Here is a 144,179-nt window from a genome sequence, read left to right on the forward strand (position 1 = left end):
ATACACTACACTATAATTGTTAATGTAGTAGTGGGTTTACTCTCCATCACACAACCGGTTAGTGCTGTACTAGTATACACTACACTATAATTGTTAATGCAGTAGTGGGTTTACTCTCCATCACACAACCGGTTAGTGCTGTACTAGTATACACAATACACTACACTATAATTGTTAATGTAGTAGTGGGTTTACTCTCCAACACACAAGCAGTTAGTGCTGTACTAGTATACACTACACTATAATTGTTACTGTAGTAGTGGGTTTACTCTCCAATACACTACCAGTTAGTGCTGTACTAGTATACACTATACACTACACTATAATTGTTAATATAGTAGTGGGTTTACTCTACAACACACAAGCAGTTAGTGCTGTACTAGTATACACTATACACTACACTATAATTGTTCATGTAGTAGTGCGTTTACTCTCCAACACACTACTGGTTAGTGCTGTACTAGTAACCAATTGGCACATTTTTTTACGTCACCAACTTTACTAATTGTCTGTGTCGGGTGTTGGTAGGTTTAACGACGCATTTATATGTAAGCGATCTATTTAAAAAAACCTTTATAATGGATTATATTGGTCGCTAAAGTCTACTACGCAAATTGGATATAACGCGATTAAAATTTAGTTCAGGAACGCATTTTTTATAACGCGAATGCGAATTGGAAAAAAACGCGATTGAGTGAGCGGAACTACGTCAAGCGCAAGTATGAATAAAGTGGCTAGTGGTTGTACGGAGGCATTGGGATGCTGCTGGATGCTTCTAGACGCTACTACCCACCCTCAGTCTTTGCTCGGCCCTGTGTTACGCATCTGACGGTGTTATTACGGACTGTGCTTTACCCCCCCTATATTATATAGTATTTATTATAACGCGATTTTTGCATAATGCGGTGTTCTTCAGGAACGCAACAACGACCACCGGCCGCTTGATAGGAGAACGGACTGTTTTATACTGGTAGGAAGGAAGATTGTAAACTGAGTGTACCAGCCTGCAATAGATTAATGTGTCCGTCCGTCCGTCCGTCAGTCACCTTTCAATACTTTACCGAAGTGAAATCTCGTGCTGTTTGGTGTATAAAATCAGCAATAGACAGCGCAGAGACTCGTCCTAACAGCCCACCCTGCAGGGACCTGTTTATTACTAATGCTGTAGTGACTGGGAATGTCACTGTGTGGATCGAGAAGGGGGGCGTAGCGTGGGGTGGAGCCGGCCACCCCGCAGCGGCTATAAGCGGGGCGCGAACAGAGAGCGGGGCTTGCTCAACCCCAGGGATGAAGACGCCATCAGCAGTCTTGGGAGTCTCTGACCTTCGTCTGTGACCAGGCAGCCCAAGTCACCTGCCCGGGTCTCACGCCGTGCGGTATTCCCCGAGTGTTAGCGAGATGAGCAACGGCGGTCGCCACCCTGTGCATAGTGTTCACGTGGGTTGTTATGCGTTAATAAATGGTGTTATAGTGTTGCCTCCAAGTTGAGTTTGCGCCTCAATGGAACCCGCTGGACTAGTGGCGAATTGGCCACGTTCGGTTAACGTGACAACACTCCCTAGTTGGCTGTGTCAGGTGCGGACGGGTTTAAGCCAAGATTTTTAAAAAAAACCCTCTCTATTATGGAGTTTAGTGTTAGCCCGTACAAACTCCACGCAGAAAGGCGTTTTCGCGACACAATATCATCCATAAGAGTCTTTTTTTTGGGATGTTAGGTCGCGTAAATCCGTGGCACAAGTGTCGCCAACCCCACCGCCGCCCACACGCCCTGGTTTTTATTGTTCACCCCTCTTCCTTACCCGTCGAGAGCCCAAAACACCATCAGCATCATCAGCATCATCATCGTGGCCGGGGGCGGGCGGGGCGGGGAGGGGCTCGCGAGATCCATTAGCGACGACGACAGAAAGTGGAATTGAGCTGTCCCCAGCCCCCTACCACCCCCGTTAATTAGCGAACGCCACGCATCGACAAAGGAGTCATTTGCTTAACGACAAGAAAACAAGAGAGCGGGCCGCGAGGGGCGACAGACGGCACGCAGGTGGCCCCCCATTCATTGCGATTCTTTAATTGTATTTAGGATTTAGTTTTGTTGCCTGATTGAGAGGGGAGTATTCCCTTTTGAGATGACCTCCCATCACCACCACCAAAGACAAAGGTCCCCCGTGTAGCCTTCACAGACTTTAAATCTAGAATCTTCACAGACTTGTTGGCGCGAGGGCTGTTGGCGGGGGAGCAGCACGGCGGGGTGGGCTGGCCGGCGACCACGCCCGGCCGCCTTTGTCTCCCCAGCGGCGATGTTTGTTACACACCGCACCAGGTACTCGGGCTGAGTCGACCTAGGGGGAGGCCCACGACCCGGTTCAGATAATCGCCACTGGAGTTGGCCGTGAGCGGAAATCGAACTCGGGTCGCTGGTTTTGTAGCGCAGTGCGCTAACCACTGCACCACCGCTCCCACCCCCACCACCAGCACCACCGCTCCCCGCTAGCTATGATCACAAGGGTGGTGCGCCTTGTAACGCTACGGGTCGGAGCAGCTGCTGTGAGCGGCTCTCACTGCGCTTAGCGTCTGCGTGCGTGCGCGTGTTGAATATGTGTGCGTAGTGTATAGTGTAGTACGTGTGTACATGTATGTTGAACTTCTTTCGCGCCGTACCTGGCCAACCAAGGACAACAAACTAAACACGAGAGGCAGTTCTAAAATATTCGTTTGTCAATCTCGATGATGATTTAAACGTGAATCAGAGCTCCCAGTGTAATATCGCAAGGGAAGAGCGTTCCAGACGGCCGCAGAAGCGCATCTGAAAGCGCCATGCGATGCGGCTGTGACGATAACTTGGCATAAACATTTACACACCACACACAAAAACACACACACACACTACATACACACTACATACACGACATACACACGACACACACCACACACAATACACATACCACACGCACAACACACACACACTACATACACCACACTACACACACTACATACACACTACATACACCAAACACACACTACACACACTACATACACCACACTACACACACCACACCACACACACACACCATACACACGACACACACACCACACGACACACACCACACACACACACTACACACATACACCACACTACACACAAACACCACACACACTACACACACACCACACTACACACACACCACACACACCACACACACTACACACCACACACACTACATACACCACACACACACTACACACAACACCACACACACACTACATACAAACTACACACACACCACACACAACACCATACACGCACTACATACACACTACACACACACACCACACACACTACACACTACAGTGACTATACACACACTACACACACAACACACACACTACACACACCATACTCCACACACCACACACACTACACACACCATACTCCACACACCACACTACACACACCACACTACACACACACCACACTACACACACCATACTCCACACACACACTACACACACACTACACACACCACACTACACACACTACACACACCACACTCCACACACCACACTACACACACCACACTACACACACACTACACACACCACACTACACACACACTACACACACCACACTACACACACCACACTACACACACACTACACACTCCACACACCACACTACACTACACACACCACACTACACACACCACACTACACACACCACAGAGTCATCTCTAGTCTGTGCTGAACAGACTTGAAACTGTGACATCAAATATTGACATTGGGAGGCGGAGTGGAAGTGACGATAAGGGGACGTGGTCAGGTCGAGAGCATTCACAGTACGCACACAAGAGACAAAGATACCCCGTATAGCCTGGAAAAGGCTGTTGGGGCAAGTGCTGTTAAGGGGCCGTCCATAAATGACGTCACACGAATTTGGACGATGTTTGACCCCCCTACCCCTAGTCACACGGCGTCGCAAAAAGTGAGACCCCCCCCCCTCAAATATGACGTCACAAAGCTCTGCCGCCCCCCCCCCAAAAAAAATATAAAACATGCTTCAAATCGCTTTAAACTATTGTTGTCATTGTAGTGCGTGTTTAATGTGGCGCTGCACTCTGATGTTGTAGGAGACAACATTTATTAAAACGTCTATTTACACACACTACACCAAATCACACACCACAACACATCACGCTACACTACACTACATCACACTACACCACATCACACACACTCCACCACACTACCCCACATCACACACACCACACTACACCACATCACACACTACACACACTACACCACATCACACTACCACACTACACTACATCACACTACAGCACACTACACCACATTACACACCCACACCACACTACACACACCACACTACACATCACACACACCACACACACCACACACACTACACTACACACACTACACCACATCACACACACTCCACCACACTACACCACATCACACACACCACACTACACACACACACCACACTACACACACTACACCACATCACATTACCACACTACACTACATCACACTACAGCACACTACACCACATTACACACCCACACCACACTACACACACCACACTACACCACATCACACACACCACACACACTACACTACACACACACTACACACACTACACCACATCACACACTACACTACACACTACACTACATCACACTACACATACACTACACATACACTACACTACATCACACTACACCACATTACACACCCACACCACACTACACCACATCACACACCCACACACACTACACACACTACATCACACCACACTACACCACATCACACTACGCCACACTACACTACACCACACTACACTACACCACACTACACTACACCACACTATACACCACACTACACTACACCACACCACATCACACCACACTACACCAAATCACACACCCACACACACTACACCAAATCACACCACACACACTACACCACACACACCACATCACACTACACCACACACACTACACCACATCACACACACCACACACACTACACACACCACACCACATCACACACCCACACTACACCACACACACTACACCACATCACACTACACCACATCACACTACACCACATCACACTACATCACACACACTACACTACACCACATCACACTACACTACACACACTACACCACATCACACTACATCACACACACTACACACACTACACCACACCACGCAAGACATCTTCCTGCATCGCTTCTGTAAAGACCGAATTGCAACTTCCATTGCTGGACGAGGTGAACACGTGCAGATGACGTCACTTTCATTGCTGGACGAGGTGAACATGTGCAGATGACGTCACTTCCATTGCTGGACGAGGTGAACACGTGCAGAGGACGTCACTTCCATTGCTGGACGAGGTGAACACGTGCAGATGACGTCACTTCCATTGCTGGACGAGGTGAACACGTGCAGATGACGTCACTTCCATTGCTGGACGAGGTGAACACGTGTAGATGACGTCACTTGCATTGCTGGACGAGGTGGACACGTGCAGATGACGTCACTTCCATTGCTGGACGAGGTGAACACGTGCAGATGACGTCACTTCCATTGCTGGACGAGGTGAACACGTGCAGATGACGTCACTTCCATTGCTGGACGAGGTGAACACGTGCAGAGGACGTCACTTCCATTGCTGGACGAGGTGAACACGTGCAGATGACGTCACTTCCATTGCTGGACGAGGTGAACACGTGCAGATGACGTCAATTCCATTGCTGGACGAGGTGGACACGTGCAGATGACGTCACTTCCATTGCTGGACGAGGTGAACACGTGCAGATGACGTCACTTGCATTGCTGGACGAGGTGAACACGTGCAGATGACGTCACTTCCATTGCTGAACGAGGTGAACACGTGCAGATGACGTCACTTCCATTGCTGAACGAGGTGAACACGTGCAGATGACGTCACTTCCATTGCTGGACGAGGTGAACACGTGCAGATGACGTCACTTGCATTGCTGGACGAGGTGAACACGTGCAGATGACGTCACTTCCATTGCTGAACGAGGTGAACACGTGCAGATGACGTCACTTCCATTGCTGAACGAGGTGAACACGTGCAGATGACGTCACTTCCATTGCTGGACGAGGTGAACACGTGCAGATGACGTCAAAGTGCCGTGGGGGGTTATTTGGGTAGCGAGAGAGACGGTCACGCGATCGTTTTGCTGACGAATTGAGCCTCGCCCAGGGAGTTCATTCACGGTTTTTGTTTATGCATAATGTACACAAATATTTTACTACAGTATTTATTTCTAGCAGGTAAGTCGGGGATGTTAACTACCTCGCTTGGTCTAGAGGAGGTCGTGGGTTCGAACCCGACCCTAACACCTGCTGCTCTATATTTGGAGTTCGCGTCTCCCTCTCTCCCCGTGGTCGCGTTGATTTTTCTCCGGTTTAAAATCAACGTCGCGCGTTTAGACTCTTTGACTGCTGCTATAAATGTCCGAGTGATGATGATGATCACGAGCCAACTTCGTCGAACCTTCATTCGTGAAAAAAATAACTCCACAGCCACTCAGTTAGTGGGGCCCTTCGTGGTTAATTTTTTTTTTTTTAAAAACGTTGTTTAGTTTGTTATTATTTTAGTTTTTACAAGGGTAGTTCAGGGGCCGAGTTCTGCTGTGGCAACACACGTGTTGCTGATTTAATATCGGACGAAGCCGGCGGCCAGTAACCTGCCTTGCCTAAGCCAACTCAACAGAACGCCAGCGGTGAAGGCAGATCGGCAGGGATTTGAGCCTGGGCAGTGCCAGGATGGGTGCACAAAGTTCTATTGCATGAAAAAAAAACAACAACAACCTTTCTGGCAATGAAACAGCGGTGGCGTTACGATGTTCCACTTTTTCAAGGAGTCAAGTTCCGCATGAAGCGCACGTGGTGCTCGTGGTGAACATTCAAAGCAACGTCGCCTCGTCATCATGATCCGTGTTCTACGGCGTTGTCATTGAAACGGGGTGTGTGTAGTGTGTCAGAGCAGAGCAGAGAACGCCAAAACGTGAACGGCACAGCAGGACAATGAATGCCACGATCCAGAGCATTTATAGCTCGGGTCGAGCAGCTGTTTTACGGGACCCCTTTGTCCAGTTTCACAGGATGAATAATGAGAAGAGGTTGTTTTTAACCTTTCTATCAATACACCCAGAGACCGCAGACTTCTGTATAGCCTTGTGCCACCACCAGTGTGGGAACAGGGAACGTCAAAACGTGGACGGCACAATGGCAATGCAAGCATCCAGGGGCGGAGCCGCAGGGGGGGTGGGGGGCTGGGGGAGGCTCAGCCCCCCCCCCCCCCCTGAAATTTTGGGAAAGTCGGTAATCGGGATAACCGGATATCCGGCTGCTGCAAAATGCTGCAGGCTGCCACCTTGTGCTGATGCCCTGCAGGCTGTCACCTCGTGCTGCTGCCCTGCAGGCTGTCACCTCGTGCTGCTGCCCTGCAGGCTGTCACCTCGTGCTGCTGCCCTGCAGGCTACCACCTTGTGCTGCCCTGCAGGCTGCCACCTTGTGTGCTGCCCTGCAGGCTGCTTGAACGGCAGCCTTTCGAACTTATCAGCCACATCAACGGCTCCGACCTTTTAATAAACTCCGCGTTCAAATCCAATGCAAATTTGTTTTATACATTGGAAAACATAAACACACTGTGGATATCTCAGAATATTGAAGTCAGCCCCCTCCCAAAGTCAAAATCCTGGCTCCGCCCGTGCAAGCATCGGAACACTTATAGCTCGGGTCGAGCAGTTACATCACGGGATACCCTTTTTGCCGGCATCAAAATGATGGGGAAAATTAAAATAAGAATCGGTTTTTAACCTTTCTAGCAACGAAACAGGAGTTGTGTTAAGCTGTTCAAACACCAAATAACGTTAGCAAGGAATCAAGTATCGCATTAACCACGCGCGGTGCTTGTGGTGAACATGCAAACAGACATTGCTCTGATGATAATGTTACACGCATTGTCTTTGAAACTGATTGTCCTACACCGGAGAGAGTAGCCTTCTTTATAGCCTCGTCTCGCCACCATCTGTGTGAGACCAGGGGACGCCAAAAGGCGAATAGCACAGAGACGCACTCTGGCACTTTCGGTAGAGTCACATAGTTAGAAAATAAACAAATCACGACGTCATCTGGTCGAGCACCAATTGGGTCGAGGCTCAAAAGAAAGCCGTCCCTTGGTGTGGACCAATCAGCTTCAAGGACAATGCCAGGTATATTATCATAGTGTGTGCTTTTTGTTTGCATTTTTGACTGAAGGTATTGTGGTTAATGCCGTAAACATGAATCCTTGTAAGAAGGTTTCAGTTTTGTTGCCAGAAAAAAAGGGGGAAAACCCCTATTATTACAAGATGTTTATTTTGATTTAAAGCTTTCGTGACTGCAGTAATTCATATTCTTAGTTTTTTTCGGTAAAGTCACGTTGAAGGGAAACAACAAAATAATAAAATATATATAAAACAATAAAATTTCTCACGACGTTTCGACCATAACACAAACGGTCGTCTTCAGGTGACGACCGTTTGAGTTATGGTCGAAACGTCGTGAGAAATTTTATTGTTTTATATATATTTTATTATTTTGTTGTTTCCCTTCAACGTGACTTTACCGAAAGAGCTAAGAATAAGATGTTTTTTGTTTTTGTTTGTTGCGGTTGCACCCGATTCAAGAGCCGAATGGCTCACAGGGCTATACCAAATAAATTAAACTGAAACCTAAACTGTGTTGGCTGATTCCCCGATCCGACTCGAGGGAGAGAGACCGGAGCTAGCCGAGCTAAGAACAGACAGAGAGACGGTTCGTGTGAGGGACCTAGTGAAGGACTCCCACCCCTGGGGGAAGTTGTCCAAACCCTTAATTAAAAAAAAACTGTCGCAAGCCCTTACATGAACATCTGAGTCATCACTTACACCTCAACACATGTGGCGGTGACACTCGGGTACCGCTTGGCGTGGCCAAGCCAGGAGGGCTTCTGCCTGGCCACGACGACTTGGGGATTCAGCCATCACGAGGCGTCTTCATCCCGGGCACGAACAGCCCCGCTCCCTCAGCGGGGCCCGCTTATGAGCTTCCCCGGCGTGGCCTGGCCACGCCCCCCTTCTCGAACCCTCGAGAAGGCTCCGGAACCCCAGCCACGTGACCCCAAGGTCCCCCCTGGGCCCCACCTTGATCCGGCAGTGACGTCATCCGACCCGACATGGTAGTGACGTCATGTGTGTGCAGACCCGACATGGTAGTGACGTCATATGTCACTACACTTTGATGCTGGCAAAAAAAATTAAGTCTCAGTGTTCTGTAGCTCAGTCGTGGGCCGTACCCGGTTGGTAAAATGACAGTAAAAGGCAATCCAATCGTTCGTTTCGTTTAAAGTTTCTTCTCGGCCAGAACCCAACCCGAACACCGCACCCACTCGAACCAGCTCCTGTCTACACAAGTGGCGTGTCCCCTCTGAAGAGGTCAAACATACCCCCACCACCCATCACCACCACCACCACCACCCTCACCACCACCACCACTATCACCACCACCCATTACCACCACCACCACCCATTACCACCACCACCACCCATTACCACCACCACCCTCACCACCACCACCCCCACCACCACCACTCATTACCACCACCACCACCCATTACCACCACCACCCATTACCACCACCACCACCCCCACCCATTACCACCACCACCACCACCCATTACCACCACTACCACCACCACCACCCCCACCCATTACCACCACCACCACCCCCCACCACCACCACCCACCACTCCCACCCCCGGCCGACCCCCCCCAGGGGGGTTGGGCCAGGCAGGCGAGGAGGCGGCGGATTGGCCGCCCCGTGAGTCGTCACTGGCGGCCCCGTGGCCTATAAAGAGACAGCGGGGGGGGGGGGCGAGCTCGCTTCTGACAGCCGTGGAACACTCGGGGTGTGACAGCCGTGCAGGGTGCACGCTCCCTCCCTGTCTCTCTCTCTCCCTGTGTCTCTCTGCCTCTATCCCTGTCTCTCTCTCCCTGTCTCTCTCCCTGTCTCTCTCTCCCTGTGTCTCTCTCTCTCTCCCTGTCTCTCTCGTGCCCGACAGGGCTCCGTTGGCATCCCTCTGCCTCGCCCGCCCCCCCCCCAGCAAGGTGAACAAATTCACGACTCGTGCCATCACCGGTAAGAGCCACCGCGTTCGCGAATAGCGCGACTCTGTCTGTGTGTGTGTCTGTCTGTGTGTGTGTGTCTGTGTGTGTGTCTGTCTGTCTGTGTGTGTCTGTGTGTCTGTCTGTGTGTATGTCTGTGTGTGTGTCTGTGTGTGTGTGTGTCTGTGTGTGTGTCTGTGTGTGTGTGTGTCTGTGTGTGTGTCTGTGTGTGTGTGTGTCTGTGTGTGTGTGTGTGTGTCTGTCTGTGTGTGTGTCTGTCTGTGTGTGTGTGTGTGTGTCTGTGTGTGTGTGTGTGTCTGTGTGTGTGTCTGTCTGTGTGTGTGTGTCTGTGTGTGTGTCTGTGTGTGTGTCTGTGTGTGTGTCTGTCTGTGTGTGTGTCTGTGTGTGTGTCTGTGTGTGTGTGTGTCTGTGTGTGTGTGTGTCTGTGTGTGTGTGTGTGTCTGTGTGTGTGTCTGTGTGTGTGTGTCTGTGTGTGTGTCTGTGTGTGTGTCTGTGTGTGTGTGTCTGTGTGTGTGTGTCTGTGTGTGTGTGTGTCTGTGTGTGTGTCTGTGTGTGTCTGTGTGTGTGTGTGTGTCTGTGTGTGTGTGTCTGTGTGTGTGTGTCTGTGTGTGTGTGTCTGTGTGTGTGTGTGTCTGTGTGTGTGTGTGTCTGTGTGTGTGTGTGTGTGTCTGTGTGTGTGTGTCTGTGTGTGTGTGTCTGTGTGTGTGTGTCTGTGTGTGTGTGTCTGTCTGTGTGTGTGTGTCTGTGTGTGTGTGTCTGTGTGTGTGTCTGTGTGTGTGTCTGTGTGTCTGTCTGTGTGTCTGTCTGTGTGTCTGTCTGTGTGTGTGGGGGGAGTTTTGTTGGATGATCGGGGTTAGATCGTGTATGTACATATATAATGTGCGTGTGTGTCTGTCTGTGTGTGTCTGTGTGTCTGTGGCGCTGTGTGTCTGTGTGTCTGTCTGTGTGTGTGTCTGTGTGTGTCTGTCTGTGTGTGTCGTTAAACTCCCCCACCCCACACGCAAACTCTAAATAAACAGCTGCAAGCGTTGTCAGGGTCGGGACCGATCTCAGGACCTCCTGTATACCAGGCGAGGTAGTTAACATCTCCTAGCCACCGTGATGATGATGAGAGAGAGACACAGACCTCCTGTATACCAGGCGAGGTAGTTAACATCTCCTAGCCACCGTGATGATGATGAGAGAGAGACACGGACCTCCTGTAGACCAGACGAGGTAGTTAACATCTCATAGCCACTGTGATGATGATGATGAGAGAGACACAGACCTCCTGTAGACCAGGCGAGGTAGTTAACATCTCCTAGCCACTGTGATGATGATGAGAGAGAGACACAGACCTCCTGTAGACCAGACGAGGTAGTTAACATCTCATAGCCACCGTGATGATGATGAGAGAGAGAGACACAGACCTCCTGTATACCAGGCGAGGTAGTTAACATCTAATATCCACCGTGATGATGATGAGAGAGAGACACAGACCTCCTGTATACCAGGCGAGGTAGTTAACATCTCATAGCCACCGTGATGATGATGAGAGAGACACAGACCTCCTGTATACCGGGCGAGGTAGTTAACATCTCATAGCCACCGTGGTGATGATGATGATGAGAGACACAGACCTCCTGTAGACCAGACGAGGTAGTCAACATCTCATAGCCACCGTGATGATGATGAGAGAGAGACACAGACCTCCTGTATACCAGGCGAGGTAGTTAACATCTCATAGCCACTGTGAAGATGATGAGAGACACAGACCTCCTGTATACCAGGCGAGGTAGTCAACATCTCATAGCCACTGTGAAGATGATGAGAGACACAGACCTCCTGTAGACCAGGCGAGGTAGTTAACATCTCATAGCCACTGTGATGATGATGATGAGAGAGAGACACAGACCTCCTGTATACCAGGCGAGGTAGTTAACATCTCCTAGCCACCGTGGTGATGATGGAGAGAGAGACACAGACCTCCTGTACACCATGCGAGGTAGTCAACATCTCATAGCCACTGTGATGATGATGATGAGAGAGAGACACAGACCTCCTGTATACCAGGCGAGGTAGTTAAGATCTCATAGCCACTGTGAAGATGATGAGAGACACAGACCTCCTGTAGACCAGGCCAGGTAGTTAACATCTCATAGCCACCGTGATGATGATGAAAGAGAGACACAGACCTCCTGTATACCAGGCGAGGTAGTTAACATCTCCTAGCCACCGTGATGATGATGAGAGAGAGACACAGACCTCCTGTAGACCAGGCGAGGTAGTCAACATCTCATAGCCACCGTGGTGATCCTTATACTCGCCACCACCACCCGACACAACCCATTAGTAAGGGGTTTGTGTCACGCAAACACAAACGTGGCCAATTCCTTACTTAGTTCATCACTAACCGGTTGTGTGTTCGACAGTAAACCCACTACAACATTTACAATTTACCACAACAACAATCACCACAACAGCAACAACAACCACAACAGCAACAACAATAACCAGCAGCACCATCTGGCGATAGCCACACAGTTAAAGTGCTCCTTCTGCTTCGGGTCTTTTACGCGATCTAACCCAAACAAACCGACTGTCGGGGATAATATTTGGCTCGAAAGCTTCCTACTACGACCACTCCGTGTTAAATTCTTAGCTCTTTCGGCAAAGTCACGTCGTTAATTATTACACCATGCTCACCACAAAGTACTGTGTGTGGTCAACGCAGACTTTGATGTCCTTGCAATAGGCCTGTAATCTAGTTGGTGTTTGAACATCTTAACACAACTCCACTTGTTATTTCAAGAAAGGATGTATAACCTATTCTTATTTTTTTCCCCATCATTTTCATGCTCAAAGCCCCGAGCTATAAGTGTTCTGATGCTTGCATTGCCCTTGTACTGTTCGCGTTTTAGCGTTTCCTGGTCTCACACTGGTGGTGGGACAAGGCTATAAAGAACTCTGCTGTCCCTGGTGTAGGCCATTCAGTTTCAATGACAATGCATGTAACGTCATCATCATTATTATTGTCACCAGAGCCATGTTTGTTTGCATGTTCACCACAAGGAACGTGGGTTGGTTCATGCAGAACTGACGTCTTGCAATAGGTGTGTGACTATTTCGTGCTTGAACATCATCACGGTGGCTATGAGATGTTAACTACCTCGCCTGGTATACAGGAGGTCTGTGTCTCTCTCTCATCATCGCGGTGGCTATGAGATGTTAACTACCTCGCCTGGTATACAGGAGGTCTGTGTCTCTCTCATCATCATCATCATCACAGTGGCTATGAGATGTTAACTACCTCGCCTGGTCTACAGGAGGTCTGTGTCTCTCATCATCATCACGGTGGCTATGAGATGTTAACTACCTCGCCTGGTATACAGGAGGTCTGTGTCTCTCTCTCATCATCATCACGGTGGCTAGGAGATGTTAACTACCTCGCCTGGTCTACAGGAGGTCGTGGGTTCGATCCCCACCCTGACGATGCATGCTGCTCTATATTTGGAGTCTGCGTGTCTCTCTCCACGTGGTAGTCGCGTGGAGTTGTCTCCGGGTCCTCCGGTTTTCCCGTCCATTTAGAATCAACGCCACGCGTCTCCGAGTATTTTGTCTGCTGCTATACATATCGACGTGATGATGATGATGGTTATAAGCCTACTTCGGTGAGCTATCACTCGTGATAGCCAGGTCGCTTCTGAAATAGAGCGACACAGCAGCTTAGTGGGGGCCTTAACTGGTAACAAAAAAAGAATTCGTATTTGGTTCTGTACGAGATCATTTGGATTGGGATAATTTAGATTATCTCTGTGTGTCTCTGGTTCTGTATGTGTCTGTGTGTCTCTATGGGTCTCTATGGGTCTCTATGTGTTTAGGGTATTTGGCTCCTGCTATAATTGTCCACGTGATGGTGATGACGATGATGATGATGATAAGCCACTACGTTGAGCTGCTGTCATTTGTGATGGTCAGGTCAGGGCTTCTGAAAAACAGCGACACAAACGCTCAGTGGGGCCCTTACCTGGTAACGATGAAAATAACCTTTTAGTTTAACACCTGTTTTATTGCCAGAAAATATGAAGGCTATTCTTGTTTTTTTCATCACACTGTATTTATGCTGAACACGCACACACGTACACAGATATACCGGCTCAGCCGCTTTGGCCGCATCTATTTAGCAAGCTACCGCCCAACACTGGACGACTCTACAAAGACAAAGATCCCCCGTATAGCCTGTAACAGACTGTTGGAGCAAGTGCTGCTAGCGAGTAGCACCTACGAATGCCGGCACGGGACACGAAGGGGTGCGTGGCCAGCCCCATGCCCGGCCGCCTTTGTCTCCCTGTTGGCGATGCTTACACATCGCACCAGGTACTCATTTTAGGCTAAGTCGACCGAGGGGACGCCCAGGACCGGTTAAGATAATCACTGGTTGTGACCGCTGTGCCCACCGCACAACTCTGAGCGGTGATTTGACTCTCATCTAAGTGGGAGTAATGAAACATGATTATTATTATTAGTACAGGGACTCCTCAACTCAGGAACGAGTTAGGTTCCAGAGGTCTGTGTTCGTAAGTCGATTTGTTCGTAAGTCCAATGTTACTCCTGTCCATTCCAAACGTGTTGTACGGTGTGTACACTAAACACGGGGAATGGCTTTAAAAGTTGTATAATCTCCTGTAGATGTAGATCCCACTGGTTCTTCGTGTTCTGCAGATGTAGATGTCACTGGTTGTTCACGTTGTGCAGATGTAGATGCCACTGGTTCTTCACGTTCTGCAGATGTAGATGCCACTGGTTCTTCACGTTCTGTAAATGTAGATGCCACTGGTTACTCACGTTCTGCAGATGTAGATGCCACTGGTTCTTCACGTTCTGTAAATGTAGATGCCACTGGTTCTTCATGTTCTGCAGATGTAGATGCCACTGGTTCTTCACGTTCTGCAGATGTAGATGCCACTGGTTCTTCATGTTCTGCAGATGTAGATGCCACTGGTTCTTCACGTTCTGCAGATGTAGATGCCACTGGTTCTTCACGTTCTGTCGATGTAGATGCCACTGGTTCTTCACGTTCTGCAGATGTAGATGCCACTGGTTCTTCACGTTCTGCAGATGTAGATGCCACTGGTTCTTCATGTTCTGCAGATGTAGATGCCACTGGTTACTCACGTTCTGTCGATGTAGATGCCACTGGTTCTTCACGTTCTGCTGATGTAGATGTCACTGGTTCTTCACGTTCTGTAGATGCCACTGGTTCTTTACGTTCTGCAGATGTAGATGCCACTGGTTCTTCACGTTCTGCAGATGTAGATGCCACTGGTTCTTCACGTTCTGCAGATGTAGATGCCACTGGTTCTTCATGTTCTGCAGATGTAGATGCCACTGGTTCTTTGTGTTCTGCAGATGTAGATGCCACTGGTTCTTCACGTTCTGCAGATGTAGATGCCACTGGTTCTTCATGTTCTGCAGATGTAGATGCCACTGGTTCTTCACGTTCTGCAGATGTAGATGCCACTGGTTCTTCACGTTCTGTCGATGTAGATGCCACTGGTTCTTCACGTTCTGCAGATGTAGATGCCACTGGTTCTTCACGTTCTGCAGATGTAGATGCCACTGGTTCTTCATGTTCTGCAGATGTAGATGCCACTGGTTACTCACGTTCTGTCGATGTAGATGCCACTGGTTCTTCACGTTCTGCTGATGTAGATGTCACTGGTTCTTCACGTTCTGTAGATGCCACTGGTTCTTTACGTTCTGCAGATGTAGATGCCACTGGTTCTTCACGTTCTGCAGATGTAGATGCCACTGGTTCTTCACGTTCTGCAGATGTAGATGCCACTGGTTCTTCATGTTCTGCAGATGTAGATGCCACTGGTTCTTTGTGTTCTGCTGATGTAGATGTCACTGGTTCTTCACGTTCTGTAGATGCCACTGGTTCTTTACGTTCTGCAGATGTAGATGCCACTGGTTCTTCACGTTCTGCAGATGTAGATGCCACTGGTTCTTCACGTTCTGCAGATGTAGATGCCACTGGTTCTTCATGTTCTGCAGATGTAGATGCCACTGGTTCTTTGTGTTCTGCAGATGTAGATGCCACTGGTTCTTCACCTTCTGCAGATGTAGATGCCATTGGTTCTTCGTATTCTGCAGATGCCACTGGTTCTTTACATTCTGCAGATGAAGATGCCACTGGTTCCTCGTGTTCTGCAGATGTAGATGCCACTGGTTCTTCACGTTCTGCAGACGTAGATGCCACTGGTTCTTCACGTTCTGCAGATGTAGATGCCACTGGTTCTTCACGTTCTGCAGATGTAGATGCCACTGGTTCTTCACGTTCTGCAGATGTAGATGCCACTGGTTCTTCGTATTCTGCAGATGTAGATGCCACTCGTTCTTCGCGTTATGTAGATGTAGATACCACTGGTTCTTCGTGTTCTACAGATGTAGATGCCACTGGTTCTTCGTAGGCTACAGATGTAGATGCCACTACCGCCATCTATTGTTCGGCAGTTGAACTTACGACTCTCGGTCTGAACAGGCAACCGGATATACGGACCAAGTTTGTTCGTATCTCTGAAAGTTCGTAAGTCGAATGTTCACAAGTTGAGGAGTCCCCTGTATATTTGATTATTGTATATCGTGGCCTCCTATCGGCTCTAATCCACATCACGTCCTTACCCTCTCACGGTTTCACACTCTCAGTCTTCGATAAAACATTTGCAGCCGCTACAGCTCCGTAGTAACACTCCCGATTTACAATGTCATTGACGCATTATCCCGTGAAATAAAAACAAGGGGTTCTCCACGTCCCCCACCTTCTTTCACCCAAGCTGCTACTCGTCATTCGTAGCGAATTAACGTTTCGCTGCATTACATTTCTTCGTCACATCACTACGTTACATCACTACGTTACATTACTACATTACATTACTGCGTTTCTTCACCGTGTTACATCACTACATTACGTTACTACGTTACATCACTACGTTACATCACTGCGTTACATCAGGGCGTTACATCACTACTACGTTACGAAATATTGAGGGGTTTTTTTTGTTTACCGAATTCGAAACTAAAAATGTCTCTTCTTCTTCCCGTTGTTCTGACAGCGCCGCCAGTAGGGCCCGGCAAACGGCACTTCTCTCGATCTTGGCGAAGGAACGCCCTTCGTGCCACGACGTCAGAGGCGCGAGAGCCATGAGGAAGCTGCTGTTTTTGAGGAGGCGTGGGGCTGTCGCCTCCGGCGACAACAACGGCAACCACCACCACCACCAGCAGCAGCACACGGACGCGGCGCTGTCCACCGCCAAGCCTCCGCGGTGAGTCCAGTGAAGCCTCCCGAGGAGCCGCCACCGCCAACCGGCCACCGTGCACGCCACGGCATCGGCCGATTAAAGAGAGTTCAGTGGGCCGACCGCCTCGTTAAGGACGCGGCCGTCAGTCCGGGGAGTTTTTGAGGGCTTGTCCGAAGAGCCACCGTTGAGTTTCACTCGCGTCTCCCTCCCCCATCTTCGTTAGTGGGTCAGGGGTAGGGGTTGTTCTCCGCCCGTCTTAGTTTTAACGCTAAGGGTTGTTGCTGTTGTTTTACTTGAACTGGGATTGTGTTGTCAAGCGCTAGCCAGGCCCCCCGTCGTGTGAATGGCACCGCAGTCGGACTCTCGATCGCCCGCGCTAACGACGGGGAGGACGGCCGCGGGTCATTCGAAATCGCCGATAATCCAAAAACGTTACCATTTACCACGGATCTCTATGCCAAAAACCACTCATATAGGCATACATTCTGAACAAATACCAATGATCGACCGATCAATTATGTGCGTGCTCAGTGATAATAACACTTTCCTGCTACCGCCCAGCAGAAGAGTCCGCCCGCTAAGCGGATGACAGCAAAGCCACAGGCAATCAACACCAATCAAACTCCGCCCCACTGTTGTAAAGATATTGCAACTACTGTACTGTAGAGGCGATTGCGTGGATTTCGGATTAACTCGGAGCAGCATATTTGTTCGGTTTAAGCACCACGTGGCTTGTAGTAAATATTTACAAGAAAGACAATGTACAACAGTTTGTAGATGATTAATTTAGGCTACAGGGGAAAATCCACAAATTATGAATTCACGCCTAAATGTCAGGTGCACGGTTAACCCGCAAATCGGACAAACCACGCACGGATAACTGAGAGTCTTACTTAGCAGGAGAACGAGGGAGGGGAAGGGAGACCGTGGCAGCTGCCACTTGGGAGCTTGGCGTCCGCATGGCGATTTGGCGTTGGCCACAGGATACGCAAGAGTGCAGTGGCCCTCCCCAACAGCCCAGGGGGTTACTACGCTGACGATCGCGCTCATCACACGCACAAAGCGCTTGCCACGAGTGAACCACGATACCACGCCGATCTCATCAGGGAGCAATAAACCATCACCACGCCAACCCCGGTCGTCAGCCTCATAGCGGCTGTTGGCAGACCATCAAACGAAGACGGCGGTCGCCGCATCATCGTCGCACGGCGCTTTCAGATGCGCTGCTTCTGCTTCTGCAGCCGTCTGGAACGCTCTTCCCTTCCGATATTAGGAAGCCACTGGGAGCTACAGTATGATGCACTTTTAAATCTAAAACTAAATTCTTCAGAAATTGCTTTTTCCGTTTAGTTTGTCGTCCTTCGCCGGCACCTCGGATTAGCACGGTTGGCTACGTACGGTGCGAAAGAAGTTCACCGTGCATACACATGCACAGCACGGTTAGCTACGTGCGGTGAGAAATAAGTCGGTGGTGGCGGTGGTGGCAGCGTTGGTGGCGGCGTTAGTGATTGTGGTGGTGGTGTTGTTGTCGTAGAGGTGGGAGATATTTTAGTCGTGGGAAACGCGATGTTAGGAAAGAGTGATTCCCCCACCCCCCCCCCCCCCCCCGAGTTGAGAGTAAATGGCTGCTCTAAAATTCCACATGATAAGGCAACTTCGTCGAGTTATAATTTGTGACAGCCAGAATCGCTTCTGAAAAAAGGGCTATACAGGAGCTCATTCGTGGGGCCCTTTTTGGTCAAATAAAAAAAACGTTTATTATTTTAGTTTTACAAGGGTAGTTAAGGGGCCGAGTTCTGCTGTGGCAACGCACGTGTTGCTGATTTAATATCGGATGAAGCCGGCGGCCAGTAACCTGCCTTGCCTAAGCCAACTACCAGAACGCCAGCAGTGAAGCCAAAACAGCAAGGAATTGAGCCTGGGCAGTGCCAGGATGGGTGACAGCCAAACGTAAATGTTCGTGTTGCAGGCCGTCGTAAATTGGACTGAGACTGCGTCTTCTTTAAAGTTGAAGGAGATGACGCGAGTGAACGCCGGTGATGATGCTTCGTCGTGCCCTGTTCCGTTGTTAAAGGCCAAAATTGTCTTTCCTCTCTGCCTGCCTCTCTCTCTGCCTCTCTCTCTCTCTGGACAGGGTGTCCGTCAAGGAAGCCAGAGCGTGGAGCGAGTCCCTGGACCGACTGCTCAGCCATAAATGTGAGTCGAGATGAGAGGCTCTGGAATCGGCTGGGATGCGTGGCGAGGTTGCGGGACCACTCGCGCTCGCTTGTGCGTGTATGGGGGGGGGGTGGTACTGTAGTGTAGCGGTTAGCGCTACGCTGCGCTACCCTGCGCTACCAACTCCTGCGACCCGAGTTCGGTTCCCACTCGCGGCCCCCGAGACCCGATGACGATTATCTGAACCGGTCCTGGGCCTCCCCTTAGGTCGACTCCGCCGCAAATGAGGACCTGGTGCGGTGTGGAGTAAACATTACCACTTGGGAGACGAAGGTGTCCGGGCGTGGTGCTGGCCACCGACTCCCTCGTGTGCCGCGCCGACCTTTATAGCTGCTGCTACTCGCTAACAGCACTTGCCCCAACAGTCTGTTAAGGCTACAGGGGCGGTCTTTGTCTTGGTTGAACTTTTTTGACACCGATGAGAACGGTTGGCTACGTACGGTGCTCAAAGAAGTTAAAACACGCGCACACACGCGCAGCTCAGCTCATCGCAGGCGCCTCAACCTGCCGTATCAATGTGTTGACAGGAGATCAAAGCCCGATTTGATTATCTTGGCCTCTTTAGCATTTCTCACACACACACACATCACATCGCACTTCTCATCCGCAGACATCTTTATTTTGTCAATACACTGCTGGATGACGGCGAGCTATAGAGGCTATGTCGATAGCGCTTCAATGACCACCCTGGTCAGCGTGACTTGGTGGCAGTGTGAGGCATAGATGAGTGGAGCACAGAAGTACAGTACAATATACATTTTCCTGCGCTGCCGTTTCCTGCCTACAATGTAGCCCAAAACTACAAACTATTTTTATTTTACCAGGTAAGGGCATGAATTTTGATTTGAAGCTTTCGTGACTGCAGGGATTCATATTCTTGGTTCTTTCAAAAGAACCAAGAATAGGTAAGGGCATGTGCATTTTAGAGTAAATTGCTGCTATAAATGTTCACTTGATGGTAAGGTCACTTTCTTTGGGCTGCCATTTGTAATAGCCGGGTCAGGGCTTCTGAAAAAGAGAAACGCAGCCGAGTGGGCCCTTACCTGGTCAAATAAAAAAATAGTTTAAGTTTAGTAGAGGTCTTTTTCAGAAGCGATCTGGCCACGAATGATAGCTCAACGAAGTGGCTTATCACGTGGAAATCTATAGCAGCCAAATAGCTTGTTACGCACGTTGATTCCAACTGTGGAGGGAAAATCCGGAGGACCCGGAGAAGAATCCACGTGACCACGGGGAGAGAGCGACACTCAAACTCCAAAAATGCAGCAGGCGTTCGTTCGTGTTGGTATCAAACCCACGACATCCTGTATACCACCGTTAAGATGTTCAAACACGGAATAGATACGCATATTGCAAGGCATCAAGTCTGCGTTGCCCACACACATTACTTGCGGCAAAAACATGCACACAACCATGCTCTGATAAAAAAAAAAAAAATCATGTCCGCATTGTCTTTGAAACTTGATTGGCCAACACCATTGACTGCCTTCTTCATGGCGTTGTCTCTGCACCACCAGTGTCGGGCCAGAGAACGCCAAAAGGCGAACAGTAACAAAGACGAAGCAAGTATCAGAGCATTCATAGCTCAGGTTGGGTGGTTGTACGGTGTTTGAACATCTGAACACAACTGCTGTTTCATTCCCAGAAAAGGGTAAAACCCCTACCCTTGTGTTGTTTTTTTCCCATCCAGCAATGATCCAGCCTCAACCCCGCTTGGCTTCCGAGATTCTGACGCGTTCCCGCGGGAGGACTTTAGGTCGACGGGCGATTATCGCGCGCGTTCGGAATGTCTCAGCTTGGCGGCGAGCGAAACGATTTAAAGAGCTGTCGTCTTTTTTTTTCGTCTTCTCTCTCATCTTCCGGGGGCCGCGGTTTAATTTTTTTCCTTCCACAGATGGGCGGGTGGCATTCCTCGCTTTCCTGCGTACGGAGTTCAGCGAGGAGAACCTGGAGTTCTGGCTGGCGTGCGAGGAGTTCAAGCGCATGAAGGCCGAGTCCAAGCGCCTGGCGCAGGCACGCAAGATCTACTCGCAGTTCATTGCCAACCACGCTCCCAAGGAGGTGAGCCAAATAAGAGTCAGGACTCTGCGTGCGTGCGTGTGTGTGCGTGTGTGTACGTGCGTGTGCGTACGTGCGTGTGCGTACGTGTGTGTGCGTGTGTGTACGTGTGTGCGTGTGTGTACGTGTGTGTGTGTGCGTGTGTGTGCGGAGTGGTGGTGCAGCAGTTAGCGCTACGCTGCGCTACGAACCCCCGGCCACCGGAGTTCTATTCCCGCTCACGATCGAAACCAGCGACGATTATCTGAACCGGTCCTGGGCCTCGCCTAGGTCGACTCAGGCTCAAATGAGTACCTGGTGCGGTGTGTAAAAACATTGCCACTGGGGGAGACAAAGGCGGTCGGGCGTGGTGCTGGCCACCCACCCCCTCGTGTGCCATGCCAGCCTTCATTAGGTGCTCGCGAACAGCACTTGCCCCAACAGTCTGTTAAGGCTACACGGGGGATGTTTGCCTTTTGGTGTGTGCCTGGCCACGTTTTACATTTATGGAATGCATTCCCGGGTCCAACCTTCTTATGTAACAAACACAACGCGTTCATCAATGACACCTCCTTAAGAAGAAAAAAAAGTGTATATATAAATATTGTATCATAGGCAACATTCCAAACAGTGTCCCTTATTCAAAGATGACTACTTATGTACGTCAGAACGCGATGGCTTAAAATCTCACTGTCCACTGCTGTGTGTTTTGATGTGGGGAGCGGTGGTGTCGTGGCTAGCGCTACACTGCGCTACGAAGCCCCGTGACCCAAGTTCGATTCCCGCTCACGGCCAAAACCAGTGACGATTTTCTGAACCGATTCACGGCCTCCCCTAGGTCGACTCGGCCTCAAATGAGTAGCCGGTACGATGTGAAAAACATTGCCACTGGGAAGACAAAAACGGCCGGGCGTGGTGCTGGCCACCCACCCCCTCGTGTGCCATGCCAGCCTTCATAGGTGCTCGCGAACAGCACTTGCCCCAACAGTCTGTTTGTCTTTTCTTGTGGGGAGTGGTGGTGTAAGCGGTTAGCGCTGTTCTGCACTACCATCCCTGTCTTTGTTTTGTTATGGAGATTTGAAATGTTTTCACTCGTTTAAACTACTTTTAAACTTCGATTTAAATTTCGATTTAAACTATTTGTATTTTATCAGGAAAGGCCTACTGAGCTATGTAGACCTGACCACAAATGATCGCTCAACAAAGTGGCTCATCACGTGGAAATGTATATATTTATAACTCTAAATGCATGTTTGTAAATGTGGAGAGAAAAACATGGAGAAAAAATCTATTCGGCCATGGGGAGAGAGAGAGACACACGCAAACTTCAAATATACAGCAAACGTCAGGGTCTGGATCAAACCCACGACCTCCTGTATACCAGGCGAGGTAGTTAACATCTCCTAGGCACCGGAATGACGATGATGATAGAGAGAAAAGCAAACTCCAAATATACAGCAGCAGGCATCGTCAGGGTCGGGATCGAACACATCCAATAGCCATCGTGGCGCCTTTAACTCTCAATTGGATGTATACACAGTAAAACCTTGGATTGCGAGCATGATTCTTTCCGGAAACGTGTTTTGTAACCCAAAGCACTCGTGTATCAGTTGTGATCACGTGACGCTCGGCAGTACAAAGCGTAGACACGTGCTACTACTCGTATTGCAAGACCCTCGCTCGTTTATCAAATTAATATTCATTTTAAATGTTTGCTCGTCTTGCAAAACGCTCGCAGGCCAAGTTACTCGCAATCCAAGGTTTCACTGTACATTCAACTTCTTTTGCACCACCGTACGTAGCCAAGGACAACCAAACAGGCGAGCGGAACACAAAGGGCGAGGATTGTCTCTGCAACATTTCAATGTCACCGTTGATCCCACGCTCCCACAGGTCAACCTCGACTGCCTGACGAGGGACGCCACGGAAGCCGGGCTCCCGGGGGCGGCTCCGGGGGCGTTCGAGCCGGCGCAGAAGCGGATCTACGGCCTCATGGAGCGCGACTCGTACCCCCGCTTCCTGCTCTCGCCGCTCTACGCCCGGCTGTCGGGCCGGGCCGGCCGCCGCGACGACGACGATGCCGCCTGAGCGTGGGCGTTGCAGGACCTGGGGAGCATCGTCATTGTTTCGAACTGTCGTTCTGGGCGGGAACGGCACCCAGCCGCGATGCATCACGGCTGGGGCCGTCGCGTTCAAGCCGAGGGAGGGAGCCGCGATTGAACTTTTCAGAGGTTTATTTTTTTACACGACTCTTTTTCGTTTTTCCCCGCTCCTCGGTCTTGGGCGAGCGAACTCGCCTCCCGGAACGTGCTCGCGGCACGGTGGTGACGCTGACGAAACGCCACAACGTCAAAGATCCCCCGTGTAGCCTGCAACAGACTGTCGGCGCAAGTAGTGAGCAGCAGCAGCAGCGCCTGTGATGGCCAGAATGGCGCAGGAGGGGGTGGGTTGGCCAACGCCACGCCCGGTCGCCTTTGTCTCCCTCAGTGGCGATGTTTACTGCACACCGCACCAGGTACTCGCTTGAGGCTGAGTCGACCTCGGGGAGGCCCAGAACCGGTTCAGATAATGGTCACACGGTGTTGGCCGTGCGCGGGAATCGAACTCGGGTCGCCGGGGTTTCTTTGCACAACGCGCTCACCGCTGCAACCGCTCCCCACCCCACTGATGCAACACGAACAACACCAACAAACAGCCACCATTCGCCACCAAGTGTCGCGGTGACGCTCACCACAGTGCCTGCGCCAGGCCAAGTGCACTTGTGAGGTCCCCCAAGCGTCCTGAAGCTGAGAGCCTCGGGCCCATGCACTATCCATTGGGTAGTCCCGAGCCTGGTGGTGGAAAAAAGTCCATCGCATTCCTGCGGTGCGTGGGGAAACACCACGCCTCTTCTTCTCGAATGACAACCGGATTCGTGGCTTCAATCGAGGTTCATCATCATTGGTGGATTCTGGGGGGGGGGGGGGGGGGGCGAGGATCTGAACGCATGTACAACATTCCCCCCCGTTTGCGAAGAAACGCCCCGGCTCTGCCTCGCCACTGTGGCTCAGACAATTTCTGCGGAGGTGGCGGTGGGGCGTGGAAAAATGTTTGGTTTGGCTTTGGCCTCACAAGAGATGAACAACAAACAGAGGTCGACCGTCGCCGTTATCGTCGTCACGGGAGGAACGGGAACCTCCGTAGCTCTCGGCCGCTTTAGGAACACGCACGTGTATGTGTGTGCGTGTGGGTAGCGGTAGTGTAGGCGGTTGGCGCTCTGCCGCACTACCAGCCCGGGGACCCGACGTTGGATTCCCGCTAACGGCCACCGACACCGGTGACGATTAATCTGAACCGGTTCTCGGCTTTCCCCTAGGTCGACTCAGCCTCAAATGAGTACCTGGTGCGGTGTGTAAACATCACCACTGGGGAGACAAAGGCGGCCGGGCGTGGCACTGGTCACCCACGTCCTCGTGTGCTGTGCCAGCCTTCATCGGTGCTACTCGCTGACAGCACTTGCCCAAACAGTCTGTTAAGGCTACATGGGGGATCTTTGTCTTTGTGCAAGTCAGGACACCGCGGGCGGTGATCCAAATGTCGCTTGTGTTGACACTCGCTCACACACGCACACACACACGCTCACACACGCACACACGCACGCTCACACACGCTCGCACACACACACACGCACACACAAACAGCAGCCCGACGAAAGTCGGCGAGACAACGGTGAAAGCGGGGGATGTGGCAATGCCACAAAAAAACGAGTTGTCATTGGGAGATTGTCGATAACCAACCAATGATTAAATGAACCCGATCATTGTCGAGGCAAAGAACCACCCCGTTAAGCCTGACAAATACTTTGTTTGGGCATTACTGAGTCACAGGCAGCTTTGCACAGCAGTACAACTTGTAATGTATGTACGGGATCTTTCGTTTCCTCCCAGTATCAAAAAGATGATGATAAAAATAAGAACCGGCGTCATATGCCCTTTCTGGCAGTAAAACAGGAAATTTATAGCAGCCAAATTTACTCTAAATGCGTGTTGTTTATAAATGTGGAAGGACAAAATCGGAGGACCTGGAGAAAAATCCACGCGTCTGCAGGGAGAGAGACGCAAACTCCAAATATACAGCAGCAGGGGTCAGGGTCGGGGTCGAACCCACGACCTCCTGTATAGCAGGCGAGGTAGTTAACATCTCATAGCCACCGTGGTGATGATGATGAGAGAGACGCAAACTCCAAATATACTGCAGGTGTCAGGGTCGGGATCGAACCCATGACCTCCTGTAGGCCAGGCGAGGTAGTTAACATCTCACAGCCACCGTTAAGATGTTCAAACACTAAATAGACACACACCTATTGCAAGGCATCATCAAGTTTGCATTAAGTAAACACAGTACTTGTGATGAACATGCGAACATACATGGTTCTAATAATTATAATGTATTGTATTTGACACTGATTGGCCTACACCAGAGACGGCAGCTTTCTTCATGGCCTTGCCTTTGCAAGCAGTTGTAACAGGACAAAATGAATCCGTGACAGAATTAATGATACCTTATGTTAATGTTGAGGACCATATAAGGAATATACTTAAACAGGAATCTACAGATTTTTGTTACGATACAAAGATTGATCCTTACTCGAACACACACATGTATTAAAAATATCATACGCTTTATCTGTGCTCGAGCACCGATTGAGCACCGATCAAGCATAGATCAAGCTGTGATAGTTTGCATACCTGTGTGTATGTGAGCGTGGATGAAGCTGGGACAGTTTTAGTACGATATTTTAAATCGTTAAAGTGATTCCTGTTACATGATATCTGGATCTAAAGTGACGATTTTGTGGACCGAAAAAGCCCACACTAGGCCGCAACCTTGACGCTGATTGGCTTTCTTATGCATTAACATAATTTAGAATTCATTCTGTCGCGGATTCATTGTATCCTGTAACAGTGCCCTCCCAAAACCCCCTTTGCGAACCCCACCCACCACTGAATGGGGAGCTCGCTTCTGTCGGTTGGAACTCCACCCCCTCTCCATAATGGAGGTGCATTGCATTTGAAGATCTGGCTGTCGCCTCTGGCTGCATAGCTGATGATGCTGGTTGTAATTACTGGCGAAACGTTGCACTCGAATTGGAAATGTTGCAACTAATTGGCACGTTTTGTTCACGTGACAAACCTTGCTAATTGGCTGTGTCGGGTGGTGGCGAGTTTAATGACACGTTTATATTTACGCGATTTAACTCAAACACTTACATTATGGTTCACCCCCTCTCTCGGCAAACTCCACCCCCTCCCCACACACACACACTCACACAGACCTGTTTGAGTCTAAGTTCGAGACCGTTTTTTCTTCCATTGAAGGTTCGAGACCACTGTTCCCACACAGCACGCTAATCTTGTGCAGCATCATGAGGTTAAACGTTGCATTTAAATGCGGTGTAAATGTTAATTTCCATTGCCCCGTTTTCACACACAATCGTCAGTGGCACCACGATCTTGGATGTGTATGTATGTATGTCGAACGTCTTCCGCGCCACCATACGTAGCCAACCGTGCTAATCGGACTAAACACAAAAAGCAGTTCTAAGAAAATAAAGGAGTTTGTCAATTTAGGTGATGATTTAAAAGTGCATTGCTCCAGGGGCTTCCTAATATCGTACGGAAGAGCGTTTTCAGACGGCCGCAGAAGCGCATCTGAAAGCGCCACTCGATGCAGCGACTACCATGTTTGTTCCACGGTTAGCGAGAAGCCGCGGCTTTGCCGATGGATGTTGTTGACCGCACAGAGCCAGGCGCTGGTCGGGTACATTTTTGTTTTCATGATCCGTTAAACTGGATCACGTGGTTTGCTTAGAACACTGCCGATGTCGGTGGACAGAACAAAGTTGAGGCCCTCATTTCGAATGCCGAACCACCCACGCACGCCATCGTCTGGCTGCATAGCTGAACCCTCGTTAGCAAAACACTGGGGACGCAATGAGCTGCTTTATTTAATGACACTCACCAGATGTTATTGTTTTTATCTGGAGAACATTTTGTCTCTGTTGTTGTTGTTGTTACGCACGTGAATCTCAAGTCTAGGTCTGGCTGTGCCAACCTATGCCGCACTCGTCAAACGGTGACATGTTGCGTTCGTGTTACAGCATTTTGTACATCCTGAATAAATTTACAAAAAAAAACAGCCGAGAGAATCACCCTTCGCCTTGGTTGACCGTGCACAATGTGCGTCCCCTCGACCAGATTGAGTATGGGAACTCCTCTACTTAGGAACGAGTTAGGTTCCAGAGGTCTGTTCGTAAGTCCAATGTTACTCCTGTCCATTCCAAACGTGTTGTACGGCGTGTACACTAAACACGGGGAATGGCTTAAAAAGTTGTATAATCTCCTGTAGATGTAGATCCCACTGGTTCTTCACGTTCTGTCGATGTAGATGCCACTGGGTCTTTACGTTCTGCAGATGTAGATCCCACTGGTTCTTCACGTTTTGTCGATGTAGATGCCACTGGGTCTTTACGTTCTGCAGATGTAGATGCCACTGGTTCTTCACGTTCTGCAGATGTAGATCCCACTGGTTCTTCGTGTTCTGCAGATGTAGATCCCACTGGTTCTTCACGTTCTGCAGATGTAGATGCCACTGGTTTTTCACGTTCTGCAGATGTAGATGCCACTGGTTCTTCACGTTCTGCAGATGTAGATGCCACTGGTTCTCCACGTTCTGCAGATGTAGATGCCACTGGTTCTTCACGTTCTGCAGATGTAGATGCCACTGGTTTTTCGTGTTCTGCAGATAAACTTCACTCCCGTCTATTTCAAAAGTGTTGTACGGGGAATGGCTTTAAAAGTTGTATAATCTCCTGTAGATGTAGATGCCACTGGTTCTTCACGTTCTGAAAATGTAGATGACACCACCGCCATCTATTGCGCGGCTGTTGAACTTGCGACTCGGTTCAAACAGGCAACTGGACATATGTTTGTTTCTCTGAAAAAGTCGAATGTTCGTAAATAGAGGAGTCCTTGTACGTTTAATATTCTCACCATTATTACTGGCGCAATGAGAAGGAGGCTATCATGAAGGCTCAATGCTTGACCGATAAGTATTAGCCTGCCTGGAGAGGAGATATCTTTTAACGTGATTCTTTCCCCAATGATATAAACTGCAAATTACGTGTTTATTTTACCAGGTAACGGCCCACTCAGCTGCTATGTCGCTCTTTTTCCGAAGCGACCTGGCAATCACAAACGATAGCAGCCCAACGTCGTGGGCTTATCGTCATCACCATCATCACGTGGAAATGTATATCAGCAGCCAGATGCTCTAAACCCGTGATGTTGGTTCGAAATGTGGAGGGGAAAACCGAAGCACCCAGAAAAAACATCCACACGACCACGGGGAGAACGTGCAAACTCCAAATATACAGCAGGCGTCAGGGGGTGGGATGGAACCCACGACCTCCTGTATACCCCGTAAGGCAGCTCACATCTCCTCGCCACCGTGATGATGATGAGAGAGACACGCAAACTCCAAATATACAGCAGGCGTCAGGGGGTGGGACAGAACCCACGACCTCCTGTATACCCCGTAAGGCAGCTCACATCTCCTCGCCACGTGATGATGATGAGAGACACGCAAACTCCAAATATACAGCAGGCGTCAGGGGGTGGGATCGAACCCACGACCTCCTGTATACCAGGCGAGGTAGTTAACATCTAGCCACCGTGGAGCACCAGTTGAATGCCTGACTTGCATCCCTCCCGCTGCTCATGATATTTAAATTTGACGCCAGTACCGGAGTGCACGAAGTAGCTTTCGTGCAACTACATTTTCGGATGCTCTATTTGAGGACAGCTCCGCGTTCCGACACTTCTTGCTAAACGTGAACCCGGCACGGGGAATGTCCAGCGTGCTGCGTGGCTACGTAAGAGGTGCAAAGGGACTCCTCGGGATCGCACGGTTGGCTTCCCTATAGATAGATGGGTGCCTCAAATCTATGGCACGACGCAAAGCAGGGCTGTGTATGTGTGCGCGGAGGGCAGAGGAGCGACGCGCACGACGAGAAGCAGAGTGCCGGGTGGCTAAAACACAGCAAGTTGGCACAGTCGGGGTGTACTGGTGGTACATCGGCCGGTCATCTCAGTCAACCCGTGGGACCTGGGTCTGTCCCGTGACCTCCTGTCAGCGGGTGTTCGACACTTCACGTGGCCTTAACGTGCACATAGCCTGGCACAAGCGCCGTCACCGCCACTTAGTGACGAATGGCAGTTGTTGTTGTTGTGCGCTCCTTGGGGGGCGTCCATAAATGACGTCACGCGATTTTGGACGATTTTTGACCCGACCCCCGTCACACGGCGTCACAAAAAGTCAGACCCCACCTTCAAATATGACGTCACAAAGCTATGCCCCTCCCGAAACCACCTGTGATGAATCACACGCATTTAATTGTGCACTGTAGCATTTGGGAATTTAAGAGCCCATTTCGCACAGCTACGGGTAGCCTGGTGCGTTATTATTATTTAAGATCGGGCACATGGAGATCATTGATTGGACTCTGAGCCCCCACGTGCACAGTCGAGTCCGAGGCACAGACCAATTAGAAATGTGGAGGCAATCTTCTGGACCGAGGAATTCAGCTGCTGAGTTGTGACGTGTAGGGGTGTCTCTGATCGCTATTGTGACGTGTAGGGGTGTCACTGATCGCTATTGTGACGTGTAGGGTTGTCTCTGATGGCTCTTGTGACGTGTAGGAGTGTCTGTGATGGCTCTTGTGACGTGTAGGGGTGTCTCTGATGGCTCGTGTGACGTGTAGGGGTGTCTCTGATGGCTCTTGTGACGTGCAGGGTTGTCTCTGATGGCTCTTGTGACGTGTAGGGTTGTCTCTGATGGCTATTGTGATGTGTAGGTGTGTATCTGATGGCTCTTGTGACGTGTAGGGGTGTCTCTGATGGCTCTTGTGACGTGTAGGGTTGTCTCTGATGGCTCGTGTGACGTGTAGGGTTGTCTCTGATGGCTCTTGTGACGTGTAGGGTTGTCTCTGATGGCTCTTGTAACGTGTAGGGTTGTCTCTGATGGCTATTGTGACGTGTAGGGTTGTCTCTGGTCCCTCTTGTGACGTGTATGGGTTGTCTCTGATGGCTATTGTGACGTGTAGGGTTGTCTCTGATGGCTCTTGTGACGTGTAGGGTTGTCTCTGATGGCTATTGTGACGTGTAGGGTTGTCTCTGGTGGCTATTGTGACGTGTAGGGTTGTCTCTGATGGCTCTTGTGACGTGTAGGGTTGTCTCTGATGGCTCTTGTGACGTGAAGGGTTGTCTCTGATGGCTCTTGTGACGTGTAGGGGTGTCTCTGATGGCTCTTGTGACGTGTAAGGGTGTCTCTGATGGCTCTTGTGACGTGTAGGGTTGTCTCTGATGGCTATTGTGACGTGTAGGGTTGTCTCTGGTGGCTATTGTGACGTGTAGGGTTGTCTCTGATGGCTCTTGTGACGTGTAGGGTTGTCTCTGATGGCTATTGTGACGTGTAGGGTTGTCTCTGGTGGCTATTGTGACGTGTAGGGTTGTCTCTGATGGCTCTTGTGACGTGTAGGGTTGTCTCTGATGGCTATTGTGACGTGTAGGGTTGTCTCTGATGGCTCTTGTGACGTGTAGGGGTGTCTCTGATGGCTATTGTGACGTGTAGGGGTGTCTCTGATGGCTCTTGTGACGTGTAGGGTTGTCTCTGATGGCTCTTGTGACGTGTAGGGTTGTCTCTGATGGCCATTGTGACGTGTAGGGTTGTCTCTGGTGGCTCTTGTGACGTGTAGGAGTGTCTCTGATAGCTATTGTGACGTATAGGGTTGTCTCTGGTGGCTCTTGTGACGTGTAGGGTTGTCTCTGATAGCTATTGTGACGTGTAGGAGTGTCTCTGATGGGTCTTGTGACGTGTAGGGGTGTCGCTGGTCGCTCTTGTGACGTGTAGGGGTGTCTCTGATGGCTCTTGTGACGTGTAGGCTTGTCTCTGATCGTTCTTGTGACGTGTAGGGGTGTCTCTGATGGCTCTTGTGACGTGTAGGGGTGTCTCTGATGGCTCTTGTGACGTGTAGGGTTGTCTCTGATGGCTCTTGTGACGTGTAGGGGTGTCTCTGATCGGTCTTGTCACGTGTAGGGGTGTCTCTGATGACTATTGTGACGTGTAGGGTTGTCTCTGATGGCTCTTGTGACGTGTAGGGTTGTCTCTGATGGCTCTTGTGACGTGTAGGGTTGTCTCTGATGGCTTTTGTGACGTGTAGGGTTGTCTCTGATGGCTCTTGTGACGTGTAGGGTTGTCTCTGATGGCTCTTGTGACGTGTAGGGTTGTCTCTGATGGCTATTGTGACGTGTAGGGTTGTCTCTGATGGCTCTTGTGACGTGTAGGGGTGTCTCTGATGGCTATTGTGACGTGTAGAGTTGTCTCTGATGGCTATTGTGACGTGTAGGGGTGTCTCTGATGGCTCTTGTGACGTGTAGGGTTGTCTCTGGTCGCTCTTGTGACGTGTAGGGTTATCTCCGGTGGCTATTGTGACGTGTAGGGTTGTCTCTGATGGCTCTTGTGACGTGTAGGGTTGTCTCTGATGGCTATTGTGACGTGTAGGGTTGTCTCTGATGGCTCTTGTGACGTGTAGGGGTGTCTCTGATGGCTATTGTGACGTGTAGGGGTGTCTCTGATGGATCTTGTGACGTGTAGGGTTGTCTCTGATGGCTCTTGTGACGTGTAGGGTTGTCTCTGATGGCTCTTGTGACGTGTAGGAGTGTCTCTGATAGCTATTGTGACGTATAGGGTTGTCTCTGGTGGCTCTTGTGACGTGTAGGGTTGTCTCTGATAGCTATTGTGACGTATAGGGTTGTCTCTGGTCGCTCTTGTGGCATGTAGGGGTGTCTCTGATGGCTCTTGTGACGTGTAGGCTTGTCTCTGATGGCTCTTGTGACGTGTAGAGTTGTCTCTGATGGCTCTTGTGACGTGTAGGGTTGTCTCTGATGGATCTTGTGACGTGTAGGGGTGTCTCTGATGGCTCTTGTGACGTGTAGGGTTCTCTCTGATCGGTCTTGTCACGTGTAGGGGTGTCTCTGATGGCTCTTGTGACGTGTAGGGGTGTCTCTGATCGCTATTGTGACGTGTAGGGTTGTCTCTGATCGTTATTGTGACGTGTAGGGTTGTCTCTGATGGCTATTGTGACGTGTAGGGGTGTCTCTGATGGTTCTTGTGACGTATAGGGTTGTCTCTGATCGGTCTTGTCACGTGTAGGGGTGTCTCTGATGGCTCTTGTGACGTGTAGGGGTGTCTCTGATGGCTCTTGTGACGTGTAGGGTTGTCTCTGATGGCTCTTGTGACGTATAGGGTTGTCTCTGATCGGTCTTGTCACGTGTAGGGGTGTCTCTGATCGCTCTCGTGACGTGTAGGGGTGTCTCTGATGGCTTTTGTGACGTGTAGGGTTGTCTCTGATGGCTCTTGTGACGTGTAGGGGTGTCTCTGATGGCTATTGTGACGTGTAGGGGTGTCTCTGATGGCTATTGTGACGTGTAGGGTTGTCTCTGATGGCTCTTGTGACGTGTTCGGGTTGTCTCTGATGGCTATTGTGACGTGTAGGGGTGTCTCTGATGGCTATTGTGACGTGTAGGGGTGTCTCTGATGGCTCTTGTGACGTATAGGGTTGTCTCTGATCGGTCTTGTCACGTGTAGGGGTGTCTCTGATCGCTCTTGTGACGTGTAGGGGTGTCTCTGATGTCTATTGTGACGTGTAGGGGTGTCTCTGATGGCTCTTGTGACGTGTAGAGGTGTCTCTGATGGCTCTTGTGACGTATAGGGGTGTCTCTGATCGGTCTTGTCACGTGTAGGGGTGTCTCTGATGGCTATTGTGACGTGTAGTGACGTGTAGGGGTGTCTCTGGTGGCTCTTGTGACATGTAGGGTTGTCTCTGATGGCTCTTGTGACGCGTAGGGGTGTCTCTGATGGCTCTTGTGACGTGTAGAGGTGTCTCTGATGGCTCTTGTGACGTGTAGGGGTGTCTCTGATGGCTCTTGTGACGTGTAGGGGTGTCTCTGGTGGCTATTGGGACGTGTAGGGTTGTCTCTGATGGCGCTTGTGACGTGTAGGGGTGTCTCTGATGGCTCTTGTGACGTGTAGGGGTGTCTCTGGTGGCTATTGTGACGTGTAGGGGTGTCTCTGATGGCTCTTGTGACGTGTAGGGGTGTCTCTGGTGGCTATTGTGACGTGTAGGGGTGTCTCTGGTGGCTATTGTGACGTGTAGGGGTGTCTCTGATGGCTCTTGTGACGTGTAGGGTTGTCTCTGATCGCTATTGTGACGTGTAGGAGTGTCTCTGATGGCTCTTGTGACGTGTAGGGGTGTCTCTGATGGCTATTGTGACGTCTAGGCGTGTCTCTGATGGCTCTTGTGACGTGTAGGGGTGTCTCTGATGGCTATTGTGACGTGTAGGGGTGTCTCTGATGGCTCTTGTGACGTGTAGGGGTGTCTCTGATTGCTCTTGTGACGTGTAGGGGTGTCTCTGATGGCTATTGTGACGTGTAGGGGTGTCTCTGATGGCTATTGTGACGTGTAGGAGTGTCTCTGATGGCTCTTGTGACGTGTAGGGTTGTCTCTGATGGCTCTTGTGACGTGTAGGGTTGTCTCTGATGGCTATTGTGACGTGTAGGCGTGTCTCTGATGGCTCTTGTGACGTGTAGGGGTGTCTCTGATGGCTATTGTGACGTGTAGGGGTGTCTCTGATGGCTCTTGTGACGTGTAGGGGTGTCTCTGATTGCTCTTGTGACGTGTAGGGGTGTCTCTGATGGCTATTGTGACGTGTAGGGGTGTCTCTGATGGCTATTGTGACGTGTAGGAGTGTCTCTGATGGCTCTTGTGACGTGTAGGAGTGTCTCTGATGGCTCTTGTGACGTGTAGGAGTGTCTCTGATGGCTCTTGTGACGTGGAGGTTGTCTCTGATCGCAATTCACACAATTTGCCCTTCTGGAATAAAGTTTTTGCCGATTCACAACCCCCTCCCCCGGGTGTTGAGACATCGAGTCGCCGCACTTCTCCAGAACGCAGAGCACACCGCAGAGTCACCACTCATCGTCTCCGAACTTCATTTTGTTTATTGTTGCTGTCTATTTAGCCGACGGGAGGAAAGTGAACAGGGCAGACCTGGTACATTCGCTTGATTTCAGTGTCAAATATTACACACGGTACAATTATACCCTTCACTCAACAATGCAAATACTCCACGTAAATACATCACCCCATAGTGCAGAGGCTTCGAGATTGGAGTGGTATGGTACAGTAAATACGGAAACTTTTTTTTAAGTAGGATATTTATATTCGTCTATTTGTATGTTCATTCGTGCCAATTTTGACAAAGTAAACAATAAAAAACACTAAAAAAAACTTAGACACACACAACGCCTACAAACATAATGCCATGTAAGACTGTGCAAACTTGTGCTATACTCTTATGTAAGCGCGCAACTTTTTCTATCTGTGATGAACGTTGCACACTTTCCGTCGTTTTCATGCAGGGGGCGCTGCAAACCTACGCACCCCCTGCATGAACGACGGAGGTGCAGGGACAGACGTTCGATTACGTTGGAATTAATCTGCAGACGGCGGTCTTCTCGCACGGCCAGCAGCTCCACGTCGCCTTGTCTCGATCCCGCAATCCCAAACAGGCGAAAGTCCGCATCGAACCGAACACCCCAAGCAAGGCCATCTACTTAACGACGAGACAAAATTCACACAAAATGTCCTTTTCAATTAAGTCTTCCAGATGTGAAATGATATAAGCTTTTAATGAAGGAAAGGAAATGATCTAATTCAAAACATAGTACAATTCAAAGATGTTTCATTTTGAAACTTCAAAACGGAGCATCGGGTGCTTGCGTGAATGCGTCGTTCGTGTGCAATTTTTTTGGGTGACTTTCCTGGCCGAAGGCCGTAAAATAGTTGTGAGGGGCGCCGCAGGTGCCACCGAACAACCCTTAGTTTCAAATAATTATTGGTCGTGATTATTCGGCGTTATAAAAAAAAAAATCTGGCGTCCCCCACCTCCACGAAGCCACCGGATAATCGGCGATCGACTGCAGCTGCAAAATATATAATCATAACGGAACTCAATTTGACAAAAAAAAAACGTGATGTGACGGGGGGTGCGGCGGGCAGTGGCTTGTGGGCAGCTTGATCGGAGGCACGGGCAGAAACCAATTCCAGGCATTCTCTCAATGCGAGCGGTGAAATGCCACGTGTCCACTCACGGCGCAATTGAATTCATTTCAATAAATATATCAAATTCGATATCGCCCCGAAGGCATTGGCAAGAGTTAGGGGGGCATTCCATTGCTCTGTGTCACGCTCAACATTTTCAGACATTCATTTTGTTTTGTAAAAACAGGAAGGTTTTCAATGCACACTCTTATTTGCACTCAAAAGTAGAACATACATTCTTTTGAGTCTCAGAATTAAACGAATTTTTCATGTGCCATATAAAAGTTGGTGGCTTGCATAAAGCAAATGAAACATATCTAAAATTATTTAAAATTTGGGGGGGGGGGGGGTGGAATGTAAGAGTATCAATTACAATCATGTACAAAATAAAACACGAAAGGGCTCAGATCGGCGGGAGCTGGACTGGTTTTTGTAATTAAATTTCAACTCATTAGTCGCTTGGTAGATCCGAAGAAGATATTAAGCATCAAAAATTTGAAAGTATATAAACAGGCAAGAGGGCAAGTTCGATAAAAGTGTGTAAAAAACAAACTACAGCAGCAAAACAACTTCGCCCTCCGAACCAAACACAGCAGCGCCTATCCTTTCGTGATAGCCTCGCGCTATACACATAAACATGCGTAGCGACATAAACGGGCGATGTCCAATTTTATGTCCACCTACCTGTAGGGGCAGACGCAGTCCCAGCAGGGGCAGTCGCAATATCCCGAGCCCCGGGTGTCCTCGGATCCCCCGGGGCCCCTCCCAGTAGGAGGGGGCTGCGGGGTGTCCTGGGATCTCCCGGAGCCCCCCTCTGGAACTCTCTGGAAGGTGGGCGGGGCCAGGGCTGACGCACCGGTGCTGGGTATAAAAGCCGGACCCCAGGAAGGGTCCGGGGCCAGTCGAAGACAGAAGCAAGAAGACCGGCTAGATAGTACCCTGGGACCCCTAGCCCCGCTGCCCTTGTAAGGGCCGGGACTCTGCGTGGCCCAGTGGCGAGACCCTGGGAACCCCCGGCCCGACGTCCTTGTGAGGGCCGGGGTCCGAGCGGGCCACCTTGGCTAGGTCGGGTTAGAGTAGCCTCCCCCAGGCACCCGTAGCCGGAGGACCCAGAGCTGTAGCCCCGTGTTAGGGCACGCTAGCCCGGAGGCAGTACGTCCCAAGGCAGTGGTGTTAGAAGGGCCGTCGCCCTGAGTGTATTGCCAAAGTATTGTGAATAAAAGTGTCGCCTCCCAAGATCAGTCTCCGACATCTCCAGAACTCACTACACTACACATACAATACAAATATGACACGGCTTATACCACATGCACTCAATTACTACCACTCCTGCTGCTGCTGGAACTGTGTAGACAGCACTGGGGGTCTGATCGCGATGATGGAGAGTGTGGTTTGTGTGCATGGAGAGGAGAGGTTTTTTGTTGTTGTTACAATTCTGGCTAAAATCGCCCCCGATGATGCTGGATTTAAAGACAGGACTCAAATTGTGAATGTTGTCCTGGGGTTACTCTCCCAACGCACAACACGGTGTGTGCTGAAGCAGTCACTAATTGGCATGTTTTATTTAGGGGCTGTCCATAAATGACGTGACGCACCGAGGGGGAGTCGGACATTTGTGACGATGTGTGACGATGGGGGGGGATTAAGAAATGTGACGTCACATCAAAATGCACAACTTCAAAAAAATATAGACAACACATCCTACTTAATTAAATAGACTTTTTAATAAATGTTTTCTCCTACAACACCAGTACAGCGCCACATGAACTACGCACTACAATGACAATGGTTAAAGCGATTTGAAGCATGTTTCAGATATTTTTTGGGGGGAGGGGGCAAAGCTTCGTGACGTCATACTTGAGGGGGGGGGGTCTCACTTTTTGTGACGCCGTGTGACGAAGGGGGGAGGTCCAAAAATCGTCCGTTACGTCATTTATGGACGGCCCCTTACGTGATGCAAACCGTTACCGATTGGCTGTCGGGGAGTGGTGGCGGCTTTAACGATCACGGTGGCTAGATGTTAACTGCCTCGCCTGGTATGGAGGGGGTTGTAGGTTCGATCCCAACCCTGACGATGCCTGCTGCTGCTGCATATTTGGGGTTTGCGTTGGCGCACAAACCGCGTGACCTCTTTGCGACAGCGTTCACATGAACCGCTCTCGCTGCCATCCCAGCACCGGCATTTCCAGGGGTTTGTTCGTCCACGAATTACGGGGGAGGGCGGCGCCATTCCCCGAGGGAACGTCCACCGCCAACAACCATAGCGTAGTGTATAGTGTAGTGTAATGTATAGTGTGTGTATAATGTAGTGGACAGTGTAATGTATAGCGGAGCTTAGTGTATAATAGTGTATGTGTATAATGTAGTGTATAAGTGTATGTGTATAATGTAGTGTATACGTGTATAATGTAGTGTATAATAGTGTATGTGTATAATGTAGTGTATAATATATTGTATAATAGTGTAGTGTATAATGTAGTGTATAGTGTATAATATATTGTATAATAGTGTAGTGTATAATGTAGTGTATGTGTATAATGTAGTGTATAGTGTATGTGTATAATGTAGTGTATAGTGTAGTGTATAGTAGTGTATAGGTGTGTAGTGTATAGTAGTGTATAGTGTATAATAGTGTAGTGTATAGGAGTAGTGTATAGGGTAGTGTATAGTGTCTTGTAGTGTAGTGTATATGGTAGTGTATAGTAGTGTATAGGTGGTGTATAGTAGTGTAGTTTATAGTGTCTCGTAGTGTATAGTAGTGTAGTATATATGGTAGTGTATAGTATAGTGTATAGGTGTCGTGTATAGTGTCTCGTAGTGTATAGTAGTGTAGTGTATAGGGTAGTGTATAGTAGTGTAGTATACTATAGTAGTGTATAGTGTCTAGTAGTGTAGTGTATAGGGGTAGTGTATAGTAGCGTGTGTATAGTAGTGTATAGTGTATAGGTGTAGTGTATATGGTAGTGTATGGTGTATAGGTGTGTAGTGTAGTGTATAGGTGTAGTGTATATGGTAGTGTCTAGTAGATAGGTATAGTGTATAGGTGTAGTGTATAATTTATAGGTGTGTAGTGTCTAGTAGTGTATAGGCGTAGTGTATATGGTAGTGTCAAGTAGTGTATAGGTGTAGTGTGTATGGATGTGTATAGTGTAGTGTCTAGTGTATAGGTGTAGTGTATATGGTAGTGTATAGTGCATAGGTGTGTAGTGTCTAGTAGTGCATAGTGTATAGGTGGTGTATAGTGTATAGGTGTGTAGTGGTGTCTAGTAGTGTATAGGTGTAGTGTATATGGTAGTGTATAGGTGTGTAGTGTATAGGTGTAGTGTATATGGTAGTGTATAGGTGTAGTGTATATGGAAGTGTATAGGTGTGTAGTGTATAGTGTATAGGTGTAGTGTATATGGTAGTGTATAGTAGTGCATAGTGTAGACCAGTGGTTCTCAACCTGGTGTCCAGGCACCCCCTGGCGGTGCGAGATGCCCTTTCGCAGGTAGCAGTAAAGGTTCAGAACCACTGACGTGGAATGTGTCCTACACTATACACATGATAGGCCACTTTCGTTGATCTGCTATCATTTGTGATAGCCAGGAGCTACACAGCTCAGTTTAGTTTAGTGTATAGCTTAGTGTATAGTAGTTTATAGTGCAGTGTATTCATTCATCACGCATGGTCAGCGAAGGACTGCTGTGCCAAACGCGTGACCTCCTGCGACAGCGTTCGCATGAACCGTTCTCGCTGCCATCCCAGTAGCGGTGTCTCCGCTGTCGCCAGCGATTTGTCCGGGGGGTGGTGGTGGTGACCACGGAGGAGGGCAGCGCCATTCTCTTTGAGGGTCGCAGTCTCTCACTCTCTGCTTCCAACCCTTCTAACACACTTGTTGTACGTGGCTGGGCACTGCTTTGTTGCGACGTTTCTAATTCATGCAAGTCGAGTGATCTTTTTCCTGCACTGTTGTGTTGGTTCAACACGTTGCAGTAGACTTTCGCGACCAATATCCATCATGTAAGTTTTTTTGTTTAATGGTTTATGTCACGTAAATATTAAACTACAGAACTATATGCTCTTTTTCAGAAGCGACCTGGCTATCACAAGTCACAGCCCAAACGAAGTGGCTTATCATGTGTAAATGTAGAGCAGCAAATACTCTAACGCATGTTTCTCAAGTGCTGAAAAAAAGTGTGAATCCCAATGGTAATCATGGAAATTCTAGTCTTACCATGATGTCCTTTTCTTAAATATCCAAGTGTTAATGTTAACAAATTCCATGCATTTTGAAACAAAACGATGAATTCAACGCGTAATTAAGGTGCAGTGTATGTCAGAAAGTGAACGCCTCGTTTCATTAGCTCAATTAAGGGAATAATTAAAATCAGGTGTTTAACTAATTAGGTAGACCTTCAGGGGTGAGTTTGGGAGGCCCCACCCAATATGAAGATCAGGAACTTTGTGAGTTTGGTCTTCACCATACAGGTTGTGTGGAAACGGGTAATGCTAAGGATCACAATAAATGAGGTCCTCAGAGAAAAAAACAATTGATGCTCATTAGTCCAGGAAAGATTACAAAACCATTTCTAAAGATTTGGGGCTCCACCACTCCACCGTCAAGACAATCTACAAATGGAGAACGTTCAAGACCACAATCGCTACGCAGGAGCGGGTCGTCCTACCAAAATCTCTCCAGGAACATCATCCAAGAGTCACAAAAATACCCTCAGAAAAACATTCAATGATTTACAGGCCACTCTCGCTTTGGTTAATGCGAGTGTCCATGACTCGACTATCGGAAAAATAACTAATAGCAATGGTGTTCATGGAAGGATGGCAAAGCGAAAACAACTGCTCGCCAAAAAGAACATTGATGTTTGGCTGTTGTTTGCCAAAGAGCACATTAGAGAATCCACAGACTTCTAAAAACAATATTTCTCTGGACAGACGAGTCAAAGGTAGAACTTTTTGGCCTCGATGAGAAACATTGTTTGGCAAAAAAACACATTGCTTTCAAACATAACTTCATCCCAACCGCAAAGCATGCTGGCGGGAGTGTCATAGTTTGCAGCTGTTTTGCCGTCTTATCATTCGTCGACACAACCATGCATTCTGCATTGTATCAGAGGATTCTAGAGAATAACGTCAGGCCATCCCCGTCCGTGAGCTGAAGCTGAACCGGCAGTGGGTCTTGCAGCACGACAATGAGCCTAAACATACAAGCAGATCTACGAAAGAATGGCTGCAGAAGAAATTCTGCGTTTTATAATGGCCGAGTCAAAAGTCCGGACCTAAACCCCATCGAAACGTTGTGGCAGGACCTGAAGCGAGCCGTCCATGGGAAGGCAACCCTGAAATGTCACCGAGTCGAAGGAGTTCTGTAAGGAGGAATGGGCCAAAATTCCTCAATTCCCATGTGAGAGATTGACCAACGGACACAGGAAATGTTTAGTTGCAGTTATTGCTGCTCAAGGGGGTAATCATCAATTTAAAGCTTTCGTGACTGCAGGGATTCATATTCTTGGTTCTTTCGGTAAGTCACGTAGAAGGGAAACAATAAAATAATAAAAATAAAACATTAAAATTCTCACGACGTTTCGATTGCAACACAAGCAATCATCATCAGGTGTGAAAACCACAGCGTTTTCACTTCTACGTGACTTTACCGAAAGAACCAAGAATATGGGGTATCATCAGTTACTAAATCTAAAGGTTCATATACTTTCACACATGGTTATTGAATGTAGAATCATGATGAATAAATGTTGAGCTTCACGTTTGTGTCATGTTTCATCAGGTTATTTTGTTAAATGTATTATTATATACATTTAACATTCAGTACTAATAACATTTTAGGTTTGAAATATGTAAAATGTGGCCAGAAAACCCAGAGAAAATTCCACGCGACCACAGGGAGAACGTGCAAACTCCAAATATACAGGCGTCAGGATCGAAACCCACGACCTCCTGCATACAAGGCAATGGAGTTAACATCTCCTTGCCACCGTTATGGCTAGAAAGTAAGGTTTGTCACGTAAACAAAACATGCCAAATTAGTTACCAGTTCAGCACACACGAGTTGTAAGAGTACCGTAGACATTTCGGCCAGCCTCGTCAGGCGAAATCCAGAGTTGCGGAGAAATGCTGTTTCGGATTTCTGAATTAAAGAAACGTCGGTTCATTGTTTTGATTAATTTATAAACGAACAATGTTCATTTCACGGTCTTGTTCTGCGACCCATAGGTGGTTCCACGCCCCAGTTTGGGAACCGTTGCTCTTGAGGTCACAGTGGCTAGATGTTAACTACCTCGCCTGGTATACAGGAGATCGTGAGTTCGATCCTGACAACGCCTGCTGTATATTTGGACTTCAACATGCCTCTCTCCATGTGGTCGCGTGGATTTTTCTCTGGGGCCTCCGGGTTTTCCGCCTCCATTTAGAAACACGCGTTTAGAGTATTTGGCTGCAATAAATTTCCACGCGATAAACCACTTCGGTGAGCTATCAATTTGTGATTGCCAGGTCGCTTCTGAAAGAGCTCAATGTAGCTCAGTTGTTTTAATAGAGGCTCCCTTCTACTAGTAGTAGTGGTGCATCACAGGTGTGCATCTTTTGCTTTAATATTGAAAAGACAAACTTGCACATCGAGAACTTAACTTGAATGAATACACAAGACATACTTGCTGCCTTAAGACCAGATCCCAACCATGGACCATACAGTGCTCACCTGAGCTGCATCAGCTACCGGTTGCCAAACAAATAAGTCTTCTTTGGTTCTTTCGGTAAAGTCACGTAGAATGAGAATAAAATAATAAATTGATAAAATAACACAATAATATTCTCACGACGTTTCGGCCACAACACAAGCAGCCTTCATCAGGTGAAGGGACGAGACTGTCTGGTAGGACAGCGCTGGAGTGACTACCAGACAGTCTCGTCCCTTCACCTGATGAAGGCCGCTTGTGTTGTGGCCGAAACGTCGTGAGAATATTATTGTGTTATTTTATTTTATCAATTTATTATTTTAGTCTCATTCTACGTGACTTTACCGAAAGAACCAAAGAAGATGAATCATTGCAGTCACGAAAGCTTTAAATCGAAACAAATACGTGATAAGGTCGCAATCATCATACAAAGTGCCTGCCACAAATTAACCACGATACCTCGCCGATCTCAAGGAGCGTAAACCATCACGCAAACGCCGGTCATCCTCGCAGGCACAGCAGCAGCAGCAGTGGCTTTCGGCTAACCGTCAAACAAAGACGGCGGTCACCACATAACTCGGGAGCTGTCGGATAAGCTTCTTCGGCTGTCTGGAACGCTCTTGCAAAATTAGCAAGTTGCTGGAGCTATGCACTTTTAAATCAACGAGATTGACAACTCATTTTATAAACGCTTTTGATGTCCTTCCCCCACAACTGCGTTAAGCACGGTTGGCTATGTAGTGCGAAAATACGGACATACCACCACCACCCTATCAAGCCACTGCAGCGATGCACTTTCAAATCAACGAGATTGAAAACTAATTTCTTTAGAACTGCTTTGTTGTTTAGTTGTCCTCCAATGAGCACGGTTGGCTAACGGACAGTGCAAAACACACACACACAAGTCTGGGTTTTCCTGGCTTGTGGAAGGCTGCCTTTTCTTCACATAAACCACATTGCTGCACGCCGCTACAGGAATGTGCCACAGTGCATCGACAGCTCCAGAGCAAAACAGATCGAGAGAAAAAAATAATCGTCGGTCCCCAATTTATTGATTTCACACATGGACAGACATACAAAGGAGAATGATTTCCATGTCCTAGGCAGTTAGTTCATTTAAGCATTTGAATTATTGCATTTAAGACTCGAAACATTCAAATTCAGCCAACGTGTTCAATTAACTGGTAAAGCTGCGAGTAAATGATATCGTAAAAGGACTTCCTAACACTGTCCATATTTGTGCAGTTATCCATATTCACTTCAAATGCAACTTTATAAATTGAAATTCGGTGATCAATATCAAACGGAAAAATTTCAGTCAGCATTTTTTGTTAACATGCCATCGTGTATACGACTCATCCCTTTAACAATTTTGGATAAAATAACGTAAACGCAAAAGTGTTGCGCGACTTGTTTGAAATTGTGTTCATGCATTTAAATAATTTTAACTGCAGTTATCTCGAAATATTTGTATGTATTCCACCAACCTTGTACATGAGCGTTTCTGGGCAAAAACTTTGGTTTTTTTTTACCCCCAATGACTCCTAAGCATTTCAAAATTGAAGTCATTTTGTTTTTTTAAAGTGGCAATAAAAGTTGTGTTGGCAAGTGTAGAAGCGGGAAGGACATAGTTGACGCTACACACAAATACTTCCACAAGCCGACCTGCAGACTCAAAAAATAAAGGAACAGTCCTGTTGGTCTCACACAGACAATGCAGAAACACTTAAAAGTGGGGAGGGCGAGTGGGAGATAAAGTTCCACTGGAGGTAGACGAGGCGATGAAGTAACCGTGCAAGGGTGGAATCGCGTAATGCGGGAAAGAGAACTTCCAACGTTCATCCAAGGTGCATTTACCACCGCGAGTGATAATTATTCTACCGCTAGTTTACCCAAGGAAAGCTTCACCGCTCTTCAGAGCAGGCCGTACTACTCTCCCAGCCTCAGCTCTTGCGCTCGACCCTGGGGGGGCGGGGGGGGGCTTCCCGAGAGCTCCCCCAAAAGATTTGGAATGCCTTGCTGGCAGTGATTTGGCACGCTATGGGGGGGGGGGGGGGCTCGGTGTGTTTAAGAGGTGATTTTATTACTGCAAAGACATTGAATTATTTGCATTTTATTTTAGTGTAAAATGTTTCAATAGCCCTTTGAGTGGAGGTCTTATTACATTTAAGATAAATACGGTTTTTTTCTCATTGTCAGGGGGGTCCTTCCAGGTTTGTTTTTGTTGCAATAAGGGAGCGATGGTTGCTGTGTAACAGAGTTACCTGTGGATACGTTTCAGCTTTGGGATTTTTAGGCCCATACCATGACGTGAAATGCGTTTTCTCTCTCTCTCGCGAAACCTAATTAACCACCGCTTAAGTGTAATCGGCACAAATAATAATTAGGTACATTTGGCATTTGCGCCATTTTTATAAGACAAGGCGTTGTTCACAGATGGATATTGTCTGCCAGTAGGGGGTGGAGAGAGGGGGTGGGGGCGCTAAGTAGATTTTAATTCAGTAATTTGCAGGTAATGTCTCACAATCGTTCAGTTTTACGTATGACGCTAGCGCGCACACTCACGAGCTTACCTTTCTTGTGTTTTAGAACCGTCACGGGGGTTAATTAATTACGGCGAGTTAAAATGTTGGTCTAGACAACGTTGTCGATTTACTCCCAAACACACCGGTGGGCTGTAGTTAACTTTGTTTACATGACAAAACTTACTAATGGGCTGCTGGGTAGCGGTGGGTTAATGACACAAAAATACTTGTGCAATCTAACCCAAAACACCGTTATTCTCCTATAACGTGGCGGTGGTTATGTACCTGAAGAACACCGGAAAAATATTGTGATAATATAGGGGGTAAAGCGGGCGCCCGGTGGGGAGAATCTAGATGTATCCAGCAGTATCCCTATGTCTCCTGCGATGATGCTACCCCAAGGCAGCCGCTGCACGGCCACTTATTTATACTTGCGCGACGTGGTTCCGTTAGCTCAGATTGCGTTATATATCCAATTCGCATCCGTGTTACAAAAACCGTGTTCCCCAATTACATTCATCACATTGTCTATATCCAATTTGCGTTATGAAAATGACACGTGGCGTTATAGAACAGACTGTGTACACCTCACTGGGCTGGAACTGCATTTACAACAAACAAATGGGCGCAGTGGCCATACGCAAGTGAAGGTGACTCCGCCGAGGATTGCATTGGCTTGGTGGATAATTTGTGTCGCTGTGGGAATTTTGGTTCGCATGAAGTGATTTTGGTCTCCTGCTACAGGATAGTGAAAGATCCACCAGTGGACGCAGGATACATGGACCCCTCAGTCTAATTTCCACGCTCGAGTTTTTTTTTAAAGATATGTTTTATGCACGCGTCTGCGTGTGCAATAATGGGTATGGGAAGTGGTTGTGGTGTAGCGGTAAGCACACGGTGCTACGAAGCCGGTAACCTGGGTTCGATTCACGCTCATAGCCAACATCAGCGACGATAATATGAACCGGCCCAGGACCTCCCCTAGGTCGAGACTCGGCCTCAAATGAGTACCCGATGCGGTGTGTAGCAAACATCGCCACTGGAGAAACGTGGTCGGGCGTGGTTGCTGGGCACCCACCCATCAGTGTACCCATGCCAAGCTTCACAGCTACTGCTCCTCGCTAACAGCACTTGCCCCGTCAGTCTGTTTAGGTTATACAGGGGGGGGATCTTTGTCTTTGCAGTCATCGGTGATGCAGTTGGACCCTTAAAAGGTGCCAAAAAACGCCTTAATACTTTGTGAGGCTGCTGCCAATTCTCCCTTTTTAGAGAGTTTTTCATTTGTGTGCCGAGAAAAATCCCACACCGCCACAGAATAAAACTACACCGCACCTTTCCAGAGGAAAATGCTGCCGCACAAATGGTTATATTAGCCTGTCGGCAAGCTTGCTGTATAAGCATATCACTATAAAGGCACCAAACCATGCTGCCAAGGCAGGTAGGTGCCTAACATCATTCACTGGCAGTGGTAATGGTCCCACCCCCCCCACCCCCAATGGTGTAAAGACAAGCCCTCTCCACGCGATGCTTCCAGTGGCATATACATATATGGCAATCGGGGAACATCCGATGGCCTTTACCGTACGAGTCCTTATGAAAACAACCGGTCTACAGCTGTGTGTCACTGCTGTGCGGTTGGAATGGCCGCACGTTGTTGGTGATCGAAAATGACACGGCCGCAAGCAATTCTCCTTTGAGCTGTGTACATGCAATGCTGCAACACCTGTGCGTTGTGAAATCTCTAATGCTGCTGCTGTGCCACGTAGGTTCCCATGGGTTGTGCTGTATAGCTATCGATGCTTTTTGGAGTTCGGCACCGAGATTTCACTCAGCGCGCAATGGGAGCCTTATCAGTCATTCAATTTCAAAAGGAGGAGCTGCCCAAGCGTGCAGAGAGAAACAAGCGTCGGGAGATAGTGCCGATAAAACCTGAAAACGCATGGGAGAGAAAACGAGGTGGTGATGATGATGACGATACTAACACTCCACTGTAAACCAAAGGGGGTCTTCTTCTTGTGTGTGGCTCCGTATTCACGATTCCACTTTGAAAAAATATACGGGCAGCTCGGAGACTAAGCATTGGAGTGGTGCCCAGACCATTGTCAACCACGGGGATGACTGGCGGGGGGGGGAGCCTTAAAGCCCGATATGGTGGTGACCAGAAACCAAGAGCGAGTTTGCCCTTTACAAGCCGAGGTGCGGCAAGTGACGGAACCGAATTGGCCGTGGCCATCTCCTGGAGGGGCGTGCTTGGGAGAGACCCGCTGAAGCTACGCGTTTACTTACACGCGTCGCGAAATTCCCCGTGCCGCGTTGCCCGAGGATCTCGCTTGTTAAAACGGCGTTAGTCTAAGGCACGAGAAGGGAATGTCAAAGGGCGTTTTGAACATGATAGCAGCAGCTGCTGCCCCGGCCACTATTTCGCTTTCGGTCGGTACAAAAGTATGGCGCATCTGTCAAAACTTGCACTTACTGGTAGCACACACACACGTATATATTACACATGTATACACATCATGTATGACAAAAACTTAAAATACTGCAATGTGAAATATCCAACCAAATACCCATAGCTCAACATGCACACACTACATCAAACTATTAACGCAACTTAAAAGACGTTAAAATGGCTCTAGCTCTGCGAGGAGTTTCAAAAGCACTGTGAAACTAAATAAACATTAAGACTTTCAATCCAGTAGCACAAATGCAAACGATTCATTGCTTTTAAACTGCAAAATTAACAATCTCCGCCAAGTTTAAAAAAAAAAACTCGCAGACACGAACAGAACAGGTCGCAGCCAGAAAGACTGCTATCAATTTTGGTTGTAAAATTCCAATTAATTTTGTTAACTGGCACATTTAAAACTCAAAGAGAACCGGGCAATGCATATGCCAAGCACTGACAATTACTAACTTGTTGGGCACGTGGGATTGGTCCCCCTGGGGTACGAGGGCTTGGGGAAAGGAGGAGGAGGCATTGAAATGCACACAGTAGTTAAGGAAGAAATAATCACAACTTTTTTTTCCGTTTACCAACTTTTCGGGGGCGTATATGCACAAGGCATTTGTCAATAGTTATTTTTTTAAAATAAACACTACAAATAACATTGATAAAAAATAAACACTTGCATTACTGTAAGCATATTAAAAACATATTTGCTGTGGAAAGTTAGCATTTTCTAGACTAACAAGATATTTTAAACCGGAAAGAACTGGACATTACTTTGAAGATCTAACATTTTATATACTTAAGACAAGCATAAAATATAAAATCAGCGCAATTAATTGGAAAATACTGCAACAGAACTTCAATAATACGTAAAAATGGCAACAGCTGTATTGCACATTGTAACTGCAAAGACTTTTTTTAGAATCATACATTACAGATATTAAATGTTCAATTAGTCACTGGATAATTGCAACTGTTAAAAGATACACTACATAGACTACAACGGCAAGATTCAATGCACACTGTTACGACGATGCGGCATAAACATTAAGGCGGCGGTGTTAGAAATGCACGATTGTGACGATTAACTTTTTTTCACAGATTTGCAAATTGACATTTTGTCGAGTCCATACTCACAGAACTCCCTATGGGGGGGGGGGACGGCTCCAAGATTGGAAAGCTACTGCAACATCTGTGCCAGAACAACAACGCTCGCTGTGCCATCGCGACTCGACACCACAGCAGCACCACCACCACCACCAATCACCACGCTGACCCGAAGCCACTCTTTATCACTTGCTTTAAAATGCTCGTTAATTGAACCAGGTTCTTTTTTTTAAGAGCAATGCGGAGGGTTTGGGGGGGGGGGGAGAGGGGGAACAAGCCAACACCGCTCATATGCATTCACAACGATGAGCGATCTTAAAATTTTCGATTAAATTTAACAAACAAAAAAACCTCTTTGTACTTGGCGCACGTGAAAAGCAACGCTTTTGCAGTCTCTACGGTAACATCGGCAAAACGGCGATATTCTAACGTGACGTTAAATTGCAGGACATCAAAACACGACCTGCCGAAACTTAACGAGAGTAACTATGCTCAACCGAGCGGTCATGCTTTTAACGGCACACATCATTCTCACCTTGACGCATAGGTGGCTCAAAGGTAAATCAACAAAACTGGACAAGATCTAAGAAAAACATCTCTCTGAAATACGTTAAAAGCGTTTCGACTTGGCGTCAAACTGAAACATAGCAATTTCAGTTGTCTTTGGCCGCACAGACCACTTAGGCAATGGCATGAGACACAGCACCATCGGCTGACGTCACGGCAAAACCGTTTATCAAGTCATACGCTGCGTGACGGCAAATGATTACAAGCTAACATTTGTTAACAAAAAACGTCAACCAGGTGACCACAACTCACCTTGAGAGAAACTTGAGAAAACAGCCTAAAAATGGAATTGAAGAGACCAATTGAGAGGAATTGTACTGACGCAAAAAAAATATGCAGTTACTGGAATTCGACTTTTCTTTAAGATATACTTTGCGTAAAAATGTTTTACTTACACCGATCACAGGCAACAGCATTAAACTAATCTGTACGATTTCCGCTGACGACAGCATTTCTCTAGTGTAACAATATCTACTTTCATAGGCATTGAAACAACGTACTACTGTTCTCACAAAATTAGCACTATGCATTTGAAAGACTTTGGAAAATATTACATTCGTCAAAATTAAACTCTCCGGAGAAGAGAAAGCATACATAGTAACTATGATTGCACTTCATGCTGTATATATGCATTCATTATATTGAAAAATGAACAGGATTCCAAAATATTGTAAACAAAATCTGAAATTTTAAGTGCACATGCATACGTTTCAAAAACTGTCCTGCATTAAAACAGCAAATTATCGAATGCATGTCATCAATTTAAGAGCACATAAACAAAAGCATTAGGTGGCCTTTGTTACCAAATTTAAACACTGTGGGGGGTAAATCAAGCTATGATACTCACCTCCCTAAAAAAAACACGAAATAAAAACAGAAAATAAAGACTCTAGTTAGTAATCAAAGCATTGATACACTGTTGACTTCAGCAATAACTAGGTAATATTAAATGTGAATATATCTAATGTAAAATTGACTGGGCAAGACACTTTATACAAAAGGGCTAATTAATGCAAGCAGTGGTACGTAAAAATGCACAAAAACTATAGCATTTTGCTCAATTAATTGCACGCAAAACAATACTGTCACTAATTCAAACTATTAAGCAAACTACTACCACTTTTAATCAGTCACAAGCATGGCATTATACTCAAAGCACAATGACATTGTCGAGAAATTAGTCATCAAAACGTCTGAAAATAACGCCAACATGTCAATGGTTCTACAAAATGGCATCAAAATGCATTCAATAAGCATGGAACTTCGGTTAACAATGATCTAAATATGCAACACAGCGTGTTAAAAAAAAAGTCCGTCGCTTTACACTAAGTCCGAGGCATTAATTAAAACTGGAGATATTGGACAACCGCAATCAGCGGCCGCGACACATAACCACCTTTAACGCCGTCAATGTTTTCAAAACGTTAAAGGGGACGCAGAGCGACCCGTCAACTACTCCAAAGACGTGAATGGGGCTTAAAAGTTAACGACAGACACAAATTACTCGCCGGCGTGAACTAAAAACTGCAAGAGATTCGCCGATGACTGCAACCCAGCTCGACGCTCAAAAAAGCGGAGCGACAAGACGGATTTTAGCGCGGCAGAGAGTAAAACATCGGATCTCCCAATTAATTCGTATGGTCGGCTATGTACGGTGCGTGAAAGTTCACACAAACATTGGATGGATGTCGCATAGCTAAATTTTGAGAGCCACAGTGGCGAGACGTTATCTCCCTTGCCTGGTTTATACAGAGGTCATGGACCCCGACGCCTGTTCTCCCTGCGGCCGTCTGGATTGTTCTCCGGGTCCTCCGGTTTTTCCCTCCACATTAAGTCAACATCACGCGTTTAAAGAGCAATTGGCCGCTGCTATAGATATTCAAGCGACGATAAGCCCACGACGTTGGGCTGCTATCGTTTGTGATAGCCAGGTCGCTTCTGAAAGCGAAACATAGCAGCTCAGGGGGGGCCTTACCTGGTAAAATAAGAAAGTTTATTTTTAGTTTACCTGGAAAGAGGCCAAAAGCCTGCACTATAGTTGTGGCTACAGAGTCCCTGATAACCCATTGTGGGGGTGAGGGAGAGGAGGAAGGGGGGGGGGGCATCATCTCCTGTTTCAAGCACGTTGCCTCCACTGGAAAAACACTCGCGGCACACGGGCGGGGTTCGAACAGAGAATCACTTTGCAATGTGTAACATAATATAAAGCTTTTTCAATGTACGTTTCGGCATGAGGACCGCATAGTTTGTTAGATGTTGCTGAGCAGGAGACGAAACACACGTTGCTTTTGATAATTTCCTACATGAGTGTTTTTACATGTTACATTTAAATAAATGAATTTCAATCTGGTGTCCACTATTCAGATTAGGGGAATTCACTGTTTGTATTATCTGAAACATGAGGACCAATGTAATTATTGTTACTAGTTCCTTCACATGACCAATGACAGTTAATTAAATGCTCCACAACCTTTACACATTTAGTTGGGCCCACCACGATTCGATTGTCTACACAGAGGAATCGGCAAGAATGAATTTTGCCAACTCAAGCTGCCACCCCATTTCTCCTCGAGCCCATGGACGAGAGCAATCGTAAGCTGTACAAAGACAAGCCAATTGTTGTACATTATTCTACTTGTAGGACCACGAGTTAATATCCAAGAGGATAGCCCAATGCTAGTGGACACAATGGGTATTTCTCTCGTTAATTAACGCCCTCGGAAACCTTTAGTTTAACACATAGGCTCCTTTCGCTGGGTAGGGTGGGGTGGCTTCGCATAGCTCACAGATAAGCCACACAACATATTTACGCGCACAAAGATAAATAAAGTGCTCCAAATATTGTCCTGCAGCAGTTCGGCACGAGGAGGCTCTTGCGGCTCTGTACAAGGCATCCCATTGTCCTTGTAAAGGAGAACATCTGTTAATCCAGTTTTACGACCGATTTGGTGATAAAATGTCTACGCCTGAGATCACCAACACTTACGCATGTTTCGCCAATCGAGTTAAATTTAAGCACCCTAATAAATTGTGCTCACACACGCGCGCACACAGACGCGCTGCATATATGATGCTCAAGCCATGTTTAGACTAGACAAGGCAAACAAAAGCTTAGTAGGAATCTTAAAAAGCTCGCAAACATACACGAGGTAAAAACTTTTGAGGCCAATTTTACAACCGGTGGGCAGCGGCATGGAAAAAAAAAAGACCTTTGATGCGTTAAAACGGCCTCGGAAGGGGGCACAAGGGCACATCGCACGGCAGGAGACACGCACTGGAAATGACTTAAAACACGCTGCAGAGAAAGGCGAAAACGGGAGAGACCTCACTTTAATAGAATGCAAACACGCTGCACGGAGCAGGGGGTGGTGGGCGGGGGGGGGGGTCAAGCAACACTCCGCAACTTCACACAGTCGCAGCACCGCCAAGGAGCACCGACGACTCGGGGGGGGGGGGTTAAAACCGGGGTTTGTTTTGGGACAAACATTTATTCAACGACATAAAACGCATCGTACACACAGTCGTGTCACATTCTGGTTTTTTTTTTTTGCTACGGAGCCTCCCCAGCCACTGTCTGTGTGACCAGTGCTGCCGCTGTCAAGAAATGGCGTGCGCGGTGTGACTGCCACCACCCCCCCCCCCCACTTCCATGGCGCCATTCCTGAAACTGTTGTCCCACCGTATAAAATGTCAAAGGTTGAGGTGGTGGTGCTGGATGGACGAGGACGTGGAGGGGGGGGGGAAGAAATGAAAATAAATCAGAAAGAAAATAACACCCTAGATACAAAAAAAAATCTCCAAAGAACTCCCCGTGTTGTTACCGTGTGGAATTACCACGACGTGTGGCACACCCGTGTGTGGCTACTCTGTTGCTCAACAAAGTTTGCATTAAAAAAAAGCTAAAACGTGCGGTCCTGCAATTTCCTGCTGCTACCTTTGCTGGCAAAAAGGGGGAGAGAGAGAGAGAGAGGAGACACCTTCCCCACCGGGTGTAATTTGGGTCTACTCCTCAACGCTGGCAACACCGTCTTGGGGAAGAGGTGGGGGAGTAACCCGCGCAACTTTACTCCACCCACACGCAGACCTGCCTAATCGCCGAGTCGGGAGATCGGAGATCGACCCCTCTGGACTGCAAATGCAGTGGCATTAAGCAATGCAGCGTGTCCCATGCGGGCGCGTGTGCATACTGCGCGCGTTGCGTATTACTAAAAACGGGATTTCAGTTGGAATGTTTAATAAGAAGAAAATCAACTCTTAACCAAGGTTCAAAAATCCGTGCCTGACGACCCAGTGCTGCCGTCACTGTGTTGGGGGGGGGGGGGGGGGGCCTGGGGCGCACTAACAGGTCACACGATGCATAGTCTCAAACGACGTTGCACCGTCGGTAGTTGTACAACCATGCGCGGTGCTGTTGGCACGACGTCCGTCCGCTTTTGCTCTACTTGACGGGGGAGAAGCTTCTATCAAGAACCGAATAAAAGCACGGAGGGCGGGGGGGACGACGACGGGTTTCCAAACAGCAACGGGGTAAACACAACCCGGCAATGCGTCGATGGGCGTGGAGGGGGAGCTACACAGTGTTAGCGTGAAAAACCTATGCACACAAATTTACACCGCGTTTGACGGTGCCTCGCACTGCAGTAAAAAAACACTGCCGACTGCCAAAAGAGATTTGGGTTTTGGGGATCACACGGCGAGTTCACGGGGGGGGGGGAGAGGCGACCACCAAAACGGGGGAGACAAACTTAAGGTGAGGGATGGGGCTGCCTCTTAACCCTATTGCTAAGAACAGGCAAGCAGCATTATCTCACACTACACACGATTTGCCCCCCTTAATTGTCCCTTCCCCATGACCAAAAAAAAAAATAACCTAACGCTGCTCAACTGGTTCACCGAGCATAATGCCGATAACAGGAGAACGAAGCAAAAGCTAGGAATTGAAAATCAACGGTGTTGTGATAAGGCTGCCCCCGACTGCATTTTTATTCAAACAGATGTTTTCTACAGAGAAGGGGATGAGAGGGAGGAGAGGGGCCCCCAGCATGGTGAAGCGTGTAGGTGTGGTGGTGTTTGTTTTTTTTACACTTTCTATTTTTTGTATAAAACTGCAATCCCCCAACGGCGTGCACACCAGCCAACAGCAACGCCCCCAAAATCTACTGGCCCTGCACAACACGAACACACACACACAGGCACACGCCATTAATGCAGCGTAGTCAATGCGGGAGACACAGCGAGGAGACACGGGGGGGAGGGGGGGGGGACAGTGTGGCCCTTGGCATCTCCATCTGCTCCAAATTCTGCACACACACACTCACTCACACACACTCTCGCACCACCTGATCATATCACGCACACACGGGTTAACTTCTCTTGCTAGGTCAACTGTTGCCACACGACATGCTGTTACAAGCAAAAGCTACTGTTGACACTGCGACGTCCTCCTTTGCCCTTGATCATTTGCCATCGGACGCTGATGGCAAATTACACCGGCTGTGTCCTGCTCATGCATTTGCAAATAATTTCCAGCCACTGCCTGTAAGCGAATGTTAATAGCATCTCCATAAAAACGCACAAAGACAATCCTGAAGGCTTTCGCACTTGTTTGAACCCAGGAACAAGCCCGATTCTTAAGTCTCTTTTTCAAACGGTATCCTGCCAAGCCTTTGAAAAGTAGGGAAATAATATTGTGATGTATAAATCCCAATGGAGTTCATTAGATCATCGATTACAATCGATGATCTACTGAATTACCCGGCAGCTTCAGCGGGGAAAGGAGGTACCGGATTTTCAAAAACGGCAGATAAGCACTAATCACTACAGTATTTAAAAAAAGCATATTGTGCACACAGATACGTGTTAAACGAACATGTATTTAGATGCTGTGTTTTTTCGTGTTTACATTTGTCAATTATGTGAAATTGGCGTAATAAACAAAGACAAAAATAAATATCTTACTGGCACGCCTCACGGTGGTGTGGGCCATCTCACACTGACACGCTAATCGCCCACTTACCCTTGGTTTGGGCAGCAGCTCTTTCTCCTACGACGGCAGTCCTGCTGCTGTGCTTATTTCACACCTGATGACGGCCGCTTTGTGTTGCGATCGAAACGTCGCGATCCATTATTATTTTTTCTACCTACGTGACTTTACCGAAAAAAAACAAAGAGTAAGGATTCCTGCAGTCACGAAAGCTTCAAATCAAGATTGACTACTATAAAAAGTCACTGTATTTACTGTACCGTGCTCACTACTTAAATCTCAAAGAGCCTGCATCACGGGGCGATGTACGTACGTACTACTACGCTCTTGTTTCAGCAACATGTGGTTGACGATCGCCGGACTGGTTACAGCCTTTGGAAAGGTTTTTTTCCCGGGACTGCCGGATAATGTTGGAAGCCGGATAATCGATGATCAACTGTCATTTTTGCAGGATTTTGTTTTTAGTATCGGCATGTTTTCACCACTACCAATTGCATTATACGCGGTTTTTTTTGTTTAGCTACGGAAGAAAACTCATGCTGGACAAGGGGAGAACATAGAAAATGTGCCACGGCCCTCGTGCTGTGTCTGCACTGGCAGCCCTTGCAGCACCCTACCTTAAAACACAACCCCACCCTTTGCCTCCCGACCCTCTCAAATGAACGAACAGCACAAAAAGAACATAATTCAACATGCGCGGCAAATGGCCACGGCAACACCACCTGCACATGCCTGTCAAGGGCACCACCACACATTTAGCAACGGAGGGGGGGGGGGGACCAAGGGGAAAGGTTAAGAATCTTGAGTGCCAACAACTGTAAGAGAGGTCCCATAATGATGGTGTAGGCGTTGATGTTGCTGCTGCTGTTGCCACCCAACGCATATTACAGCGCTTCTGGCGAGCACTAGGAACAGTCGCCACAATGCAACTATTTCTGTTGACGTTGCTAATTTAACCGCTGGTGCCGCTCGCCTGCCAAGGGTTTACCGCTGCTAATGATGCAGCAGCTGCTGCTGCTGCCTCATTACAAGGGCGCTGGCGAGTGGATATTACTGCCATACGACTACGGATGCTGCTACTGTTACCAGCTATTGATGATATGGCTGATGTTGCTACTGGTGACACGGCTGATTAACATCGACTCAAAAACACCACTGCAGTAATACCTCGATATGCAAATAATCCATATATGCGAAGGTTCAGTATAACGAACCTTGGATATGTTACCATTATATTACATGGTAGCAAATAAAGTTAAATATTAAATGCACTGAATGAAATAACTCGTACAACTGTCCATCGACAGTACGATATAAGAATAAGTTGTAATAGCGCTGCACATCACAATGGGTCGCTGAGTGTTTACATTCTCTCGGCCAAAAGACACGCAGCTACTCCCACCAAGTTACGTTTGGTGGGCAATGCAACTTTGTGACTGCACCCAAGACTACACCGGTTAATTTGAATTTATCTTACAGTACATGGTGTTTCTATTATTTATGTCAGCTTTTAGTTTAAATACAGTACAGTATAAAATATAATATTATTTTTAGTATAAAGTTTTTGTTTACCATATGAATGGAAATGTATTAAGTGTTTATAGTATTAAATGGTAAGCTACGAGAGGATGGGAACACATCTTCATATCATTAACGTTATACGTTATTCAACATACGACGTTTCGGGATACGAATTAAGCTCCAGGAACACATCCCCTGCGTATAGAGAGAGGTATCACTGTTTTACTGCTGCAAATAATTATTTTGCTGCTGCTGCTGCTGCTAAAACGGCATCTGTTTCTGCTCCATCTGGCGACGACGCTGATACACAAGTGAAGCTGTGGATATTGATTCCATTGTTGCTACAGCTACTGGTGACACCTGCTGCTTGTAGGATGTGCCCTCATTGAAGCTGTTTATTATTTTGCTGCTGCACCTATTGATGACACTGCTGAAGATGGTTATTACACTGCTGCTGCAACATTGATGACAATGCAGCTACATCTATTTTACACGCTTTTATTTAACTCACTCCGTCTGTTGTTGTTGTATCCTCAAATCTTGCAACTCAATTTTTACCCACTTCCCAATGCGGTATCTACTGCAAACTTGATATACTTATGTCATACTGATGACAATACTAGATTCTGTCAGAAAATATAAAACATATATTTCAAAACATTATTTTTTATATGTTATGTTTCGGCTTGGGTCTAATTGTCCACGGTCCCTTACGCTATGGCAAGCTTCGGGGCCACTTCCTGGAGTCCTTCCATTACTAGTACGGTACATTTCAAAGCGTGTTTATAAAAAAATTTTAAATACTACTTATTTCTGCCGCTTCTACATCTATTTCTGCTCCATCGACTTATGATATCATAGCTCATCGGATTCCTCCAGTCTAAGTAAAGATTCAGATTACGATACTGCTGCATTAAACTGCTGCTGCTGCGTCTATTGCTGATGCATTAACAAATGATACTGCTGCTACATTTGCTGCTGCTGCTTCTACTACACCTTACTGATGACACTGCTGAAGGTGGTTATTACAACACTGCCGCCGTTACACCTGCTGCTGCTGCTACCAGACGCCCGCGGTTACCGGTGGTGCCTGCTGGCCGGGCGGCGGAGGCTGCTGATTGGCCGGCGACGAGGGGGCGGCGGCGGCGACACCGGGCGGGCCTGCGACGGGCGCGGAGCCGGGCGGGCCCTGGAGCTGTCCCTGCCCGTAGTAGGATGCCTGCTGCCTGTAGTACTCGGCCCAGGCCGCCGAATAGTCCGGCTGCGGAGCGGCCACCGGTGGCGCCGACTGCGCCGCCTGGGCCGCCTGGGCCGCCTGGGCCGCCTGGGCCGCCTGGGCGGCCTGGCCTGTTGTGGAGGTAGCGGGGGGGGCGGAAAAAAAACCCGCACGCAACTTAATTATGCGGTTACACGTTCAGCGCGCGCTTCCGACGTTTCAGCGCGCAGTCCTGCGGTAGTTTCGCAGCCCTGGGGAAATGTTGCCGCGTGTATATCCCAACCGATTCATTTGCGGTGGCGTATATTTTTCGAATTTGCTCAATTTGGATGGAACGGGGTGGGGGGGGGAGGGGAGGCGATGAACGTACAAAACAACACTGGCACACACACACAATGGACTTCTCCTCATGAATTACTAGCTTTACTTCCCGGCTTCGCCCGGGACTTGGATTCACCACGCCCGGCCGCCTTTGCCCCCCGAGTGGCGATGTTCACACACAACCACACGAGTTATTCGTTTGAGGCTGAGTCGACCTAGGGGAGGGCCCAGGACCGGTTCAAATAATCGTCACCGGTGGTGACCGTGAGCGGGAATCGAACTCGGGTCGCCGGGTTCGTAGCGCAGCGTAGCGCTAACCGCTACACTACCGCTCCCCCACACACACGCGCTAACCATAGCTACACACGTACACGCGCTTGCTGCAGACACGCACAACTTTCAGGGTGCGTACGGCAGTAAACGACTGAAATAATAAAGCAATGCTGCGCGAAGAACACCTTAGACCTGCGACACATTTGTATGGCACTGCTCACTTGCCGTGCTAAATATATGCATTATTGCACCCCCCCCCCCGACCCCCCCAAAAAATACAAAAGTCTATTTTTATAATTTTTGCATGGTGTACAGTCTGGAAAGTACCCAGATGCCAAATTCAAAGTTTGTTGCATGTCGGGAAGTATGCTAAACATTTTGAACAGGCTCACAAATGTATATTTTATATATATGGGGATGTCCACGGTCATTTTGGAACGTCCGCAATGAGGCGGGAGGGCAGACGAATGTTGAGGTTAATATACACCCACGGACGATTACCAGGGGATGGGCCTGCTGAATTTAAACCGTGAAGCATATGGAACAAGCGTCAAATTTCGATTTAAAGCTTTCGTGACTGCAAGGATTCATCTTCGTTGGTTCTTTCGGTAAAGTCACCATGTAGAATGAGAATAAAATAATAAATTGATAAAATAAAATAACACAATAATATTCTCACGACGTTTCTTCTGACACAGCTTAAAGGTCGTGACCTGAAAGTGGCTTTTTTTCACTCCAGCGCTGTCCTAACAGACAGTCTCGTCCCTTCACCTGATGAAGGCCGCTTGTGTTGTGGCCGAAACGTCGTGAGAATATTATTGTGTTATTTTATCAATTTATTATTTTATTCTCATTCTACGTGACTTTACCGAAAGAACCAAAGAAGATGAACAAGCGTCAATGGAGCTACCCATGGACCACATCACCGCTCTTTATAATGCATTAGACGGTACCCACAAATCGCTTGCAGTTATGAGCTACTTCGGATACCTCACAAAATGGACAATTGGTTAAAATAATGATGCTCGTTATTCGTACATTTATATCTCAGAACCACGTTGGGTCAAGTAAAGGGGGGGTACGTGGCCCACTGAGCTAAATAGCTCTGTCAGAAGCAACCTGGTCACAAATGATAGCTCAACGAAGTGGCTTATCACGTGGAAATTTATAGCAGCAACATACTTTAAAAGCGTGTTTCTAAAACGTGGAGGGAAAAACTGTACGACACGGAGAAAAGTCCACACGACCAAGGAGAGAACATACAAACTCAAAATATACAGACGTCAGGATTGGGATCAAACCCACAACCTCCTGTATACCAGGTGAGGAAGTTAACATCTCACCACCATGGCACCCCTATATAATAACTACACACACTTAGTAGTATGAAGATTTTTATGATACGAGTTATATTGGTGGTGTAATGGTTCACACCATGCTATAAGTCTGGCAACCCCAATGAGTAACTGTTTCGAATGCTTCTGCTACGTGCAGAAGACCACTCAAACTTCGTCTCGTTTGTTAAGTTGTCATGGCTTCATTGGCCTAGAGGGGTCATTCATATATCATACGCATGTAATAGATGGATATCATAGGCAATATTTTGTGCAGGTATCATTTGCATAATAACATATATTAATACATGTATTCATGCATAGTTATGTAGCTAATGAAGAGCATATGTGAAGATGATGTTTAGCCATTAGACTCCTCCAAACAAGAAAACCCAATCAAAAGGCTGAAACCTGAGACCTCACAGGCCTTTGTGGCTAACGTGGCCATTATGAACCATCCAAAAGAACAAGACACTCAGCTTCGGGTTAAAGCCTGGCGCTGAACACCCTGGTCATTGTGGACCCAGAGGAGAGTGGTTGGTGATGGCTAGAAATCAGCAAACTTACCCTGCTTTTTGTAGTACTCTTCCCAGGCTTTCGTATAGTCAGTCTGGCCAGCGCCAGCCTGGCCTGTGGGATGCATTCGCGCGCGCGCACACACACACACAGACGGTGTCAAGCAAGGCTTACAGCCAACACTGCAAACAATGGCACTGCTAGAGCCAAACTAAACCCGGCTCTTACTGCTGTTGTCAGGAACGACTAATGCATAGCCTGCTCCTCCTGCCAACAAATGATTAAGAATGCTGCCGACACAAATTAATAACAATGCTACCTTTGCCAATGAACCAAATAATTCACAATGCCATAAACCACCACTCCCATCGAACCAATAACAGAGTTTACATCTCCCCAATACCCCCCCAGATCCATCCAATGGCTCCCATCATATTCTCAACTCCAAGATCTCCCTCTCACCTTAAAAGCAATCCAAGCATTTGCCTCTGCCTATCTCAGCCCCCCCCCTTATCTTACCTCTCCCACTTCCCGTCAAGTGCTCTCCGCTCGAAGAATCAAAGGCCTTTTGTAAAAGAGCAGCTAATATTGATAGGTTTTTTTTGGGTTGGAGTGCGTAAGTATAAAGTTTTGCAATTAATCCACCACCACCCGACAGCCAACCAAGTAAGGTTTGTCACGTAAACAAAACAGCCCATCGGTTGCGTGTTGAAAAGCAAATCGACAACATCCACAATTTGAGTAATTACATCCGGCATTATCGGGTGGGTTAATGACACATTAATGCTTACGCGATCTGCCCTGTTGAAATTTTAGATCAACTCTTGTGACTGCCCCCTCCATCACCGTCTCCTGAAGCGTCGTCTTCATTGTTAAGCGTAGCTCTCCGATGTCTTCTCAGGTTGTACCGCGCGTCGTTTGGAACGATGTTTTGACGTTTCTCGCACGTGCAGGGTGTGCCTTCTTCAGCAAGTGAATTTAACCAAACCGAATTTCAGTTCCTGACAAAGGTTCCCAAGCGTGCATCTTCATTCGTAACTCCTCAAAACTATTCTTATTTTTCCCAACTTTGATGCTGACAAAAAAAAGAGTCCCGTGGACATAATTCATCACGTTCGTACATTCCTGGACAGCATCTCGGCAGTGTTGGCTCAGTAAATCATAACGGCTCATAATACATTTTAAACATTTGGTAGAAGCACCATTCCTATAGCGCGGGAATATCGCAAGGGCGCTATGTTTCACAGACGGATACAGTCAGTGGGGAGCTATGTTGCCACATGTAACCTTAATGAGTAATTTGCAAGGACTTTTTTGTTAGCATGGACCATGATGCTGGCACACGATGGCCTATTCATTCCGAATGAAGTCATGGGATCTCACCCATCCACTGTGAAGCGGTATTTATGGTTAATACACCCACGGTCGTGGCCAGGGTGGCAATCCGGATTTGAACCGCATGCTACAGCGGGGCCAAGTCACCGCCTCAGCGTATCCGAGCCTCCTTGGTGTTGCAACAACTCAATAGCACCCACCCCCCCCCCAACACTAAAACACAGCCAACTGGTCATCGCTTTTACTTACCGACTTTTTTGTAGTATTCCTCCCATGCCTTGGTGTAATCGGGCTGGGCAGCTTGGCCAGGGTTTTGGTTCGGATCAGCTGTTAAGGACAAGCATTTATAACAGGCAAGAAGGTGGAGGAGTTTGTCAATGCCACCGATGCCAATACAGCCAGCGATAAGATGGCGGCCTCTTTTCCTTTGCCCAGTGACCATGCGTCAATACTCTGTCACACACACCAAGTACAGTCCATCCTCGCACAATGACGCGAATTGCATACAACGCGATGAATGTAATTGGAGAACGCTTTTTGTTAAAAGACGGATGCGAATTGTACATATAACGCGATCGAGCGAATGGAATTACGTCACGCGCAAGTAGGAATAGGCGGTCATACAGCGGCTGCCTCGGCATAGCATCATCATCATAATCGCGCAAGGCATTAGGATGATGCTGGATGCTTCTAGTTGCTACCCACGCGCCTCAGTATTTGCTCAGCCTGCGATGGGATCTCACGTGTTATCGCAGACTGTGCTTTACCCTATAATATATTTATTGTAACCCAATTTTTCCATAACGCGGTGTGTTCTGAAGGAACGAATCTACTGCCGCATTACAGAAGACCGGACTGTATTCATCTTAAGCCAAGCGCGGCATGTGGGCACACACAAAGGCAAATACACTCAAGCAGACAAACGCAGACAATGAGAAAAAAATGAGAAAAAAATATCACGGTGTGGACTTTGGGAGAATGGTTGGGAAAGTGCCGCTAGCAAGCAGCGAGAAAGGCAGGTAGGCATACGTGTATGTATGTTAAACATTTTTTGCACTGTACGTCGCCAACCGGGCTAATTGGAGGCGTGGGGTGGAAAGGACAACAAAATAAACACAACTGTTCTAAAGAGATGAGTTTATCAATCTAGATTAGTTTAAAGTGCATAGCTCCAGTGGCTTCCTAATATCAGAAGAACGTTCCAGAACAGCTGCAGAAGCACATCCGAAAGTGCGCAATGCAATGACCGTCTTTATGGCTGTGAAGTTGCCAGCAATATGCCCAGCCACCTTTGCATTTCCAAATGATCTTTACACACGAAGTACAAAGGGGACCTGATACAAATGCTATATAAACCCAAGGGGAGACACAGAACCAGTTTAAATAATTGCCACGAATATTAGCATCGGCCTAGTAATCGGGTTCACGGCAGTGCGCTAAACACTATGCCACCGTTCCCCAAACATATGCAAACATATGCATGTGCTAATGCACATAATATACACAAACAAGGACACAGGCATGCAAACACAAATTAAAAGCACAGCATATATGTGAATTCACAAAAATGCACAATCAGCATGCACACAGACAAGCCCGGTCAACACACAAGCAGACACAAAGACGAAGGATCCCCGCCCCCCCCCCCCCGTATAGCCTTAAAATGATGTTAGGGCAAGTGCTGTTTGCGAGGAGCACCTATGAAGGCCAGCACAGCACACAAGGGGGTAAAAGGTGGCCGGCACCACTTCCGGCTGCCTTTGTCTCCCTAGTGGCGATGTTTACACATCGCACCAGGTTCTCATTTGAGGCCGAGTCGACCTCGGGGAGGCCCATGACCGGTTCAGGTAAGCGTCACCGGTGTTGGCCATGAACGGGAATGGAACTCGGGTGGGCTGGATTCTCACAGCACAGCGCGGTAACGGCTAAACGTGCACACACACACACACACAGACGCCTGTAGAGTGAATCGAGTGCTCCAGCGCAGAAGTGGTTCTGTTACCCTGCACAGGGGGAGCTTGTGGAACAGGAGGCACGGCCGGCACCGGCTGGGCTGGCGGGGGCTGCTGGCCGGGCTGTTGCTGGTAGTACTGTGCGTAGTATGCCGCCCACGCCGCTGCATTTGCATCCGCCGCCGCTTTGTCTGCGGAGGGGGGGGGGGTGAGAGGAGTGGAGGAGAGAAGAGAGTATGATAAGGGCATGTATAGAGGTGGCAATACTAAGGCAGGGGATAGTATAAGATTGTGTAGGGGGTTGACAGTCACGCCCGCCAGGACACATATGGTTTCAGAAACATGGTCATCAACGAAGCATTTAACAAAATCTGAAAAGTTGTGCAAAGAAACAGGGAGATGCATGCTTGGAATTACACAGACAAGGACAAAAAGAACAAAAGAAAAATTAAATACTCAAGTTCATGACATAATCTGAACCATTAAGAAATGCATGTGGTCTTTGGCAGGACAACGTCATGGTTATTAAATGATGCTGGGCGATGGTTAAGAAAATTAAACGCGCTGGCAGCCAAGGCATGGACAGTGCCCGAGAGGACGTCCACGGAGGAGATGGAGTCGAGAGAACAGTTCATGTGCCATGTGCCAGAAAGTTGCATCGCAGGACCGTGAGATTTTGTGGTTGTGGTGCAGTGAGTGCGGAGGTATGGTAAAGATGTTAAAGTGGGCCACTGTAATGCAGAGATAAAGCGTGGACTTTTTGGGCTGCCAGTTAATGCAGCAGTGGTAGTGAGTGCATCCGCAATCTGCCGTGCACACTCCAATAACAACCTCCATTCTCCACTAAGTGGTGGTGGACTAATATCATCAAGGAAAGTGCTTGTGCCAAACTAAGTGCACTTTGAGGCTATCATGTGGAGCAACAACAACCACCATTCGCCACTAAGTGGCGGTAACGTCACCATGGCACGGGTGCCAGGCTGTGTACTTTAAGGCCACATCAAGTGTCAAAACGCCTGCTGGTAGGTCACAGAACAGACCCAGGTGCCATGGGTTGACTGTGAAGCAATACAAACAAAACAAAGATACACCATGTAGCCTGATCAGACTGTTGGGGGGCAACTGCTATGAGTGAACACCTTTGAAGGCCGTCAAGGCACACGAGGGAGGTGGGTGGCCAACACCACGCCCGGCCGCCTTTGTCTCACCAGCGGTGATGTTTACACACCACACCAGGTACTCATTTGAGGCCGAGTCGACCTAAGGGGTAAACTTACTCGGATCTGGAGGAGCGCCTGGTTGCTGCCAAGGCTGATACTGGCCGGGCCAGCCTTGAGGGTTGGGGTACGGCTGTGGAGGAGGGGGACCACTGTGGAAGTGCAATCGAAGAACACGCCACGATCAGTACGAGGAGCAGCGTTTGAATTACCCCGTGCAGTATTTTCACAAATCCGCCAAATACTCAAGTGAAAGGGGCTACATCTAACGTGGGGTTTTCAAATAAAACGTATCTCTAAATCGGTTTGTCAAGGAGTTTGGTGGCTACTTTTCTTCGAGACATATTCGTTGCCAATTTGTGTTTATGAAGTTTGTAAATAAGGATCAACAAGAAAAAAATATAACATTCCCTTCATATTTCTCAGCAAGAGATAGCATCGTGTCTCAGCGAGACAGATACAACAACATTTAGTAGGATCGCCATGGTAATTTCAACATACGATGTGCTGACCAGGCTGAGGCCATCAAAAACTTCTCACTGCACTGGAGAACCCGGTTTAATCACAAGAAGCTGACAGGATCCGAACCCAGGGATCTGTGGTGCCAGCTTAGCGCTCACAACCACAAGACCCTGGACTCTTAACAGCCACTTTCCCCTCTCTGAGCAGAATTCTCTGTTGACCCCAGGTGACAAGGCTGTACCGATACTGGATGGTGCTGACAGCAACAGATATTTATTTGGTGTAAAACTGAACAGCAAGGGGCTAATAAGGCACCGAACCAAAAACAGTTTGTAAATCGTCTCCGATAAAATTAATCTACGCTGCTTGTTAAAACATGTGAAAGCTTAGATCCTAACATTTCTTGTAAGCCTTTTTTATCCTGTTGAAATGATAATCGAGGCCGAGGAATTCATTAGTGAATGTTAATGATGATTTTGCGTTAAGTAGATATCACAGGAACATTGTAACTCATAACGCCATGTGCCAGTGGCATTTAATAAGTTTACTTTTAATACAAATGAGTTTGTGTAATAATACAATTTTGTTCATTGAAGGGTTGCCCGTAACTTAATAAGCCAATTTAAAACTGTTCATCGGGAAGTATTGTTATAATTTAGTCTTAACAGGTTTCACGGTGTATTGCAGCCTCTAATTACTACTATTATCACTCTCGTCTCTATTCTTATGCTATGAAGAAGAGTCATAGCCCAAAATAATGCTATGAAGAGTCATAGCCCAAAACGTTGTTGATTATATATTTTTAAGTTGAAGGCGGTGGTGTTATTGCCAGCTCTGTCGAGTTTTTTTATCGCAATGGTGCATTCAAACATATGATCAAAGTGGCTGTGTGGATGCAAAAGCTTCACACTCACTGTTGGGGTGGGGGTCCATATGGCCCGTGAGGGCCTGGGGGACCAGGTGGGCCGGGGTATGGGCCGGGATGAGGGTAGGGAGCTGGGCCTACAGGTGCACCTGGCGGGCCAGGCGGGCCCTGCGGCAACAAAAAAACAATTAATTACGTGACACAAAAAAAGACAACCCCCAAAAAGTCTTAACAGACTGTTGGGGCAAATGCTCAGGGAACACCTATGAAGGCCGGCACAGCACACGAAGGGGGTTGGGGTGGGCAGCACCACGCCCGACCGCCTTTGTCTTCCTAGCGGCAATGTTTACACACTGCACCAGGTACACATTTGAGGCCGAGTGGACCGTGTTACACACACACTCAAAAAAACACGTTAAAACACACTCACATCTGATCCAGCCCTAATGCCTCACCCCCCCCTACGGGTAACTCGACACCCGTCACCCACTTACACGCCACTTCCCAAAATCTAACGTTGTCGGCAGGGTGCCGCAGTGATGACACTTGTAGCTAGAAGGGCCTGGGTTGGATTACCAAATCCGGCACCTTTCCGTGCGGCGTCTCTACGTCTTCCCCGTTCTGTTGGCTGTTTTGTGAGCGAGCGTGGGTTTTTTTTGTGATTGTTGGCTCGCGTTCTTATTTTTTAAACGTTTCTGCTGTGCTTTTTGCTTGTGTGTTAGTGTGCGTTAGCATGTTTTAGGCATGCCAACAGATGCGCTTGTGTATTTGTGTGTGCATGTTTTTTTTTTTACATTTATACGTAGAATACAGTACACTCGGGTAGTGTATTGTACTGTATGGGTCGAGTGGCGGTGTACAGTAGTGTGGTAAATATTGTAGCGTGGTCCGGCGTAGTGTAATATGCTGTGCACAGTATGTGCGAGACGTAGTGTGGAGGGAGAGTGAGTGTGGTGAGATTGAGGTGTCAATAGGGGTGTGAGCAAGGGGTGCGTGTGGCGAGGCTGAAGAGAGCGTGAGCAGGTTGTGTATTGTATGTCTGTGTTGAGCAGGGGGTATTGCATGTGTCTGTGTTGAGCAGGGGGTATCTGTGTACGTGTCCGTCTATGTGGTTAGTGTGTGGGGCGTGTAACCCCTTCACCTTAACAACATTAACAAATAGCCACAGTAAACACGTCAAAATAAGCTTCTGCAAGAGACCTCGGTGGGGGGGGGGGGGGAACAGGAGTCTATGACGTCTCCTGGCCAAATCCCTACAACACTGTATGGCTGAGGGAAAGACGCTCGAAACAACGAGCTGAGTGTTGGATGGCTAAAACGCAGCAAGCTAAAAACAGTACATAGCAGAGGTGGTGTATCGGTCAGTCATCTGAGTCAGTCAACCCATGGCACCTGGGTCTGTCCCGTGACCTCCTGCCAGCGGGCATTCGACACTTCACGTGGCCTTAAAGTGCACTTAGCCTGGCACAAGCGCCGTGGTGACGTCACCGCCACTCAGTGGCGAATGGCGGTTGTTGTTATTGCATCAGTCAGTCATTGCAAGTCGGTCAATCCATGGCACCTGGGACGTCACATGACCGCCTGTCATCTGGCCTTTCGCACTTCACGTGGCCTCAAGGTGCACCTAGCCTAGCACACAAGCAACGTGGGTGACGTCATCGCCATGTTGTGGAGAATGGCGGTTGTTTTAGTGTGTGGAGTTTGTATCGTCCACCCCTCGTTTTGCATGGGTTTCCATCCATAGATAAAAACACAATGTAACTGGTATTGGTCAAAAAACATCCAAATGCTAAAGAAGTACCTGTAACTTACTCACAATCAGGATAACATATCACAAACATCAACCCTCCTCCCCCCCCCCCCGCGACGACTTCTAAAACTTGGCAGGACCTTCCTGAAAAGTCTTGAAACTCAAAAACCATTCCTGGGTAAACATAGCGCAATAAGATCCCTAACTAGCGCACTCCCATGCCCTACCAGCGCTCACCCCGTGGATGATGCTGTCGATCATGTGGCGCGCATGGTCGATCTGCTGCGGGGACCCGCGCAGGATGAACATCTTGAAGTTGGGGTCAGCGTTGGGAGGCTCGTTCCTCTGGAGCTCCACGCGGGCACCCGACGTCTGGTTGATATTCCTAATTGTCTCTCCACCTGGCAGAGGGGGTTTCCGGGTGTCGAGGAACCGGCACACACAAGAGATAAATAATAAACCAAAAAGGCCCTTCCCTTCAGCATAGCCCACAGCGAAGTAACCAATTGCACAACCAAAGTAAGCAACTTGCAACTACTTAAATAATTATTTGTGTCTGATAAGAGTGGCCCTTGATGAGGGTGCATCTCAGTGTGCTGTACACATCCCATCCCACACATTCTATCAAAAATGATTTTTACCAGGTAAGGCCCACCTGAGGTATACAGTTCTTTTTCAGAAGTCACCTGGCCACAAATGATAGTTCAACGAATTGGCTTATGTGGAAATGTAAAGCAGCCAAAGACTGTAACTGCACATTTATAAATGTGGAGGGAAAAACCAGAGGACCCGGCGAAAAATTCACGCAACCACGGGGAGAACATACAAACTTTATATATACAGCATGCATCAGGGTTGGGATCGAACCTACGACCTCCTATATACCAGGCGAGGCAGTTAACATCTCCTACCCACAGCATCGCCACAAGGCGACTCGGCACCAGACCTGCAGGGTTAGTCTGCAAATAGGGGGCCAATGATTGCTACCGTATGTGTAATGCCAATCGAATAATTTGCAGGTATTCATAGCAAAGGTTTTTGGGTTAGATCGTGTAAGTATAAATGTGTCGTTAACCCCGCCATCACCCGACAGCCAACCAGTAAGGTTTGTCACGTAAACAAAACGTGCTAATTAGTTACTATTTCAGCCTACCGGTGTTCTGGCAAAATCGCCCGATGACGCAGGATGTAATATCAGCGAAATTGTAAATATTGTGGGTTTACTCTCCATACTCTTTGATTTTCGGTAATGCCACGTAGGTATAATATAAAATAAATCACGACGTTTCGATTGCAACACAAACAATCATCATCAGGTGGGAAAACCACAGCACTCCAACACACCAAATTCCAAAAAATGTCTCTTGTCATTTTGGTTTCCGACCCCCCGCTGATCTAGCCAAACGTGTCGGTAGATCCTCCACCACCCCGACATAGCCGAATGAATACATTTTTTTATGTGTACAGGCATTTAATGCATCAATTATTGTTATTTGAGCTCAATGCGGCCAAGTTGAAGCACAATTCTTACACCTCCGGTTAGCACGGTTCGCTACGAAAGAAGTTCAACGTACACTCAATCAATTAAGCGGTGAGAACCAACTCGTTGATTTAAACGTCGGCTTTCGCGACCAATATTATCCAGAGGTTTTTTTGGATTAGATTGCATAAATATAAATGTGTCGTTAAACCCGCCACCACCCAACAAAGCCAATTAGTAAGGTTTGCCAGTAAACAAAACGTGCCATTTTGTTACTACTTCCGCACACCGGTGTTTTGGAGAGTAAACCCACAACCATTTACAATTCGAGTACAGTAAAACCTTGGATTGTGAGTAACTTGGTCTGCGAGTGTTTTGCAATACGAGCAAAAATATTAAATAAATGTCAATTTGATAAACGAGCGAGAGGTCTTGCAATACGAGTAGTAGCGTACGTGTATACGCTGTCTGCCGAGCGTCACGTGATCACAACTGATATACGAGTGCTTTGGATTACAAACACGTTTCCGGAACCAATTATGCTTGCAATCCAAGGTTTTACTCTTCGACGTTATTTAAGACTGAAGCAGGCCGATTTCTCCACAAATATGGCTGTCGCCTGATGATGCGAAGCGTCACGGTAATCAAATTGTAAATATTGCAGTGGATTTACTCTTCAACACACAACCGGTTAGTGCTGAACTAATTGGCATGTTTTGTTTACATGACAAACCTTACTAATTGGCTGTTGGGTGGTGGCGGGTTTTTAACACGTTCACACTTAGGCAAACGAACCCCCCAAAAAAAAACCTGTTAAAGATTGCTGCTTTATTCGTGTCCCAAGGACATTTTTTTCCTCCTTTGCGTGCTACACGAGTGAGCGTGAAATAAAGTGGGGGGGGGGGGGGGTCCCCGGGGGTTGGGATCGAACGACTCTCACCTCTGCCGATGATGAGCCCCACTTTGTTGGTGGGCACTGTGAGGTTGAATTGGTCGTGCATTCCCCCGGGGGGACCCATCCACTCGTTGCGTCCAAAGCCACCGCCGCCACCGCCGCCGCCGCCCCTGCCCCGGCCACGACCCATTCCTCCAGGTCCGCCCGGTGGCCCGTTCTGTGTACACACAGGGAAACCGTTTCGCGAGTAGTCCCTCGTTTATTGAACTACAGGTCTCACTCGTTTAATGAACCAGAACAAAAAAAACACACAATTGTATTTTACCAGCTAAGGCCCACTGTGTGTGTGTGGGGGGGGGGGGGGGTGGCACGTGCCCCCCCAATGATCCGATCGAAATCGATCAGATCATTGGGGTTCATTAGTAATAAATCGGCATTTTGCGACCCCCACTGCCACTGTGTAGCATATTATTATTACGTGCCAGGGACTCTTTGAGATGATAGGACAATAGTCCGAGTCCATAATTGGCAATAAGTAACGGCAAAGCGGTAATAAGCGACTCAGAATTGTGCGCAGTTGCGTCTACAGTACACGACTTCCCTGAAGGCATTCACCTTCAGCGAGCGCGATGCCGATCACCCAACGCGGTTCGAATTCGACCCTCGATCGATGGCTGGCGCCATCGCCGCACACGCGTCGAATAAAAAGGGACAAGTCCTTACTGACTAACAACTCCTCTATCATTTATCATTGGTGGTGGGGTTGCCTACCCCCCCTACCTGAAAATCCTGGCTCCGCCATTGGAGCTGTGGGTCGCTCTCTTTCAGGAGTGATCTGGACTGCCACAAATGATAGCTCAACGAAAGTGACCTATCAAGTGTAAATTTATCGTAGCCAAATACTCTAAAACGCATGTTTTATTCTAAATGCGGGGGGGGGGGGGGGGAAACCAGATGACCTGGAGAAAAATCCACGCGACCACGGGGAGAACACGCAAACTACAAATACACAGCAGGTGTCAGGGTCGGGATCGAATCCACAACGTCCTGCATACCAGGCGAGGTAGTTAACATCTTCTAGCCACCGTGCCACGCCTTATGCTGGGTTTGGTTTGTGGAACTTCGTGCGTATGCGGCGAACCTATTTTTACCCAAAATTTTGGTCGAGCAATTTGAATGCACACTCATTGTGCGGCTGTGCGGTCGGACGTGGGACAACACTGTTGCGTACTGTATGCGCTACTCGGAAGCATCTACCGCATTAAGCGAGGGAAACCTGAATTTCTCTAAGAGTTTTTATTTTCTTGTATGCAGCTTGATTTTAAGTCCGTTTCCTGCTGAAGATATCTATGGATTTGGATGGCGAGGTCTTCGAGCAGCGACAATATACCCATAAACAATCCATGGGAAGCCGCCGTGATGGAATGGTTACCACGCTGGACTTGCAATGCAGAAATCGCCAGTTATATTTTATCTCCCGGCGATGCAGTTGGAAATAATGGTGCACATTATATTTTGATCCTCCCCTGCCTCTTTCCATTCAGCAGCATATACATGGCCGGCAGGTTACATGTGGCGGGGTTAAATGTGGGTACATTTATAAAAATGTGTGGCCAGCGTGGAAAAGTAGACCAAAGAACCCTCAAGAGAGGGCTCTCTTTGGTAGTCAGCTCTGCTGGTCGCCCATCTCCCAGCGGTGGCGAGCAAGCCACCGCAGGGCTGCACTTGTCATCTTTAACCATGCGTGGGGACAGGCTGCTTGTGCGTGTTGCGGGATGCGCGGTGGGTTAGCGGCCAGGAGAAAAGCGACGTCCACCTCACCTGCACGCTCTGGATGAGGTCGTTGATCATCTGCGCCGCATGCTGGCAGCACTCGGGGGGGCCCATAATGGCAGCCATCTTATCAGGGGACGAGGAGTCATCTGAGGGAGGGGAGGGGGGTGGGAGGGAGGGAGCTGTTAAGGGAGCTTAAAATGAACGAGCGCGGAATGCTTGAACCTGTTTTTTTTATCCAATTTTGCAGACATCACAAGCTTTGGACGTTTGGACAATCCCAGTTACATTGTCCTGTTTTTTTTTAGCTATAGGAAACCAGAGAACCAGGAAGAAACCCCACGCAGAACGAATGGAGTACAATAAAGAAGAACTATAAAAAAAACTATAAACTTTTTATTTTACCAGGTAAAGCTCGCTGAGCAATTTAGCTCTCTTTCAGAAGTGACCTGGCTATTACAAATGATAGCAGCTCAACGGAAGTGGGCTATCAGGTGGAAATTTGAAGGAGCCAAATACTTTAAATGCATGTCGATTCTAAATGTGGAAAGACCGGAGGACCTGGAGAAAAATCCACCCTACCACGGGGAGACACACCGCACACTCCAACTATTCAGCAGGCGTCAGGGTCGGGATCGAACCCAGGACCTCCTGTATACATACCTGTCAACCTATACATTTTACCTGTATTCTTGTACAGGGAAATTGAGTTTTCGGGTCCATACGGCGTACAGCCGTTTCAATAGGGGCAAAAAAATGTGTTTGTGTTTCTCCCTTGTGATGGGACTTTATAGGATGAACGTTGAGATTTATAAGGGCACGGGGTGACCAATAATGTCCGAATTGGTCTGTAATAAGGTAGGAACTATAAAGGGGTTGCCAGGTAAATGTATACCAGGCGAGGCAGTAAACATCTCCTAGCCACCGGGATGCCCATAAAAACATTATTAGGTTATTGTTAAACACGACTTGGCCTACAGGGGAGCTTGAACTCACCTGGCTTGAACTGGATGCGAACTCCGGCCTCGTTCTGAATCTTCTTGATCATGTCACCGCTCTTGCCAATAACGACACCCACGGCAAACTTGGGCACAGGGACCTGGTGGCACAAAGACAAAGATCCCCCGGCCCCCCCAACCATTATAGCCTGTAACAAGACTGTTGGGGCAAAAAGTGCTGTTACTCAATAGCAGCACCAATGTAGGCCAGGATGGCACATGAGTGGGGGGGGGGTTGGGTGGCCAGCACCACGTCCAGCTGCCTTTTGTCTCCAGAATGGCAAAGCGTGCGCGCCCGCTCCGGGTCCTCACCTGAAGCAGAGTTGGCCTAGGGATATCTAACACGGGTCGCCGGGTTCGTGGAGTAACGCTCCCCGGTGCACCACACGCTCACCACCATGGTAGCACACAAACGCTCGCACAGATAATGGTCCCGTCGGTTTACGCTGCCACCAATTGACGATATTTCGACTGGCGATCCGCCTCACACAGGATCCCCCCCCCCCTCCCCCCCCCATTGTTTCTACTCGCGATACATTTTTGAGTAATTATACGTTTACGATATCACGCGGCCGCCAACCTCGGCCAATCGGAGCGCTCCAAAGTGGACTGAACCCATTTAAGCCATGCATCCTTCTCAGCCCAAGGTAAGAATTTTTTTTATTTTATGCTCTATTCATGCACGTTGTTACGCTCTATTCATCCATTATTTATCCTCGTTTCTATTAATACGAATGCTTTAATGCTCTTAAAACGTGTATTTATTAAAATTGCATGTTTAAATATATAATAGACTATGTTTTTAGAGTGAAAAAAGTCAACGTCCGATTGCCTTGGAACAAATTAAACCTTTAGCATGTATTTCCTATATTCGACTAGCGATAATTTCAATTAACGACAGTTTTCGTGGAACCAATTAATATCGTCAGAACATGGCTATCACTCATTCCCAATTCCATTCATCATCATTTCCCTTTCACCAAATCCACGCATCACAGATTCGCCTCTCATCTATTTCATTCACCTCACCTCCACCGTTACATTCACACACGTTGTTGTACCGTTGTTAATTATCTGTAAAGCGCCTTGGTTAATGCGCTAGATAAATTCCATTAAGATTTTTGGTTGAAGAGATAGGTTTTAGAGAGATGGGGAGGGTTTTTTTACATTGAGACCTCCTTTGCCAGTAACAAGATATAGGAATAGGTTTTACCCTTTTAACTGGCACAAAAACTGACACCTTTATTCAAGGCATCATGTTTGCAATAACCACAACACAAGCAGTCAAAATGCAAACAAAAATGACAACTCTGATAATAATATGCACTGTCCTTGAATTTGATTGGTCCACACCCGAGACAGCTTTTCTTAGAGCCTAGTCTCCATTGGCGTACGTACGCCTTTTGGCATCTTCTGGTCCAACACCAATGGCTCTAAGAAAAGCTGTCTTCGGGTGTGGACCAATCAAATTCAAGGACAGTGCATATTATTATCAGAGTTGTCATTTTTGTTTGCATTTTGACTGCTTGTGTTGTGGTTATTGCAAACATGCCTTGAATAAAGGTGTCAGTTTTTTGTGCCAGTTACAAGGGTAAAACCTATTCCTATATGGGGAGGGTTGTTTTAGCTATGGGTACCCGAAGGTAAACCCATTCCAAAATAGGGGATGCACATATGAACTCAACACGGACAAGGCGCATGTCGGGAATTAAAACCCCGGCACATTTTGCCGAGGCGCAAGCCGTGCCAACTGCATCACCCCACGGCTCTTGTGGTGGCTTTCCCGATCTCACCTCCACATTGTCTCCCCCTCGGTTGGTGAAGTCCCCGGGTGCAAAGTCATCCTTGTCTCTCAGCAGCTCCAGCACGATGTCCTTCGCTTGCTGTGGGTAAGGGTGGATATATAAGTGTGGGTAGGTAGGTAAGGGTGGGTAGGTAAGGGTGGGTAGGTAAGGGTGGGTGGGTAAGGGTGGGTGGATAAGGGTGAGCGAGTGGGTAAGGGTGGGTCAGGGTGGGTGGACAAGCAGGTTAAAGGACTCATCAGGAACATGGCCAGTAAACAGCGCTGCCAAGTCAAAAATAATGCACACAAACAACAGCACAGTTTTTGCAAGCTGGTCCGACAACTCCCCACTACCCCTTTTCCCCTACCATCATGTGAGCCGAGCCGGCGAAGCATTAAGAGATGTTATCACGACTACTGAAAGCTTTACTTTCATCATCAACTGGTGGGTACGCTGCACCGCTATAATTCAGGACTGGTAGGGGGGGGACAGCGAGGGGTTGTTGAACTGGGAAAGTCCCTCCCCCTCCCCGTGGCCATCGAGGTCACAATGTCCAGGCTTGCCAGGAGAGGGCGATACAGCAAGAGGATTAATTTACATTCGTGCAGCAGGGTACTGAGTGTTACCTTGTGGGTTTCTCTAGGTTCTCCGTGTGTTATGAAAATGGTGTTGACCAGACATCCAAAAATAGGGCAAGAGCTTTGGGAATTGTTCACACCGGTTCTGGAACAGTCTGCCTTCCCACCTGTCTGCGGTTTACCTGTGCCTCCCTGCGAAATCTGTGTCGCGTGAACGTTCTACACAGCGTTTTAAGATGCCATTCGCACGAATTACACAATATACAAAACGCTACAAACATTTATTGTCCTCTTGCCGTATTGACGGATGCCGGCACATCATTCCACTGTGAAGGCGAGCAACACAAAAGTAGTAACAATGGGGACAAGAGCCCATCTCAACGGCCAACGATGGAATACGAACCGACGAGGCTACATCAACCTTGGGCTAGCCGTATACCTGAACTTTGTAAGGCTCCCCCATTATCCTAAGTGGCTTGTCGACGCCTGTGGGCATGGGTCCATCCTGGATCATGATCATCCTCACCCCCGCACGCTCCTGCATGTACATACAAGTACACACGCGCAATTGTTATTTCGGCATCAGCACCAGTTTTCGTGTTCTTGGCAATCATCAGTGAGCCATAGCAACATTAACTTTGGCGCGCACTCCAACACCTGTACGTACAGTTATACACGTACAAAGCATTAACACATACTCCCCAGTACAACCCTTTGTATTACACAACAACCCATGGAAGTGATGTAGTGGAATGTATGTAAAAGATGCATGTAGAACTTCTTTCACACCATACGTAGCCAACCGTGCTAAGTGGAGATGAGGGGGAAGGACAAACTAAACACAAAAATCAGTTGTAAACAAAGGACTTTTCAATCGACGTGATCGATTTAAAAGTGTAAAGCTCCAGTGGCTTCCTAATATCGGAAGAGCGTTCCAGACTGCCGCAGAGCGTTCCAGACTGCCGCAGAAGCGCATCTGAAAGCGCGCGATGCCGTGACTGTCTTTGTTTCATGGTTTGCTAAAAGCCGCTGCTGCAAGGATGACCGGAGTTCGTGTGACGATTTATGCTCCTTGACGAGCTCAGCGAGGTATCGTGGTTAACTTGTGGCAAGCACTTTGTGTGTACCGAGTGCGACCTTACAACATACTCGGCAACCGGAAGCCAATGCAGCTCAGCGAGCAGCGAGCGGACGCGGTCAGATCTTGCATTACCCGTCGCAACACGTAGCCAAATAGTTTTGTACACGCTGGAGCTTGGGGGGAGAGGGGGGATTGTGTGCCCCGCACCACCATTAAATAAGCAAGTGGACTAAATGTTTGACTGCTTTAGTCAACCCAGACGAGGAGAATGACTAGCAAAGCAATATAGAGACCATGAGGCTCCACTAAAATTCAAAAGGGTTGGCATTGACGAGACTAAAACAAACGCCGACTAAAATTAAACACTGCATCCAGACAAGTGAATAACGCTAAGTTTAACTTCAAAACCAGTGCACACGCGCATCGCTCTCTCACTCCCCATCGCACCCCCCAACGCACCTGCAGGTGCTTGATGGTCTCGCCACCTTTGCCGATCACCAGCCCAACCTTGCCCGCGGGAATCATGAGCTCCTGGAACGAGGGTGCCGGCGGTGCCGCCGAAGCCGGCGGGCCGTTGCCACCGCTGCCCCCAATACCGCCCCCAATGCTGCCGCCGCCGCCGCCACCACCACCACCGTTGTTGTTGTGGTCGCCCTGAGAGCCGGGGCCATCCCGCGCGCGCTCAATGATCTGCTCAATGAGGCGCTTGGCATCCCTGTTTGTATGGGAGAGGTGGGGGAAGGACAGTGAGGATGGAGCAGACATCCGAGTTAATACCTCAGCGGGCTTCGACTGGTAGGTTAAAGTTTTATTTGTATGTTTTTTGGGCAATTTGTTTGCTTTTCCTGTACTTTGTACTGTGGTGTTTGTAGTTATAACGTTCTGACCGTGCCCCTTCTAGAAATTTGTGAAAAATAGCTTTATAGCTTATCGGATTCCTCCAGCATAAGCAAATATCCTGATCTGATTCTGATTTGCTGAAAATAGTTTTTAATCAGTGGGTACTACCTAAAAATGTAACTATTTTTATTTTAACAGGTAATGGACCACGGAGCTCTGTAGCTGCTTTTCAAAAGTCACCTAGCTATCTCACAAATGACAGCTCAACGAAGTGGCTTATGTGGAAATGTATCACAGCCAAATGCTCTAAACGCACATGGATTCTAAATGGTGGGGGAAAAACCGGGAGGACATGGAGAAACATTCACGCGACAACGGGGAGAACATGAAAACTCCAAATATACAGACAAGGTCGGGATCGAACCCACGACCTCCTGTATACCAGGCGAGGTAGTTAACATCTTGCCACAGTGACACCCCATACGTATGTCAGAACTGGTATGACAAACCGATCAGAAACATGGCCACAGATGAAAACTATAGAACTAAAAAAATACGCAAAGAAGCATTAAAAGAACAGCACGCTTGGAAAGATGAACATATGGACTGGAGAACATTTGCAGGCTAATAATATAAATACTGAAGGAAACTTAAATAAGCTTGGGCAATGGATGATAGACCAATTTGTCAAAAATAACAGTGGCTAGCAAGGAACAAAACGCGTTCGAGAGAAAGTCCACCATGGAGCTGGGAACATTGATTACGGTTCATGGGTAGGTGCTGAATGGACGTGATGGGTTGCTTGGGATTTCATCCAGCAGCAGCACAGGGCAGATGAACTGATGGAGGAATCTATGCAATCATTAAACCCCTGCTGGACACACACTATCTAGTTATCCGAGAGGCCAATCAGCCAGAGGGCAATGGGACATCACTTTGCTTCAAAGCGATCCCGAGACTTCATTTCATAAGAGGTGATTCTGTGTGCCGGCGTCAGGGTCAATTTGCCAAATGGACATAATTGGCAATACCACACCGGGTGCAGCAGCAGCAACAGCAGCAGCATAACAACACACCGGGTCCTCGTGACAGTCTCTCGAGGTCGCTGTTGCCCGTTGAGTGGCGCTGCAGAAATCTGCATCAGAAGTTGCCTAAAGATTCAGCAGCAGCCGCTTGTCCGTTCGAACGTGCCGTGGTGATACCACCAATGAGCAGTCGTACATCTTTGCAATGCCACCGTCCGCCAAGAAATTATTCCGGAAATGAATCGACGGACCGTCCGACCAAGTCTACCGCACGAGTAAAATCTTGATCTTTGGAACACGGAGCCAGCCAATCGTCATCAGCGCTGGGTGCTGCTATACGGCAACAGACTGTGAAGATTGGTGTTCAGCCGCTCAAGTAAACGTTCCGTCTTCCGACTGCTTCCGACATCACGAGAACTGACTTTGAGGCACGCTGACCACCCCACAAGATTTTCTGACCGGGGTTGCGAATCGAGGGAAAAATCAATAATTATTGCGAATTTTTTATTATTATTATTATACCACGCACCACCGGTGTACCGCCAGTACGTTGAAATGTAACAAAATGATCCGCAAACGACTCAACTGGGATCGCAGTCGGCACCATCACACCCCGACTGTGAAACTAGCGCAGGCTGAGGAAACACCGCACACCTTCCTTCGCGACAGCATCGCACTACAGGAACAGCGCTAATGCCAAATGCTGTCCTTCCCCCGCACCGCCGATTGGCCGGGCTGGCTACGTACGGTGCGAACGAAGTTCAACGCACATATGCATACTCATTTACCAACAATTATTACAATATGCACAGGATAAGTGCCGTCTGCTTTTGCGGGCTGTGCCGATGGCCAAGAGGGGTCATCGTGCCCGTCATGGGTGTGCGTGGGGTCATGCGTCTTCACCTGATGGCTTCTGGCGTTCCAGTGAGGGAGCAGGGACGCTCCGGTTTGCCTCCGCTGTCTAGGAAGACCGTGGAGAAATACGAAAAACACAAAGACCAGTTCAGCGGCGGCGAGAGACAACAGTGCACTCACAACCAATGCCGGCCGAGCCGTTCCCTCCCTGTTGGGGGGGTTCACCCTCCAATCATTCCTACAGGGGGCTGCAGGGGTCTGTGAATTGGATACCTCACATTGAGGAAGTTAAGATTAAAGTAGAACATCGATGATAATCATCCAGCGAATCAGGGGGAGGAGGGGGGGCAGCGGATTTTCAAAAACGCAGGATAATCACTAATCATCATTATTTATAATTGCTTATTTTTGCACATTCTTGTATGACATTATGTTTTTAGGTGTTGTTATATGGTATTTTGTTTTAATTTTGTTTACTATATGAAATTGGCATAAATAAACATACAAATGACACAAATATAAATCCTACTTTAAAAGGTACTGTATTGACTGTACCGTGCAAAGCCTCTGCATGGGGTGATGTATATACTTGCAGAATTTTCATTAAGTTGTATGTAGTGTATATTTAACACCGAAATCAAGCGTAGCTACTTTTTTTGTCACGCGCATTGTGCCGATCGCGGTTTTGCCGGAGCAGCCCGGGACCACCAGATAATCGCGCAGCGCCGGATAATCGATGATCAACTGTATTTGTTTTTTGTAGGCTGGCCCATTCCGAGGGAATGTGAAATTTCCACGAATGACTCGGGGCCACCAATGTAGATAAATCACCTTTCTAAGCACGTAAGCAGAGAAACTAGATATACTTTCACACATTTTAGAGCAGTGACAGCCACAATATGAACGTAGTAGGGATGAGACGGAATTTAGGACTATCTTATCACTTCACTTGTTTACCCAGGGGAAGATTTAGAGTCTCAAGGCTTTTTCCAAAGGGTCCTGCAAAGTGTTTGCAATGGGGGGGGGGGGCGACGTTTCTGTGCATTATCCTAATACAGGCAAACCTAGCTTTGCGCTCAAGATGCGTTTTCTGTAGTGAGCGATAATCGAATTGGCGCTAAAGGGGGTAATTAAACTACTGTATATATGGGGGTGCCTTCAAGACAGCATTAATTTTTTCGTGCTAGAAATAAACAAGATCTTCATTGGGGTATTGGTAACAGAGCTAATAATAACTGATATAAACTGTATTTTTAAAATATATTACAACGGTATTATGTATGTACTCAAGCGTGCATTCTACTGTATTCTTCCAAGTTAGCGGAGGGAGACCAGGTTGGAGGAGCTGCTGCACTCCCAATCTGGGTCATTCTCCGATAAGAGCTCCAGGGCCTCTGTGATGATCTTAGTGATGCCCTCAAATCTACATTTTTGTGTGGTGAGGTTACTTTGAAGTGGAGCCTGAGACTCTATCCTGGTGACCTGAGTTCTCCTGGCTAAACAAATACCGTACAGACTCCTCTACTTACCAAAAAAAGTTATGTTCCATAGGTCTGTTCGTAAGTCTATTTGTTCGTAACTTTACTCCTGTCGATTCTAAACTTGTACAGCATGCACACTAAACACGGGGAATGGCTTTAAAGGATGCATAATCTCCTGCAGATGTAGATGCCACTGGTTCTTCACGTTCTGCAGATGTAGATGCCACTGGTTCTTCACGTTCTGCAGATCTAGATGCCACTGGTTTTTCACGTTCTGCAGATGTAGATGCCACTGGTTTTTCACGTTCTGCAGATGTAGATGCCACTGGTTCTTCACGTTCTGCAGATGTAGATGCCACTGGTTCTTCACGTTCTGCAGATGTAGATGCCACTGGTTCTTCACGTTCTACAGATGTAGATGCCACTGGTTCTTCACGTTCTGCAGATGTAGATGCCATTGGTTCTTCACGTTCTGCAGATGCCACTGGTTCTTCACGTTCTGCAGATGTAGATGCCACCACCGCCATCTATTGCGTGGCCGTTGAACTTACAACTCTGTCCAACCAGGCAACTAGACATACGGGGGACACAGGTTTGTTCGAATCTCTGCAAGTTCATAAGTAGAATGTTCGTAAGTATAAGAGTCCCTGTTCTGCCATTTATTAATTTTACATCTTTTTCAAGTCATCTCAACTGTGAACCATGATAGCTGAATCGTGTGGGGGGGGGGGGGTGGGTACGTTTTCCTCAGCCAGCACAACATGTTCATTCCAAAGCGATTTTTTCGATATTTTGTTCATTTAAAGTTTTTTTTTTAAGTAGAAACTCTCCCACACACAGCGCTATAACAAATCGGCGCTCTATGGGGGTAGCACTTTACAATTTTTTTTATTTCATCAAATGTTTTGCTATCTCATTTCCATGGTTTGTTAGCTGGTGTATCGCAAGTGCAAGGATCTATTTTAACTCGCAAGTCATCAAATGTGTAAGCCTCCCTAGCCCACCACAGCACGGATACGCAGGCAGAGGTACGGAGAAACCGTGACCCCCCCCCCCCCACTCACCAGGTGAGATCTGAATCTTGCAGCCCGACTCATTCTGTAGCTTGGAAATGTTTTCACCTCCCCTGCCGATGACTACAAGGAGCAAGCAGACAGCACAGGGTTAGTTGGGGATTAAGGGCTGGGGATTTGGGAAGATTGGTGGGGTTTTAAGGACTGGGTAGGGGTTACAGACTGCAGTGTAGGCAGGTCTTGATAAACATTCGTGTTGCCTAGGATAAAATTTTAGTTTTTTAAAAATACCTCCTGACCATCCAATTTCATAGATTTTAATCAAATAAATCTTTATTAGTTTGAGCGCTATCATGCAAGGATATCATGAAGTTGCTATTTCCAAACCGGCACTAGTTTCGCAGAGTTGCTTTGTGGAATCCAAATTGCGTATTTGGCAGGTAAATGTTCAAATGTTGACCGTGATGCCGGTACACGATGGTATCTTCATCTTAAATGAAGGCAGGGAACATCCACTCTGAAAGAGGCGGTGCATTGTATTTTATAGTGACTACACCCGCAGTAATAACCATGGTGGTCTGCCATATTTGAACCACGAACCAATGCAACATAACGGAAATAATTAGAATGTAATTTTTTTCCTGGAGGAATCCTATAAGCTATACAGCTCTTTTTCACAGAAGTGCAATCGGGGCCGGTCAGAACTTTACAACAAAAAATACAAAAACACGACAGGAGTGCATCTTATAGGAAACGTAAACAAAGAAAAAAATATATGTACAAATAAAACGGAACTATTTTTTTATCTTACCAGGTAAAGCCCACTGAGCTATTAGCTTTTTTAGAAGTGACCTGGCCACAGATGATAGCTCAACAAACTGGCTTATCACGTGGAAATGTATAGCACTGGGCCATGGTCACCGCCCCTTGTTCCACCAGGAAGAAGCACTAAAGACAGAACGATTAGTCGATCAAGTGGCAAAAAAATTCTGGCAGTCAAGCTCGTTTAAAAATATAGCGGCAGGCCCCACATCCCAAAGGCAGGAACCTCCCCACCCATAAGCCACATTCAGTGTGATGCACCACCATTCAGCACCATCCATTACTGGGAGGTAATGGGATGGGAATCCAGCATCACACCTGAGGCCAATACTTTTACTCCCCCCCCCCCCCAACTCTTTTCATATTATTCCAGTAGCTGAAAAATCCAACTGATAATTGGTAATCGATCAATAAAACAATTGGCTATCCCGGCTGTAGAGCCGCGTAGACAGTGGTGGTGAGTGGGGAGTGATAACGGAAGAGGCGATACTCACTGAGTCCCACCATTCTGTCCGGCACTTTAAATTCTTCTGTCACTTGTGACCTGCCAATAAAATCGACAAAAAGAGTCCCCCTTCTTAACAAACTGTGGTCAGATATAGACAGTCAAAATAATAAAATACAGCCATCGATAATTTTTATGCTTTCCAAAAAGGCTGAAATTATATTCTTAGTTTTTTCGGTAAAGTCACGTTGAAGAGAAACAACAAAATAACAAAATATATATAAAACAATAAAAAATTCTCACAACGTTTCGACCATAACTCAAACGGTCATCATCAGGTGTTCATCACCTGATGATGACCGTGATGAACACCTGATGATGACCGTTTGAGTTATGGTCGAAACGTCGTGAGAATTTTTTATTGTTTTATATATATTTTGTTATTTTGTTGTTTCTCTTCAACGTGACTTTACCGATGATGACCGTTTGAGTTATGGTCGAAACGTCGTGAGAATTTTTTGTTGTTTTATATATATTTTGTTATTTTGTTGTTTCTCTTCAACGTGACTTTACCGAAAAAACTAAGAATATGAATTACTGCAGTCACGAAAGCTTTAAATCAAAATTTAAGGCTGAAATTGTTCATGCGTTAGCTCTGTCCATCTGCCTCGAACACAGGGCCACAATCACTCTTAAAAAAATATGCAATGTTATTGAAATATTACTTTAATGTTGCATCGTTATTTGGGACCTCACATGCCACGTACACACCTCCGCTCCTCCCCAATGATGCGTGGCGTCATTATAGTGAATAAAAAACTAGTGAGAACGCATGTTAGAAAGCCTGACGGAATCTATACATATGTATGATTTTCTTCCTCGTTCTAATGTTCAACTTGTTAAAATACTGGCAGACAACGATCTATTCCTGCAAATTACGTCAAAGGGTTATTATTTAATCTTACTTAACTTTAAACTAATCTTTTTTCTATTTTACCAGGTAAGGCCCACTGAGCTATATGTATCTCTTTCAGTAGCGACCTGGCCACAAATGATAGCTCAACAAAGTGGCTTATCATGTGGAAATTTATAGCAAATACGAAATGTGGTTGGAAAAACCAGAGGACACGGAGAAAAAAAACGCAAACTCCAAATATACAGCAGGCGTCGTCAGGGTTGGGATCAAACCCACAACCTCCTGGATATCAGGCGAGGTATTTAACATCTCCATCCTACCGTGGGGCAGGATAACAAGTAAAATCAGTAATATATATATATTTTTTAAAACACGCTTTAATGAAATGTACCGTACTAGTAATGGCAGAACTCCACGACTCCAGGAAGTGGCCCCGAAGCTTGCCATAACGTAAGGAACCGTGGTTATTTACAGCCAACGTCAGTTTACCGTGGGCAATTAGAGCCAAGCCGAAAACATAACATATAAAAAATAATGTACTAAAATATCTTTAATATTTTTTTTTATGATAGAATATAGTATTGTCATCTGTACGACATAAGTATATCAAGTTTGCAGTCGATACCACATTGGGGAGTGGGTAAAAATTGAGTTACAAAATTTGAGGATACAACAACAGAGTGAGTTAATAAAAAGCGTGTAAAATCAATGCACCTTTGTTGCGCAACCATTGCCGCAAGCTGGGCACCGATGGCTGGGGGGGAAAGAGAGAAAAAAGGTCAGGGGAAAAAAACCACTCAAATAATACCAACTTTTTTTCTGGAAATGATTGCAATGATGAAGACAATTGTGAACATTTAAAGTCGTGATGGTTTTTGCCTCCACTGCATGAAATGGGGAAACTTTAAACAAACAAAAAAAACTGCCTTACGGTCATTTTTCGCAGCAAACTTTTTACACTCCGGTCCATCTGCAAAAACAAACCCACACGTCAGGCTAACTTTGCGTTTAACTGAAAACACACTTGGCTGAAAAGTAACACAATCATAATAATTGATAAAGATCTGAATCTTTATTTATACTGGGGGAATCCGATGAGCTATAAAGCTCTTTTTCTCAGGTGTCCAATCGGGGCGGGTCAGTGTAACAAGAATACAAAAATGCCACCTCTCGACTCTTAAGACACTTTCCCCTCTGAGCAGATGCTTGGTCAACCCAAAGTGCTTCAGAGTAGCACAGTTGGCTAGGTACGGTGCAAAAGAAGCTCAGCATACACACGTGGAGATAGCAGCAGGAGGAAAGCCTCTCCATGCAAGTTGCTGACCGAGCTGGGAATTCATCATCGGGTTAAATCACGGCTGGCCATTCCCTCCTTACCCGCGTCCTCCACCATGGGCCGCTTCTGCGCCACAAAGGGAAACATATTGGCAGTCTCGACGGCGGGGGGAGGCAGCACTCCCACGGCGGTGTTGGCCGGCGGGCCCGTGCTCGCCTCCACGCCGATCTTTGCCGCAACCTGCAGCCGCAAACAAAGGATCCCCCACCCCCCCACCATGAAGTTACCGTGCTTCTACTCAGAAGTGGCCTTCATAGCAAGGCCAACGCGAGATACCGGCGTGGGACCCCTGGTGGACTTTAGTGCGACCCCCTCGACAAGACAAATGTGAACACCCCCCCACCCTTCATCGTTGTTGTGCTGTCAAACCCCAATGGTTTCAAATGCGTGACGGATCTCACACCGATGTCCTATCGGCAAAACAATTTGTGAAGAATGCCGTTCTACAGCTACGATGGCGACGGTTCATGTGAACTTCGCTTATCGATTCCTCCTCTCATTTTGACCTGGCCTCCCGACAGTCTGCAGCTCACAACACACTCGCTCAACATACTGTAGGTCACAACACTTGTCTTTACCCACACCTCCGATAATCACGAAGGTTGGCTACGCACGGAGCAAAAATGAGTTCAACGTGCATGTATGCTGAACTTCAGGATATGGAGGAAAGTCAACAAACTAAATACAAAAAAGCAGTTGTAAGGAAATTCGTTTTCAATTTAGTATAGTAGTGCAGTGTATTTTAGTGGACAGTGTAGTGTGCATGGTGTATAGTGCAGTATGTTGAACTTTTCGCACCGTAGGTAGCAACCCGCGCTAATCGGAGGTGCGGGGGAAAGGACAACTAAACACAAAAAGCATCTCTAAATAAATGAGTTTTCAATCTCACGTACAAATACATACACTGCTTTAATTTGGAATCCTCCCCAACCCCAAGTTCCCACAAGCCACGCACAATTTAAGAAACTTGTCAACTCTCATCTATTACAACTCAGAAACCGTGATGGCACCAACTTTAAGAGTGTACTCGTTGCGGCAGGTTGCTGCTGCCGTGTGCGAGCCACATATGAAGCGCGTGATGGTGCATAGAGGCTCGTGCGAGTGAACCAGCAATATCGGGACTGCTCTACTTACAAAGGCATTAGGTGACGGAGGTATGTTCGTAAGTCCAACTTTACTCCTATTCCAAACATTGTACGGCAAGTACACATTAAAAAAATGGGGAATGGCTTTAAAAGTTGTACAATCTCCTGTAGATGCCGCTGGTTCTTCAAGTTCTGCAGATGTAGATGCCACGACCCGCCATCTATTGCGAGGCGGTTGAAGTTACGACTCTCGATCCGAACACACAACTGTACTGAGACCGACTGCCGATCTTAATTTTACGGGGTTTTTTTATTTTATTTTACTCGCTCACTGGCGCACACACACACGGGACAGAGATTACTGTCATCTGGGCCAAGTGGATTTGTCCGGTACGTTACGGGGTTGTGGCTCGCGAGGGACGATGAGGACTCGTGTGTGGGGGGAGGGGGGCCTCATCCAGCAGTGAAATCGACAGCGATTGGCAACAACTTTACAAGGTTTCGACCTAAAGCTTTCGTGACTTTCAAGGATTCATCTTCTTTGGTTCTTTCGGTAGAGTCACCACCACCACGTAAGAACTTTACGAGGAGCCGACTCTCAGTTCCCTGTTGAATGATGGCCGACGACGTTGGGGGCCTCGCACGGCGACACCACAAGGCCACACCGCCTAGGCCAACTTTTTTTTTATTTTAAAATCCAAAATCAACTATTTTAATACAATAAACACACGCGGGACCGAACCACGTCTCAGACGGATGAAATTATTTACACGTTTTAACTTTTAATCGTATTTTGCTGTCCACCTCAGGCTTCGCTAGGCCAGCACTATAGGCCTCAACACCGCCCCCCTCCTCCTCCACGCCGCGTCCGAGTTTTTAACACCTGAGGATGTTTAATTTTAATTTGAACGACCGCCCATCGAGTGTTAACGTGTACGAGGTTACGTCCAGCCGAGGCACACGGAGCGGTGAAATCGATTGATGCGTAAAGTTGCTGCGCGGATTGTCAATATCGCCGCCGGAGTCGTGCGAGTGTTGAGGGGCCTTCATCTAGCAGTGGATTGACCATGACGACGAGTGAGTAAAACGATCGAGTAACAACGTGGATTTGTTTGGGGGAAAAAACGCTGGCTCCTATTTCAGCGCTCCGTCTCCATGAGGGTTGTATGGGGTGGTAGTGAACATGACCTAGGACGCCTTCCATTCAAACGCACGAATAGTTAAAACCACAACAAAAACCGTCTCGCAATAAAGACGCAAACGGGGGGGTTGTTTTTTTAATCCTATGGATTTCTACTTTCGAGTCAATTCCCGTCGCCTTCCGGCGACAACGCGAGAGAAAGCGCGCGGCCGCTTAGGCCTAAAGCGTCAGCCCGAGGCAAAAAAACAAAACCACACAAACAAGCCACGGATAGCAAAGACATTATTATTATTTTACGACAACGCTCCGCATCGTAACAACGGCAATAAGGGACTCTCGTTACCATCCTGGCGCGTTGAACGGCGTCAGCGAAGGCGTCGCTCTTGATTCCTCCCGAGTTCGCCATCCCCGCGCCGCCCTGAGGAGTCACCACACCGCCCAGCGCGAACTCCGCCATTACAGCGAGCGCGGCCTCCTCCACAGCGCGCGAAATGGCGGTGGTGGCTACGCCCCGCCCCCACCCAAGCCCCACCCACCACCCGTCAAAATACCCGGCGGTCGCGCACAATGCGCACGCGCGGGACGATCGACGCGCCCCCAGCCCCGCCCCTACATTTGACATCCCCCTCCCCCCCCCGGCTCTCGTCGATCAGCGCCACTGCGCATGCGCGGTGAAGCCCCCTCGAATAAAATTTTTTGTATTTAAAGCTTTCGTGACTGCAGGGATTCATATTCTTGGTTCTTTCGGTAAAGTCACCGCCACGTAGAAGGGGAAACAATAAAATAATAAAAATATAAAACAATTAAATTATTGTAAAACAATAAAATTATTATTCTTGGTTCTTTCGGTAAAGTCACCACCACGTAGATAGGGAAACAAAATACTATTGTTTTATATTTCTATTATTTTATTGTTTTATATTTCTATTATTTTATTGTTTTATATTTCTATTATTTTATTGTTTCCCTTCTACGTGGTGGTGACTTTACCGAAAGAACCAAGAATATTAATCCCCCTCGAATATTTTTTTTATTTAAAGCTTTCGTGACTGCAGTAATTCATATTCTTAGCTCTTTCGGTAAAGTCACGTTGAAGGGAAACAATAAAATAATAAAATATATATAAAACAATAAAAAAATTCTCACGACGTTTCGACCATAACACAAACGGTCGTCATCAGGTGTGTCGGTTTGCATAAATTTATTTATTTTTAAACGGTGTATTTATTTATAATAAAAAAAACGTCAGCGCCACGCGCAGCGATTTGTCAGTCATTCAGATGGACGAGTCCATCTATGTTCTGAAAAGAGGAGGGGGGAGACGAAAAATTAATGTATGCTGTCTGAAAGCCACCGTAAGCGTGAACAATCAATTAAGACCTGAAATGGTTTATCAAATCCTTCCAATGATTGCTAAGCCAGAATCCATCTTCTCGGTTGAAATTGTCTCTGTGCTTGTATATGTGGATAGCCTCATGAACGAATCTCTCGTGGTAGCCAGATGGCTTGCAAAGAACCTCTGTCTTGGAGAAGTCAATGCCATGTGAGCCTACTGAATTATAACAATGATCAATCAATTAAGACCTGAAATGGTTTATCAAATCCTTCCAATTATTGCTAAGCCAGAATCCATCTTCTCGGTTGAAATTGTCTCTGCTTGTATATGTGGATAGCCTCATGAACGAATCTCTCGTGGTAGCCAGATGGCTTACAAAGAACCTCTGTCTTGGAGAAGTCAATGTCATGTGAACCTACTGAATTAGAACAATGATCTGCCACGGCCGAGCTGTTGGTCCTACCGTGTTTCAGGTCTGCTTTGTGTTCTCGAATGCGGTCCGAGACATGTCGTTTGGTTTCTCCAATGTAACTACTACCACAGAGGCAACTTAGTTTGTAGACGCCAGGGTACTGTATGTCCGGAATCACATCTTTTACAGACGGTCACAGTCCCTATGATCACTGTTACATTGTTACATTGGATTTATGGCTTTTATTTTGGTGATTTCGATTTTTTTTTTAGTTTTGGCCATGTTTTTGTTTATTGTAGTACGGAGTTAGACTGATGGCCTTAATCTTAGTCGTCTTGCGGTTGTTGTTGTTATTTTGACTTGCATCCCACTGGGATTTTTCCACACAGCGTTGGTGTACGGTGCTATTTCAGGAATATTTTGATTTTTTTTCCTGTATTTTCTGTTTGCACAGTCACACCTAATCACTTTAAGATGTTTTCTTGTTCATGTTTTTGTTTTTTTGTTTGTTGCGGTTGCACCCGATTCAAGAGCCGAATGGCTCACAGGGCTATACCAACATAAATGAACTATGAACTATGAGTTAGACTGATGGCTTTTATCTTAGTTGTCTTGTGGTTGTTGTTGTTGTTGTTATTTGACTTGCATCCCACTGGGATTTTTGCACACAGCGTTGGTGTACGGTGCTATTTCAGGAATATTTTGATGTTTTTTTCCTGTATTGTCTGTTTGCACAGTCACACATAGTCACTTTAAGATGTTTTTTCTTGTTCATGTTTTTTTGTTTGTTGCGGTTGCACCCGATTCAAGAGCCGAATGGCTCACAGGGCTATACCAAATAAATGAAACTATGAACTAAAATATGAACTACGATTTAAAGCTTTTGTGACTTTCAAGGATTCATCTTCTTTGGTTCTTTCGGTAAAGTCACCACGTAGAATGAGAATACATTAATAAATTGCGGTTTTTTTATTTTATCAATTTATTATTTTATTCTCATTCTACGTGGTGACTTTACCGAAAGAACCAAAGAAGATAACTATGAACTATTGTAATGTGTTGTTGAAACGGACCTGGATCGTCGGTCGTCGCGAGAGAGCGCAGTGCGCATGCGCGAACACAGTTTTGGCTTGAAAATTGAGCTGAGCTGGCACAGGTGGGGAGGGGGTGGGGGTCTGGTGGTGACCCGGGCAGTCATGCCATATCAGAGGTTTTACCTCTATGCTAGCCGGCTGTTACATCAGAGGCTTAACCTCTAGATTGGTAGTTTGCTCAATTATACGAATACATGTTACGGTGCCCGCTATTTTGCCCTTCCCAGGACGGGTGTAGATTGCAGTGAATCTGAAATATTCAATAGAAAAATTGTTCAGCTCATGATTATTGAGGGGGGTGGGTGGGGGTGTGCCCCATCTGGAGTGACGTCACCCGCTGTTGGTTATTGTGGAGGGCTGCGGCCATGTTCAGTTTCAGGTTATTTATTTATTTATTTTGGTATAGCCCTGTGGGCCATTCGGCTGTTGAATCGGGTGCAACCACAACAAACAACAAACAAAAACACGAACAAGAACAACATCTTAAAGTGACTCTGTGTGACTTTGTGCAAACAGAAAATCCATGAAAAAAACAGCAAAATATTCCTGAAAAAAAGCACGGTACATTACCAACGCTGTGTTACAAAAAATCCCAGTGGGATGCAAGTCAAACAACAACAACAACCACCACCACAAGACAACTTAGATTAAGGCCATCAGTCTAACTCCGTACTACAACAAACAAAACAAACATGTCCAAACCAAAAAAACTTTTCGAAATCACCAAAAAATAAAGCCATAATTGCAACGTAACAGTGATCATAGGAACTGTGACCGAATTTTTTTACAATAAACTACATAAATAACATGTAACACCTAATCCTAGAGCCATAGCTGGCTGCATGAGTTACTCCACAACAACAGAAGCATCAGTCGGAGTATCAAATTTTTCAATGCACCTTTAAGATCAGCACGCTAAATCAAAATACAGATAATACTTTGCTGTGTCATCCGAAGCGAAAACATTTTATTTTATTTTACGCCAATGAATAGCAGTGGCAGCTAGGGGTGTACAACTCCTCTAGAGCAGTTTTGAGAGAAGATCTCATCGGTAGCGATTCAAGTTGCAGTTTATTGGCAATCGCATTCCAGACCCTGGGGGCATCAATAGCAAAGGCCCTTCCTCCGGTTTTTGTACGGCAATAGGGAATGTGAAGCTGGTAAATGAGCGAAGACCTGAGGTCAAATTTGTTCTTTGAAACAGAGAGGAGATCCAGTAGGTTGTCTGCGGATTTTTTGTGAGTACATCGTGAATAAATAAGATCTGGTGCACAAGCCGTCGAACATTAAGAGATGTTAAGTTTGACCCAATGTAGAGATCACAGTGGTGAGTCCTATATGGGCAGTTCAATGTAAATCTTAAGGCCGAGTGATAGATGGAATCAAGCTTCTTCAGTACAGTACTTGGGGCTGATTTATACACGATGCCACAGTAATCAAGTAGAGGCAGTATGGTAGCTTTTATCAATTCCAAACGGAACATTGGGGGGGAAGCAGTGCTTGTGTCGATACAGAAAACCAATTTTTATTTTTGTCTTTTTAACAATATAATCAATGTGATCTTCAAAATTCAGTTTTTAAACCAGGATGACCCCAAGATACTTATAGGTCTTGACTTGCTATATTTGATAATTATTTAAGGAATGTAATTGGGGAAAAATAGCTTCCTGCTTTAGTCCTGGTGAGAAGCATTGCACCTTGATTTTGGAGGTATTCAGGACTAGTTTAAGTGCAACTAGCTGATGTTGTAGTTTATTGAAATCACCCTGGCGCTTAGCAATCACGTCATCCAGAGAGCATCCAGCAGTAATCAGTATCGTGTCATCTGCAAACATATTTTCCCTGGAATGATTCAGGTCAGTGCCCAAGTCATTGACATAAAGAGAGAACAAGAGGGGGCCTAGGATGGAACCCTGTGGAACCCTTTTTGTTATCTTAACACTGTTTGACCTCCAACCATCTGTGAATACAGTTTGGGTGCGAGAAAAGAGGTAATTTTGTAACCATTTTACTGCGTTTTCGGAAAAACCGAGGCAACTTAGTTTACTAAGCAGGGTGTTGTGGTCTACTGTATCAAAAAACTTTGGACATGTCTAGAAAAAGACAGGCACAGTTCTGCTTATTATCAAGGCTACTGTAAATGTGATTCAGAGAGTCCAATGCAGCAGATGTGGTGCTGTGTGGGGGCGAACGTCCCCCGCCATCACCGAATTGTCGGGGCTGTTGCCTCCCGACTCCCCCGCTACATTCGTCCCACTACCCCCCGGCAGTGTTCCGTGGGGTCCGGGCTACCAGCCCCCACTTCCTCGCCCCCCTGTACCCCCGACTTCGTTGCTGACCGCGTCGGCATGTTTCAATCGGTGAGGTCGCCGGCCCTACACTTGCGACGCGCTGCGCTGTTCAGTGGCGACGTGCCGCGGTGAGCGCGCTCGCAAAGTAAAACCCCGTCCCGCACGTGAACAAACAGGAGCGCCGCGCCGACGCGGGATTCCCTCCCACCCACGCTCCACGCGCTCAAGCGAAAACAAACACGCCGCGATCACTTCGCTCCGATCTAAAGGGCCGTTTAAACAGCCGCGCGAATACGCGCACGCCAGGCGCTTAAATCGCTACCTCGCTATTAGACAGTCACACAGGCGCGCGAGCGTTAGGCGCTACTGTAGGCGATTGCGCAGGTACGCGAGCGCTGGGCACCACCAGAAATAGTCGCGTAGGTGCGCGCGCGCTGAACACCACTGTAAACAATCGTACAGGTACGTAAACAGCAAGCACGCTCTACCCTCCTCTTCACACCCCCAAAAGACCACACGACACAGTTTTATCCCCCCACTAGCGATTTTATTTACCGTGAGCAACCCGTTAAGCTACGCGTAATTGTATGGGTCAGCGGATGCCAGCCTATTCTCCCTGGGATTCTAGACCGAATTTACTCTGCCTGTCGCTCCGCTCTCTACGCTCGATTAAATCACTCAGAACTCACTTCTCTCACTCGCTCTTACCTCCCCTCTGCTGCGCTGAACGCTGTAGGAGGACGAGGCTGAGAGTCGTCACTGTAGAGAGTTGAAGCTGGCGGCGTTGGAGTTCGCCACACGGACGTCTCGAACGGCTGACTTCCCTCCTGCGTGGAGCGCGATGATTTTGAAGAAGAAGATCTCCCTCGCTACGCTAAGCCTCCATATTTTATCCACCCAAAAAGGCATTCAGATGCTTCTGCACCCGCGCCTGCCCTGTCCATTCAGAGGCCAAGTTATTCTCGTCTCTTTCACATTCGGATCCGTGACCTTACCTACAACAAAAGGCATTCGGATGCTTCCGCACCCCATGCTGCCTTGTCCATTCAGATTTCGGAATGCTCCTGTCCCGTTGTTATTGGGGTCCATAATTTTACCTATGACAAAGGCGTATCGCTGTTCCCACGCCCCGTGCCGCCCTGTCCATTCGGATGTCGGCTATTCTTATCCCTTTGTTATCTAGATCCCTGATCCTAACATAGGCATTTCGATCCATACCCCCTTTGCCTCCTGACTCGTGCTTGTGTGTGTGCGGTTTCACTCGGGGTGGCTCAACAGCCTCTGCCGTGACCACGCAACTTTCATATCAGGTCACGGCGCCGTGGTGCACGTCAGCCACGGGGGGAGATCGTCCAATTTCCCGGCCGCAGGAAACCACGAAGCTTGATCCCATTATGGGCTTCTGGATAAAAACCCGTCGGCCAGGTGACCTTCCCTCCCGGCTCTGCGCGGGGTGTGTGTGTGCGTTCGTGCGGGGGGGGGGGGGGGAGTTATCACCCCCCAGTGGTGGTCTCACGGCGGTGGGTACGGCCCCCGACGGAGCTGCTCGGCTGCGGCGGCACCACAAGTGCTGTGAGCGAGCACCTATGGAGGCCGCACGGCACGCGAGGGGGTGGGTGGCCAGCGCCACGCCCGGCCGCCTTTGTCTCCCCAGTGGCAATGTTTACACACCATACCAGTTACTCATTTGAGGCCGAGCCTACCTAGGCGAGGCCCAGGAACGGTTCAGATAATCGTCACCGGTTTTGGCCGTGAGCGGGAATCGATCCCGGGTCGCCGGGTTCGTAGCGCAGCGTAGCGCTAATCGCTGCACCACCGCTCCCCACGACTCCCCCCACACACCACACAAAGCCATGCACGGCGGCGGCGGCCCTCTTCAGCTTCAGCAACAACGACGAGGACGCGAGGTGGACGTGCAATGGGGCAACACCACCACCATCACGGCTCCTGTGCCCACCGCTCGCCAGCAGCTCGCTGGGAGGGATCAATCAGCTCGTTGGGAGGGATCAATCAGCTCGCTGGGATCGATCAATCAATCAGCTTGCTGGGAGGAATCAATCAATCAGCTCGCTGGGAGGGATAAATCAGCTCGCTGGGATCGATCAATCAATCAGCTTGCTGGGAGGGATCAATCAATCAGCTCTCTGGGAGGAATCAATCAATCAGCTCGCTGGGAGGGCTCGATCAGCTCGTTGGGAGGGATCGATCAGCTCGCTGAGAGGGATCGATCAATCAGATCGCTGGGAGGGATCCATCAGCTCGCTGGGAGGGATCAATCAATCAGCTCGCTGGGAGGGATCAATCAGCTCGCTGGGATCAATCAATCAGCTCGCTGGGAGGGATCAATCAGCTCGCTGGGAGGGATCAATCAATCAGCTCGCTGGGAGGGATCAATCAGCTCGCTGGGATCAATCAATCAGCTCGCTGAGAGGGATCAATCAGCTCGCTGGGAGGGATCAATCAGCTCGCTGGGAGGGATCGATCAGCTCGCTGGGAGGGATCGATCAGCTCGCTGGGAGGGATCGATCAGCTCGCTGGGAGGGATCAATCAATCAGCTCGCTGGGATCAATCAATCAGCTCGCTGGGAGGGATCAATCAGCTCGCTGGGAGGGATCAATCAATCAGCTCGCTGGGATCAATCAATCAGCTAGCTGGGAGGGATCAATCAGCTCGCTGGGAGGGATGAATCAATCAGCTCGCTGGGAGGGATCGATCAGCTCACTGGGAGGGATCGATCGGCTCATTGGGAGGGATCAATCAATCAGCTCGCTGGGAGGGATCAATCAGTTTGCTGGGAGGGATCGATCAACTCGTTGGGAGGGATCGATCAGCTCGCTGGGAGGGATCAATCAGCTCGCTGGGAGGGATCAATCAGCTCGCTGGGAGGGATCAATCAGCTCGCTGGGATCAATCAATCAGCTCGCTGGGATCAATCAATCAGCTCGCTGGGAGTGATCAATCAGCTCGCTGGGAGGGATCGATCAGCTCGCTGGGAGGGATCAATCAATCAGCTCGCTGGGATCAATCAATCAGCTCGCTGGGAGGGATCAATCAGCTCGCTGGGAGGGATCAATCAGCTCGCTGGGATCCATCGATCAGCTCGCTGGGAGGGATCGATCAGCTCGCTGGGAGGGATCGATCAGCTCGCTGGGAGGGATCAATCAGCTCGCTGGGATCGATCAATCAGCTCGCTGGGAGGGATCAATCAGCTCACTGGGAGGGATAAATCAGCTCGCTGGGAGGGATCAATCAGCTCGCTGGGAGGGATCAATCAGCTCGCTGGGAGGGATCAATCAGCTCGCTGGGATCAATCAATCAGCTCGCTGGGAGGGATCAATCAATCAGCTCGCTGGGAGGGATCAATCAGCTCGCTGGGCGGGATCAATCAATCAGCTCGCTGGGAGGGATCGATCAGCTCGCTGGGAGGGATCGATCAGCTCGCTGGGATCAATCAATCAGCTCGCTGGGAGGAGTCCATCAGCTCGCTGGGAGGGATCAATCAGCTCGCTGGGAGGGATCGATCAGCTCGCTGGGAGGGATCGATCAGCTCGCTGGGAGGGATCGATCAGCTCGCTGGGAGGGATCAATCAGCTCGCTGGGAGGGATCAATCAGCTCGCTGGGAGGGATCAATCAGCTCGCTGGGAGGGATCAATCAGCTCGCTGGGAGGAGTCCATCAGCTCGCTGGGAGGGATCAATCAGCTCGCTGGGATCCCCTCATTCCGTCAGGGTGGTGGTGGAGGATGAGGAGGAGGAGGAAGCTTCCGCGTGTTTCCAACATCAGATCTGGAGCGCGTGGGTCTCGTTCTTCTCCGCCTTCCCCTTCTCGTCCTCATCGTCCTCCTCGTCTGAGTCTGAGTCCTCCTCCATGGTCAGCTTCTGGAGAAGGTGGCTGACGCGATGGTGGCGCAAAGCGGCCAAGAAGATCCTGCGGGCGCTTTGCAAGAGGCTGTGGCGTCGAGCCTGGGAGACTGAGGATGATGATGACGGTGGTGGTGGTGAGCAGCAGTAATGGTGACGGTGGTGGTGGTGACGGTGGTGATGGTGATGGTGAGCAGCAGTAGTGATGACGGTGGTGATGGTGGTGATGGTGAGCAGCAGTAGTGATGACGGTGGTGGTGGTGATGGTGAGCAGCAGTAGTGATGACGGTGGTGGTGATGGTGATGACGGTGATGATGGTGGTGGTGGTGGTGAGCGGCAGTAGTGGTGGTGGTGGTGATGGTGAGCAGCAGTAGTGATGACGGTGATGGTGGTGATGGTGATGATGGTGATGATGGTGGTGGTGGTGAGCGGCAGTAGTGATGGTGGTGGTGATGGTGGTGGTGATGACGGTGGTGATGGTGGTGGTGGTGATGGTGAGCGGGAGTAGTGATGACGGTGGTGGTGGTGAGCGGCAGTAGTGATGGTGGTGGTGATGGTGGTGATGACGGTGATGACGGTGGTGATGGTGGTGATGGTGAGCAGCAGTAGTGATGACGGTGGTGGTGGTGGTGGTGAGCGGCAGTAGTGGTGGTGGTGGTGATGGTGGTGATGACGGTGGTGGTGGTGATGGTGAGCAGCAGTAGTGATGACGGTGGTGGTGATGATGGTGGTGATGGTGATGATGGTGGTGGTGGTGAGCGGCAGTAGTGATGGTGGTGGTGATGACGGTGATGACGGTGATGATGGTGGTGGTGAGCGGCAGTAGTGATGGTGGTGATGGTGAGCGGGAGTAGTGATGACGGTGGTGGTGGTGAGCGGCAGTAATGATGGTGGTGGTGATGGTGGTGATGACGGTGGTGGTGATGGTGAGCAGCAGTAGTGATGACGGTGGTGGTGATGATGGTGGTGATGATGGTGATGGTGGTGATGGTGGTGGTGATGGTGAGCGGGAGTAGTGATGACGGTGGTGGTGTTGAGCGGCAGTAGTGATGGTGGTGGTGATGGTGGTGATGACGGTGGTGGTGGTGATGGTGAGCAGCAGTAGTGATGACGGTGATGGTGGTGGTGATGATGGTGGTGAGCGGCAGTAGTGGTGACGGTGGTGGTGATGGTGATGATGGTGGTGATGGTGGTGATGATGGTAGTGGTGAGCGGCAGTAGTGATGGTGGTGGTGATGACGGTGATGATGGTGGTGATGGTGGTGGTGAGCGGCAGTAGTGATGGTGGTGGTGATGGTGGTGATGACGGTGGTGGTGGTGATGGTGAGCAGCAGTAGTGATGACGGTGGTGGTGATGATGGTGGTGATGATGGTGATGGTGGTGATGGTGGTGGTGATGGTGAGCGGGAGTAGTGATGACGGTGGTGGTGTTGAGCGGCAGTAGTGATGGTGGTGGTGATGGTGGTGATGACGGTGGTGGTGGTGATGGTGAGCAGCAGTAGTGATGACGGTGATGGTGGTGGTGATGATGGTGGTGGTGAGCGGCAGTAGTGATGACGGTGGTGATGATGGTGGTGATGATGGTGATGATGGTGATGGTGGTGGTGGTGACGGTGGTGGTGATGATGGTGGTGGTAAAGCAGCAGTAGTGATGACGGTGGTGGTGGTGATGGTGGTGGTGATGGTGATGGTGGTGGTGATGGTGATGGTGGTGATGATGGTGATGATGGTGGTGGTGGTGATGACAGTGGTGGTGGTGGTGATGGTGAGCGGCAGTAGTGATGACGGTGGTGGTGGTGATGGTGGTGGTGATGGTGAGCGGCAGTAGTGGTGATGGTGGTGGTGATGGTGATGATGGTTGTGATGGTGGTGATGATGGTAGTGGTGGTGGTGAGCGGCAGTAGTGATGACGGTGGTGGTGGTGGTGATGATGGTGGTGGTGGTGATGGTGGTGATGATAGTGAGCGGCAGTAGTGATGACGGTGGTGGTGGTGGTGATGGTGATGATGGTGGTGGTGAGCGGCAGTAGTGATGACGGTGGTGGTGGTGGTGGTGATGGTGGTGGTGATGGTGGTGGTGATGGTGAGCAGCAGTAGTGGTGACGGTGGTGGTGGTGGTGAGCGGAAGTAGTGATGATGGTGGTGGTGGTGGTGATGATGATGGTGGTGAGCGGCAGTAGTGATGACGGTGGTGGTGGTGATGGTGGTGATGATGATGGTGGTGATGGTGGTGATGGTGGTGGTGGTGGTGATGGTGGTGATGACGGTAGTGGTGATGGTGGTGATGACGGTGGTGGTGGTGGTGAGCGGCAGTAGTGATGACGGTGATGATGATGGTGGTGGTGGTGATGATGATGGTTGTGGTGAGCAGCAGTAGTGATGACGGTGGTGGTGGTGGTGATGACGGTGATGACGGTGGTGGTGGTGATGGTGGTGATGACGGTGGTGGTGGTGGTGATGACGGTGGTGGTGGTGGTGGTTGTGATGGTGGTGGTTGTGATGGTGGTGGTGGTGATGATGATGGTTGTGGTGAGCAGCAGTAGTGATGACGGTGGTGGTGGTGATGACGGTGATGATGGTGGTGGTGATGACGATGGTGATGGTGGTGGTGATGGTGGTGGTGATGGTGGTGGTGATGATGGTGGTGGTGGTGGTGGTGATGACGGTGGTGGTGGTGGTTGTGCGAGCTGTGCTTCGATACCCGAAGCGACCCGAGTTCGATTCCCGCTCACGGTCAACACCAGTGACGATCATCTGAACCGGTCCTGGGCCTCCTCCCCTAGGTCGACTCGGCCTCAAATGTGCGTAGTAAACATCGCCGCTAGGGAGACAAAGGCGGTCGGGCGTGGTGCTGGCCACCCCCCCCCCCCCCCCCATAACAACAACATCACGGCGCTTGTGCCAGGGCAGGTGCACTTTCAGGCTATCACGTGAAGTACCGAAGGCTCTCTGCTGGCAGGAGGGCACGGGACAGACCCAGGTGCCATGGGTGCACTGCTGTGCCAGGCTAGGTGCAGGAGGAGGTCACGGGACAGACCCAGGTGCCATGGGTTCACTGCTGTGCCAGGCTAGGTGCAGGCGGAGGTCACGGGACAGACCCAGGTGCCATTGGTTCACTTCTGTTCCAGGCTCGGTGCAAGAGGAGGTCACGGGACAGACCCATGTGCCATGGGTGCACTGCTGTGCCAGGCTAGGTGCAGGAGGAGGTCACGGGACAGACCCAGGTGCCATGGGTTCACTGCTGTGCCAGGCTAGGTGCAGGCGGAGGTCACGGGACAGACCCAGGTGCCATTGGTTCACTTCTGTTCCAGGCTCGGTGCAAGAGGAGGTCACGGGACAGACCCATGTGCCATGGGTTCACTGCTGTGCCAGGCTAGGTGCAGGAGGAGGTCACGGGACAGACCCCCAAGTGCCATGGATTGACTGACCGAGATGGCTGGCAGATGCACCACCTTTGCTCACCACTCTAGCTACTCTCTGTATTGTATCCACCCGGCGCTACGCTCGTTGTTGTAAGCGTCGCTCCTCTGCCCTGCTTTGCTGTTGGGGGGCGACTGCCTCCAACTGACCAAATAGCGTCCTTCACAAGCCTCCTTATCATAAACGAAGATCCCCCGTGTAGCCTTAACAGACTGTTGGGGCAAGTGCTGTTAGCGAGCACCTGTGAAGGCCAACACGGCACACGAGGGGGATGGGTGGCCAGCACCACGCCCGACCGCCTTTGTCTCCCCAGTGACGATGGGAGGAGGTTGAGAGAATCGTCACCGGCGTTGGCCGCAGGCGGGAATCGAACCCCCCCTCCCCCTCCCCCTCAGTCACCAGGTTTCGGAGCGCAGTGGCGGTGCTAACCGCAGCACCGCCACTCCCCCTCCTCATTTTAAGCACAGACACACACACAGGTGCCACGTGTGTGGGCCCCTGGATTGTGAATCCCAGGGCTCCAGGGCCAAGCTTGTGTCCTCCTCACCGTGGTCTGTGTCGCCAGTGAAGAACCAGTGGCATCTACATCTGCAGAACGTGAAGAACCAGGGGCATCTACATCTGCAGAACGTGAAGAACCAGTGGCATCCATGTCTGCAGAACGTGAAGAACCAGTGGTATCTACATCTGCAGAACGTGAAGAACCAGTGGCATCTACGTCTGCAGAACGTGAAGAACCAGTGGCATCTACATCTGCAGAACGTGAAGAACCTGTGGCATCTACATCTGCAGAACGTGAAGAACCAGTGGCATCTACATCTGCAGAACGTGAAGAACCAGTGGCATCTACATCTACAGAACGTGAAGAACCAGTGGCATCTACATCTGCAGAACGTGAAGAACCAGTGGCATCTACATCTGCAGAACGTGAAGAACCAGTGGCATCTACATCTGCAGAACGTGAAGAACCAGTGGCATCTACATCTGCAGAACGTGAATAACCAGTGGCATCTACATCTGCAGAACGTGAAGAACCAGTGGCATCTACATCTGCAGAACGTAAAGAACCAGTGGCATCTACATCTGCAGAACATGAAGAACCAGTGGCATCTAAATCTGTAGAACGTGAAGAACCCGTGGCATCTACATCTGCAGAACGTGAAGAACCAGTGGCATCTACATCTGCAGAACGTGAAGAACCAGTGGCATCTATATCTGCAGAACGTGAAGAACCAGTGGCATTTACATCTGCAGAACGTGAAGAACCAGTGGCATCTACATCTGCAGAACGTGAAGAACCAGTGGCATTTATTTCTGCAGAACGTGAAGGACCATTGGCATCTAGATCTGCAGAACGTGAAGAACCAGTGGCATCGACATCTACAGAACGTGAAGAACATCTACAGGAGATTATGTAACTTTTAAAGCCATTCCCCGTGCTTAGTGTACATGCCGTACTACACGTTTGGAATCGACATGAGTAAAGTTGGACTTACGAGCAAATCGACTTACGAACAGAGCAGCGAGCTCACCCCGCACCTACGCAGCTTCGTTAAACGTTTGAGACCAGTGAGAGCTTAATGACCTGATGCGTTTCGGGCAGGAGGAGTCTGCGCTAAATCATCCCTCTGGCGGTTACCCCGGGGTACCAAATAATACAAAATGGCCGAGGTAATAAATATTGTTATTTCTGGGACACTTTTTTTCCAGGGGTGTACTTAACTCCGCGACTTGGGGTACCAATAAATCCGAAATCGGTGCTACTCCGTGATGTTGAAACGCCAAACAATAGCATCGAAATTTTTAACTTTGAATAGTGCATCGTGTACAGCTGGTTGAGATGAGTCGATTGCCGCATCGCCGAGGGAGACAGAAAAACAAGTTATGAGAGTGAAAGTGATGTGAGATAGAGCGATGAGAGAGATAAAGTGATGAGAGATTTGACTGGCTGCGGTGTAACTACCCGAGTTAACACCTGACGTGCCACTTGCCCTGTGCAGGACCTGACCAGCACGTCATTGCGTGGAGGGAGCAGCCGCTGTTCCAGACCCGGTCTGTGTTGAGAAGCCCCATGGACCCATCAATGCTTGACCGGAGCCTCTACAGCGTCGTGGTCAGTGAAGCGTAACGCATCGATCTCTGTCTCTACATCAGCTCAGGCCTCCAGTAAACCACGTGACTCCCGTGTGACCACCCCCACTCTGAGCCTTCCCCTCTCAACTATAGATATCTCTCTTTAAACCGGCTCAAGCGTCCAGTAAACCACGAGACTCCTGCATGACCATACCAACTCTGAGCCCCCTGTCCCCATGATCACTGCGTAACGTGCAAACAGATCCCCGTTCCTCTACACAGCTCACTTCTGCTGCTCGCTATTTCCGCCTCTCCTCTGTCATTCTCTTCCCTTCCCACTCTTCATCATCATTGCCCTCTGGTCCATAAAATGGCGGCTGGGAGATGTTTACTACCTTGCCCGGTATACAGGAGGTCGTGTGTTCGATCTCGACCCCTCGCGCCTGTTGTATATGTGGAGTTTGCGTCTCTCTATTTCTCTCCCTGTTGTCGTGTGGATTTTTCTCCGGGTCCTCTGATTTTTTTCCCCTCCACAGTTAAGAATCAACGTCACGCATTTAGAGTATTTTGGATGCTGCTATAAATTCCCACGTGATAAGCCACTTCGTTGAGCTATCATTTATGGTAGCCAGGTGGCTTTTTAAAAAGAGCTACATAGCTCAGGAGGCCTTACCTGGTAAAATCAAAGTTTAATTTTTGTATGGGTCTCAGTCAGTCTATGGGTGCCGCTATACATTTCCACGCGATGATGATGATATCAAACGCTTCGCTGAGCTATCATTTGTGATGGCCAGGTCGCTTCTGAAAAGGAGCTACATAGCTCAGTGGGCCTTACCTGGTAAAACAAAACAATGTTTCTAGTTTAGTAGTTTCGTTATCTCTGTTGGGAAGGTCTCGTGTTATTGAAAACTAGCTGGGGGGCCCAGCATTGCCCGGGATAAATTAATGGGTACCAACATATGGGGCAGGATCAAAATTGAGGAAAAGAAATATGATTAAGTTTTCTACATATTGCCTGGCCATTCAAAGTTATTCTATTTTATTGCAGGGCCTGTGGGTAAACCACAAGTTTGAGAAGGTTGGAGCATGCTATGTTAAGCTGCCCATGGGAGAAACAGGGAGTTAGAAGGTGAACCTCCCTGCAACCTGCAGCGACTGTCCTTGTGACTGGTTGATGGACATTGCAAAGGAGAGCCGAACAAGCAACTGCAGTCGTTTGAACTGATAAGGGACATCGGTGGGAATGAGTGGTATGCAAGCAATAAAGACATTTTGTTTTGGCACACACCCTGTCATTATAGTTGCCTCAATGACACGAGGTAGGAGCTTTTTCACGCAGAGCTGATCCCGTTGCAGAGTTCGGGAGGATCCAGATTCCTTTGCAGCATGACAGGGGAACCTTTCTTTAGTGAGGTGGCATTCCTGGTGGCTGCAATGAGTTGAGGACTTCTGTGGGATAATGTACTGCCTTGGCCTGTTTCAGTAACAGTATCGCTTGACATGTATGTCCATTCTTGACCAGGTAGCTCCTTTAGGATGTAGTAATGGATACTGCTTAGTGTATAATTTTTAGGGGCAAGGATGGCTCGTTGACACAGACAGTAGCCGGTTATGATAGGTGGAATCCGGGAAGTGATTGAGTATGTGGGGGAGAAAAAAAAACGTTAAAAAAACTCTCGACCTGTCTTAACGACAGTGCCACCATTGGCTGGAATTGTCACCTGTCCACTTTGATCATCTCGGCGATTTCCATTGCCAATTCACAGCAAGAGGTCTGAGAATGTTCCTGCATTAACATCTCCCTGGAGTCTCACACACGTTGGTTTGTGGTCAGACTCAATTTCTGAACACCAGACGAGAGATTCGTTTTCTTTTAACGGGCCTTTATTTCATCTGCAGCGAGGTTTCCCCTTGGAACAATTGGCAGTGTTTGTCTAAAATCTCCAGAGAGGATCAATGTGACTGCCCCCATACAGTACATGTTATTGTCTCTGAGGTCCGGCAGAGTGCGATCCAGTGCTTCAAAAGCTGCTTGATTGAACATTGCTCATTCATCCCAAACAATTAGTTTTCAGCTCTGCAGGACCTGAGCTAAACCTCTGCTCTTGCTGATGTTACACACCGGATTCTCTGATCGGTGCAGATCCAAGGACAATTGAAAACCTGAGTGGGCTGTTCTTCCACCAGTCAGAAGAGTTGCAGCAATTCCTGAAGAGGCGGCAACAATGGCAACGTGCTTTTCGGATCTAATTGTGGCAAGAAGTATATTGATCAGAGCATCCAGGAAGATAATTCCACAAGTGTCTCTGTCAACCATATTCACAATTCTTTGTGTAGGCTGCTCGTCTGATCCTGTGACAACAGAGGTACAGTTTTGGAAACCTCCTGCGCCAATTGGATGGCATTATAGCACGTCTCCTGCAACATTTCCCTGCTGAGCCTGTCGGCATCACCTCTTTGTGGCACAGGAAGTCCAAGCTGCAACTGCAGCAGAGATTTCCCGACCATAGACATGATCTTGTTCTCAATCAAAATTAGTCTTTGATTGAAGGTCTCACTATTGTACTGCAAATTTACATTAGAGCTGTCTTGTCTAGCCCTATGCAGAATGTCCTCGGTCATATAGCGGTGTTTGTGAGTTTCCCACAACAGCCTGGGATTGGAGGGAGAGCAGGTTGTGATAAGCACAGCAAACAGATTTCTCACTTTGAAAGCAGATCTGATTGCTGCTGCTGCTGCTTCTTCCAGGGTAGTGTTCTAGTGGTCATCTTATCTAGCATTGTGTTAGTGATGGCCACGGGAAGGATTCCCACCAAAAGGAAGGGGGAGTGGGACGGTGACAGTGGAAGGGGGGGGGGGAGCAGGTGATGAGATATAAGAGAGAACGGGTGGGAAAAAGTGGGAGAATTGGTGGCAACGGGATTGAGATGGCTGGGGACGAGTGTGGACTGGGGGAAGCAATAAAAGAGAAACCCCTGCAGCCTCGTGTCGGCTCTCCTTTACAAGTGTATATAGCGCTTTTGTCAAAGCACTTGACAATAATTATAAATGGTACATTAGTTATTGGCTGATGGGGGTTTTAAAGGGTGGTGATCGGGAAAGGGAGCGCTGGCGAGGTTACGAAGGGGGAGGATGGTAAGGGAGGATGATTAGCGGTAGAGGGAGAGCGGCTGAGGATGGTTAAGGTTTTAAGGATGCAGACAGGAAGTAGTAGAGGGTTCGACTATTGAAAAAAGATAAGTCTTAAGGGAGGAACGAAAAATGGTTTCATGACGTTGCCTGTTTGATGTGGAGCGGGAGCTTTTTCCATTGGAGGGGAGTCATGTGGGAGAAGGAGCGGAAACGTGACTGAGCACAGGAAGGGGAGGGGAGGGGGGGGCGGTGTGAGGGAGAATGGAGATTGTGAATGCTGGGGCCTCGATGGGACATAGTACGACATTAGAGAAGTGAGATAGGGCAGGGCAGAACCATGGGGCAGTTTGTACGTGAGGTCGAGGAATTTGAATAAACAGCAATCGTAGATGGGAAATCTAGATTTGAAGGTTTCGTGACTGCAGGGATCCATACTCTTTGGTTGTTTCGGTAAGTCACGTAGGTAGAAAATAAAATACATTTATTTTTGTTTTATACCTACATGACTTTACCGAAATAACCAAAGAGTATCGTAGACGGGAAATCTAGATTTGAAGGTTTCGTGACTGCAGGGATCCATAATCTTTGGTTCTTTCGGTAAAATCACATAGGTAGAAAATAAAATACATTTATTTAGTTTTATACCTACATGACTTTACCGAAAGAACCAAAGAGTATAGTAGATGGGAAATCAATGGAGTTGGACGAGGGGAGCACACGGAATCGGGTGTGATGTGGAAGATTAAAAAATTTCCGGGACGAAGCGTTTTGAATTTTCTGGAGGGGAACGAAGGCGTAGGCAGGAAGACCAAGAAGAAGGGAATTACAGTCAGTCGGGACGTGAAAAATACGAGGGAGTAAATGAGTTTTTTGGCAGCGGAATTTGAGATAAGGGGGCGAATTTTTACGGATGTTGAAGACATGAAAGCGCCATGTGCGGGTTACCGTGGCAGTATTCTTGGTGAAGGAGGGAGAAGGCTCAAAGGTGACCCCAAGGTTTTGAGCAAAGGCGATAGCATTGAGCGAAGCCGCCTCCTCTGGCATGCCTCATGAAATGTTCCACACAGGATGCCCATTAACAGTTTGTCAGGTGCTGGTAGGAGGTTGGGTCTGTTACTGAGTGCAAAAGTAAGCGAAGATTAAGAAAAAAGCATTCTGAGTTACTGTGATGGACCGTGGTGTAAACGCACCCCGAGTGCCGCGTCGGAGTAGATTCCAGGATGATCAGGAACCGCTGCACCCGCCAATGCAACAGTGTCCGTGCAAATGAACTTTGCTTACAAAGCTGAAGAAATGGGAGGATTCTGTGCTCTCTCTTGAGACACTGCCACCATTGGAGAAGATACGTTGACCATTTCCCAAGAGGACACTTACGTGTGTAACTATGGGGTATCGCTCATAAATTGAAAACTCCGGAATCCTCTCCGCAGCTTCGTTGCTGCTGATGCAGTGACCCCATTTGATGGCAAATTACTTTACCGTATGCGTTTACTTGTGCCCAACCTCTCTGCAAGGCAAAGACTACCCGGTCGCTTCCTTTGTTGACATACTTATATATGCATTTAATTGCCTTTATCGAGGTGCAGCATTCGACATTGAGGTGAGCATTGCATATTCTTGACAGAAGTGAGCAGTTGGGAAACACCCACTTATTGTCATCGTCAACTTAACCCTTTTTAACTGTACAACTCTCATGTTGAGGGTGTCTCCTCCTCCTGTAGAGAGGGTAACCATCGTCCCAATTGTGTGGGAGGAACATTTTGCCATCTTTCGTGCATGGTGAGGCACGGTTCACAAGTACTACATGGACCATGAAATATGTGTTTGGACACAATCTGGGAAAGTGCTGGGATCCTCATTGACATTTGGAACCTCGGCACTTATGCATGAGTCAGCCTGGTTTGATTTGAGTTTTTCTTTGAGCCAAGGCAGAATGTGTGCAGGAGGCAGTCCAATTCTTTGCCACCCAATCGAGTACACATAGCAGAGCACTTCACCAAGACTTCGGCTTTGTTATGTTTCAGGAGGTTCAGGAGTAGAAGTTTTTGATGGAAACCTCTGGCCTCCAGATCAGTCCTATCATCCGGATTTTTCCCAGGTAGCAAGTCTGATATTTTTTCAGCCCAATTTGGATTGCAGGTGAAGGCTATGAAGAGATCTGGAGTGACATAGTTTCTGACATATGTCATGGCATCTTGTGGCCTCTCTTGCATGCATCTGGGACCACCAGTAAAGGAGGATGGGAGGATCGTCAGTTGTCCAATGTCATCTGGATTTCTATAGTTGGCAATGGAATCTCTCAATTGTTCATAATTCTCCACCCTGGAAGAGAGGTTCACATCGAAGCAAGTGGTTTGACTCTTCTTCTCTTACCATACCTGTCAACCCATATGGTTTACCCCGTATTCTTTCACAGGAAAATAGAGTTTTCAGCTCCATACGGCGTACAGTCATTTCAATACGGGCAATAAAATGTATTTGTCTGTTTGTGTTTCTCCCTTGTGATGGGACTTTGTAGGATGAACGTTGAGATATATAAGGGAACGGGGTGACCAATAAGATCTGAACTGGTCTGTAATATGGTCGGTATTGATAAATGGTTGACAGGTATGTCTTACCATCATCGAAAGGCATACAATTGCACGACAGTAACCTTGGGGCCTTGCATTTCGTAGAAGTGGTACCCATCCTCCCCCAAGGGAAACAGAATAGGATACTTACAGATGATGATTGGCTCTGTTACTCTCTGCAATTTTTTGGAAAGAATATGCACCTGCAGGAGTTGCTTATGCAAGACAATATCGCTGTTCTGGAATTCATTGGCAACTATGAGAATGGCAACCTCATTTGTAGTCGGAACATTAAAGCGGCGCTCGCGCTCACCAGCAGGTGTCCCGACTGCTCCAATGACAACTTTGTACCCATCTGTGGTCATGTTTTGAATGGCTGTTTTGTAAACGCTTGACATAGGGATTCTTTTCATGCCACATGTCCTGCGGAGCCATGACCACATCAAAAATTTGGTGCGGAATATTGCTCTGCCGCTACCGTGCCTGTTCCTGTGCGTCTCCCATGAAGTACGTTTCAAGGAGCTTGTGCTGCTCATTGGGATAAAGCAGCAGGGAGCCAATGTTGTGGTAGACCTTGAACCTTGCATTTGCCGTACATATGTGTTTCGGTGTAAAAGTGGTCTGCCCCATTTGGAAAGCAGAGTTGTATTTGCCGAGGTTTCTAAGAATCTGTTGAGAATTGTGGCGAGTGCCCAACAGCAATGCCTTGAGTTGGTTTACCATGCTGGCTCTGCAGTACGTGCCTTTTGTCTCCCCCCTTACACTTTCTGATCCTACATGTGGTGCAGAGTATCATCATTCCACCAATACTGACCAAGGCACGTGCCTCATACGGAGTGTCTGGATCATCGAGGAATGCTGCCCCTTTCAACTGCTGTCAATTTCTGGTTCTAGAGGCTGCCTGTCTTGTCCTCCTGTCTTCCAGATGTGTCTCTCCGGCTTCAGGCGTCTCGGCTGCCCTGGAAGTCGAGGCACTTGTTCTAAGCTCTTCGAGGGGTGCGTGTCTTGCTGTAGGCTTCTCAGATGCTCTATAAGTTGAAGCTCTTGCCCTGGCAGCATGCAGACGTCACTGCCAAGCTGATGGGGGTTTCAGTGGCTCTGGTTGTTACGTCTCTTGTCATTCTGAGCTTTAAGTCGTAGGCGTCTTTCTTCACTCGATTCTTGGCCCCTTACTCCTGGCTACGACCCAATGAGGGATGTTTTTTTTGGGACCCCCATATTGTCTGTTGAATTGCTCCTTGAAACGGGATGACGCGATTTTGTAGGAAGATTGGTAATTGAAAAAGGAGCAAAGAGTTTTGTAATTGAGGTTTTTTTCCCTTTACAAAGGACCAAGGGTTTTTTTTAGGTATTGTTTAGTCAAGAATAGGACTGTATTACTTCGTGTGAATAGTTTTCCTTCAAAAAGGACAATTGTGTTTTGGATAGTGTGTAGTTCTGAAGCTAACTGTACGATTTTTGGAGCTTGGGGAAGTTTGTGTGGTTGCTTGTGGGGTATATTAATCTAATAATATACCCAAAGTTGGTATGGTTTGTTGTTTACCACTGAAACCTTTGTGCTGTTACTTCTGTTATGCAGTTACTTCTGTCATGCAGTTAGTTCTGTCCCATTGTGCACTTAGTTCTGTTCTGCAGTTGGTAATGCCTTGGAGATCATCATCAATGAGACCGTATGTTCCCCCTGATTACCCTGTAGAGAATGCAACCACACTGAGACACAATGCATAGCAAGTTTCACTCCCCTGAATCAGTTGTGAGCATTGTGCGGCACTGAACAACCATTGCTGCACCCAGGGACTTTCCGGGGATGTCTGGGAAGCGGCCTATTAGCACAGTGACCTTACTGTGGTTGTCTCTGACCACCCCGCCAAAGATTTTGGCTTCAAAATCCACAGTCGGCCGTTGCCATCCTTCTCTGGGGCCACAGGGACCACCAACTGGAAAATGGAGAGCACTTTTTTAAATATATAAAATCAAGGGTGCCAAACCACTTTGTTTTGATGTTTCCCGATGATATGTGGACTTTGTGTAGTGGGTACTTTGTATAGTGGGCAGGACAAGAACCACTGTGGCCATTCAGCTCCCTTTAGCTCATGAAGTGTTTTTGATATCTGGACTCCTTGTGAGTTATTTGTTTGGTGGGCGGGACAGACGGCAACACCCCGATTCACCCCCTGGACCCAGAACAAACCCCGACCACTTCCCACCCTAAAACCTGCAGCCGGTCATCCTTGACCACCCTGCGAAGGTTGCGACTGAAAACTTCCAAACCCACAGAGGGTGTGGTGGGGAGGGGGCAGACTCCACGGTTTTAGCCAAGTGACACTGAGAGGTCGCTGACCAAAACCAAACGTTCCAAACGGAGTTCAGGGACCCCTTGCAACCCCCCAATCCGTTGTCCATACATTTGTAGGTGTCCACGAACACCCATTTAGAAACCGGGTACCCCTGGGGGGGATGCCCGGGGGGGGGGGGGGGGGGTCCTTACCTAGCCTAAGATCTGAAGGCAAAAAATCCTGGATCACCCTGCAACGGTTTTCAGGTCTCTATCTTCAAAACTGTGTGAATGCATCCTGCCAAGCAAATATCAAGACGAATACCAATATCCGCCATTCGCCACTAAGTGCCGGTGACGTCAACACGGCGCCACGTGCCGAAGGCCACGTGGAGAATATATGAAGACAAAAGACAAAGATCCCCCGTGTAGCCTTAACAGACTGTTGGGGCAAGTGGTGTTCACGAGCACCTGTGAAGGCCGGCACAGCACACGAGGGGGTGGGTGGGCAGCACCACGCCCGGCCGCCTCTGTCTCTCCAGAAGCGATGTTTACACACCAGACCAGGTAGTTATTTGAGGTTGAATCGACCTAGGGGGAGGCCCAGGACCGGTCCAGATAATCGTTACTGGTGTTGGCCGTGAGCGGGCATCGAACTCGGGTACCTGGGTGTGTAGTGCAGCGTAGCGCTAACCACTACACCACCGCTCCCCAAGTAACTATAGATGGACATTATTAATCCACGCACTGGTATCCCTCGATTTCGGTTTTAAAATAAAAAACTTGTTTATGGTTCACGGACGGTTCCCACCCCCCACCTCTTTCAGAGCGGAGGCGATGGCGATGACGATGGCGACGAGGAAGACCGTGGACGCCGATGCAGCTGCCAGTTGTGCAACCGCGTGGGTGAGGTGCTGCTGGCACTCCACTACTGCCAGGTATGCTGACAAACGCCTCCTCACCGCTCGCTCACCTCGTCGCCCCTCACCTCGTCCGCCGCTCACATCATCGCACCTGGCGTCTCTTACCTCTCCTCATCCCAGTGCTGTGGGGGGGGGGGGGCTCGGGGCGCAGTGGGGGTGTTTAGCCCCCCATTGAGACCTTGCCGTGTGTTTGGTGTTGCGAGTTAGGATGTATCCGAGGCAGAGAGGCATTGGAAGGTTTTCGTTTTTTTGATAATCAGAGGTGTGCAGGTGGGAAGGACAACAATCTAAACACAACAACAACAAGCAATTCTAAAGAAGTGAATTTTCAATGTAGTATAGTCGTCAAGTGTATAGTAGTGTAGTGTATAGTAGTGTAGTGTCTTGTTGAGTGAAGTGTAGTGTATAGTGTAGTGTATAGTGTAGAATCTACACTATACACTACACTATACACTACACTATACACTACTATACACTACACTATACACTACTATACACTACACTACACACTACTATACAATACACTACAATACACAACACTATATACGACAATACTCTAGAGTATTGCCGTATATATGTAGTGTAGTATATAGTAGTGTATAGTGTAGTGTATAGTAGTGTGTAGTGTATAGTGGAGTATGAACTTTGCACTTATTTTTCACTGTACGTAGCCAACCACGCTAATCCGAGGTGCGGTGGGGAAGGATAACAAACTAAACACAACAACAAGCAGTTCTAAATAAATGTGTTTGTCAAATCATAGATTGTCTTGGAGGGGGTTGGGGTGCCTGTTTAAAAACCTCGACATTTCGGGCTCAGAATCTGCGTCTGCCTCGACCATTCCAGTGACCCTGCTGCTGTGCGGCCAGGGGGGGGGGACCCCCAGTGGCAGCTGTCCCTGCGTGGCGCACGCTCATCATGGGCACTCTGCCCCAATGCCCATTCAAACTGAAACCATGAACTATTTTGTATTAATATTTTACTACCAGCAGAGACCCCCACTACTAAGCTATGCAGCACTTTTTCAGAAGTGACACTTCCCATCACAAATGACAGCTCGACCAAGTGGTTTTTCACGTGTAGATTTATAGCAGTGGCTAAATACTCTAAACGCGTGCTTCTACAGACCTTTTTTTCAGACGCGACCTGGCTGTCACAAATGATATCTCAACCAAGTTGCTCATCATCACGTGGGAAGTAAGAGCAGCAGCCAAATAATCTAAACACGTGACGTGGATTCTAAACGTGGAGGCAAGGGAGTCAACATCTCACCACCGTGGCACCGCGTTGACTTTGACCTTTGCTACACGGCCGATTCAGCAGCAGTGGATACATTATTTGTCTGCTGCTATGAATTTCCGCATGATGATGATGATGATAAGCCACTTCGTTGAGCTTTTATTTGTGAATGCCAGGTCGCTTCTGAAAAAGAGCTGCCCAGCTCAGTGGGGCCTTACCTGCTAAAATTAAATAAATAGTTTTAGTTTAAATCAAGATTCTGATTCTGGATGGAGGCATGCCACACGGCCTCTCCGTGTGTGCGCGTCACGCAGGAGCTCCAGACGCTGCACGTCCGTCTCATGGAGGTGCTGCTGGACGGAGCCCCCCGGGTGACCCCCATCTCTGGCGGTCACGTGGGCGGCGTCGCGTCCCGCTGGGCTGCCCGGAGCGCCGCAGGGCACTGCACGCTGGCGCTGATGCCCGGTCAGTGGTGGTCAATTGGCGGGCGCCCGCGGGTGGTTCCCGGGCAGCGTTGTATCTACGTGCGTGCGTGCGTGTGTGTGTGTGTAATTGGCTTCTCTCCTCATGGCGCTTGTAGCCACCACAGTGGCTAATGGGGGCTCTGGACGAGTGTGAGGGGCTGGTAACCCCTCCATGTTCAATTCAAGTACCACAAAAACACGTGTTAAAAATCTAACTAAGCTTGTGCCGGAGGCCCCGGGGGGGACAGGCGTCCATGAAATCTCCTGGCCAAACTCCATTTGCCAGAGCCAGGAGACTAATCCCGTACCTTCGATGTTCCTCCAGAAACGGCAAAAAAAACACTGTGAGTGGCCACGTGGAATATCCGAACACTCACTACGAAGGAAAGGGTACCACTCCTCTGTTGGGAGCTGGACCAGTCCCGCCTGGATCTCTGTGGCATTCAGGAGGTCTGGTGGACTGGCTCTGGCTCCATTCATCATGAGGGGTGGACATTCCTCTACTTGGTGGTGGAGACTGCCAAACAACAGGGAGTGGCTCTTCTTCTTAGCAAAAGCATGAAGGGGACATGGGAGCGTGTCAGTGAGGTGTGGGAAGCTGCAAGCCCCAGGCTACTGTGGGCTTGCCTCCCGATCAACAAGAGCCGAGAAATAGTGGTGGTTGCTTATGCCCCCTCTGAAGATGAACATCAGTGGATAGATGCAGGCAAGGTCGAGGAGTCAGATGCCTTCTATGACCTCCTGTCACAGGTGCTGGCTAAAGTGGCTCCTCGGGATTCGCATCCCGTTGGGTGACTGTAATTCCCGAGTGGGTCATGACACTGGCACCTGGGCTGGAGTGATTGCAAGGCATGGACCAGATCAGCTCAATAACAACGGTAGGAGGCTGCTAGACTTTTGTGCAGCCCATGGGCTTGTAATTACCAAGGCGCTGTTCCTACATTGGTGCATCCACACAACATCATGGATGCATGCCGGGTCCAAGCAAGAACATCTGCTGGACTACGTAGTGACGGAACAGCGGATGCGGGCCAATGTGCTTGACACCAGGACCTACCGTGGAGCTTATCTGTCCACTTACCATCGAATAGTCATCTGTAAGATGCAGCTGCCATTCTTCCACTCTGGTGGTCTCAGCTAGCTGATGAAAGTTGCAAGTGAGAATGTCATCATCGCTTGCAGCTGGGGTTGGCATCGTCCCCCCCCCCCCCCTCCTGATGTTGAGGTGAAATTGGCGAGGTTTAGGACTGTGGCTCATGCAGCTGCAATGGCTGCTTTGGCTACACGGTCTCGACCTCCCCAGAGACCCTGGCTGATGGAGGTGTTCTGGCTGGCTGAGAAAAAACAACAGACCCATGTCTACAGCATCCCATGTCGGTGAATGAGGAGGCTTACCACAGCCTCGCTCGGAGGTTCGGAGAGCCATGCAGCGCTGCAAGGATGAGTGGTGGTCGTGGGTTGCTGAGGAGATGGAATCTGCCTCAGTAGCCCATGATCACATAGCACTCTTCAATTCCATAAAAAAAGTAACTTGCAGCACCACACTATCCTTAAGGGAAAGAATGGTAATCTGATCTTTCACTCCCAGGAACAGGTTTGCAGGTTTTCTGAGCATTTTTGTGAGATCTTGTGGGAAGGGAAATTCTTCAGTCGAGAAAACATCATAGGGCAAAGTGGGGATGACCCTGCTGAGGCTGCCGTGCCTCAAATATTGGAAGAAGTAGTCATACCCTGTGAGTGGCTGGCTGAAGTGTCATCTGTTGAGAAAGTACGGAAGGCATTGCAGAGTCTGAGACCAGGAAAAGCACCGGGCAGAGATGATATCCCAAGCGAAGTGCTGAGGGAGGGTGGTGTTTATGTACAGACTGCCCTATATGAAGCTTTCGTGACTGCAGGAATCCATACTCTCTGGTTCTTTCGGTAAAGTCACATAGATAGAAGAGATAATAAAAGAACACGACGTTTCGGTCGCAACACCAGTGTCCGTCACCTGATGACGGACGCTTGTGTACCGAAAGAACCAGAGAGTATCATAATAACAGTCTGGACCACTGGGTGGGTTTTTCAGGATTGGAAGGATGCCCTGGTCGTCTCCCTTTTTAATAAGAGGGACCGCACAAACTGTAACAACTACAGGGGCATCTCCCTTCTCAGTGTCCCGGGAAAGGTCCTGGCAAGGATTTATTCAACATCACCTTGCCAGCACGCTGAGGAGAGGCTTGTGGAGACCCAATGTGGTTTCAGGCAAGGACAGCCTGCAAAGATGCCATATTTTCTGCCCGTTTGCTAAAGCAGAGGTGTAGGGACCTACATATCTGCTTTATTCACCTGGTCAAGGCCTATGATACCATCAATAGGCCTGGGCTCTGGGTTGTTCTCTGCTCACAATCATGGCCCGGGTAAAGCTGCGTGGCCGGCAGTCCAAGCCACTCCCTCTTCACCTTGGGGTGCGACAGGGATGTCCTCTGGCTTCCACATTATTTAACATCTCTATCGACCACATAGTTCGAGAAGCCTCCCATGGCTGTACCGGAGGAATCTCCATCTGGTCCAGATACAATGGGAGGTTGATTAATGCCGGGGGGCGGTTGAGGGATGGCTCCCTATTAATCATGTTATGTATGCTGATGACCTGGTGTTTGCTGCTCACTCAGAGGAGGAGTTGGAGGTGCTGCTGCTAGACCTGGAGCGTGCCACTAATAGGTGGGGCCTTTCCATCAGCCCCACCAAAACGAAGCACCTGCCTGGGTATGTTGTGCCATCAAACACTCCACCCCCTCAACTCCCCCATTGGTGATGGGTCAGTTGTGGAGAGAGTGGAGAAGTTTCCATACCTGGGCAGTGTGCTTATGACCAGCTTCAGTTTTACAGCAAAGGTTTCACTCCGAATCAGTCGAGTGGCGTTGTCTTTTCATCGGCTGCGTAATGTTGTGTGGAAGCTACCAGGTCTGTTGAACCAGGTGAAGCTTGGGGTCTTCTTGGCCACGGTCATGCCCTCCCTTCTCTATGCTTGCGAATCGTGGACCCCCCTAATGGAACATCTTCGCCAGTTATAAACAGATAGGCTTGCCTGCCTACGATCTATCCGGGGTTTAACCAGGCTGGATTGTGTGAGGAGCTCAGAAATCCTTGAAAGGTCTGGACAAAGTCCCATCGGTGAGCTCCTCCGGCAGGCAAGGCTGCGTTGGTTGGGTCATGTAGTCCGCATGCCCAGCCACCACATGCCCAAACAGCTTTTGTCCAGCGGGATAGAGGGGGCTGAACGGGTTCGGCACGAGATAGATAAGAAATGGAGTGATGTGGTGCAAGAGAATGTGGAGCTGAATGGACTGGCCGATGACTGGAACCAGCGATGTCATGATCGGCCTCTGTGGAGGAGACTCGTGAAGGACGCTACTGGGTAGTTGGAGGCAGTTTCCCTCCAGCAAAAATGGAGGGCAGAGGAGCAAATACTCACAACATTGAGCAGAGCGCCGGGCGGCTAAAACGCGGCAAGTTGGCACAGTGTTTATGGTGAACTTCTTTCCCACCACTGTACATAGTCAACTACGCTAACCGCAGGTTAAGTACACGTGCTCAGCTACTTTTTTCCGCCGGCTGAGTGAGTGGTTTGGAGCGCAGCAAGGAGGAGGTCACGGTGGTGCGGTTTAAAATTGACGAATTGTGTTTTTTATATATATTTTTTTCCAGGGGTGGGTTAAGCTGCTGTGTTAATTGCCTGGGACTAAATTTGTGCCGTGAGGGCCCTCCACCACCCAGTTAAACTGTGGGTAGGTGGTTGGATCAGGGTCAGGATTATGGATTGAGGTCTGGATTTAGGATAGGATTTTGGTCACACGTAGGGTCAGGGTTAGGGTCAGGGTTTGGGTCAGGGTTTGGGTCAGAGTCCAGGTCAGGGTGCAGGTCACAGTCAAGGTCAGGGTTAGGGTCAGGGTTCAGAGTCGTCCGTGTCTGCATGCCTGATGTCCCGGCTGGCCATGGCCTCCCTGCCCGGGGGGCTGCAGGCGCCGGCTCTGAGGAGCGCAGCGTGGGGCGCTGGGGTCCTCCTGCAGGGGGGGGTCTCGTGTTCGAGGAGAGCTTCTCCTTTGCGCTGGCGCCACCGGAGCTCGCCCGGCGCTCGCTCCTCGTGCGCTTCTTCCGAGCCGACTCCTTCTCGCGCCACCAGCTCGCCGGCCAGGCCCACGTGCCACTGGTGCCAGACACCGGCGCTGCGGGGCGCCACCGGCGGCTCGGCATGGTCCCTCGCGTCGTGCGGCACAGCCTGCTGCGCGTGCCTAGCCAGGTGAGAGCAAGCGCCGGCTTCAACACGCCGGCTTCGGCCGCATCAGCTTTGGCCGCACCAACTGCACTGCGCCGGCTGCACCGTGCGCAGGAGTGGCAGTGGCAGGAAAGTCCTGGGTTCGATTCCCGGCTCCGGCGCCTTTCTGTGAGCGGAGTGGAGTTTGTGTATTTTACCCCCCTGTCCTTCGGAGTGTGATTAAGTGAGTGGAGTTTGTGTTCTACGACGTCCTGCATACCTGGCGAGGTAGTTAACATCTCCCAGCCACCGTGGGCTGCGGTCTCTGGGTGTGAGCGTCTCTCGTCTCTGGATGTGAGCGTCTCTGGGTGTGAGCGTCTCTGGATGTGAGCGTCTCTGGGTGTGAGCGTCTCTCGTCTCTGGGTGTGAGCGTCTCTGGGTGTGAGCGTCTCTCGTCTCTGGGTGTGAGCGTCTCTGGGTGTGAGCGTCTCTCGTCTCTCGTCTCTGGGTGTGAACGTCTCTCGTCTCTGGGTGCGAGCATCTCTCGTCAGGGCTTCTTCTGCGGGGAGCTACTACTGTCCCTGGGCTATTGCGGGCGGACAGAGCGCCTTACGGTCATTGTCCTCAAGGCCCGGGGTCTCGCGGCTGCCCACGGCAACTTCACTGGTAGGTGGCGGTGGTGGCAGCGGTGACAGTGGTGGTGACGTGGTGGTGACGTAGGTGGTGACGTAGGTGGTGACGTTGGTGGTGGCGGCGGTGACAGTGGTGGTGACGTGGTGGTGGTGGTGCTGGTGGGGGGAGGGGGATACCAGTAGAGGGGTGGCACCGGTAGGGGTGGTACCAGTCAGGGGTACTCGTAGGGTGGTACAAAGTAGGGGGCGGTGCCAGGAGGAGGTACCAGGAGGAGGTACCAGTAGGGGGCGGTGCCAAGAGAGGGTGGTGCCCGTAGGGAGGACCCGTTAGGGGGCGGTGCCAGTTAGGAGTGGAGGTCCAGTGGGGGGGGGGGGGATGAGTCCAGTAGGAGTGGGTTCCAGTAGGAGTGGGTTCCAATAGGGTGTGGTGTCAGTAAGAGGTGGTACCAGTAGGGGTGGTACCAGTAGGGGGTGGTACCAGTAGTGGGGCGGTGTCAGTAAGGGGGCGGTGTTTCTCTGTGCTTCCACGGCATCTGTGAATCGGCTGATTTGCCGTGGAACTCTCAAAGCTCTGCACATGACGACCGTGATCGACGCCGGCACTCGGTCACCAAACTCATCTCCGAATAAACAGCGGAGAGCTACTGCTTGTGCTGTGGTGACAGGCTGTCCATCACCCGCTGGCAGGAGGTCACGGGATAGACCCAATTGCCGTGGGTTGACTGAGATGATTGGCCGATGCACAACCTGTTGTTGCTGGAGGACGACTGCCTCCAACTGCCCAGTAACATTCTTCAAAAGCCTCCTCCACAGAGGCCAAATCTGACACTACTGGTACCAGTCATTGGCAAGTCCAATCAGCTCGACATCCTCTTGTGCCACATCATTATATCTCTTCTCTAGCCCGTGCCAGGCTCGGTTAGCCCCCTCCATCCGGCTGCACAAAAGCTGTTTGGGCATGTCGTGGCTGGGCATACGGGCTACATGACCCAGCCAACGCAGCCTTGCCTGCCGGAGGAGCTCACAGATGGGACCTTGCCCAAATCTTTCAATGATTTGTGAGCTGCTCACACAATCCAGCAGGCCAGCCTGAATATTTCTTACCGGCGTAGGTGTTCTATTAGAGGGAGACACATTTCGCAAGCATAGACAAGGGAGGGCATGGCTGTGGCCGAGAAGACTCAAGCTTTGTATGTAGCAGCAGACCAGGTAAGTTCCACACGTTATGCAGTCGATGAAAAGACGCTGCTCGACTGATTCGGAGTGAGACCTCTGCTGTCAAACTGGAGCTGCCCAGGTACAGAAACTTCTCCACTCTCTCCACAATCGCTCCACCAATAGCGAGTTGAGGGGGTGGATTGTTTGATGATAAAAAATACCCAGGCAGGTGTTTAGTTTAAAGGGCCTGATGGTAAGCCTCACCTTTTAGTGGCACACGCCAGGTCAAAATGTAGTGCCTCCAACGCCTCCTCTGAGTGAGCAGTAATTAATCACCAGATCATCAGCATAGATCACATGGTTGTCCAATAGGGAGCCACGGGCATTGATCAGCCATGGAAAGCTTCCCGAACTACGTGGTCGAAAAATATGTTAAATAATGTATAAGCCCGAAGACATCCCTATCGCACCCCAAGGTCAACAGGGAATGGCTCTCACTCTTGGCCACGTAGCTTTACCTGCAAACCTGTTCCTGGGGGTTGGAGTATTGGATCACCTTTCTTTCCCCTAAGGATGGTAGTAGGTGTGGGGCTGCAATTTTCTTTTTGATGGAATTAAAGAGTGATTTGTGATCATAGGCTACTGAGGCAGATTCCATCGCATCAGCAATCCGCGACCACCCCTCATCCTTGCAGCGCCGCACAGCTCTTGGAACCTCTGAGAAAAAGCTGTGGTAAGCCTCCTCATTCACCGACGTGGAATGCTATAGACGGTGGGAGTGGGCCTGTCACTGTTTCTCAGCCAGCCGGAACACCTCCTCCGTCAGCCAGGTCTCTGGAGAGGTTTGGACTGCATACCCAAAGCAGCCATTGCAGCTGCATGAGGCACAGTCCTGGGGTTTACAGCTTTCCACATCTCACCGCCACGCACCCACACCCCCTTCATTATGTTCAGAAAGAGTCACTCTCTCCAGTTTGGCCGCCTCCTGCCCCGAATAGAGGAATGCCCACCCCTCATGCTGACTGGAGCCCAGAGCCAGTCCAGCGGACCTCCTGAATGCCGCAGAGATCCAGGCGGTACCGGTCCAGCTCCCGGAGTGGCAGTCTCTCCTCTGCAGCGAGTGTTCAGACATTCCACGTGGCCATTCACAGTGGTTTTTTGCCGTTTCTAGAGGAACTCCGAGGGTACGGGATTAGTATCCTGGCTCCACCAAATGAAGTTTGGCCAGGAGACTTAATGGACGCCTGTCCCCCCGGGGCCTCTGGCACAAGCTTAGTTAGATTTTTAACACGTGTTTTTGTGGTACATGAATGGAATGTGGAGGGATTACCATCCCCTCGCATCCGTCCAGAGCTCCCATTGGCTGCTGTCGTGGCTACGAGCACCATGAGGGGAAACGCCGATTGGAATTAGCCGTTCCCCCCATGGCATTGTTCGCATCCACCACAGCGTTAACGTCCAGCACCACCAAGGAGGCAGGGGGAGGTTTTTTGCCGGGCTGCCAAACACCACTATCACCACCTCCCCCACCACGTCTACTACCACCACTAAAACCGCCACCACCACCACCCCGCACCACCGCCCACAGATGCCCACGTGAAGGTGACCGTGCTGGAGAGCGGCCGCCCGCAGCGTGCCCGGAAGACGAAGCGCGTGCCACTGTCGACCGCCGAGGCCGCCCCCGAGCCGGAGACCCCGGAAGAGGCGGCAGCGGCAGCGCCGGTCTTCAACGAGAGGCTGGCGCTGCCGCTGGCCACGGGGGCCCTGAGCCGGGCCCGGCTGCTGGTGCGCGTGCGACGCCGAGAGGAGCGACGCCACCGCCGCTCGCTGCTGCTGCTGCCCAGGTCGCCAGCCGTCGAGCTGGGAAGGCTGATGTTCAGCGCGGAGGCTCGTGGTGGGAGCAAGGGGGGAGCCGGGGGAGGAGCCGGGCAAGAGGAGGCGGATCACTGGCGCTGTGCCGTTCTGGGCGGCCGCGCGGAGGCGCGATGGCACCGGCTGCGTCTGCCCGATCCAACGAGCTGTGACCGCACGAGGTGGTGATGGTGAGAATGGTGGATGTGATATTGGAGGTGGTGATTGTGGAGATAGTGATGGTAATAATGGTGGAGGTGGTGGTAGTAGTGGTGGTAATGGTGGTGGTGGAGGTAATCGTGGATATTGTAGTGGAGTTGGAGGGTGGTAACATTCATACTCAACTCACTCACTCTGTAGAACAGGGCTAGAACACACAAACGCCACTCACTCACTCTGTAGAACAGGGGTAGAGCACACAAACTCCACTCACTAACTCTGTAGAACAGGGGAAGAACACACAAACTCCATTCACTCACTCTATAGACCAGGGGTAGAATACACAAACTCCATTCATTAACTCTGTAGAACACACAAACGCCACTCTGTAGACCAGGGGTAGAATACACAAACTCTATTCAATAACTCTGTAGAACACACAAACTCCACTCTGCAGACCAGAGGCAGAACACACAAACTCCACTCACTCTGTAGAACAGGGGTAGACCCCCCCCCCCCCAAAACCCCGTGTAGCCTCAATGAACTGTTGGGGCCAAGTGCTGTTAGTGAGCAGCACCTGTGAAAGCCAACGTGCCACACGAGGTGGTGAGTGGCCAGCACCACGCCCGACAGCACCTTTAGTTTCCCATTCGCTGATGCTTACACAGCGCGCCAGGTACTTAAGGTCGTTCTTGCTGTGATGCACCTCCGATTAGCACCGTTGGCGAAATACGGTACAAAAGAAGTTGAACATACAGTACATACATACGGGCCTTAGAGTCAACACTCAACACTGCCCATAGACGCAACACTACCCATAGACTCAACACTACCCATAGATTCTAGATTTGAAGCTTTCGTGACTGCAAGGATTCATACTCTTTGGTTTTTTCGGTTAAAAACCCCAAAGAGTACTACCCATAGACTCAACACTGCCCGTAGACTCAACACTACCCATAGACTCAGCACTACCCATAGACTCAACACTGCCCCATAGACTCAACACAACCCATAGACTCAACACTACCCATAGACTCAACACTGCCCGTAGACTCAACACTACCCATAGACTCAGCACTACCCATAGACTCAACACTGCCCATAGACTCAACACTACCCATAGACTCAACACTACCCGTAGACTCAACACTGCCCGTAGACTCAACACTACCCATAGACTCAACACTGCCTATAGACTCAACACTACCCATAGACTCAACACTCCCCATAGACTCAACACTGCCCATAGACTCAACACTGCCCATAGACTCAACACTGCCCGTAGACTCAACACTGCCCATAGACTCAACACTGCCCATAGACTCAACACTGCCCATAGACTCAACACTGCCCATAGACTCAACACTACCCATAGACTCAACACTGCCCATAGACTCAGCACTACCCATAGACTCAACATCGCACCTCCGATTAGCACGGTTGGATACGAATGGTTCAAAAGAAGTTGAACATAGAACACGCACGAGCTTCACTGAGGACTGCGCTGCCACCTAAACGAGCGATCGGATGGCGTGCGGCCACTTTCACCGTCTCTAAGTGGAGGGGGCGGGCGGCGCTTGTCCAAGCCTCACCTGAAGTTGTCTCGCGACGCGCCCCACCTACGATCCCGCAACCCCTGGGCGAGGAAGAACCTGCGGCTTCACGGCCCAAAGCTTCATTTCACACGGCCCACGTCAACGCCTCTGGAGACGAATGCGTGTCGGTGGCTATGAGATGTTAACTACCTCGCCCGATCTACAGGAGGTTGTCGATTCGATGCAGACCCTGACGACGCATGCTGTATATTTGGAGTTTTCAGTGTCTCTCCCATCAACATCATCAGAGTGGCTAGGAGATGTTAACTACCTCGCCCGGTATACAGGAGGTCGTTGTCTCTCTCATCATCATCATCATCATCACGGTGGCTATGAGATGTTAACTACCTCGCCTGGTATACAGGAGGTCGTGGGTTCGATCCCGACCCTGACAATGCCTGCTGCTGTAGATTTGGAGTTTGCGGTGTCGCTCCATCATAATCATCACGGTGGCTTGGAGATGTTAACTCCCTCCCTTGGTCTACAGGAGCTTGTGGGTTTGATCCCGAGCCCTGACTCCTGCCGTATATTTGGAGTTTACGTCTGTCTCTCTCCCCGTGGTGGCGTGGATTTTTCTCCTCCACATTTAAAATCGACATCATCACGAGTATTTGGCTGCTGTTATACATTTCCACGTGATGATGATGATAATGATAAGCCACTTCGTTGAGCTTTAGTTTGTGATAGCCAGGTCAGGGCTTCTGAAAGAGAGCTATACAGTTCAGTGGACCTTACCTGGCAAAACAATAGTTTATAGTTTAGTGTTTTTTTAACAAAAAATTCTCCGTCACTGCCAGCGTCTCGCCCGCACTAATCGTGCGCTAGAGGGGAAGATTTTTTTTTTTCCCCCAACGATAGCGCCACGTGGCCTAACTTTAAACTCCATCGGCACTTCACATCGTGACTGTGCGAGCGTAGGAGGCTGCGACTGCGCTGTGCGCTGGAGCCCATTGCTACGGTTGCAGTCGTCATCATCGTCGTCGTCGTCATCATCATCGTCATTGTCGGTGTCGTCATTATCGTCATCGTCGTCATCATTGTCGTCATCGTCATTGTCGTCATCTTCATCATCAGCATCATCATCATCGCCGTCATTATCGTCATTGTCGGTGTCGTCATTGTTGTCATTGTCGTCGTCATTGTTGTCATCGTCATTGTCGTCATCATCGTCGTCGTCGTCATCATTATCGTCATTGTCGTCGTCATTGTTGTCGTTGTCGTCGTCGTCATTGTCGTCATCGTCATTGTCGTCATCGTCATTGTCGTCATCTTCATCATCAGCATCATCATCATCATCGCCGTCATTCTCGTTATTGTCGTTGTCGCCGTCGTCATCGACGTGAGAATCGCGAGGCCTAACGAGGTACCGCTGCGTCCGATCAGACGCACGGCCTCAGGCGGCCTCGGGCGGCCTCGGGCGACGGTGACGTTGCCGCTGTGCGGGCCACAGCGTCGCGTTCCAGACCGACGCTCCGGCGTGTCCGTCACCACCCCCTCCCCGCTACGGCGGGACGCGGGGCGCAGTTCCACCGGCGCGGTCTGGTCGGGACGACGACGACGACGACGCACAGCGGCTGCCCTACCGGCGCACACTCATGCCAACTGGCAGGCCAGGTGCTGGGTCACGTTGTGATGCACAGGGCCAGCTGCCACTGGGGGTGCCCCTAGGCCAGACCCACACAGCAGCAGCAGCAGCAGCAGCATCGCCACCCCCTACTGACAGACTGATGCACAGGGGCAGCTGCCACTGGGGGTGCCCCTAGGCCAGACCCGCACAGCAGCAGCAGCATCGCCACCCCCTACTGACAGACTGATGCACAGGACCAGCTGCCACTGGGGGGTGCCCCTAGGCCAGACCCACACAGCAGCAGCATCACTACCCCCTACTGACAGACTGATGCACAGGGGCAGCTGCCACTTGGGGTGCCCCTAGGCCAGACCCACACAGCAGCAGCAACATGGCCACCCCCTACTGCCAGACTGATTCCCCCACTCGCAGGCCAGGTGCTGGGTCACGTTGTGACGCACAGGGACAGCTGCCGCTGGGGGTGCCCTTTCAACTGTCCTGAGAGGAGACGAGAGGTCTCTCGGCACTGTGTGTGAAGCACTCTGCTCTGTCAGACACACAGCTCATTGCTGTTGTCGGGTTACTGTTGTTAAAATGCTAAGGTGTATGCGTGTGTGTGTTGAGTGGTTGTGTTCGCCTTTAGCTTGCCGCGCTACAAACTCGCCAACCCGGGTTCGATTCCCGCTAACGGCCAACACCGGTGACGATTAACTGAACCTGTCCTGGGCCTCCTCCCCTAGGTCGACTCAGCCTCAATTGAGTACCTGGTGCAGTGTGCAAACGCAGCCACCAGAGATACAAAGGTGGCCGGGGGTGGTGCTGGCCACTCACCCCCTTGTGTGCGGTTCCAGCCTTCATAGGTGCCCGCTAACAGCACTTGCCCCAACAGTCTGTTAAGGCTACACGGGGGATCTTTGTGTTTATTGTGTGCATGTGTTAATGTGTGGGGGAGTGGTGGCAGAGCAGTTGGCGCAGTGCTACGAACCCGACGACATGAGTACGATTCCCCGCTGACGATCAATAAGACCAGTGGCCAATATCTGAGCTGGTTACACTGGACTTCTCCCCTAGGTCGACTCAGCCTTTAATGAGTACCTGGTGCGATGTGTAAAAAAAAAAATCGCCAACTGGGGGAGACAAAGGCGGCCGGGCGTGGTGCTTAAGTGCCACAGTTCCGGCCTTCATAGCCCCTGCTTCTCGCAAACAGCACTTGCCCCAACAGTCTGTGAAGGCTATACTGGTGGGGATCTTTGTCTTTATTTTTAATGTGTGACCTGTCAAAGACTTTGTGTAAGTCCTGGTGGCTGAAGCAGATTCTGTTTCCTCGCAGCTGATCTCACCGGCTCCACCCCAAGCGCAGGGTTTAATACACGGTGTCTGTTTGTTGTTGTTTGTTTCGTTCTTCAATGTTACGTGCAATAATTAAGTAAATAAATAAAGTGAGTATTACATTTCTGTGAGCGTGGACTGTCTCTGGGGGTGCATGCCTACGACGTCATCGGCGTCGTCGTCGCCGGCTTCGTCGTCAACGTCGGTGTCGTCATCAACGTCGGCGTCGTCATCGTCATCGGTGTCGTCATCGGCGTCGTCATCGGTGTCGTCATCGGCGTCGTCATAGGCGTCATCGTGGGTGTCGCGATGTCTGGCCTGGTGGCCCCTTGTCTTGCAGAGGTTCACGGTTCAAATCCGGCAGGCTGCTCCGATAGTGACCGTTAAAATAGTGTCGGGTATAGTAGTGTCTTTTAGTGTATAGTGTATAGTAGTGTCTTTTAGTGTGTAGTGTATAGTAGTGTCTTTTAGTGTGTAGTGTATAGTAGTGTCTTTTAGTGTGTAGTGTATAGTAGTGTATTGTGGTGTATAGTAGTGTCTTTTAGTGTGTAGTGTATAGTAGTGTCTTTTAGTGTGTAGTGTATAGTAGTGTCTTTTAGTGTGTAGTGTATAGTAGTGTATTGTGGTGTATAGTGTATAGTAGTGTCTTTTAGTGTGTAGTGTATAGTAGTGTCGTTTATAGTGTAGTATATAGTAGTGTCTTTTAGTGTGTAGTGTAGTGTATTATAGTGCAATGTGTTGTGTTTAGTGTATTTTAGTGTATAGTTTAATGCTTTGTGTATAGTGTATTGTAGTGTAACGTATGTTGAATTTCTACGTATCCAACCGCGCTAATTGGAGGTGCGGAGGGAAGCACAACAAACCAAACACAGGAAGCAGTTCCAGAGAAATGAGGTTGTCAATCTAGATGATGATTTTAAAGTATATCATAGCTTCCAGTGGCATCATAATATCGGAAGAGCATTCCAGACGGCCGCAGAGGCAGTGCGTCTGAAAGCGCCGCACGACGATGATGGGGTGACCACCGTCTGTGTTCGATGGTTTAGCCAAAAGCGCCTGCTGCTGCTGCTGCGAGGATGATGGTTTATATCTCCTTGACGAAATTCGCTTCATGAAACTGAGTTTATTATGATTTCAAATTTAAACCACAGGCTGCCCACTCATCCTGTGTGACACTGGGTGCGGCGAGGTTTGTGGGCAAATCCCTCTGCAGAGCTACGCATTTCACCGCACCCACGCGTATCAGGGGGGGCTTTTTGCGCTGGTATCAAAGTGATGAAAAATGAGAATAGGTTTTACCCTTTCTAGCAATAACGCAAGAGTTGTGTTAAGATGTTCAAACGCCAGGTAGATTATCCCCCTTGGCAAAGGAATCAAGTCTGCATTAACCACACGAAGTACTTGTGGCAAAACATGCTCTGAAGATGATGATGATGATAATAATAATGTTACATGTATAGTGATGTCAAGTGGATCGCTACGGCGCTGAGTGCAGTATAACAAGGAAATATGGGGACAGGTGAGGACACCGCGCAGTAATGTAGTGGGTCACTGGGGGCGTGGTTTCGGGTGCTAACAGAAAGAGGCAAAGGAGCCCTACCGACAGAATAGGGAATAGCAGGCACTCCGCCAGCGCCGCGAGTAATTGTCGCATGATTCTAGATTTGAAGCTTTCGTGACTGCAAGGATCCATACTCTTTGGTTCTATTCGGTAAAGTCACGTAGGTAAAAAATAAAACAAAAATCACGACGTTCCATCACCTGATGAAGGCCACTTGTGTTGTGGCCGAAACGTCGTGATTTTTGTTGTTTTATTTTTGACCTACGTGACTTTACCGAATAGAACCAACGAGTATGCTGCATGATTGGTCATGAGGGAACGTGGTGAGGGCTGCCTGGCGGAGGGGGGATGTGAGGACGAGTCACCTCGGCTCCGGATGAAGCGCGTGATGGACCGGGGTGAGGGGTAGGGGGAACATGTGTCCGAGGGGACACGGGTAGTGCAGCTGGGAAGCTTTTGGAGAGTTCCCTTAGGGGGGGCGGCGGTTAAGGGCGGAGCCGGGCAGGTAGCATGTGCGAGGTTGTCGGGAACCTTCGGGAACGTTCGCGAAGGATGGGCGCGGCCGAGGGTGGAGCCGGGTCGCGCCGGGAGGGATAAAAGGGGAGTCCCGATCGCATATCGGGGCTGTCCGTGGGTGAGGTGGAACCGAAATGCTTCGTCTCCATCTTTGACATCGTGGGTCAGACAGCGCGTGGCTGCTCTGACCCGGTTGTAGTTATCCCGTGTAGGAAAGAGATCGGTGTCTCGTCGTCACGTGGGTAACACGAGTGAGAGACGGGCGTATTAGTCACGTGTGTTACGGCGTCGTGTAAAGTGTAGAATCAAAGTTGTTGCCTCCTAACAGTGCCTCTGAAATGATTTACTGCACAACGCATTGTCTTTGAAACTGATTGGCCTCCACCAGAGACGGCAGCCTTCTTCATGGCCTTGTCTCTGTACCAGTGTTAGACCAGAGAACAACGCCTAAAGGCGAACAGTACAAGGGCAATGCAAGCATCAGAACACGGATCGCTTGGGTCGAGCAGCTACATCCGTGGGGGATATTTTTGGCAGTATAAAAGACAGCAACAAGAGGTGGTGGTGTTACCCTTTCTGGCGATAAAACAGTTGTGTTGAGATACTCTTTGGTTCTATTCGGTAAAGTCACGTAGGTAAAAAATAAAACAACAAAAATCACGACGTTTCGGCCACAACACAAGCGGCCTTCATCAGGTGAAGGTTCCAGACTGTCTCGAAGACTGCGCTGGAGTGAAACAGAGCCAAGCTCAGCCCACGGCCATACCAAAGAGCATGGATCCTTGCAGTCACGAAAGCTTACGAATCTAGAATCGTGTTGAGATGTTCAAACACCAAATAGCCGCACGCCTATTGCAAGGCAGTCAAGTCTGCATTAACCACACACTTATGGTGAACGTGCAAACAAACGCGCGTTTCATTTGCACTCAATTTTATTTGAATTTGGTGATTATACGTTTGTGTATATATGTATAATGTGTGCGTGTGCGGGGAGCGGTAGTGGTGTAGCGGCTCGCGCTGCGCTATGAGCCCGGCGAGCCCGAGCTTAATTCTCGCTCACGGCCAACACCGGTGACGATTATCAGAAGCGGTGCTGGGCCTCCCTTAGGTCGACTCAGCCTCAAATGAGTGCCTGGTGCGGTGTGTGGTAAACATCGCCACTGGGGAGATAAAGGCGGCCGGGCGTAGCTGCGCCACAGTGCCATGCCCTTCATAGCCGCTGCAGCTTCTCGCTTCCAACAGCACTTGCCCCAACCGTCTGTTCCAGGCTATACGGGGGACCTTTGTATTTGTGTGCGCAGCGTGTGTGTGTGTGAGTGTATGCTCAGGAATCGTGAAGGAGTAATACACGGGGGTGGGGGGGGGGGGTAAGAGACGGCGATTTTGAAAGGAGAAGATTTCACAGCGCCGGGTGCTGCTGTTCGACAAAAGACTCCATCCTCGTCGTCCCTGCTGATCACGAGAGAGGGCGAGCGACTCCCTTACTCCTCATCCTCCTCCTTCTCACCCGCCTCCTGCTCGCTGATCACGACGCGCCATGCAAGCCAAGGGGAACGGCAAGGGGTGAGCATTTTGGTGGCAGGGAGCCAGCAGTGCGGTGGTGGACTACACTATACGTTACACTATACACTACTACGCACTACACTACACACTACACTACACATTACACTACACACTACACTATACACTACACTACACATTACACTACTATACACTACACATTACACTACTATACACTACACATTACACTATACACTACACTACACATTACACTACTATACACTACACGTTACACTATACACTACACACTACACTACAAATTACACTACACACTACACATTACACTACTATACACTACACATTACACTATACACTACACACTACACTACACATTACACCACTATACATTACACTATACACTACACATTACACTACTATACACTACACATTACACTACACACTACACTACACATTACACTACACTACACATTACACTACACGTTACACTATACACTACACACTACACTACACTACACATTACACTACGATACACTACACTATACACTACACACTACACTACACATTACACTACACTACACATTACACTACTATACACTACACTATACACTCCACACTACACTACACATTCCACTACTATACACTACACTATACACTACACATTACACTACTATACACTACACTATACACTACACTACACATTCCACTACTATACACTACACTATACACTACACTACACATTACACTACTATACACTACACTATACACTACACTACACATTACACTACACACTACACTACACATTACTGGGGGGAGGGGGGGGGCGACGGCTCGAGCAGAGGGAGCCGACACTGACTCACTCACACATCATACACTGACTCACTCACACATCATACACTGACTCACACATCATACACTGACTCACTCACACATCATACACTGACTCACTCACAGATCATACACTGACTCACTCACACATCATACACTGACTCACTCACACATCATACACTGACTCACTCACACATCATACACTGACTCACTCACACATCATACACTGACTCACTCACACATCATACAGTGACTTTCTCACACATCATACACTGACTCACTCACACATCATACACTGACTTTCTCACACATCATACACTGACTCACTCGCACATCATACACTTACTCACACATCATACACTGACTCACTCGCACATCATACACTGACTCACTCACACTATACACTGACTCACTCACACATCATACACTGACTCACTCATACATCATGCACTGACTCACTCACACATCATACACTGACTCACTCACACATCATACACTCACTCACACATCATACACTGACTCGCTCACACATCATACACTGACTCACTCACACATCATACACTGACTCACTCACACATCATACACTGACTCACTCACACATCATACACTGACTCACTCACACATCATACACTGACTCACTCACACATCATACACTGACTTTCTCACACATCATACACTGACTCACTCGCACATCATACACTTACTCACTCACACATCATACACTGACTCACTCGCACATCATACACTGACTCACTCACACTATACACTGACTCACTCACACATCATACACTGACTCACTCACACATCATGCACTGACTCACTCACACATCATACACTGACTCACTCACACATCATACACTCACTCACACATCATACACTGACTCGCTCACACATCATACACTGACTCACTCACAAATCATACACTGACTCACTCACACATGATACACTGACTCACTCACACATCATACACTGACTCACTCACACATCATACACTGACTCACTCACACATCATACACTGACTTTCTCACACATCATACACTGACTCACTCACACATCATACACTGACTCACTCACACATCATACACTGACTCACTCGCACATCATACACTGACTCACTCACACCATACACTGACTCACTCACACATCATACACTGACTCACTCACACATCATACACTGACTCACTCGCACATCATACACTGACTCACTCACACCATACACTGACTCACTCACACATCATACACTGACTCACTCACACATCATGCACTGACTCGCTCACACATCATACACTGACTCACTCACACATCATACACTGACTCACTCACACATCATACACTGACTCACTCACACATCAGACACTGACTCACTCACACATCATACACTGACTCGCACACACATCATACACTGACTCGTTCACACATCATACACTGACTCACTCACACATCATACACTGACTTTCTCACACATCATACACTGACTCACTTACACATCATACACTGACTCACTCACACATCATACACTGACTCACTCACACATCATACACTGACTCACTCACACATCATACACTGACTCACTCACACATCATACACTGACTCACTCACCCACTCACACACCATACACTGACTCACTCACACATCATACACTGACTCACTCACACATCATGCACTGACTCGCTCACACATCATACACTGACTCACTCACACATCATACACTGACTCACTCACACATCATACACTGACTCACTCACACATCATACACTGACTCACTCACACATCATACACTGACTCGCACACACATCATACACTGACTCGTTCACACATCATACACTGACTCACTCACACATCATACACTGACTTTCTCACACATCATACACTGACTCACTTACACATCATACACTGACTCACTCACACATCATACACTGACTCACTCACACATCATACACTGACTCACTCACACATCATACACTGACTCACTCACCCACTCACACATCATACACTGACTTTCTCACACATCATACACTGACTCACTCACACATCATACACTGACTCACTCACACATCATACACTGACTCACTCACACATCATACACTGACTCACTCACACATCATACACTGACTCGCACACACATCATACACTGACTCGCTCACACATCATACACTGACTCACTCACACATCATACACTGACTCACTCACATATCATACACTGACTCACTCACACATCATAAACTGACTCACTCACACATCATACACTGACTCACAAATACACTCAATCACACTTCATGCGCCGACTTACTCGCACATCATATACTGACTCGCACATCATACACTCACTCACGCTGCTGCTGACTCGCTCACACATCATACACTGGGAGTGTCGTGCTGCCAGCTATGGCTGCAGGTGTTGTCGTACGTGTTATTTATAGCGTTTATTGTTAAATTTAAAATCACAGTTCCTATGATTACTGTTGTTACATTGTTTTTATAGCTTTATTTTGGTGATTCTAAAACATGGTTAATCTAAATTGTCTCATGGTTGTTGTTGTTGGCTTGCACCACATTTGTGATTTTTGCACACAGCGTTTTAATAAGTTTTTTTTGCGTGTGTGGAATATTTGCTGGTTTATCCAGGATGTTTCTGTTACGCGTTGTCGCTTTAAGATGTTCTGTGTTCAAATTTTGTTTGTTGCGGTCGCACCCGACTTAAGAGCCGCATGGCTCACAGGGGTATACCTAATAAATGAAACTTTAAACTTACACTACTATACACTACACTAATATACTGAATTAAAAACTAATTTATTTATAACTGCCCGTTGTGTGTAGTTTGTTGTCCTTCCCCCCTCCCCGCCGCACCTCCGTTTAGCACGATTGGCTACGTACGGTGGTGCGAAAGAATTTCAACGTACACACACACACACACGTACGTATACGCGGTGCCGGATGAAGCTAGTGTAGGGCCTGTAGCATACGTTATAACGGGGCCCACATTTTAGTAAAACCACGTTAATATTAAAACACAAACTTTTTACTTGCATAGTAAAGTAACTGTATATTTTTAAAAAATTTGCTATACAGCCAGATACTACGACAAATCCCTACGCTTAAACACCCAGTCGTTCTTAAAAAGTCGAAGGCAGTATAGTACTATAGTAATTGAGCAAGTGCAGAATCACTGAACCGGAATTGATAGATTCAAAGAAGCATTTAGCGTGGGGCCCTTGAATGTGCGGGTCCCGTATGTAGCTACTTTTCCTACTATGGGGTCGTCCATAAATGACGTCGCGAACTTAGGGGGGGGGTCAGACATTTGTGACGATGTGTGACGAGGGGGGGGGTTGAGAAATGTGACGTCGCATCAAAAAAGCGCAACTTTTAAATAAATGTAGACAACACCGTTCTATGTCTCGATTTAAAGCCTTTCGTGACTGCAGGGATTCATATTCTTGGATCTTTCGGTAAAGTCACCACCACGTAGAAGGGAAACAATAAAATAATAAAAATATAAAACAATTAAATTATTGTAAAACAATAAAATTATTATTCTTGGTTCTGTCGGTAAAGTCACCACCACGTAGAAGGGAAACAATAAAATAATGCGAATGAACCATCTAAATTCTCACGACGTTTTGGCCACAACACAAGCAGCCGTCCTCAGGTGAAGAACAGAGCTGTCGGAAAGACAGGACGCTGTCTTTTTGAAGCATGTTTTATATTTTTTTTGGGGGGGGGGGGCGCAGAGTTTTGTGACGTCATATTTGAGGGGGGTGGGGGGGTCTGACTTTTTCTGACGCCGTGTGACAAAATTCGTCCAAAATCGCGTGACGTCATTTATGAACGGGCCCCTATGATCATCGGGCACGTGCACACACCACGCGCGCACACCACACGCGCACACCATGTGCACACACCATGTGCACACACCACGCGCGCGCACACCACGCGCGCGCACACCACGTGCTCACACCACGTGCTCACACCACGTGCGCTGCTACCTGCCGGCGGTGGCAGCGGCGGCGGCAGCGTGGGGAGGAGCCCGGCGACTACTCCGGAATCGCCGCTCGGCGTGGCCGGACCGCGGCGTCGCGGTTCAACCTGCGGGACCACCACGAGGCCGGAGCACGGCAACAAGGGAGGGGGGCGCGGTGGGGGGGGGGTCAGGTGAGCGACAGCCACGTGCTCGGCAAAAACGTTGGGCGAACGTTGGGTTCAAAGTTGAGCCAACTTAGCCGCAGTGTTCGTTGAGTCTGTGGGTTGTGTTGAGTCAATGGACAGTGTTGAGTCTATGGTGCAGTGTTGAGTCTATGGGTAGTGTTGAGTCTATGGTGCAGTGTTGAGTCTATGGGTAGTGTTGAGTCTATGGGCAGTGTTGAGTCTATGGGCAGTGTTGAGTCTATGGGCAGTGTTGAGTCTATGGGCAGTGTTGAGTCTATGGGCAGTGTTGAGTCTATGGGCAGTGTTGAGTCTATGGTGCAGTGTTGAGTCTATGGTGCAGTGTTGAGTCTATGGGTAGTGTTGAGTCTATGGGCAGTGTTGAGTCTATGGGCAGTGTTGAGTCTATGGGCAGTGTTGAGTCTATGGTGCAGTGTTGAGTCTATGGGTAGTGTTGAGTCTATGGACAGTGTTGAGTCTATGGTGCAGTGTTGAGTCTATGGGTAGTGTTGAGTCTATGGTGCAGTGTTGAGTCTATGGGTAGTGTTGAGTCTATGGGCAGTGTTGAGTCTATGGGCAGTGTTGAGTCTATGGGCAGTGTTGAGTCTATGGGCAGTGTTGAGTCTATGGGCAGTGTTGAGTCTATGGGCAGTGTTGAGTCTATGGTGCAGTGTTGAGTCTATGGTGCAGTGTTGAGTCTATGGGTAGTGTTGAGTCTATGGGCAGTGTTGAGTCTATGGGCAGTGTTGAGTCTATGGGCAGTGTTGAGTCTATGGTGCAGTGTTGAGTCTATGGGTAGTGTTGAGTCTATGGACAGTGTTGAGTCTATGGTGCAGTGTTGAGTCTATGGGTAGTGTTGAGTCTATGGTGCAGTGTTGAGTCTATGAGTAGTGTTGAGTCTATGGGCAGTGTTGAGTCTATGGGCAGTGTTGAGTCTATGGGCAGTGCTGAGTCTATGGGCAGTGTTGAGTCTATGGGCAGTGTTGAGTCTATGGTGCAGTGTTGAGTCTATGGTGCAGTGTTGAGTCTATGGGTAGTGTTGAGTCTATGGGCAGTGTTGAGTCTATGGGCAGTGTTGAGTCTATGGGCAGTGTTGAGTCTATGGTGCAGTGTTGAGTCTATGGGTAGTGTTGAGTCTATGGACAGTGTTGAGTCTATGGGCAGTGTTGAGTCTATGGGCAGTGTTGAGTCTATGGGCAGTGTTGAGTCTATGGTGCAGTGTTGAGTCTATGGGCAGTGTTGAGTCTATGGGCAGTGTTGAGTCTATGGACAGTGTTGAGTCTATGGGCAGTGTTGAGTCTATGGGCAGTGTTGAGTCTATTGGCAGTGTTGAGTCTATGGGCAGTGTTGAGTCTATGGGTAGTGTTGAGTCTATGGGTAGTGTTGAGTCTATGGGCAGTGTTGAGTCTATGGGCAGTGTTGAGTCTATGGGGAGTGTTGAGTCTATTGGTAGTGTTGAGTCTATGGGCAGTGTTGAGTCTATGGGTAGTGTTGAGTCTATGGGTAGTGCTGAGTCTATGGGCAGTGTTGAGTCTATGGGCAGTGTTGAGTCTACGGTTAGTGTTGAGTCTATGGGTTGTGTTGAGTCTATGGTGCAATGTTGAGTCTATGGGTAGTGTTGAGTCTATGGGTAGTGCTGAGTCTATGGGCAGTGTTGAGTCTATGGGCAGTGTTGAGTCTATGGGTAGTGTTGAGTCTATGGGTAGTGCTGAGTCTATGGGCAGTGTTGAGTCTATGGGCAGTGTTGAGTCTATGGGCAGTGTTGAGTCTATGGGTAGTGTTGAGTCTATGGGTTGTGTTGAGTCTATGGTGCAGTGTTGAGTCTATGGGTAGTGTTGAGTCTAAGGGCAGTGTTGAGTCTATGGTGCAGTGTTGAGTCTATGGGTAGTGTTGAGTCTATGGGCAGTGTTGAGTCTATGGTGCAGTGTTGAGTCTATGGTGCAGTGTTGAGTCTATGGGTAGTGTTGAGTCTATGGACAGTGTTGAGTCTATGGGCAGTGTTGAGTCTATGGGCAGTGTTGAGTCTATGGGCAGTGTTGAGTCTATGGTGCAGTGTTGAGTCTATGGGCAGTGTTGAGTCTATGGGCAGTGTTGAGTCTATGGACAGTGTTGAGTCTATGGGCAGTGTTGAGTCTATGGGCAGTGTTGAGTCTATTGGCAGTGTTGAGTCTATGGGCAGTGTTGAGTCTATGGGTAGTGTTGAGTCTATGGGTAGTGTTGAGTCTATGGGTAGTGTTGAGTCTATGGGTAGTGTTGAGTCTATGGGCAGTGTTGAGTCTATGGGGAGTGTTGAGTCTATTGGTAGTGTTGAGTCTATGGGCAGTGTTGAGTCTATGGGTAGTGTTGAGTCTATGGGTAGTGCTGAGTCTATGGGCAGTGTTGAGTCTATGGACAGTGTTGAGTCTATGGGCAGTGTTGAGTCTATGGGCAGTGTTGAGTCTATTGGCAGTGTTGAGTCTATGGGCAGTGTTGAGTCTATGGGTAGTGTTGAGTCTATGGGTAGTGTTGAGTCTATGGGTAGTGTTGAGTCTATGGGCAGTGTTGAGTCTATGGGGAGTGTTGAGTCTATTGGTAGTGTTGAGTCTATGGGCAGTGTTGAGTCTATGGGTAGTGTTGAGTCTATGGGTAGTGCTGAGTCTATGGGCAGTGTTGAGTCTATGGGCAGTGTTGAGTCTACGGTTAGTGTTGAGTCTATGGGTTGTGTTGAGTCTATGGTGCAATGTTGAGTCTATGGGTAGTGTTGAGTCTATGGGTAGTGCTGAGTCTATGGGCAGTGTTGAGTCTATGGGCAGTGTTGAGTCTATGGGTAGTGTTGAGTCTATGGGTAGTGCTGAGTCTATGGGCAGTGTTGAGTCTATGGGCAGTGTTGAGTCTATGGGCAGTGTTGAGTCTATGGGCAGTGTTGAGTCTATGGGTAGTGTTGAGTCTATGGGTTGTGTTGAGTCTATGGTGCAGTGTTGAGTCTATGGGTAGTGTTGAGTCTAAGGGCAGTGTTGAGTCTATGGTGCAGTGTTGAGTCTATGGGTAGTGTTGAGTCTATGGGCAGTGTTGAGTCTATGGTGCAGTGTTGAGTCTATGGTGCAGTGTTGAGTCTATGGGTAGTGTTGAGTCTATGGACAGTGTTGAGTCTATGGGCAGTGTTGAGTCTATGGGCAGTGTTGAGTCTATGGGCAGTGTTGAGTCTATGGTGCAGTGTTGAGTCTATGGGCAGTGTTGAGTCTATGGGCAGTGTTGAGTCTATGGACAGTGTTGAGTCTATGGGCAGTGTTGAGTCTATGGGCAGTGTTGAGTCTATTGGCAGTGTTGAGTCTATGGGCAGTGTTGAGTCTATGGGTAGTGTTGAGTCTATGGGTAGTGTTGAGTCTATGGGTAGTGTTGAGTCTATGGGCAGTGTTGAGTCTATGGGCAGTGTTGAGTCTATGGGGAGTGTTGAGTCTATTGGTAGTGTTGAGTCTATGGGCAGTGTTGAGTCTATGGGTAGTGTTGAGTCTATGGGTAGTGCTGAGTCTATGGGCAGTGTTGAGTCTATGGTGCAGTGTTGAGTCTATGGGTAGTGTTGAGTCTATGGGTAGTGCTGAGTCTATGGGCAGTGTTGAGTCTATGGGTAGTGTTGAGTCTAAGGGCAGTGTTGAGTCTATGGTGCAGTGTTGAGTCTATGGGTAGTGTTGAGTCTATGGGCAGTGTTGAGTCTATGGACAGTGTTGAGTCTATGGTGCAGTGTTGAGTCTATGGGCAGTGTTGAGTCTATTGGCAGTGTTGAGTCTATGGGCAGTGTTGAGTCTATGGGTAGTGTTGAGTCTATGGGTAGTGTTGAGTCTATGGGTAGTGTTGAGTCTATGGGCAGTGTTGAGTCTATGGGCAGTGTTGAGTCTATGGGGAGTGTTGAGTCTATTGGTAGTGTTGAGTCTATGGGCAGTGTTGCGTCTATGGGTAGTGTTGAGTCTATGGGTAGTGCTGAGTCTATGGGCAGTGTTGAGTCTATGGTGCAGTGTTGAGTCTATGGGTAGTGTTGAGTCTATGGGTAGTGCTGAGTCTATGGGCAGTGTTGAGTCTATGGGCAGTGTTGAGTCTATGGGTAGTGTTGAGTCTATGGGTTGTGTTGAGTCTATGGTGCAGTGTTGAGTCTATGGGTAGTGTTGAGTCTAAGGGCAGTGTTGAGTCTATGGTGCAGTGTTGAGTCTATGGGTAGTGTTGAGTCTATGGGCAGTGTTGAGTCTATGGTGCAGTGTTGAGTCTATGGTGCAGTGTTGAGTCTATGGGTAGTGTTGAGTCTATGGGTAGTGCTGAGTCTATGGGCAGTGTTGAGTCTATGAGCAGTGTTGAGTCTATGGGTAGTGTTGAGTCTATGGGTAGTGTTGAGTCTATGGGTAGTGTTGAGTCTATGGGTAGTGTTGAGCCTATGGGTAGTGTTGAGTCTATGGGTAGTGTTGAGTCTATGGGTACTGTTGAGTCTATAGGTAGTGTTGAGTCTATGGGTAGTGTTGAGTCTATGGTGCAGTGTTCAGTCTATGGGTAGTGTTGAGTGTATGGGTAGTGTTGAGTCTATGGGCAGTGTTGAGTCTATGGGCAGTGTTGAGTCTATTGGCAGTGTTGAGTCTATGGGCAGTGTTGAGTCTATGGGCAGTGTTGAGTCTATTGGCAGTGTTGAGTCTATGGGTAGTGTTGAGTCTATGGGTAGTGTTGAGTCTATGGGTAGTGTTGAGTCTATGGGCAGTGTTGAGTCTATGGGCAGTGTTGAGTCTATGGGGAGTGTTGAGTCTATGGGCAGTGTTGAGTCTATGGGCAGTGTTGAGTCTATGGACAGTGTTGAGTCTATGGGCAGTGTTGAGTCTGTGGGTAGTGTTGAGTCTATGGTGCAGTGTTGAGTCTGTGGGTAGTGTTGAGTGTATGGGCAGTGTTGAGTGTATGGGCAGTGCTGAGTCTATGGGTAGTGTTGAGTCTACAGGCAGTGTTGAGTCTATGGGTAATGTTGAGTCTGTGGGCAGTGTTGAGTCTATGGGCAGTGCTGAGTCCACGGGCAGTGTTGCTCAGTGTACAGGGGAAGTTGATTCCAGTGGTGGAGTGCTAGGAGGGAGAAGGATTGACAACGGGATTGGGCACCAGGGGAGAAGGAGGAACAGAGACAGACAAAAAGAGGATTGGGAACAAAGTGGAGGAGAGGTGGGGACATGGGAGGAGATGAGGGAGGCACAATGAGGTTGGGGCAAGGCCATGCAGAGATTTATAGACGAGTGTAAGCTACCGTCCGTTTTCCTCTAACGCCGCGTGTAGTTTTCACAACGCGAATTGAATATAACGTGACCTAGAGAACTGAACCACATCGCGCGAGTAGGAATGAAGTTGTCGTACAGCGGCTGCCTTGGCACAGCATCGTCATCATCGACATCGCGCAAGGAGGCATTGGGATGCTGCTGGATGCTTCTAGATGCTACCCACGCCCCTCAGTCTTTATTCAGCCCTGCGTTATGCATCCGACGGCGTTATCGCGGACTGTGCTTTACCCTCCTATTCTATAAACCCGTCCAAGGACGTGTGTATTGCAGTAGATCTGAAACTTGCAAGCGTAAAGCAGACCGCGACTAGATATTCACTGCATTAGCGCGTGTGCACTTTGTAAGGGCGCGGTGACACGGACCTGTTTCATTTTAATAAGGTTATAATCCCTTGTTCATCACGACGTCCTTTTTACTTTGATGTCTCAGTAGCGTTACGGAGACCACGTGACGTGATGAGGGTTCTGCCTTTGTAGTGAGGGTTGGGAGTTGACGCCGAGGAGGGGGGGAGGAGGCGCCTCTGCCCCCCCCCCCCCCATGTGGAGTGACGTCAGCTGCTCATGATTATTAATGAGGGGGGGGTGTCTATTTGGAGGACGTCCACTTATGATTATTAATGAGGGGGTCTGTTCGATGAGGAGTGACGTCACCTGTTCATGATTATTAATGAGGGGGTCTGTTCGATGAGGAGTGACGTCACCTGCTCATGATTATTAATGAGGGGGTCTGTTCGATGAGGAGTGACATCACCTGTTCATTATTATTAATGAGGGGGGGGCGCTGGTCGTCGACGTGGAGTGACGTCACAGACATTCTTGGCTCATAGTAGGTAGTAATAATAATGGGAGGGGTGCCCATTTGGAGGACGTCACCTGCTCATGAATATTAATGAGGGGGTCTGTTCGATGTGGAGTGGCGTCACGAGCGTTAAGGACAGACGTTCCTGGGTGATTACAGGAGGTATTATTAATTATAGAGCGATTTTCCATAACGCGGTGTTCGTCAGGAACGCGACAGCCTCCACCGCCGCCGCGTTATAGGAGAACGAGGGAGACTGCGCGAGAAACGAGAGAGGTGGAGTGAACGGTGAAGTTGGCCGAGCGTGAAGGGGGAGAGCCCAAAGCGTGAGAAGAGTTAATGTGGAGATCGGAAAGAACGGACCAACATGCAAGGCCCTCTAACTCCTCCTCCTCCTCTACTGGGCCATAAACTAAAACTATTTGATTTGACCAGCTGTGTAGCTCTTTTTTTCAGAGACGACGCTGGCTATCACAAATTATCGCTCAACGAAGTGGCGGCTTAGCATCATCGTCATCATCATCATCACCACGTGGAGATGTGGAGCCAATTACGCTGAACGCATGACGTCGATTCTAAACGTGGAGGGGAAAAACCGGGGGACCTGGAGAAAAATCCACACGACCACGGGGAGAGAAAGAGAGACACACACAAACTCCAAATAAACAACAGCAGGCATCGTCAGGGTCGGGATCGAACCTTCGACCTCCTGTATACCAGGCGAGGTAGTTAACACGGTGGCTAGGAAATGTTAACTACCTCGCCTGGTATGATGATGAAAGAGAGAGAGACACGGAAACTCTAAATATACAGCAGGCATCGTCGGGGTCAGGATCGCACCCAAGAACCTCCTGTATACCGGGCGAGGTAGTTGACATCTCCTAGCCACTGCGGCGGCCTCAACAGGTAAGTGGTAAAAAGTGAGTTTCGGGGAGGAGGGCGACTCCAGTAGACACTCACCTTTTGGAGGGTTGAGGCACATTGGTCACGCTGGAGAGAGAGGGGTGAGAGATGAGAGAAAGATTTTTACCATCGCGAGAGTTGACCACGGCAACACAGGCCGTGACGGAGTCTCTCTGTGCTGCAGGACAACGCAATGGGCAGTGTTGAGTCTATGGTGCAGTGTTGAGTCTATGGTGCAGTGTTGAGTCTATGGGTAGTGTTGAGTCTATGGGCAGTGTTGAGTCTATGGTGCAGTGTTGAGTCTATGGTGCAGTGTTGAGTCTATGGGGCAGTGTTGAGTCTATGGGCAGTGTTGAGTCTATGGGTAGTGTTGGGTCTATGGTGCAGTGTTGAGTCTATGGGTAGTGTTGAGTCTATGGGCAGTGTTGAGTCTATGGGGCAGTGTTGAGTCTATGGGGCAGTGTTGAGTCTATGGGTAGTGTTGAGTCTATGGGGCAGTGTTGAGTCTATGGTGCAGTGTTGAGTCTATGGGCAGTGTTGAGTTTATGGGCAGTGTTGAGTCTATGGGTAGTGTTGAGTCTATGGGGCAGTGTTGAGTCTATGGGTAGTGTTGAGTCTATGGGTAGTGTTGAGTCTATGGGTAGTGTTGAGTCTATGGGTAGTGTCGAGTCTATGGGTAGTGTTGAGTCTATGGGGCAGTGTTGAGTCTATGGGCAGTGTTGAGTCTATGGGCAGTGTTGAGTCTATGGGCAGTGCTGAGTCTATGGGTGGCAGTGCTGAGTCTATGGGGCAGTGTTGGGTCTATGGTGCAGTGTTGAGTCTATGGGGCAGTGTTGAGTCTATGGGCAGTGTTGAGTCTATGGGCAGTGTTGAGTCTATGGGCAGTGTTGGGTCTATGGTGCAGTCTTGAGTCTGTGGGTAGTGTTGGGTCTATGGGCAGTGTTGAGTCTATGGGCAGTGTTGGGTCTATGGGGCAGTGTTGGGTCTATGGGGCAGTGTTGAGTCTATGGGCAGTGTTGAGTCTATGGGCAGTGGTGAGTCTATAGGGCAGTGTTGAGTCTATGGGCAGTGTTGAGTCTATGGGGTAGTGTTGAGTCTATGGGTAGTGTTGAGTCTATGGGGTAGTGTTGAGTCTATGGGGTAGTGTTGAGTCTATGGGTAGTGTTGAGTCTATGGGGTAGTGTTGAGTCTATGGGTAGTGTTGAGTCTATGGTGCAGTGTTGGGTCTATGGGCAGTGTTGAGTCTATGATGCAGTGTTGAGTCTATGGTGCAGTGTTGAGTCTATGGTGCAGTGTTGAGTCTATGGGCAGTTTTGGGTCTATGGGGCAGTGTTGAGTCTATGGGTAGTGTTGAGTCTATGGTGCAGTGTTGAGTCTATGGGCAGTGTTGAGTCTATGGGTAGTGTTGAGTCTATGGGTAGTGTTGGGTCTATAGGCAGTGTTGAGTCTATGGGCAGTGTTGAGTCTATGGGTAGTGTTGAGTCTATGGGTAGTGTTGGGTCCATGGGTAGTGTTGGGTCTATGGGTAGTGTTGGGTCTATGGGTAGTGTTGGGTCTATGGGTAGTGTTGGGTCTATGGGTAGTGTTGGGTCTATGGGTAGTGTTGGGTCTATGGGTAGTGTTGGGTCTATGGGTAGTGTTGGGTCTATGGGTAGTGTTGGGTCTATGGGTAGTGTTGGGTCCATAGGTAGTGTTGGGTCTATGGGCAGTGTTGAGTCTATGGGTAGTGTTGAGTCTATGGGGCAGTGTTGAGTCTATGGGTAGTGTCGAGTCTATGGGTAGTGTTGAGTCTATGGGTAGTGTTGAGTTTATGGGTAGTGTTGAGTCTATGGGTAGTGTTGGGTCTATGGGCAGTGTTGGGTCTATGGGCAGTGTTGGGTCTATGGGCAGTGTTGAGTCTATGGGCAGTGTTGAGTCTATGGGCAGTGTTGAGTCTATGGGTAGTGTTGAGTCTATGGGGCAGTGTTGAGTCTATGGGTAGTGTCGAGTCTATGGGTAGTGTTGAGTCTATGGGTAGTGTTGAGTTTATGGGTAGTGTTGAGTCTATGGGCAGTGTTGAGTCTATGGGGCAGTGTTGAGTCTATGGGCAGTGTTGAGTCTACGGGCAGTGTTGAGTCTATGGCCAGTGTTGAGTCTATGGGCAGTGTTGAGTCTATGGGGCAGTGTTGAGTCTATGGGCAGTGTTGAGTCTATGGGTAGTGTTGAGTCTATGGGCAGTGTTGGGTCTATGGGTAGTGTTGAGTCTATGGGCAGTGTTGAGTCTATGGGCAGTGTTGGGTCTATGGGTAGTGTTGAGTCTATGGGCAGTGTTGAGTCAATGGGCAGTGTTGAGTCTATGGGTAGTGTTGAGTCTATGGGTAGTGTTGAGTTTATGGGCAGTGTTGGGTCTATGGGTAGTGTTGAGTCTATGGTGCAGTGTTGAGTCTATGGTGCAGTGTTGAGTCTATGAGTAGTGTTGAGTCTATGGGTAGTGTTGAGTCTATGGGTAGTGTTGAGTCTATGGGTAGTGTTGAGTCTATGGGCAGTGTTGAGTCTATGGGCAGTGTTGAGTCTATGGGCAGTGTTGAGTCTATGGGGCAGTGTTGAGTCTATGGGCAGTGTTGAGTCTATGGGCAGTGTTGAGTCTATGGGGCAGTGTTGAGTCTATGGGCAGTGTTGAGTCTATGGGGCAGTGTTGAGTCTATGGGGCAGTGTTGAGTCTATGGGTAGTGTTGAGTCTATGGGTAGTGTTGAGTCTATGGGCAGTGTTGAGTTTATTGGCAGTGTTGAGTCTATGGGGCAGTGTTGAGTCTATGGGCAGTGTTGAGTCTATGGGCAGTGTTGAGTCTATGGGCAGTGTTGAGTCTATGGGCAGTGTTGAGTCTATGGGCAGTGTTGAGTCTATGGGACAGTGTTGAGTCTATGGGCAGTGTTGAGTCTATGGGCAGTGTTGAGTCTATGGGGCAGTGTTGAGTCTATGGGAAGTGTTGAGTCTATGGGTAGTGTTGAGTCTATGGTGCAGTGTTGAGTCTATGGGGCAGTGTTGAGTCTATGGGCAGTGTTGAGTCTATGGGCAGTGTTGAATCTATGGGGCAGTGTTGAGTCTATGGACAGTGTTGAGTCTATGGGTAGTGTTGAGTCTATGGTGCAGTGTTGAGTCTATGGGTAGTGTTGAGTCTATGGGTAGTGTTGAGTCTATGGGCAGTGTTGAGTCTATGGGGCAGTGTTGAGTCTATGGGCAGTGTTGAGTCTATGGGCAGTGTTGAGTCTATGGGGCAGTGTTGAGTCTATGGGGCAGTGTTGAGTCTATGGGCAGTGTTGAGTCTATGGGCAGTGTTGGGTCTATGGGTAGTGTTGAGTCTATGGGCAGTGTTGAGTCTATGGGCAGTGTTGGGTCTATGGGTAGTGTTGAGTCTATGGGCAGTGTTGAGTCAATGGGCAGTGTTGAGTCTATGGGTAGTGTTGAGTCTATGG

The 144,179-nt window shown here is 48.7% G+C and overlaps 4 protein-coding genes across 7 annotated transcripts in view; 2 read left to right on the forward strand and 2 right to left on the reverse strand.

The window, feature by feature from the left end:
• The first annotated feature begins 9,946 nt into the window (after window positions 1–9,946).
• Window positions 9,947–27,912, forward strand: LOC116958195 (regulator of G-protein signaling 8-like). The gene is made up of 5 exons (XM_032980699.2): window positions 9,947–10,214; window positions 17,296–17,505; window positions 19,616–19,677; window positions 21,593–21,759; window positions 23,629–27,912. Exons 2-5 carry the CDS (start codon window positions 17,384–17,386, stop codon window positions 23,821–23,823), a joined length of 546 nt encoding a protein of 181 aa, XP_032836590.1. The 5' UTR covers window positions 9,947–10,214; window positions 17,296–17,383; the 3' UTR covers window positions 23,824–27,912.
• A 15,742-nt stretch (window positions 27,913–43,654) lies between these two features.
• LOC116958189 (far upstream element-binding protein 1-like) lies at window positions 43,655–88,082 on the reverse strand. Of its 3 annotated transcripts, XR_004405325.2 has the most exons (22): window positions 87,909–88,081; window positions 85,381–85,519; window positions 84,935–84,973; window positions 84,718–84,757; window positions 83,137–83,186; window positions 81,872–81,943; window positions 79,375–79,432; window positions 77,066–77,321; window positions 75,965–76,063; window positions 74,957–75,046; window positions 73,162–73,264; window positions 72,214–72,314; window positions 70,438–70,609; window positions 68,255–68,418; window positions 66,317–66,435; window positions 65,001–65,092; window positions 63,774–63,914; window positions 62,021–62,098; window positions 60,488–60,550; window positions 57,858–58,123; window positions 49,525–54,437; window positions 43,655–48,790 (listed from the first exon to the last, which is right to left on the reverse strand). XR_004405325.2 is itself a non-coding variant. In XM_032980692.2 (21 exons), exons 1-21 carry the CDS (start codon window positions 88,020–88,022, stop codon window positions 54,429–54,431), a joined length of 2,265 nt encoding a protein of 754 aa, XP_032836583.1. In that variant the 5' UTR covers window positions 88,023–88,081; the 3' UTR covers window positions 43,655–54,428. The 3 variants fall into 3 exon arrangements, 2 of the variants coding, with proteins under 2 accessions (XP_032836583.1, XP_032836584.1); XM_032980692.2 differs by having other exon boundaries at window positions 43,655–54,437; XM_032980693.2 differs by lacking the exon at window positions 75,965–76,063 and having other exon boundaries at window positions 43,655–54,437; window positions 87,909–88,082.
• An 8,243-nt stretch (window positions 88,083–96,325) lies between these two features.
• On the forward strand, window positions 96,326–125,307 carry LOC116958199 (synaptotagmin-17-like). The gene is made up of 7 exons (XM_076055998.1): window positions 96,326–96,696; window positions 101,980–102,092; window positions 110,857–110,967; window positions 112,506–112,656; window positions 116,660–116,937; window positions 117,444–117,558; window positions 120,271–125,307. The coding sequence occupies exons 1-7, from the start codon at window positions 96,567–96,569 to the stop codon at window positions 120,720–120,722; spliced, it is 1,350 nt and encodes a 449-aa protein (XP_075912113.1). The 5' UTR covers window positions 96,326–96,566; the 3' UTR covers window positions 120,723–125,307.
• Window positions 125,308–128,174: 2,867 nt separating this feature from the next.
• Window positions 128,175–144,179, reverse strand: part of LOC116958200 (uncharacterized) — a 43,916-nt gene continuing 27,911 nt past the window's right edge. Inside the window, exons 8-10 of one of the 2 annotated variants that reach the window (XM_032980706.2) lie at window positions 140,784–140,813; window positions 133,596–133,695; window positions 128,175–128,781 (exon numbers count right to left, since the gene is read on the reverse strand). In XM_032980706.2, coding sequence (XP_032836597.2) covers window positions 133,644–133,695; window positions 140,784–140,813 — 82 coding nt within the window. In that variant the 3' untranslated portion in view covers window positions 128,175–128,781; window positions 133,596–133,643. The remainder of the gene's footprint in view (window positions 128,782–133,595; window positions 133,696–140,783; window positions 140,814–144,179) is intronic. The other variant, XM_032980707.2, reaches the window with a different exon arrangement.

This window comes from Petromyzon marinus, chromosome 74, assembly GCF_048934315.1.
Source record: "Petromyzon marinus isolate PM22_M1 ecotype Great Lakes invasive population chromosome 74, UKy_Petmar_22M1.pri1.0, whole genome shotgun sequence".
In the NCBI taxonomy this organism is placed as follows: Eukaryota; Metazoa; Chordata; class Hyperoartia; order Petromyzontiformes; family Petromyzontidae; genus Petromyzon; species Petromyzon marinus.

Coding starts and splice junctions, on each gene's coding strand:
- LOC116958195 (XM_032980699.2), top strand. CDS start 17,384: ATGAGGAAGCTGCTGTTTTTGAGGAGGCGTGGGGCTGTCGCCTCCGGC. Junction 19,678..21,592: donor CCGACTGCTCAGCCATAAAT/GTGAGTCGAGAT, acceptor TTCCTTCCACAG/ATGGGCGGGTGGCATTCCTC. Junction 21,760..23,628: donor CCAACCACGCTCCCAAGGAG/GTGAGCCAAATA, acceptor ACGCTCCCACAG/GTCAACCTCGACTGCCTGAC.
- LOC116958189 (XM_032980692.2), bottom strand. CDS start 88,022: ATGGCGGAGTTCGCGCTGGGCGGTGTGGTGACTCCTCAGGGCGGCGCG. Junction 77,322..79,374: donor GGAACGCCAGAAGCCATCAG/GTGAAGACGCAT, acceptor CCATACAAACAG/GGATGCCAAGCGCCTCATTG. Junction 73,265..74,956: donor GAGGGGGAGACAATGTGGAG/GTGAGATCGGGA, acceptor TTGTGCCACCAG/GTCCCTGTGCCCAAGTTTGC.
- LOC116958199 (XM_076055998.1), top strand. CDS start 96,567: ATGGTCAGCTTCTGGAGAAGGTGGCTGACGCGATGGTGGCGCAAAGCG. Junction 96,697..101,979: donor TGATGATGACGGTGGTGGTG/GTGAGCAGCAGT, acceptor TGCCCTGTGCAG/GACCTGACCAGCACGTCATT. Junction 116,938..117,443: donor TGCTGCGCGTGCCTAGCCAG/GTGAGAGCAAGC, acceptor ATCTCTCGTCAG/GGCTTCTTCTGCGGGGAGCT.